The 144,179-nt window shown below is 41.3% G+C and overlaps 1 protein-coding gene across 2 annotated transcripts; it reads right to left on the bottom strand.

Annotated features, from left to right (window-relative positions):
- Positions 1-31,271: 31,271 nt before the first annotated feature.
- On the bottom strand, positions 31,272-139,415 carry GBE1 (1,4-alpha-glucan branching enzyme 1). Of its 2 annotated transcripts, none has more exons than XM_072138538.1 (17): positions 139,279-139,415; positions 136,757-136,879; positions 115,684-115,853; positions 103,015-103,130; positions 87,094-87,219; positions 85,367-85,502; positions 80,346-80,436; positions 79,501-79,710; positions 65,849-65,964; positions 62,478-62,605; positions 58,329-58,427; positions 57,409-57,519; positions 55,030-55,201; positions 48,021-48,205; positions 44,836-44,964; positions 36,316-36,435; positions 31,272-34,547 (listed from the first exon to the last, which is right to left on the bottom strand). In XM_072138538.1, the coding sequence occupies exons 2-17, from the start codon at positions 136,861-136,863 to the stop codon at positions 34,494-34,496; spliced, it is 2,070 nt and encodes a 689-aa protein (XP_071994639.1). In that variant the 5' UTR covers positions 136,864-136,879; positions 139,279-139,415; the 3' UTR covers positions 31,272-34,493. The 2 variants fall into 2 exon arrangements, with proteins under 2 accessions (XP_071994639.1, XP_071994638.1); XM_072138537.1 differs by having other exon boundaries at positions 139,231-139,347.
- Between the last annotated feature and the right edge of the window lie 4,764 nt (positions 139,416-144,179).

Here is a 144,179-nt window from a genome sequence, read left to right as displayed (position 1 = left end):
CTTCTTCTGAATCAACAAGTTCCTATTAATATTTTCCTAAATGTATCGTTATTTCTTCATTTTCCTGTCTGTGATGATCAAAGAGTAAAGTTGTTTACTGCTCAAGTAATCAAGTAACCACAGAGTACAATGTGTCTTGTTGTATTGTATATATATTTATTGTTCATCTGATAACACAATCACAATAGAACCTATTCATAGAAAACTTTGTATTATCTTGGCTGCAATTACTCTTGATAGCATTGTATATATGAGGACACTAAAGTGAAGGCCACTAAAGCAGTAAAATACACTGTAGCAGATTTAGCCTGAAGTCATCACTTCTCCACTGGGTAGATACATTGTATCCAACAGCGGAGCCCATTGTATAGAAAACTTCTTTTAAATTAAAGGAATCTCTGGTATCATTTGAGCGGTGAGAAGAATTGTGTTCATAATTTCTAAGGGAAAGTTATTGTTTCCAAAGTTCTGAAAGGTGATAAAAGCGAACAGCAATCAACACAGGAATGTAACCGTGATAGGAGGCCTCTCCGAAATAATGTCACTTATAGGAGACAAATGAGGTGCTTCAATCATCTGTCCTAAATAGAGGGAAAACACGAGCTGCAGAGAAATCAAGAGCTATTCAAGATACAATTATATGGAGCGCCTCTAAATTTGTTGTAAGTTAAAAGATATTAATATCATGGTGGTTTATTCTGTATCTACTTATTTATTTTTTATTTATTTACATTTTCCTATGATCAAAAGTTTTCTCAAATTGGAAAGTACATCATTTTTAAAAATTTGCTGCCGAAATTAGTATTATAAGCAAATATAAGAACTTGTAAAACATCTTATGAGAGACAAATGTCTCTTGCTCTACTGATTGGGCAAACCCCCCCCCCCCTTTCTCTTGAATCTGACTTAGTAGAGTGTGGTGGACTAGATGTATCCAAGTTTGTAGAAGCCTTTAGAGAAGGGAGAGGGCAGGAGTGAGCTGAAGATGAGTGAGAGTGGAGAGATTCACATTAAGATTTTCCTTTTCATGGCCGGTCCAATTCCTGTGTGGGTTTGGGTAGTCTTTTCTACCAGCATCAACATCGGAGATTGGAGACCTCACACGGTCAGTTGTGAGGCCTAATTTATGATGAGGTAACCAAATGCATCTGTCTAAACCAAAGTGCTTTATTTCAGATAAACCCTTTGGGACCAAGGTACTTGGAATACTTTCTACGTTGTTTAGGTCCTTTACCCATGTATTGATTACAGAGTCATCATCTGCAAAGAGTTTGTATGTTCTCTCCGTGTTTGCATGGGTTTTCTTCCAGGTGCTCTGGTTTCCTCCCAGACTCCAAAATATACATATAGCTTGATTAGATTGTGAGCCCCATTGGGGAAAAGGACTAATTTGGCAAGCTCTGTGCAGCCCTGTGTAATCTGTGTGCCCCATATAAATAAAGGAATTAATATTTGAGAATAATATTTGAGAAAAATATAGCTATGTCAACTATCACTTTTTTTGAGAGTTGATAAATAATGTTTATCGGTCCCAAACCAAAAGTTTTGGGTGGTACTGATCTTTGCTGGTTTGTGCTCCCCGCAGACTTCATTTGAAGTTTGGCTTTGGCCGGTGGCTTTGCAGGTGGCATTTAAATGATTAAGACCTGCTGCGATCATTGCAGCTCCAATTACTGATGTTGCTTGGTGTTTGCTGCATATTGCTCCACCGATCCCTACTCATACATCCTTAATGGCTCCATGAAGTACAGGTGTTGTTCCCGGACCTGAGTTGGGAAATGACACATGCAGGATACCGGGCTCACGATCTTAGTAAATCACAGCAGATGTGCATTCTGGTCGGACAATGCATTTTCGGGGATTACGCAGGATCGGTAAGTAAATGTGTTCTACTGTGGTTTTTACAGCCGGTATTGGTAGTTATGGCAGTCTAGACAGGTGCAGAGTGTCACTGGAAAAATTCCATCTCCAAAAAGCTTTTCTGCAGAGTTAAGCATGAAGTGCTCTAAAATTTCCTCGTAAAACGGCTGTGCTGACTTCGGTCTTGATAAAAAAACATTAGACCTAAACTAGCAGATGGCATGGACCCAGCAGTTTGGATTGGGCGTCTCTATTCCTCCTCAAGACTATGGGACCTTGATTTCCAAATGAAATGCAAAATTTACTTTCATCTGCCCCACTGAGCAACAGACCAGTTCTTTTTCTCCTTGGCCCAGGTAAGATGCCTCTAGCGTTGTCTTTTGGTCAGGAGAGGATGACACATGGAAGGGGACACTTGTAGCCCATGTCCCGTGTACGTCCTGTATAACGCAACATAGTTTCCTCATTTGTATAGGTGATCTTTTGTTGTAGCCACATTTAAAATGCAAAGTCCGACAAAAAATGTACAGCACTCGCCATATTAAAGGTGCACGAAAATATGGTGGTGGACTCTGTCGGGGCAGTGCAGGGGGCACCACCACCAAATTCATGAATCTGGCGCCCCCTGCACACTACACAGGCAAACTGCATTTAGCACAGACTGCACCGTTTTTAGTAAATGTGCCCCAATTACTTTGGGGTTTTCCTTGACTGCAAGCCATAATCATCAACATTAACAGAAAGAAACACTTGTGCAATCTGTTAGCAATGACTCTACATAACATATGAGTTTCACTGTTTTAATTGAATTACTAAAATAAATAACTTTTTGATGATGTTCTAATTTATTGAGATGCACCTGTAAAATCTTTTAGTCTAAACAATATGGGATTAGTGACCTGTTGGGTATAGGGTGCTACTATAGTTTTATCCATGGGATCAGACTCTCGGGATGGACTGTAAAACATATGAATAAATTGTATCCAAGGCTATGTATGAGCCATGTACTACGATTAGATGCCAGGCGCTCGGCTCTCCTCTTGGAATGTAAATCACAGTGGAGTAATAACATACATGTAACCCTGTGGCTTTGTAATATTTCCATATGACCTCTATGACTTGTGGCAATACAGACATTGGTCCTGCATAAAGCAAACAGAATTACACTATCCCTTTAAAAACACAAAATGAGGAAACGTATTCACCGCAACAATATTTTTAGAACAGTAATTTCCTTTATGAATAATAATGTACAATTACTGTACAAATACAGACATGTCTACATAACATTCCAGAGATGACATCTTGGACCTTGATAAATTAAAGTCATATCTGAATCCTGTTTCCGAAAATTGTTTCATTTTCCTAAGTCACAGGCAATGAACCTCTTTGTTAATACATTTATCTCTATACGGTGCCGGATCGATGTTGGTGCGAAGTTGGAAATCAATGATAATCATTCAGCGGGTTACTTAAAATGCATTTCTTTTGTTGTTCTGTGGCCCTAACACATGACAGACATGATGAATAATGCAAGTGTGAAGATTGTCTGTATTAAAACGTTCATACATACACACAGTGAACGGGGGCGACCTTTGTCACGTCTTCCACATCATGACTTGAGCGAGGGTCGTCTGTATGAGACATCTTAATTACAGTATCCCAGGCAATCAGAAAAATCATTTTCTTCACAATCGTCTCACGTTTCCACAAATTATTCCGAAGACAGTGTGAAGATCTGGAGAATGTAATAGAAATATGTATGGATAGAGGAGGATTGTATTATAATCCAAAATTACAAAAACATTGCAATATATAGGGTAACTCGTAACCTACAGTATTCAGTCCTTTAACTTTTAACTGATTGATTAAACAAATGTATGAACATCCATTCCCGATCAAAGGATGTGTTCCCTACAAGTGGGAACTGTAAATTGACGATCAATTGGTGAATAATAATGAAGTCCAAGCACGGAAGGTTTAAAACTGGCACTTACCCAGGGCCGGCACCAGCACTGAATTCATGGGAGTGAGGGGGCCTTTATGTAAAATAACAATGAAGGGGCTGTTTTTAATGCTGCCACATGAGTTCACTGTAAAGAGGCCCACTGAGGTTCTGTCACCAAGGGGCCTACTGAAACCTGGAGCTGACCCCGCATATGTCCTAGGCTGTATGAATATAAGTCTGCAATTTACTCCCTACATATGGTACTAGAATTAAGCTTTTGGAGAATGGAGGATTATCCCTTTCTGCCTGCTTTCAAATCGCGGTTTCAGGACCTTTGTAGGACCATCAATCGTCCTGAAATGGCACTTGTGTACATGTGTATTGAGAACAGGAAAAGATGTATGAGGATTTCATGGGTGAAGGTGCTTTTCAGTGTAAAATATGGTGAATGATACGGGTGGCTGTGGGTGATATGGGTGGCTGTGGGCTCCCTAGAAGACTTGGACTTCGTGCTACCACCTGAACCGCTTATATAAGGGTCCAATACTGTAACAGGTGCACAATGTCAATACAACATCACCGCTACACCACACTTACCCCTGTGAGGAAAAGAAGCTAAGACATAGCTAACGACCGACACTAATACAAGAATAATTTATACTGGATAACTCCGTTAATAATTGGTCATCCCATAAAATATGATGATTGCTTCATATAAATGGAAGTTTAAAAGGGAACCTGTCATGTGCATTTTTCTTTCAAACTAGGTTGGATTTGTGTTATTTTACAAATACTTCTATGATGAGGTTTTCAATGCAGTAAAAAAGTATAGATATAGATATATAGGGTCAGATTTATCAAGCTTTCTGAAAGTCAGAATATTTCTAGTTGCCCATGGCAACCAATCACAGCTCCCCTTTAAAATATTCATGAGGACTGGTAGAATGAAAGTTGAGCAGTGATTGGTTTCCATGAGCAACAAGAAATATTCTGACTTTCAGACAGCTTGATAAATCTTCCCCTTAATGTATATATAGAGGCTTGAAAATCTATTTCTTTGGGTGGGCTGAAGACACCTTTAGGCTTGCCATTTACAATACTGTTGGGCAGATTTATCAAGTGTCTGAAAGTCAGAATAATTCCAGTTGCCCATGGCAACCAATGACAGCTCAGCTTTCATTTTACCAGTGCTCATGAAGGGGAGCTGTGATTGGTTGCCATGGGCAACTGGAAATATTCTGACTTTCAGACACTTGATAAATCTGCCCCAGTAAGACTACTTGTTTCCATTTCATCATAAAAGTACAAATATTATTCGAAATAGCCTACACTAAAAATATTACAGTGTGGATGAGTGGATCTTTTAAGGTTTGGGTTTGGTCCAAACACTCATCCCCAGTAGTAAATCCTACGATTGGTGCTATCATCGATCGTGAGTATTGCCCATTAAATAAAGCCATCACTCATTTAAGACCCAATCCTGTTTTTTTTTATCTTTGATGCTAATTAGCATATTATGGGCAGGGCTATTCTTGTTGGTGCACCTTTTTCGTCTTTCTTTGTACTCTTTATGTGAGCGATAGCAGTCATTGTACAAAAGGGTGTTGTCGGGTGGTATAATGCTGTATGGAATAAGGAATACAGCACCAGACATGGCTCTGCTCCCTGGTACAGAGTGTAGCTGATTTGTATCAATAGAAAAAGCAGATCACTGGGCAACTGTTAACTGTTTTTGGAAGCTGAACATTGTAGGTTGGCATCCCACATTCATCCAGAAGTTTAGGTTCAGGCTCAACATCCGCCAATAAAACCGGTATTGGTGCTGGCACTGATCGCTGTTGTTACTTCTATAAATGGTGCAGGCAAAAGCCACCAGTTGCATTTAAATGGGGGTCCACATCGCCATTCCAATGCCGTTTCATGCCCCCATTTTTCCAAGGATTGACGCTTGCTGAAGCCATCACGGGGAGCAACAATCCTCGGGAATATGGCTGTGTGCGTACAAATGCCAGCACCAATCACAAGGGGAGCAAGCCTGAACCCAGACTTCAGGCAGAAGTCCATAAACTTGCAATTTTTTATTCTCTGTAATTTTAAAGTTAATCCCATTTCTATATTTATACCAATCAGCTACACCCTGTATCAGGGGGCAGAGCCATGTCTGCTGTTGCACCTGCTTTACTCTTTCTGTACAGCCTTACACCACCCAACATCACCCTTTTGTACAAGGAACCATGTGCCCCAACAGGAATAGCCCTGACCATTGTACACTAGTATGCTAATTTGCATAACAAATAAAATAGTATTTTCTATTGAATGAGAGGTAGCTTAGAAGCAAAAAAGAAGGTATTTCTGTTCTGCACAATTACTGATTCCATTGATTCCATTGAAGTAACTTTCAGTCAAACTTTTGTTTGGCCAATTCTGTATTCCACTTAGAGCTCTTATTGGCATTCATGCTTAGCTGTGTGTGCATGTTCTTGTTGAATAGAATGGAGTGGGACACTGACCGTCTGCTTTGCATCTGTTTGTCTCCCCGAGGTAAAGAATTGTCAGAGAACAAACTGGCCAATCCCTTTTATTCAGTGCAATTGGCCTTTCGTGGACAGTCGTGAAGTCTCTGTAAAGATTAGAAGGTTGGACAGTTCTGACATGAATCTATTATTATACTCTTAGCTTTAGATTTTTATCGGTGTGACCACAGGAACCTAAGTACACACCCTTTCCATCTTCTGTATCCAGCATCTTGCCAGACCCTTACTCAGACCTCCAGACAGGCGAAACTGGTACTTAGAAAATAGCGGGAGACATTTGCCAAGCTAAAAAAAATGAAAAAAAAAAAAAAAACTTTGCATAATTAAGCAGCATCATGCAAAAAGCCTCTGGATATAGATTCCATTATTCATGACTGCTCCCAGGATCACTAATGGTTTGTGGAACAAGAGCTTTACTAATAACAAAATAGAACATTTTCCAGACCTGCTTGTAATGTCTCTTGTTTTATTAAGCACATATTTGGAAATTATACAAGTGAATCATGTTTACTGCCTCCAGATAATTGCAGAAAAATATAAATTTGCGTTATATTCCCCACAGAAAAAGGAGGGTGGAAATATATGGCTATTGCCACCGGAGCAAAATCTTTTTGGCATAAAATTGACTGCTTGTCGTACAGGCGCCCTTCCACTGCTAAAACGTATTTCATCAAGCGTTAGCATATTTTTATCCAACTCCTAAGATTCCATCTATTTTAGTAAATATAATTGGATTCCGCTAATAATTAGACCCATCATTTCAGGAGAGACGCTTTGTCTTGATAACGTCCCATTTAGATTACTCGCAATTAAAGGAAGACTCCATCTTTAAATAACATCTGCAAGTAAGCGATTTCGCCTTACAAATGTCTGCTTTCTCATCCCATAAATACTTTTTTAGACACTTCTCCGCATTTGAATACCAATTTTCTTGCAAAATGCAATGTTCAGGAAGAAAATAGTCTTTGGGGATATGACGGCAATGAGGGTAATCGCAGAAAACAGCGTCTACCGCCATTTACGGCATTCGGGAAAGTAAGGATGAAGAGTGCATGTGACATTATCACCGAGTTGCTTGTAGCTTGGATGAAGTATCAAGTGCTTGATTCCTGAATGGAACGAGGTGAAGTTCCGGGAAAGGTTAGAAGACGGGGAAGGGAGATATGGAGAGTCAGCATGTTCTTTAACTCAAAGTGAGCGTTATCAAGCAATTTATTCAAAGGGGTAATCATATTCATGCTTCATCTGCATCAGGTCAGCACAAAAAAACACGTAAGCAGTAGGAATATATCTTGAAGATTTAGCTTCAACATTATGTTAAAGAGACAGCATCTGTTTAATACAAAACTGCATATTATACAGCTTTGTTTATACGGCATGTTACCAGCGTGACCCCACCTCTAGGAAACCGATACTGAAAGGGGTTGCCCAAATAGATTAACTATTGGAGACCCAGCAGTTGCAATAGGTACAACCAACGTAAGAGGGGACACAATCCTCTCCAACACTTGATATTTGATGCTCCTAGTTCTTTACATTGAAAGTTGTGGCACATGCTGGCAGACATCCCCCTCTCCTTCTCTAGTAGAAGTAGAACCGTGACCTTTTAATGTCAAAGAAGCCATAGTAGAAGGACAGCAGATAGAAAAGAGCTCTTATAGTTTAAAGGGCATCTACTACCAGGATGAAGGGCTGTATGCAAAGGAACCTGAGGAGCTCCAGGCACCATTGGTGTTAATGAAGCCGGAGCACCGGAAGCTCATTTGCATACTTTTTTTTATCCTGGTGGTTGATGTCCTTTAAGAATGTTTTTTAAACAGATAAATGTTCCACAGATAAAGGCAGTGATCATGCTCACACCGATCATGGGTATTAACTATTGAAATGCCTCTGCCAAGGTAGTCAACGCCTATTACTGTCCCTATAACCCAAAGATATTTAAAGTTCCCGCCCTTACAAGGGCAGTACCAACAATTTGCCCTTCTACATTTGTCCTTCTAAATAACCCACATCCCCCCTCCCTGACGCATTTCCTCCTCCTACAAATTCTTCAGAGGGACTATGGTATGCTCTCAGATAACAACGGGGACCTCTATGATGTAGGAGTGTCCCTTGGGGTGTGCTAGACTAGGTAAACCAGGTTTCCGGTGCAAAGACCCGGTTACTGATCCCTAACTAGTTTTGTAGGTCCCTACAAGACTAGTTAGGGATCAGTAAATAAGTCTCCGCACCAGACACCTGGGGGGTGACCCTGCAAGACGACGTTGGTTTGTGGAAAACATACTTAAGAGCGTTTCCCCATGAATTCAAAAACCAACAGCTCTCTTCAAGTATTCTGCTAAAATAGTAGGGAGTGGGTGCTGCTAGAGGACCCTGCATATCTGTTACATGAAAACATTTTAAAATATTTTAAAATTATCTTTCAAATGTTTTCATGTAACAGATATGCAGGGTCCTCCAGCACCCTCTAAGCAGCACCCGCTCTGTACTACTATGGTAGAATATTTTCATTGCTGTCTGTGCTGGACAGTCATAGTCATAGCTGGAACAGTATTTTTGACTTTACTGTTTGTAAAGATAAATCTGTGAAATTCATCTCATACATCTTAATCTATCACAGTACGAGGTTCCTCTCCTGTTCCGATAATAATCCATTATTTTTTTCTTGTAGGGAAAATCAATTTAAAACAATTAGAGCAACTACAAGAAAAATCATTGTGATGGGATCATGTGGTGCAGTTTTGTGCGAGAGTTTAATGTGTTGCTTACAAAAAAAAAAATGTATATGCTTTTGAAAATGCCATAGGCATACAAAAAAAGCAGTCTATATATAAAAAATTAAGTTTAAAGGGCCAGTGCACCGCTGGTGCTGGTCACCTGACAACTTATAAATGGCCAGTCTCTTCCTGTGACCCCTGATGGATGTGCTCAAAGCCTTAGAGAAAGCTTTAACCCTATGCTTTGTGACTGTTTGCTGAATTCCCTATGTGACCTTGGTTCCGTTCCTGACTCCGTTCCTCCTCTGCCTGCCTTGACCTTTTGCCTTTAAGTACCTTGTTATGCCCTTTGGAATCTGTGATGCACCAGCGGTGTTCCAGGAGTTTGTCAATGACATTTACAGAGACTTACTTTGTGTCATGGTCTATCTAGACAATATCCTGGTATTCTACGCGGACATTGAGTCCCATCGGGCTCCAGTACGGTAAGTTCTCAGGTGCCTTAGAGCCAATCGCCTATATGCCAAGCTCGAGAAGTGCCAGTTCCATCAGAAGAGTCTCCTATTCCTAGGATATATTATCTCTGACAAGGGACTACAGATAGATCCTGCAAAGTTGTTTGCAGTACTTCAGTGGCTGCTTCCAGTGGGACTTTGAGCTATCCAGAGATTCCTGGGCTTTGCCAATTACTACCAGCAGTTTATTCCAGTAGATAGAAGGTAGATGGACAAACAGCTAGAAAGATACATTTTAGATTGACAGATATATAGATGGGAAATAGACAAATTATAGTAGATAGATAACTACACGGATAGATGATAGATATACAGACAGCCCCCGGTTACATAAAAGATAGGGTCTTTAGGTTTGTTCTTAAGTTGAATTTGTATGTAAGTAGAAACTGTATATTTTATAAATGTAGGCTAAGACAAAAAAAAAATTTCCCCAGTGACAATTGGAATTTCATAATTTTTTGCTGTAATTAGACCAAGGATTATCAATAAAGCTTCATTACAGACACTTTACAGCTGATCGCTGCAGTCTGGGACTACAGTAAAGCATTCTGAGAGCTTCACTGGAGGTCACAGGGGCAGTGGGGTCTTTAACTAGGGGTCATCTGTAAGTTGGGTGTCCTTAAGTAGGGGATCACCTGTATAGACATGAGATACATGATAGAATGATATGTTGATCATGTATCAAAGGAGAAAACAACAGTCCACATGCAAAGGGCCCCTTTATGGAAGTGGGCCCTGGGCAAATGCCCATTTTGCCACACCCTAACGCCAGCATCTAAATACTCAAAATCAATTATTATGGTAAAGAACCCTGTATTGCCCCAAAAGTTTTGATGTGTTGCTTCAATCAACTCATCCACATTTTTATTGTACTATTTTATATTAATAAAACAATTTTTGTAAAAAAAAAATATATATATATATCAGCATGTGACCGAACATTCAGGTTATTTCATCTTAGATTGATCTGGAACTCCATAAAACTAATATAAAAAATATTTGTGGTCTGTGTTTCTTTCAATCTTCCTGTCTCCCATCTGCACATATTTAAGTTATATTCCATTTTCCGAATTACGTCAGAAGTAGATTGGATAGAGAGTCAATTTCAGTTTGAAGTAAATACCTGTTAGCCACAAATAGCCATATGTGATGCATGGCTTTATATAAAATTAGTCAGTAATGTATAGAATAGGAAGTCATAGGAAGTTTACTGCTGCTCGCATTCGAGGAGATCTTGTAGTTGCATCCACATTAGAGTGCTGGGATGTTACAATGTGGCACTGGCTAGGTTACATTAAGGTTGCTGACATTTTGAACGTGTAATCATGGCGTAGGAGTGTTTGGATGAGATTTGATAATAAAAGTTTAGGGCACATCAAAGGGATATTTCCACAAAGACAAGATTCTTAAATGTACTCAGGATAACAAAATAACACATTCTCTAATTCACTGTTATTGACAAAAATACAACATTTCACAGATATAGTTCAAACCTGACTCTATCAGTCCTGGTGTATACAATTTCAGTTGCCCCTTGTTTCCGACCCTGCATCTTCTGACATTGGGGTCGGCAGCCATCATGTTTTTCTGTCTGACACTGTGAAGCTGAGCTCTTCTTTTTGCCTCTAGAACCCACCCCTGCACTCCAGGACAAGCTCACACACTGTAATGGCAGGACACAAACAAGTAAAGTGAGTCCTGGAACTGAGACCCCCAATCTGTCCCTACCTTCTTATTGGGTCCCCCCTAAACGGAAGCCAATAACTGGGCGACGTTAACTGGGTAAGGTGTGAACACGTAACAATACAGACAAACAAACACAATAAGGCAAGGTATACAATCCCAGTAGGCTACAACGGGGAATAACAATAACCAAATCACAATCCAAATAGAGTAGTCAAGACACAGGCAAGAGATCAGAAACCTGAAACTAGAGAATGCAAGAGAGCTGGTGAACACAGCAAGATAGCAGTTTGACTAGCAAGGAGTCAAAGCTAAACTGGACACTTATAGGGAAACTCTGCCCTGTCACAGGTGTAAGGAGCGAGCAATTACAGGCAGTTAAGTTCTTTATCCTGGAAGAGGAAGGGAGGCACATCTTATTTCATAGTGAGGCAGATTGTCATTGTGTGTTATATGCATCTTATGGATCTCATCATCTCTGATCTGTCTCATCTCTCTTTCTGTCAGATACTAGTACAATGCTCAGAAGGTAAATGAAAGTGTATATAAACCTGTACCCTGATAATCTAACCACATTGTCACTACCTTGTATCTCACAGCACAGAAGGATCATATTGGGGCTCATTTACTAAGGGTCCGAATATCGCACTTTCGTTGAGTTTCCCGAATATATTTCCGTTTTGCACCGAATTACCTGGGGATTTAGGCGCACACGATCGGAATGTGGCGCATAGGTGCTGGCTTTCATGTGACAGAAATTGGGGGGCAGGCAACTCTGGGGTCCAGATGCCACAGCAAGGATCGGCACCCCTGAAAATGGTTCTGGGGGGGGACAATCGTGGGGAAAAGCCCCCCCACAACCAAGTTAAATGCAGCGGTCGCGCTGACCGCAGCATTTAATGGGTTAAGCACCCACGATTGGAGCCCACTCCAACCTCAGGTGTTACACTGGGGTGCCGACTATAACGGCACCCGATCCCGATCCCGGTTCGGCTCAGATCTTGAGCTGAACCGGCATCGGCTCTACGAACGATATATATCGGACGCTGAGCGCTAAGTCACCGTGTTCAGCGTCCGATGTATCGGACCCAAAGCGGTAAGGGGTTAATCACATGTGTCTGATTTTTCTTTTGGTCATCTACACCTGCTTTGCAAAGGAGCTGTTTTGAGACATTTTTGAGACATTTTTAAAAAGTCGCATATTATAAATTAGGAAAAACATCTGGATTCAAAAGTTAAGTTAACCTACGTTAATAGTAAGGCAAACTTGGCTAAAATTCATGTGCTGCTTACTTGTTAGAAGTCTCAAAAATGTCTCTGTCATGCACAGGGGTGCGGGAAGAGTCTCTGAGTCTGTGGACCCACTGGACCACCACGGGGGTTGGTATGGCAGTGGATGCAGAAAATAGTCACAACTTGAGATGATAGCAGGAACGCAGAGGAGTACTGGAAATGCTGGTACGGAATGAAGACACCGCTGGACAGGAACCCACAGAACGGCACAGCAGGAGCACAGTCGTACAGGAACGGACCACAGGATACGGACCACCGGACACGGACCAAAGGCTACGGACCACCGGACACGGACCACAGGCTACAGAGCAAAGGACACGGACCCCAGGACACGGACCACAGGACACGGACCACAGGATACGGACCACCAGACAAGGACCACAGGATATGTACCACAGGATACAGACCACAAGTTACGGACCATCAGTCACGGACCACAGGATATGGACCACAGGATATGGACCACAGGATATGGACCACTGAACACGGACCACAGGATATGGACCGCCGGACACGGACCACAGGATATGGACCTCAGGATAAGGACCTCAGGATGCGGCCACCGGACACACACAGAATCTGTACCTCGGAATACACACAGGAACGGGACCTCGGGATACACAGGCTTTCACTTCAGTAGGAAGACTTGAAGATCCGTCCAGGAATGAAGGAAACCACCGGGTCATATGGGAAACCCGGAAGTGACCAGAGCCAATGGGAAGGACGCTGGCCCTTTAAGTTCAGGGAAGAAAGCGCGCGCCCTAGGAGCAGGAGCGAATGGCCTGGAGGCAGGAGGCGTGCAGCCTGCACGCTGGGACCCGGAGCACAGACAGGAGCCAGGAGAGGTAAGTGAGGGCAGGGGGACGGGGACCAGCAGGCAACGGAGCACGGGTGTACCCGCGATCATAGACATGGTTCGTGGGAGCACCCGTGACAGTCTCAAAATATTTATATATATAGCACAAGCACATAGTGGGGCCAAACAAATCGCAAAAAAAAACACAACAAAAAGTCACAAAAAAAAGATGATACATCTGGCCCGATCACTTCATCTGAGAGAGAAAACCACAAGACTCCATTATAGTACAGCAGTCTTTATTCTGAATGGTTTCTGATTTTACACTATTTAATGGTTTGGAGCATGGGCTCCTACATTTTATATGTCAAATGTACTTTATGCACTTTGTGTGCCTAGTATGTAATGACTGTTTATTGCATATTTTTATAATGCTTTACGTTATTTTTCTAAGCCACTTCCAAACTCAAAAGTCATAAAAGTCACTGGTAACAGAAGTATTTCCCATTTCTTAGGTGCTCATTTAGGTCCATTATGGACCTACTTATTATATTTTGGAATTTTCTCTACTTCTCGCTAATATTGATGTAAATCAAACTTCCAACTTAGCCCTTCTGTGAAAAGGGGACAGTGACAGCAGCAATTATACCACTAAACTACTAGCAACCTCTGGGAGGGTTATATGTTCTTTCTAGAACTTCTTATCTTACGTTAAAGGGGTTTTCCATGTATTTGGAAACACAATAAGGGGCCGGGGTGAGAAGGAAAAAAGAACACAGGATTATGCGGCTCGGGCTCCCAGTTCCTGTACAGCTCCAGTACTTTCAGTACTGCCCAACTGAAGGTTCTTGGGGACCACAGGACCTGCTTCATTCAATGACTGGCTTCATGAAACACAGGGCATTACTTCTATCTTACAGGGGTCTTCACTGCCTATATTGTCCTTAAATCTGAGGATGCCTGTCATTAGATGAAGCCGGACTAGTGACCCCCTAGAACTTCTGGACAGGTGCAGGGGCCAAAATCTTAAGTAACAAAGTGATGTGGGAACATGGAGTCAGAGCCAGTAAGAAGTCTTCTTAATCTGGTGCTTGATTCCTGGAGAGCTTCCATATCCATAGCAAACCCCCTTTAAATTTCACCTGTTTACCTGTAAAAAAAAAACATGACATCCAGTCATATACTAAAGAGCTGAGAAGAGTCACTTTTTGCTTGAGATAAAAAATAATAAAGATATGATACAAGTAAAAAAAATGCTGCATCTCCAAAATATTAATAGAAATTATTGTAATCTTGTCCTCATTCTGCAGATGGTGGCAGTTTGTGAGTCTAAAATGTAGTAATACGTTCCCTTTCAGTCGTTATAAAAAAAAAAAAAAAAAAACTACAAAGGAAAGTTTATAAACTCACTAACAAATATTTTTATGAAAAAATGCGAAAATAAGTTGTAAGTAAGGACACTTTTGCACACTGAGAATTTCAATGGAATTAAATCCAGTAATCTTGATGCCATTGAATTGTGTGTGTGTCCTATACATTTGTGACCTATAAAGGGATGTTTTGACCACTTTGGGCAGAATTCTGTATTGTCGTCTACAACCCAGTAATAAACCATTCACAACATTTCTATAGACTTCTACAGTGCTGAACAAATACATCATTCTTATGTTTTATTACATAGCTCAGCACATTGTATCATCTCGTAAGACCAGGTTTAATGTACAACCCTGGAAACCAGCTTCCCATATAGTAAAATACAGGCCTTTATATGTTAATTTCTTCAAAGTGAACACATGTCACGAAATGACAAAAATCTAACACACAAAAGAAGCTTGGAGAACATAATTAAAAAATGAATGAATAAAGCGCATAGTGGTCGATCAAGTCCATCAAGATATATCCTAGTGAGAATACATTAAGAGAAATTACCGCCTCGTAACATTAGCTCGGGGGATTTGCCGGCTCCTTTCATCTCATTTTCCTTTGGTGAAGTTAAAGTGGATGGATTTTTTTTTTTTTTATAAAAACATACATTAATTACATATCAACTCCTCTATGATCATTAAATGGACGGAGTGATAAATCTCGTCTATTTTCCATATGGTTCCTGCATTTGATCTAAGCCTCGACAGTCAGAAGCTTCATGTTTAAAAGAACTTTTAGCGACAGATGTGTTAACCCTTTAAAGTTCACCTTTTTTTGGTCCTCTAGAAGAAAAAAAAACACTTCATATGTGATTTTCATCTCATGTTCATCTCAGATGTCCTTCATAGAGATGGTATTTAATATTCCAATGTCATGTATTGGGAAGCTGGAAAAAATTTCCACATGTGGTAAAATTGGCAAGAAAAACACATTTGAATAATGTAAATAATAAATAACCACAGAGATATGAAATTTATATACCTTGTATAAGCTGAGTTTTCAGCAAAATTTTTGGTCTGAAAAAGCACCGCTTATACTTTAGTCCTGCACAGATCCTCTTCTTGATCTCTGCTTGCCGGCAGCACCTGGTCCATGCAAGCTAACTGTGCACAGACTATGACATCGGCAAGCAGCTAACATCATAGTCTGTGCGACGTCAGCGTGCATCAACCTGCCACTGGACCTAAACCTGTCACTGCCGGCAGGACTGGATCAAGTAATTGACTTTGTGCTGGCTATATACAGGTGCTGGCAGGCTATATACAGGGATTACTGTACAAGAAAAATAAAAAAGAAATTGTGCTCCCATAGAGAAATATCGCACAGTCAATATAAGATGGCCCACTAGTACCTGTCCACTGAGATACGGAGGCTACCTGTGGAAGGCTTTATTAAAGCCTGTAGTAATGGAAGCAGCACAGCGTCCTAGATTCTGGAACACGGAATGTCCTGTGTAGTAGATCATCAATGAAGAGAGAAAAATGAATGAGAGGCTTCAATTCAACAGGTAGATTTAGGATTTTTATTGGTAAAAACCAGGGGTAGTGTAATAGCCAAGGGTAAGGACCTCCCTCTTCTTCAGACCTTAATGTAGGAACCTTTAGGGGCTGAAGAAGAGGGAGCTCCTCCCTCAAAACCTGTTACCCTTGGCTTATACATTACGCCAGGTCTTTACCAATAAATATCCTAAATCCACCAATTGGATTGGCGCCTCTTGTCCAATGTTTTCTCTTCATTGATGAAACACAGGGGCTGGCTATACACTGGGGGCAGGCTATATAAAGGGAACTGGCTGGCGATATACTGGGGGGGCAGGGGGCTGGTTATATGCAGGGGACTGGCTGGATATATACTGGGGGTTGGCTATATACCTGGGCTGGCTAACTATATACTGGGGATGCCTATATACCTGGGAGCTGGGTTGCTACCTATATACTTTGCCAGTGGTATTTAAACAACAAACACGTATGATTGGTGCTATCACAGGCTGCCATTGTTACTGGTTGGGGGCTCTGGGTTCGAAATTGATTTTCAAATTTGGGTTGAGACGAACCCAATTTTCAATAGGTCAGCTCATCACTTCCCATCTATCTTCAGTTTTTAATTTCAGACGTCAACCTGGCAAACAGAACTTCCAGTCCTGAGAAAGTCAATGTCATGATCTTTTTCTGAATGCGTTTTTTATTCATATTTCATTTAAAAAAATAGTCTTCAGGGAATTGTTTCTTTTTTCTACAAGGAAGCTTTCACTAGTTCATTTCCCGCCAACAAGCCCTGTGGTGTCCTTCATCTGTGGTGAGCGTCTAATGAATGTTTTGTTACCTTGTGGTCTATTGAACAGACTAAAGTGTTACTGGATTCCAGAGTCATACGCTGTAGTATGGAACCTACAGGTTGGTTCCTATGTGGAAAAAATATACAAAATAGAAATTTAAGTCTAATTGGTTGCCATGGAGAGCTGTATGACAACAAGGGCGACTTTCATAACCGTGGCCCGTGTTTGTCAGGCTTTCCTAATGTGCGCAGACATTCTTCAGTAAACCTGAGATTACAGTCGTCACGCAGTTATATAGAAAACACTGATATATCGGCAAATTTAAATAAGTTAAAAGAAATGAAACTTCTGCCACCTAAAAAATGAACAATACTAAACCCACTCGGTAACATGCTATAATTTCAGCTTTCGGGTCCGCCTTATTAATTTGCTAGTAGCAGTCAAACACCTCTGTTGTATCTATATTTCTCCGCACGGAAGTAGCAATTGTAAGATTTTTGTTTCTTTTGGGAACATGAAGTATATTAGTTCTCATAATTTTTGATCTCTTAATGCTAGATTCTTATTGTACCTGCTGTCAAATAATACAATGACTTGTTTTCGATATTATAAAGCAGCACATTTTATTGAACCCAGTGAATCACGGCCCCCTATTGTGTATTGTGAATGACAATTACTGAACTTTGCGGAGAGGATATTATTGATTCTGTTCGGTCCTAAAAAAGCAAATGAGCAAACAAAAAGGAATTATAGAAGATATGCAGGAAAGATGGTGTCTACACAAGTGACCTGCAATACAAGCCTCTTAGGCAATGTGTCTTGATCGGTTGATTTCCTTTAGGTCAAGCTATTTTAATAAACAAATACAACACATTTTGACCAATGTCTTTTAATTACATCATTGCTGAGACTTGCTGCTACACAGACATTAGTCATTCAAGGCGTTGTTTCGGCCTTACCCATAAACCTTAGGCCCACTGCTGTGCCTCTTGTCACCACCAGCCTCCCGTTACCACCTTGGTGATGTTGTGGCGACAGTCTGTGGCTTAGATTTGCCCAGCAGTTCTCAATCTTCCTAATGCCTTTCATAGAGTTTTTTATGTTGTGGTGACCCCCAACTGTAAAATTATTTCATTTGCAACTTCATAGACTGGAATGTCGCAACTGTCACAGCACATGCCCCTGGTACCCAGCAATCATAAGAATGCCCCTAGTAGCCAGTAGTCATAGTGATGACTCCAGTAGCCAGTCACAGGAAAGTCCCACATTAGTCACATAAATGCCCCCAGTAGCCAGCAGTCACAGTAATGCCCCACAGCAACCAGTTGTCACAGGAATGCCCCCAGTAGCCAGCAGTCACAGTAATTCCCCACAGCAGCCAGTTATCACAGTAATGCCCCCAGTAGCGACAGCAGCAGTGTTCTGCAGGTCTGCTCTCCATGTAAGGACGCTTGCACAGTACAAATGTGCGTGTGTCTTAAAGACTTTTTTACAAACCCCATAAGGTGAGAATCCACCAATATGATAAGTTGTTATCTCTAACTTTATACACTGACATAAAGGCATTTGTCTCTCTCCCCTTTTCTTTTTTTTTTTTACAAAACCCAGAGAAATGCTAAGGAAGGACACACATGTAAGTCAACTAAGTTATAATCTATGTGTATCAACAAAATGCTGGGCTATGTTTAGGTAAAATAGACCAAAGAAAGACAACCCTTCACCACCATAATTGTCACACATGTCAAGTGGGCAAGATATACAAAGGGAGGAATCTATTATACGCTGTTTGTGCACCGCCATATGGTAAAGGCCATGCACCCCCCACATCTTACCGGATACATCAAGAGGCTTAGGCCTTTTGATGTATCTGTCGGGTGGGGCACCCCCAGGCAAAACTACACCAGGTCCGACCTGGCATAGTTTTGTTTAAAAACCCAAGAACAAAAATGTATAGGTTTTTAAAAAGTATGTGGCTTGGAAGGGGTGTAGTCACAATAATAATCGCACTTTCTTGCAGTGTGCAAGAATATGTGATTATTTCAGTCGTTACACGCCATAAAACTGGCGTAGAAGCACTGATAAGTCTCGGCAAAGACTGAGTGCTGTTTACCATATCATCTCCCTACCCAATAATCTATTGATGCATTTCTGTGTTATACTCCCAATTAATTTTCTTAAAAATCATGTGCCCTTAAAATACTAGTTCAGTGCAGGATAACACATTTCCAGCACTGTGGGACATGAAGCTTCACTGTCAGTTCTAGTAATAAACAACTGTCCAATTAAGAGATCTCATGTGAATGCAGAAACGTAACATACAAACTAAATAATCATATCTTTATTAAAAGGAGACATAACACAAACATGTAATTGCTTCCTGTGGGAAAATGAAATTAGGCTCCTATACGGCAAATGTTTAACTATGTATGAGATGTAAAGAGGCTAACTGTATTAAAGGGATTGTTCAGCTCAAGAAAATTAGAACGGTGATCAAAAACAAACAAACAAATCATATTCACTTCAATGATCCCCACTACTCCTTTTACGTATCACATGCACTTCCTGTTGTGATTGGAGATGAGTAGGAAGACTTTTTGTAAATTTGAGTCCGTGTGTATCCTGTGTGACCCAAATATATTGGCTGATTGGTGGCTGAGCAGCCAATTTGGCAAATTGATACCCCTATCTACTTGCTATGGCTGTGATTGGCAGCCGGTAAGGGCTGCAATCCAGGTGCGCTCATCTCTAATTGTGATATTAAAACAGGATGTGTAACCAATGCAGCCCTATACAAGAAATACACAAGGAAAAGTGATACAAATATATGGCCCAAACACTCGGTATTTATTTAAACAATTTTATTCGTAAATAACAAAATAGACACATACAGAGTAAAATCACTAAAAAGTGCCACAATGAGGCACATAATCCCCCAATAGGGAGAGAAACCAAGTCCCTATTCCAGGGACCTCCCACACCCCAACCTCAAAAACCCTCTGATCACCCCTAAAGAAATATAAACATGTGAACCAATCCTGCAAAGATAGTAATACGTAGATGAGTATAATAACTAAAATAGATAGTAAGAGAGTGAAGTGATCCAAGAACAGTCCACGGGTGAAATGGCACAGATCAGATGGGGGAAGGAAAAGGGCTGGAGTGTGGGGGAGGACCCCACGTGTTCCGTCACGCTGTCGTGACTTCCTCAGGGGTAAATGCAGCCATATACTAGCAAGGTATTATGAGAGGATGGGGAGTGTCTAGCACTATACTTGTGGTATAACTATAGAAGTGCTAGTAACAACTGGGTCCATAAGCCAAAGGACCCCATGAGTGGTTCTACAACATTGGTAAAACTTTTAGCTCTGCACATTGAAATGTTCCCCCCATCCCCCCTTTGGAGATTATTGAGATTTTAATGTAGCAGTAACAGTAGGCAAGTATACGTTAAAGGGGTAGTCCTAAGTTTAGAAGTTGTCTCCTATCCTCAGGAAAGAACATAGCAAGGCAATTGGTTTGGTTTCCGACTCCTGGAACCACCATTGGTCATGAGAAATGTACCACCATGATCTGGAGAATGCGGATCCCATTCTCACTAATTGATGGAGCATGAGGACCAGTGTTTTTCCTCCGATTCCATTCATTATCTATTTCAGTGCCGGAAATCACAATCTTTAGTTATTCTCCAGCACTTTAGCACCAAAGACAATTACGGAAGTTCATAAAAATAGAGTTACTCAAAGTCTTCATTTTTAAAGAACTTTATTTTTCATGACTTGCCTGAAGGAAGAAACTTTCTGGTCACTTTAATAGAAATACATTCAATTACTTAAGAAAGCAGATACATTAGAGATTTATTCTGGAGAGAGGTTATGACAACATTATCATTATACAAGCTCTGGAGAGAATTTACAATCTGAAGAAATACTTTGATTTAACGATTTTGAAACCTGAAAAACATTTTACGAGTTCAAAGAAACACACAAGTGCAATACTTCAATTTCTGGGCTTTACTTAAGAGATGTTCTCAAATATAAAAATAATACTGGAAAATAACTATAAGCTTTGACCTTAAGTATTAGCATTAGTTTTAATACAATCTCAAAAGACATCAGAAACCAAAAAATATGTACAAGACATATGATGGAAATATAACGCACCCACATAGAAAAGTTCAGTCGCCTGATTTGTGTCTTTCTCCGAGCAGCTGTTCTTCGCCCTTTGCCCTTTATTAAAGGGAACCTATCAGCTAATTCTGACATCACTACTTTAAGAGCACAATGGTTGCAGCCCAGCCTTTATCTTGTAGATCCACACATCAATCATTATAAATTCACATTATGCAAATGAGCCTCTGCACTGATGTGAGGAAGTTGAACCAGGCACAGAATTTGAAATTACCCCTCTCAACCCCTGATAATTTCTCTATGTACAGTAAAATGTTGTATTGCATTAATAGTTATTTTGCTTTAATTGCCTACTGAGAGATACAGATAAGGCAGCAGCTACACAAGTGCTAGTCCTACCTTCCCCCTTAGCACAAATGCAAGGCAGCCGAATCTCTGCTGCTCGCTGTTGGGGGAGGGACTGCCAGTGACCACCTCCTCGTCTCAGCACAATGGAGATGATATGGGCAGTCAAGGACTGGGAGTCGTTTTTGTGCATGAGAGTCATGAATACACTAGACTCGGCTTCAGGGAAGATGCTAATCAGACTCACCTAAGGTCATTTGCATACAGCTTTAGGGGCAATGCTTTATAATGGCAGTTTTTAAAAAATATATATATTAATTTGCCCTCTTATTTTACTCTTGTTGGCAGTGTACATCTTGGTGAAAGATTGCTGACTCAGTAGAAGTCCTGGAGATATTAGTGGAAGGTTAGTTAGAGGAGAATAATCTTTCCTGGTGGATGGAAGAGCACAGATAGGCCCATAGACTATGGAGAGGGAGGAAAAAAAATTGTGCATGAAACAGACTGGGGACACCCATGTAACTTTTGTATTAATAGATGAGTCTGGCTGCTGAATTAAAGGTTGATTGTAGAGTAGAGAGTTCAGTAACATTTGTTAGACAACATCTCTCTCCTCCGATCATTTTTAAGGACTGAAAGAAAGGTATTTTCCCTAAATGCCCAAACATGGACGCAATTCAATTCAATCAAGAAAAAGGCATGTAAGCTTCTTGAGATATTATAATGTCTTGGTACATTATACTGGGTATGGGGAGATACAACATTTGTACAACCCTATATGGTGTTTGGAGAGTCGTGAACAGAACTTACACATAAACTTTATTGGTATCTTCAGGGGCTACTTAATCGATGTGTTCTAGAACCTGTACTGGAATAGTGATTGCCATAACATGTTTGTACATTTATGTAACTTGTAATTTCATACATTTATTGTATCATTTGTTATTAAACATTACATCCCACCTTGCGTGGTAATTGATCCACATGCATTGTATCATAGACAGATTTCTCACATGTATTTGTTAGTGGTCTCTTCATCTTTTTGACATAGGAGCTAATATATTGTTAATAAATACATTGATAATAAATACATCTTATTTATATATAAATCATGTTTTCTTATACCAAAAAAAATGAAGATTCCCCCCATCGCTCCTGAATCCACACGTGGAAGATGACTTTATCCGTAAAACTGCTGTTCTTCTCCTAGACTTGTCAATCTTTATCCATTTATGACCTGGAGCCTTGGCATCTTCTTGGCCTGTAATCTGGCAAGATTAGATACGCTGGTTCCCTGGGGTCTCCTCTGCTTTTCTTTCCTAGCTTTCCATATTCCTTCTGCTTCCTATGTGGTACGGTGAAATGTACATCTAGTACTTAGATAAAGGCATCTTATCACCCAGGAGCTTAGAAATCTGTACATTTGTGTTGATGGGGAATAATTTTCTTAATCATGATAATCAAATATTATTTTAAGTCACATGAGAACAAAACAGGATTACAATGTATTAACCACTATTCAGCATCATCGCTCCGACCCAAACTCACCCCCTACATGAGATAAGGAACGGAACAAAATTTTTTAATCCACTTACATAATTACTTTTCATCCTTTCCATATTGCTGAAATAAAAAGCGATGAATGGAATTGAACCGCAATGTTTGGGTTCATACTGAACATTGTGGGTACATCTGGGTTCAGCTAGGTGTTTGGCTCCTCCCATGCCGGCATCACCAATATTGTATGACTTTCATTTGTTTTCATAAAAGAAATCATCCAAAAGTAACTACTTTATCTGCTGCCAAAAAGTAATATAAATTTAAAGCCCCGTCGGAGAAAATGTTTCCAGTGTATCATGATTACATGAAATACAACTTTTTTTTTTTTTAAATGTGGCAATATAAACCAAAACATATATATATATATATATTAATTTCAATAACCTTATGACAAGATATCTGAAATTCCAATCTCTCTCCACTCTTTGCCGTTTTGTCTTCAATTGCCTTGAAATCTTGGTTTATTTCATTCTTGGTTCGATCTACTCTTGGGCCATACATCCTACTAAAGGGTCCAAACCTCGAAAAGGAAGCCTAGCAAAACGTGTGTCTGGGTTTCACACAACTCCCCCTTTTGTGGTCTGCATTTTTTCTCCGTTGTATGTATTCATTTCAACACTGCCTTTTGTCTCCCCCACTGACTCTTAGTTTTGTCAAGTCTTGCATTTAGTGAGGTGTGGACCTAAATTTTCCATTTGGGTGGGTCTCATGTGACCCAGACATATTGCTGGATTAGTAGCCAAACAATCCGGCAAATTGAGACAAGGGGGACACCCCTGACCAGTCATAGTGGATTGGAGCACTCTTACTATGGGTAAGGTACCTCTCTTGTTTTTTTTTGTGCAATTGATGTATGGTGCCTTAAGGGAATACTGAAATAGTGGACTAAATATCTAGTCCCTATGCAAACCGGTATTTAATGGCTGCTTTACTACTTAGGTTTGATACTGTGTAGGAGAGAGGTATGTTTTTACACTTAAATTAACTGTTCCATTTTTTCGCTCCTATTTTTTTTTACGGCAATTCTTTTGGAATCCTGTCTTGTATAATGTATATTAAGTGTTGTATATGACTCTATTTTTTGGTTTTGAGATAGTAGTAAGGGAGTATGCACTTGTTTAATATGGTGGGTTTTCGGTATACGTGACCCAGCCAAATTTTAGTTGAATGTGAAGGCTGTTTGGATGCCAATCCGGCAATATGTCCGGGTTGTGTGGGACTCACCTGAATGGAAACTTTGCATCCATACATCTCTAATTATATAAAAAACCAACAGTAATCTTTATTTTCTAGCTTTTAATTTTATTAATATTTATGTCCGGGTTGTGTGGGACCCACCCGAATGGAAACTTTGTGTCCATACATCTCTAAATATATTAAAAAAAACAAAAGTAATCTTTATTTTCTAGCTTTTAATTTTATTAATATTTATTAATTTAAAATCGTGTAGAATTTTTTAGGGTTCGCGGTCCACAATTTTTTTTTGTATAAGCCAACCCAAGGCCAGGTCATGCCCCCCATATATATACAGCAGCCCCTGTCCCCCAGTATATAGCCAGCAGCCCCTGCCCCCAGTGTATAGCCAGCAGCCCATGCCCCCCAGTATATAGCCTGCACCACCTGCCCCCGCTTTATAGACATCAGCCCATGCCCCCAGTATATAAACAACAGACCCTGTGCCCCCAGTATATAGCGTGCACCACCTTCCCCTCCAGTAAATAGCCAGAAGCCCCTTCCCCCTGTATATAAACTGAACCCCTTGCCCACCAGTATATAGCCTGAATCCCATGCCCCCCCCCAGTATAAAGCCAACAGTCCCCGTCCCCAGTATATACGCAACAGCCCCCATCCAACGATGCCCAGCCTATAAGAAAAAAACAAAACAAATGTGTACTCACCTTCCGACAACCCCTGGCAGGTCCTCTTCTCTTGCCATCAATACTTCGACTTTGGCTCAGAGTCCCCACATGGTCCGTCGAATGCACCATGATGTTAGTCACTCACTGACATCATAGTGTGTGCCAATGGTAGATTAATAGAAGAGGACCTGCCGGGGGGGGGGGGGGCATCTGAAGTCCAGCCTTTTGGTGAATCCAGCCTTTTGGGTGCCTGTACATTCCCATAGTTTCTTTTTGTGTTCTTCTACAAGCTACATGGAAAATCTGTATGTAAAACTTTAAACACATTTTATTTAGAGTCTATATTGCCAACAAAGATTCCCTATTAATGAGGATTAGCTGCTCCCAGTTCGTTGCTTTTATTTTGGCAAGTTAATATGACAACCCTGCGTAAAAAGGACCTGTCACCAAATATGTCCACCAATCAAAAGATATGGCTACGAAAAGCAGAATGGTTTCAGACCAAATAGATTTGGACTCAAACAGAATTTCATGAAGTTATTTTTACAGCCATGTTTGAATTTGATTACGGTATCTTTAAAAAAAAAACACCTTTTAGAAAATTGGCTATAGGAAATCATAGTTTATCACCAAAACAATACAATAAAGTCCTGGTAGAAGACAATCATAAAGTATGAAACTGCATAAAAGTAAAAAAGCAGAACTTTGAGGACAATTTTTCTATTCTGAATTTGGTGACTGTCAACCTTTAAACAATATTTCTGTGATATTGTGATAGGACATATATTTAACCACCAGTTTAGAGATAACGGATATCAGATGAGGACGCTTTATGAAAGTGCTCACTGACCTTTAGGAGAAATTAATGATTTTGTCTAGGATTTAGATGGATGCTGCACTTGTCTCAATCAATAAATTCAAAGAAGTTATGTGTCATTGTAGAAGATTTCTCCTCATGGCTTGTGCTAAAACTATAGAGAATTATGGAATAACTGTTACCCACATTTTATTTTGAATGTTTGTAAATAAAATTCAATTTTTTTCCACTAGTTTTATTTTTGACATTTCATTTGGTTAAATGTTCATAGTGGATTTCCATTTGTTATTTATGTATTTTTTGGTTGAAGATTGTTAGATCTTAGATTTGTTTCTGATGACCTAAATCTGTCATTGATGTCCCCCTTATCTATGTGAAGATTGTAAACCTGTAAAAAAATATATATTTTATTGCAGATAGTCTTATGTGACAAGTATTTAATCAATGTACAAAGTGTAGAAAGCTCTGAAATATCAAATTTCATGATAAAAAAAAGTAGCAAAACCCAATTATATAGTTGGAAATTACCTGTTAATCATAATGCCAACGCTTATCCACATGTTAGTTCATTTAAATTCCATTGGGGGGCAACTCTAAATTCCTTCCAAAAAATAGCTTGTTCCAATCTGGTTGACTTGACATTCCCATATTTTAATAATACAATTTTATTGGTTCCCAAGGGGAAATTCAAATTGAAATGTCGCAAACAGCTCTAACACACAAGTATAAAAAACATCAAAGAGCATAAAATAAAATATATAAACATGTAAATAGGTTGGCAAACACAATACAATAAAAATCCACACTATGACTAACAGCTTGTTTTAGAATCTTATAGAGCAGTGATGGCGAACCTTTTAGACACCGAGTGCCCAAACTACAACCAAAACCCACATATTTTTCGCAAAGTGCCAATGCGACAATTTAAGCAGTAACTCATTACTCCCTGCTCTTTCACAGGATTAAATTGTATAGGCACCTGAGGACGCCAATACAGTAGAAAGAAGGAGAAGTTTGGATTATCATTGTAGCTTCCTTCTAGGGTACTGGGCTGCCTGGGACTGCAGGAGGCCTTGAGTCCTGTCTGGTGAACTCTACCCTGGGGTGATGGCAAGAGTGCCCATATAGAGGGCTCCAAGTGCCACATCTGGCACCCGTGCCATAGGTTCGCCACCAATGTTATAGAGGGTTAAAGGTTTGAGATTGGTGCTGGGTGTTAGCGGTGTGTTCAGGTTTACGTATCCAAACCCAACTTCAGTTCAAGGTCTGGCCAAACTCGCTGAACTCCAAACTCCATACTTTTAAGTCACAGGCAGAGGAGCAAAGATTTATATGAAAAAAATTACAAAAGTTCAGTCTCTCGTTTTTGTCGGATCGATACAAATATGATACAAACTATGGTGTGACCGGAGCTCTATATAGTCTTCAAGTCTCTTAATGTTCATCCAAATTCATATGCATTATGTGTACACCTTTCAATAAAATCGCTTGTCCTGTTGGACCATTAATACTCCAAAAGGAAATAAGGCACCAATCAGACACGGAACCGCTCAGTGACTTGGCGTCCTTGTGGATTTTATATTGCAAAGTGCTGTATAGTGGGATATGCTACTAGGAGAATCTTAAGGACTAGAAATATATTTGAGCGGTTCCGTGTCTGGATGGTGCCTTATTTCATCTGGAATATTAATGGTCCAACAGGACAAGCAATTTTATTGAAAGGTGTACACATAATGCATATGAATTTGGATGAACATTAAGGAACTTGAAGACTATATAGAGCTCTGGTCACACCATATTATATTTTCTTCAAACTTTCGGATGTCTTGGATCCATCCTGGGACCGTTGTTTGAGCTCCCCATACAGATAAGGTGCTGCATCACTTTGAAACTTTTATGATACAAACTAGTTTGGTTGAAATAACAGAACAATTGTTCCAGCCAATGCAGAGAAATCTACAGTCGGGTTAAGAGAAACCCTGATGAATTATAGACTTAAGGAACATTTGCCTTTAAAGTGTTAAAAACAGAAAGATGTTTTGTCAAGTACAGATTTATAAAATAAAAAGCTAGAAAATAAAGATCATTTTTGTTTTTCGACACCAAGGGACCTAACTCTGCAATCTGTTCTTGTTTGTCTTCCCGATGACACATGACTTCCCAAAATTCAATATGAGATGTTCTAGTCTATTTCACCTTCAGTATTTGCTAAAACTAGCTGCCTACCTCTTGTACATGAGAAGCAATATAGTGTATGGAGCATTCAAAAACAACAACAAAACAATCTGAAATGCCTTCCACAAATACACAAGTTATTAGATCAACGATTTGGGAAATAAATGTTCTTTAAAATTATTTATTTTTGGTATATTAGATCTGAACTTTAAAGAAACTTAAGTTTTACTATTCATTAACAAATAAACTTACACAAAGAAAATTATTCAGAAATGCAAAAACATATATAGATACATTACTTTATGTAACAAATATTTAGTAAAAAATAATAATGATTAGGTACAACAGAATGTGAACAAAGTTTTAGAAATTTTTACAGTCTTTAGGTCCTTATACTTAAAGGATATCAACCATTGCAAAAACACAAAAAACAAGAAATACTCACCTTCACTCCTCTTGATGTTGATCCCGCTGCTGTCCTCCATAAAGCTTGACACGCCGGGATCACTTAGAAAATAAACTTATACTTAGCAGAACGGACTACGGAACAAGATGTCCTGCACTTCGGGCTGCTAAGTATCCACAACCCCACACCACCCTCTTCCAGCAACACTTCAAGCCTCTTTTGTATGAAGATTAGCGTCGGGATCAAGATGAGAAAGAACAGAAAATCTATTTCTAGCTTTTTTTTGTGTTTTTGCAATGGTTGATTTTCTTTGAAATGGAATGACTGCCCACAAATGTATTCTAGTTACATTGGAGATTCATGAGGATACTGATGCTTTGGAGTGAAATCAAGCAGGCCAAGCCTAAAAATTAACATACCTAAGGGCAGGTGAAAACTGTAGTCAACCTTAATTGTAACTATTTTTTATGGTTTTTTTTGTTACATGATAATGGTAACATTTTCTTTTAAAGGTGGCTCAGGCGGTGAAAAAAAATACAAAAACAAATTGTGCCTTTCTTTCGGTCCATTGTAGCACATGCCATAACCACTGGCGTCGGTTTGTATACAAAGATTCAGTGGTGATGTCACATCAACAAGGGCTCCAGCAGACTGCAGCCACAGGAAGTAGCAGGCTCATTATTGAATAAATGTCACAACTTCTGCATATCAACAGACACTGGTGGTGAATGGAAGTGCAGCGATGGGTTGAAGAATGATCTATTTGAAAAAAAATCCTGGACAAAGCCTTTCAGGATAGCAAAATCCATAGATACAGTAATAACGGAGTTGTCTTCTCCAAAAACCCAGAGCGTGGAGTAAGGAGCAGATGTGAGAAGCTGTAACTGCAGGCTTGGCTCCCACTGATGTAAAAAGGGGTCAATGTTTGCGGATACAGTGAAAGGTCACTATAAAGAGCATGGAGCCATTTGATTTCAGCTCTGTGCAATGGGCCCAAAACTAGATTTTGATGAACTATTCAAAGCCCTATACAATATATTTGTATAGTGTGTCTTGGTTGGACGTTTAGGAGCAAAATAATAAAATAAAAATCTATCATTTATACATGCATTGGGAGCACCAGATCCTTTCAGTTTTCGGGTTTGCCAAGTTTGGCCCAACCTTGTCCTGAAAGTTTGGTTTGGATCTGGGTTCAATGAGAACGCTCACCATCACCGGTAACAGCCTCCATTTTCCTTAGGATCGTCGCTCTTGCCCAGGCGCATTTGATCAGTTAATACCAGCAATTAATGCCAGCACCAATTACAGGAGTTACTGGTGGTGGGGTAAAGCCATGAACGTCGAACCCAAACCTACAATATTTGCACGATTTGGGTTTTCTCCTCCCGATTCCTATATATTTAAGAGGATGCAGTTTATAAAAGGATCCAGTGGCTTCTACCTAGATCATTTATGATAGGAAATCTATGAACATATGTTTCTCTTCTCTTGTCTCATTCGTTTTCCTTAAGCTTTCACCAACTATTGACTGGAATCTTAATTTGTTGACAACAATTTGCATGTTAATTATATTAATATATTCTACAATATCTTGTGACGCTTTTGATATCACAGCTGGAGCATAGTTGTAAAGCAGCATGTAAGTTGCTCTGTGATCATGTAAATGGAAATATGATTTCATTTCTTTTTTGTACAGCTATAAATGGACTTATATTTCTGGTATTTGGACGTGTTCGGGTAATGTGTACAAACAGTTTGAAGTTTGTGTCAAACATATAAAATGACAAACTGGAAGCAAAAAAACCCCCTCAAATGGAGACCTACCTCGGCAGGTAATTGGCTGAGGATGCCTTTCCTGTTTGTAAGGTTCGGAGGGAAGTATCGGAGGACAATTGCTCTGCTGGTTATTGTATACAACGTTGAGTATCTTGGGGGAGAGGGGCTAAAATAAAGTGCTACCAGAAATGTGCAAAGATTCTACTTTTTCCAGGGAAAGTAATTCTAAACTATATTGTTCAGCGAGGCAAAAGAAAATAACTTGCAAGGCAAGTGTCCTCTAATGCTTCCCTCCGAACCTTGCAAACAGGAAATGCATCCTCAGCCAATCACCTGCCAAGGTAGGTCTCCACCCCAGAGAATTCAACACTTTAAACGTTAAACAAAACTGAAAGGGTTATATACAAATTTTTAGGAGATCCCTGCAGATAGATTCTTAGACCTAATCTTTTAAAAAAATTGGACAAGCTTCTACAAACCGAGTCTTGAATGATCTGCTCATCTCTAATCACACATCACATAATTTTTGGTAGATGTTCCTTATGGTTCCATGTACTGCAGCAGTACATGTAACTCTCTGGGAGGAAGTAAAATATACCCCTATTCTTGTTTGATGGAAGGCAGACCGATGGTGCAAACTTGTATAAAAGTCGTCAAAGTGATGTCTCAGGCAAAGACAACCCCCGTGATGAATGGCAGCAAACACCCACCGTGTATGGTAATTGCTCTGCCAGTGAGCCCTCCCCCTGGGGAATAACTAGGAGAGGAAGGGGCCCATAGCAGACACACATGTGCACATATTTATGGAATGAAATATACCTTTTTACACTTATGCAGTACTGTCCCATTGGAAGTCGTGGCAGGAAGTATAATGAATAGATATTCCTAGTCCTGTTGTTTTGTCATCCTCTTCCTCCACTAGACCCTTCTCTGAGCTCCGTATTCATACTGTATGCAGTGGAAGATGTGCACTGTTACATACATTTTACCCCCTGACACTGCGGGCCCCATAGCAGCGGCTATGGCTGAAGTTACACCCCTGCCTTCTAATTACATCCCACCGGACACTGTGCCGTAATAATATGTCAGGAAGTAGGGTGATTTTAAATATGAAACATAAAGAATAAAGAGGTAAACAAAATAAAAGAGGACTCCAGGAATGAGAGTTCGAAGTAGATTTTATTGAAGGTGAGAGGTCTCTCGGACATATATTACATTGTATATTGTACACAGACATACAGAGAAAAGTTGTGGCCAATTGTCCCTTTAATTTAAAAAAACATAACTTCTGACTGTTCAAAGTGATGACTATTACTTTATTAAGGACCAAAACTGATTTGTAAGACTATTACAAAGCACATAATGTTAAGTGATATTACACTGTAAAAATACATGTTCAGTAAAGAAAATATAGAGATCTCTGTTATCTTGACTCCGAACTTTAAGAAACAATACTGGAGAAACTTTTACACAGTGAACGTAGACGTAATGTGTACACATGACCTCGTCTACTAGCAGGAACAAGAGGCGGTATTTGGTGTGATGGGTGTTATACATAGAAACTTCATGACAGATGACTGTGGTTATTAATTGGGTTTTCCAGTTTAGAGATATAGATGATCCATTTATATTAGGTCATCAATACAATTGGTTTGATCTGACAATCTGCCAATTATGGCAGCCTCTAGAATGAACAGAGAGAATGTAGCCATTAGTACACCTCTCTGTATAGTGGCTTCACTTGGAAACTAGAACAGATCTCCCACTTCATTATTATTGCCCCTCCCCCAACTCCCCGATCTAATATTGATTACTAGTGATGAGCAGACCAATATAAATTCGAGTTCAGTCAGACAGTAATTTAAAAAATCTATTCTGTGCTGGTGCCGGCGGGGATGTCGGGTGAAACCCAGGACCAAACTTCTAATGAAGTTCAGGGTTGGGTCCGCTCAACACTATCGATGACCTATCCAATGGATAAATCACTATGTAACAATATCAGTACGCTAGAAAATCCCATTAACATAGCAAAATAATATCTTTCTAGGGCCAGTTATTGTCAGTTATGTGACATAACAATTATCAACAACACTTTATAGTGTCACAATGTGGACACCATATGGGTTGGTGCTACATTGCGACAGCCAATAAGAGAAAGTTGTAGAATGCAGATTTGTTACAAGGATTATATAAAACTGTGCAGAGTAGTAGGAGTGCTACACTAGAAGACAGTGACCAACAGCACCTTGAATTAACAATGTATTGGGGTATATTGTGCGGAAAAATAAATTTAAAATTCACTAAATTTAAATAAATCTATAAGCTTAGCAAAATTCTATAAGAAAATTGAACAGAAAATTGTCTTCTGAATTAAAAAAAAAGGAAAGAAAAGAAAAAGGAAAAACTCAAAAACAAATGCAAAACACAAAAAGGCAGTGCATCAAATTAATATCTTCCAGTTCTATCACACAAAAATAAATATTATTTTAATTAATTTAGGCAATTTTAAGAAGGGTTGCTCAATAACATTGTTCAACAAATGTAAAGGGAAAGACACATATCTCTCTTGTAATAAATTTGTATGACTGTACCAATCATCCAATTTTGTTAGCTCGGTGAAATAACGAAGCGGCGACTGCCCAATTTTTCAATCATGGCTGATACGGAGAAAAAAAACAGAAACAAACAGCGCATATATGTGGTGGAGAAGTTCTTTCACTGACAAACCTGTTCATAACTATATTAGAAAGGCATATACAGAGAAGATCAAAAGTTCCAGGACACACAGAAATTAAAATGATCCAGCAAGTAATGGGTAATGGGATCATGTCCATCTCATGGGCGCTATGTTAAAAATCACCGTATTAGATCAAAGGAGAAGTTCTCCAACGGGCAGGTCACATAGGATATCGAAGAAGACCAGAATTGTCTCACAAATCCGATTTTGGCAATCCATTTTTAAGATCTCTTGTTTTTCTAAAGTTATCAACATAGAGATTCTCCGTAGATTCTTATGCGGGTTCTTAAAGTAAAACTGTAAAATGAAAAAAAATGTTTTCCTAACTCTGCACTAAGCAAAAGTTTCCATGCTTTCTAGTCACCATGGGAAACACTATAGGACAGCTGGAGATGAGAGGAGGCAAGAAAATAGGACCTTGGGTGAGGTTACAAGCATGTGACTCATCATATGCTTTAGGTTGTCCATTTACAAATATGCTGTCCTGATTCATATGAATGTCCTGAGTGCTGAGGCTTCAGTGTCCTAAACTGATGTCACAACCAGGAAGTCCCGCCCACTTCTGGTAAAGCTGACAGGATTTTGCAGATAGCCTCATGTAACTATTAGCCCTATAGCTCAGGCTAGGAAAAAGCCAACAGCATGATACAGGTATCTTTGGAATTGTTATCAAAGGCTCTCTCCAGTTGTGATAAAACTATGTTTTGTCATTAACTTTACAGTTACACTTTAACAATTGCTTCCAGCGCGTTCTGTTCTCTGTTCAGTACCATGCCAAACAATATGCATTCAAGGGAATGTTTCTGGTTGTTGTTACAACTTTATGCGTAAATAAATTTTCAATCACCAGCAATCGCATTCCGATACTGCTACATGACCACCTTCCCATTGGGAAAACTTGCCTACTAAAAAGTAGGGCCCTCACCCATTACTTTCTGGGTATCCAGATGTGTCATTTTCCTTTGCATTTGTGTCCTGGGACTTATCCTTTAATATGGTGGGAATGGGAATAAGGGTGAAAGCTGGCGACTGGTGTCTGATTCTTTCCCATTGCCAGGTATCAGAGGAAAGAAGGATTGTGCCATCTGATATTAACATTTGTCATTCTTTTGTTCTCAAGGAAGAATCACTGACAGAGGTGCCCTTATTCCCCTACTTTGAGGATGAATTTTGCAGTTTAACAGAGTATCTGTTGTATAATAGACTTTTGATGTTGTTCAGTTATATTTTTACATGTCCATTATGTGGTATAGTAAAAGTGAAATTACTTCAAGTACCAAAAAAAATTAATTTACATTTGTAGTGCAATTAAGTCCAACATAACTAAAGTAGAGATTTACCCTGGATAACATATTGCTTTAAAGAAACACAGGTCTATCACACTCCTACAGGAAAGTCACAATACTCACATAACACGTTTCATAATAATGTGAATTACAAATGGCATCCAGTAGTGTGCGCCAAGCTGCCATCTGGCTCATCTATGTGTACATGAAGGGAGAGGATTCCGTGTTCTAGCTAGAAATCCATTAGACTATTGGGAATAACCTTGAGCACATCCTACGATACTACTCATTGTGTGAATTGTTCTACTTCAAGACAACCTCCGACTCACGTAGAAGGGATAAAGATGCATCTTCAGTCCTTAATAGTTGTCAACATTATGGAGAACGAGCGCCACTCTGCATGGAATGTAAACCTGAAATATAGGAAAACAATTGAGAAGAGGGGAGGATGTGTTGGCAGAAGCCAGACTATACAAATACCGGGAAATCGTCTTTGTGTAACTACGACAGCATAACAAGCGGAGAATGTTTAGTGAAGTGGTGAATGTTAACCACTAGAGTGCAGCAAGTCATCTGCAACCAGCGTCTTTTCATCAATAACACTTGAAGGTGTGGTACGTTCAGCGCGATTAGAATTCTTTAGCTGCTGAAACCTGTCTCAAAGCAACAACTAAGCCAAATACAATAATAGAGCGTCAGGGATGGCTTTTCATTTATGATACATAAAAACTAACTGATTGAGTAAAAGGTAAAGTGTTCTGCAACTTATGTCACAGATCTATAGATTTTTTTTTGTTTTTTACTTAAGCCCTTCACAGCTACCATATCTATATATCCTAATTGCCTACACTCCCTGCATGTGTATAAACGTCATGAGAATGGCTCCTTTCAAACTGGATTGTGAACCATCCACTGTTAAAGTCGCAGGCAAAAATGTGATTTTAGCATAAAGCTCTCCATTCACAACTGTAACTTCTAAAGGAAATCTACCACTAGCTGATAGACATATTAAATTGTAAATACTTACCTATGCTCCTCTTGATGTTGATCCTGGAGGTGCCCTTCTCTAAGCTGGACACACCAGGGTCACCTAAAAAAGAAACTTGGGACAAGTTGTTCGGGGCTCGGGCTGCTAATCACGCATGCCTCTAACACCTCCAATGCTGGAGAGGGAGGCGATGTCATGCAGGAGGTGTGCATAATTAGCAGCCTGGAGCACCGGACGTCTCGTGCTCTGGACTGCTAAATATAATTTCTTTCCTAGGCGATGTCAGCGTGTCAAGCTTAGAGAAGGACACCACCATGATCAACATCAAGAGGAGCGGAGGTAAGTATTTGTAGTTTAATATGTCTACCAGCTAGTAGTAGATTTCCTTTACGCTTTTTAAGACTGTATGTTCTATGTCACAGGTTCACAGCATATTTGTTCACATTTTAAGTCAGTTGTTGTCCAATTCTAAAAAGTACAAAAAAGTAATTCATTGAACTCTTACAATTAAAGTCTCACATCTCAAAAAAATTGTTATGATACATAAAGCAATACCAAAAATATTACATTTAAAGGGGATGTTCCAAGTTTTGATAGGGATAACAAGCCGATTGTGAGGATCTGACTATTAGGAGCCCACCGATCAAGAGAACGGGACCCCCGTGATTTAGAGTAGTGAAGTATCTTTCTGACTAGTTGATGGAGCGACAGGACATGCACGCCTCTCTGACCGAGTGGCATAGATAGGCAAGCACAGCACTCCTTGTTCTCATCGTGGGGGTACTAGAATTCCGACTGCCCCCCAATTACTGTTCAATTTCCTATCCTGTGGATCACAAGAATGCCAGCCCATTTAACCTCCAAAATTTAAAGATCAGATGGTTGTACATTTGGACAGCTGCTCTATCCATTTCTACTGGTGGAAATAGTGAGCGCAGTACTTGGCTACTTCTGTCAATGTTATTGACTGAGGCAGCAAGCATGCTCAGCCGGCCACTCCTTTCATTGGGGTACAACAGACCCCCATTCACTCAATGTATGGGCTCCAACATGCTATTCACTATGCTGTGGATGGGGATAACTTGTTGATTGGAATATGGTCAGTAGGTGATAAAGCCCTCTGCAGATCTTTGAGTCCCATATGAATGTTGTCTTTGTACCCATTTCACAGTCTGTCAAACCAAAATACTTACCAAGAGTGAATACTGTCGGTCGTTATAGGAAAGATTTTCCGTGAAGAATTCTGTCCTGTCATTAATCCTTTGATGTCCTCCATAGGCTTCACAATCTGTATCCAGCGCTATCATATACTTAGAATCAAGGCATTAAGAAAAATACTTGTACACTGTGCATTCAGATATAACACACATGAAAAAAAAAAAAAAAAAAAAACTGATATAAACTACCAAAACATTTTCAAAGGTAAAGTCCCATAGACTTGTATGCACTATAGAGATGGTAGTTGAGGAACACGTAAAACACAAATAATAATGCATGATAAAAGGACACCTTCTATAATTATTTTTTAACAGGTTTTATTGTTATACCCTATCCACAGAATAACAATTCATTCAGTAGGGGTATGTCTGCTGGGACCACTACCAATGGTTCCTGCCTAACAACGTGGTCCCATTTTCAGTAATTAAAGGAGAGGCAGTTCGGGCATACAGGCAGTCCCCGGGTTATATACAAGATAGGGTCCCGAGGTTTGTTCTCAAGTTGAATTTGTATGCAAGTCGAAACTGTATATTTTAGAATTGTAGATCCAGACAAAAAAAAATGTTCCCAGGGACAATTGGAGTTTAAACATTTTTTTGCTGTAATGGGACCAAGGATTATCAATAAAGCTTCATTACAGACACCTTACAGCTGATTATTGCATCATGGGACCATAGTAAAGCATCCATAGAGCTTCACTAGAGGTCAAAGGTCTGTAACTATGGGTTGTCTGTAAGTCGGGTGTCCTTAAGTAGGGGACTGCCTGTATGTCTTTTCCCTCCATTCACTGTCTATTGGAGTGCTGGAGAGCCTGTATGTAAACTCTTCTAAAAGAAGAGTCTTTATTTTGCAATGCATGTGAAGTCCATTTTTAATTTGTTTAAAAAAAACACAAAAAAAAAACGGATGCAGAATTTTCAATGGATTACGTCCTACAGTACACTCGTAGCGTATCTGCCCCAAACCATCCACTTTACTGTTGACCCAATTAATGGCATTTCTAAAACTAGTTGTGCCGATTTCTCGATGGGTCAGTTTATTATTCCTGAACCATTGTTCAGTATCGACAATCATCTAAATTGAGTCAACAAAAACGTGTTAAAGGCATCAGCACGACTCCCATAAAAGGAAGATTTCTTGTTTCTCAGTTTCATTAGGCTTACACAGTTTATTACGTCTTCAATGCAGTCCGATTTACTGTATAGACGAAATAAAACGACTCTTCCCAAACAATCGTGTATCTGTAAGCGCAGCGTTATCTATGAGGTTAATTACTTATTAAACGACTTTGCCTATACGGAGATTTCACATATAAATACCCAAAACAAAGTGATGTATAGAATCTGCCATGAATGCATAATGAGACATAAAACTGCACAATAATCCAACGCATAAATGATAATAAACAGATCAATTGGCATTTTAACTCAATTAAAATGAGAAGCGTAGACTATCCAGAATAGTTTAACGTTTATGGACGTTATTAAGTGGTCTACTTAAAATGCTATTTACTTTCTAAAAAATAAACTAAAACTTGAAAGTTTTTTTGTATATGCTGAGAGATGCACCGGGGCTCCGCTCAGTAGTAATAGGATGACCTTGCTTTACTAAGAGCACAGAAGACAGTAACAAAAGCACATAGTGTACTGAGGTATAAAGGTAGGAATGCTACACCGCCCTCACCTCTACACATATATTGTATACATTGTATTCTGTGTTTAGGGAGTGAATTTATAAACTGACTTCATGAACCCGAGACAATCCTTTCTGATGCAGGTTATGGTTACCTTTAATAACCTTGCATCAGAGGAAAGCAATGCCTATTATTTATGTAAGTAATGTACAAGCTATTGTAGGTTCTACACACAATACTGATATTATATGAATTTTAAAATTACAGGCATTAAGGATCAGGCTTGTACCCTACACTTTTCCCTTGAAAGGTTAGTCATTATGTGTGGACTTTTCTCTAAACTATTTTTTTTAGTTACATTAATAAAGATGTCCTACAGTTTTAGGATTGTTATATTTTGATCTAGAGCTACATTATTATTAAGCACTTACTGTATAATAAACTCTTCTTACAGTGACTTTGACTTGTATGTTAAAATTGTATTACGTAAAGGAGCCTATCTGAGAAGGGAGAAGAAAAGGGGCAGGGAACAAGCAGTATACTAAACCAATGATAAGAGGAGGTGTGTTTTAGACTGCCTTAAACTGCATGTAGGCAGAGTAGCTAAGGTAGTTTCAGATGATACATCAGTGCTAATGGTTTTTTGCTTTAGAAGCCCTCAAATAGTTGCAATTCCTGGTCCATGGCCAGAATTGTGACTATTTTCCCTCTATGCCTCCTGCACGTCAAGTATGATAAAGCTCACCTCAAATTGTAAAATGTGTAAAATAGTTTTTCTGTGCATTTATAAAAAAAAAATTACAAAAAGGAGGCTTCTCTTATCAAGATGCAAGTTAGCAATGTTTACAGATCACCCGATCTGGAATGTTCAAGAAGCAAAGTCAACATTTGAGGACATCAAATGTCTTAATGGCTGTCAACTTCTCCATTTATGAATCTCCTTTGTGCCGTACACAAGAACAAATCTTTTGAGAGTTAGCAATCTGATGCAATTATGGGAACGCACAACAGAAATCCTATGTCAGGTGCCTGAAAAGTGCCTGTAAAGCGTGGTAAGTACTTTAAGTGGGGGACTCCAAGGTCTTGAAAGGAACTCATTCAGGTTATACAAGTACTTTAGAAAAGCAAGCTATAAAAAAAAAAAAAAACAATTGTGATAGTATCCCCTTGTTTAAATTACCTTAAAATAGATGGTATTACCTCAAGATGGGTCTAACCTCTGGGAGAATTGAGAAAGCGTTTTGGAGAACATTTATATTTTACACAAGTAAGGCAGCTTATGCATTTATTCTTATTGTGCTTTGTACTGTAGCATGTTACATTCAATACAATTCGAGAAAATGGGAGGGGTAAATTACCAGGCGGAGCTACTCCATGAGAATAAAGTGTCTTAGGATATAATGGGAGGTCACTCATGGGATGTCTATTGCCTTCATTGTGCACATTTGAGTAGTTCTGAAAGGTCATCACCTACCAATCAAACATTCACCATGTTATCATGGAATAACCTCCCATGTTACAGAAGTGTCTAGAGCGTTAGAGCAAACATAAAAGGCAAGAAAAGGCAAATCCTCCTTCTATAAGTGCAGCGATTTTCTACAAATAGAGGGTGTGAATCTATTTGTTGGTCCACAGATAAGGCAACAAATTCATCTGAATCTCTTCTGCTTCACTTTGGAAGACTCCTTTGGAGTCTAGCTACTGTCATTCACCCCAGGGTTGGCCAAGGGAAAATGTAAAAATCTAGACAAAAAAGATAGGAGCCTTTCATGGAAAATTTGAGTTTTAGAAAACTAAAGGTGTTTTATACCCAACTCTCGGACAACTGGAGCAGCAATCATTACAGACCCAAACTGAATATTTTGAGAAATTCATATGAAGCTTCTATGACATGAACCTTTGATGATAAGCTTACCTCTAACTTCAAAAGAGTGGTTTTACTTCTAAAGACTACAAATGCCAAAACCATGGACACCCATAAAGTAACTCAATGCATATCACTATTCCAGTCCTATTGGGAGCAGGGGTATCCTAAATGGGTATATGCTTCTCAAAATAATTGGGTATCAAAGAAAACCACTCTTTCAAGTGCACACAACATTAAATAATTAAAGGTACCCTGTCATCAGCAATTGGCCCAATATACCACTACCAGTATGTTAAAGATCTTTATCTAGGGCTCAAACAACCCTTCTCAGTTGTAAGGTGACTTCCAGATTAACTGCTATAACCAAAATGGCTTCCGGGATGAGAGCAGAAACCAATATACACACTCCAGTCTCTTAGAAAATGCTAACTCACAATGTTTATTAGCGCGCAGCCACATATATAAAAAGCAGAAAATGATCTGCATAGGGACGTTAAAAGGTGATAAAATACTGCAATGCTATAGGCCAGCTGAAACATCAAAATATCCCCTTGAAGACATTCTCCTAAAATGTTGATGAACTATGCACTGTTTCTTCCAGAGGCCTTGTTCTCATATAAACAGAGGGCCACATTTATCACTTTTGTGCGCCTAAGTGTAGTAGTTGCGCCTAAATTCGGGCGCACTGTTTTGCCAGATTTATCACAAGCTACAACCATCTGTGATAAGTTAATTTCCTGCCTCTTATTAATCACTTTACTTTAAAACAGTTTAGGCGCAGTTTAGGCGCAATGTTAGATTCGGACACTTACATGTGATCCTGCTACAAGCTCCTCTCTGCTTCTCCCACATCCCAGAATGAAGATAACACTCACAGCAGCACCCAGGTGTGTGACACCCAGCACCCAGTGACCTCCTCAGCAGGGGCTTCTCCTGGAGGGGATCCCCCAATGCTGGTCTCCTGCTGCACCCCTGTAATTCTGCACAATATCCCCCTCAGACACACTGGTGATACTGTGCAGAATTACATGGGGGACACTTGTTTGTAGTATCTGCAAGCTTCTGCAAACTTGTGCAAACTTCTCTTGCTCTTACTGTGAGCTCAGCGTTTTGCAGAATATTTTGTAAATAGAAGGTGATGAACTGTAAATAGAGTCTGCAGCTCCTGTCTGTAATGTATCTAATGTATCTATTATCTGTCCTAGTGTCTGTCTGAGCTCTGCTGCTAGAAATGAGCTCTTCTGCAAAGGGGCTCAGTGCTTTCTTCTCAGATAACGCCACCTTCGAGCTGGAGTGTTTTTGCGCCCGTTTTTGCGCCTAAATGCAAAAGTCGCACGTGATGAATATCATTAGGCGCAGCAAAACATCTGGAATTGAAAGGTGGTTATTTTAGCTGCGCGGCTAATTTGACGTTTAATCGCAAAACGGGCGCAAAAACGGTGCGCCTAAACGAAAAGGCGCAAAAACAACAGAAAAAACAAGTGATAAATGTGGCCCAGAATGTTTATATTATACCAGCTACAAAATGTACTGAGAATGGCTCCTTAGTAACCAAAATAAGATAAGGAGAAAAAAAACTGTCTGAAGGACAACTATCTCTGACAAGACTCAAGGAGAAGCAGGCAAACAAGCAAACAGATTACACAACATGACCCCTGGCTAAGACAAGATGGCGTCCGGTTGGACAAAATTGCGTGAGAAATATATCTCTCACACAGTATGTTGTCAAACAACCTAAAACCTTCCATTTTTTTCTATTTTTGTTTCTTTCATGGTCCAGAGTGATGGCATCAACTAGAAAATCAACTTTGAAGGATGTAAATTGGTTGTATAAAGTCAAGGAGGAGGAGAGTTTAACACTGAAGTCAAGATGTGGAGCTCTGAATGCTTCCACCTCTGATTGCATCAGACTTCAGGAGATCTGGTTAGTGATGTCTTTGGATGCAGAACCCTCAGTTACAGTGAAGAGGAAGAGCTTGACTTTAGTGTTAAAATCTCTGCCTCCTTGACTTTGCCCAACCAGTTTACATCTCACTTCAAAATTGATTTTCTGGATGATGCCGCCACACTGAACCATGAAAGAAACATGATCTGGAAGGCGTTCAGCTACTTAGCAGCAATTGACCTAATAAACCACTACCAGTATAGTGCCAACAGGTTCCCTTTAAAATATACTGTATTGGGTGGAATTTCCCACCCACTTTGAAAACTAAAGAGAGCGGTTCAAAATGTTGCAAAATCTTGATTTGACTTTCTCAAACCAGAATCCTATAGTGAGGACTGCTTCACCTAAAATTAAATTGTAACATTACCGTTTTAAGGGAATTGAGTAAAAATATTAATTAAAAAAAACATAGATGCTAATCCATGAAGTCTTCCTGCCATTATGTCCATTAGCAGCTATACTAATAGGCTTCATTGCAGTCTATGGTTGACCAACTATATTACATGATGTCTTTATACTCAACCATTACCTACCAGTGACTGACTCAATGACCTTCTAATCTCATTAGAAGATCCAGGCCTTAAGTTGAAAAATGTCAAGGAGGACTGCATTTCCATTTTAATGTCCACCCGCCAGTGCCATCTGATCTACACACCTTAAGTTGCGGGTAATAAGTTTGGCTACTTAATCTTTCATACAGTATGTTAGCATTCATTTACATCACGCAAATAGCTTTCATTTGCATCAAAGTACTGTATGATTTTACATCTCCTGGCTAATTGACGGTATATGAACCAGTGCGTGCGTTCACAAATTGAAAATAAATGAGAATAAAAATGGCCTTGGGGGTAGAGTGAATAACCTAAATTTGGCAACTTAAAATTCAGTATCAGAAGTCGGTTTTGCTCAGAAATGAAGGTAATTGGGCAGGTATAATCTTTTTTGTTTTTAATTCAGTGCGATGAAGCGTTCGAAGATCAAACGTCTACAGAGTTATTGGATCTATGACCTAGAAATCACTTTGTAACAAAAACTCTTGTATCCTTCACTGCCACTTTTAACCTCCATTATTACATCATTAACATGGGTTTAGATCAGCGTTTGGCTGCCAACTGTTAAAGGTGTATGGGAAACATGCATTAAGCGGACGGCTACAGGTGGAGCAAGTGTTAACATTAAAAGGCATAAAATACCATTGAATTTAATTCATAGAATCCATTCAAAGTCAAGTTACTGCTTGGGACATGTATAATCTTGCCACTGCTTCATGAACATACAGTGGAACTTTGGATAATGGGAACATTCTTATAATCTTAACTGCTTGTAAATCAAAGCAAGTTTTCCCATAGGAAACCATGAAAATCCAGACAATTGGTTCCACAATGACCGAATACCTTGGAGTACAAGTAAAGTTAATGCACGTAATCCAAATCGCTCATATATCAAAGTAAGTTTTCCCATAGGAAATCATTGAAAAGTTGGAATTTCATTCCACGCCCCAAAAATATTTATGCATGTGTAGTACAACATTTAGAACCCTATATTTCTTCTACTTTTTTCAATTTGGTTTTATATAATTTTGTAAGAGATGGAGGTGAAATACAGTAGAGGGAGGGGAGGGCTCACATAATGCTTGTAAACAGAGTTACGAATTTTGTGAAATGCAATGCCTTGCAAAATGCTTGCAAAGTTACCTGTAATCTAAGGTTTCACTGAACAAATGTTTTGTTTAGCTACACATACATGTATTTTTAACGGGGAGTGTCTCTGGTATATAGTATGCAGGATGATATAACTCAAAATGCCCAATCCTATCTTCTACCATCTTGTCTATATACATTCATTTTGGTGGCTCTATGCTAAACCTGCTGATATGAATTATTTCCTTCTCAGTCTTCAGCCCTTGAAACAGGAAGCAAGGGTTATACTTCCAATAGTTTTAAAGTGTTGAGTCACACAAAACCTACAAAAAAAAAAAAAAAAACCTACAAAAAGCCAATAAGTTCCTGGTAAAGTCTTAAGGTTCTCTGTCACAAACACTAATCTAACAGCCCTAACAGGAAGGATATGAAATATAATTCTTTAAAGTTAAATCTTACCCATTAAGTTCTAAAAAAATGTAATAGGTAAATGAACTGAAAGAGCCAGAGATGACATGACTTGGGACAAAAACAAAAAGACAAAACAAAAGAAACCCTCTACTATTAAGATTCCACAGTTATTTTTAACAAATTATAGCCCTGAATACAGTGTTATTTCCACATAAATGATGAAAGTGTAAAGCTATAGAAGTCAATGGATACATTAAAATCAAGAGCGTAACAGAAATATAAACTGAACCGGCTCCAATTCTGCTCTTTTTGTATTTTTTATTGGGAAGGTAGATAACCCATTAAAGTCAATTCAATTCAGGTTTGGCCTATGTGAGTTTGCTGATTCTACTAGCAAGATTCTGTATGGGGGAGATCAAATAGCCATGGAGCCAGGGTCGGCTATAGATTTTAGTAGGCCCCTGGGTGACAGAGCCTCAGTGAGCCCTATTGCAGTGAACTCAGGTGGTGGGATTAAAAATTAAGAAATGTAAATAGTTCCCTAAAATATTCCTTAGTTTATCATACCAAACATCCCACTCATGGTTATTTTATAGAATGCCCCCTCACCCCTATGGATTCCTTATGTACAGCCTTATGTGGGCCTCTCCAGCAGCTCTAGGTCCCTTCACTTGCCCAGGTATGCCCAGTGTGGGCACATGCCCTGCATGGAACACATAGCGAAGAGTTGTATTGGTGCAGCAACCCACTAACGTGCCAATCAATTTACATAGCCATCGCCCAACCAGGGCTTTAGGACAAGATGGTAAAGAGGCCATGAAGAATATCTCATCTTTCGGCACTTCTATAATTATTAGGGTGCATGTCTAAACGCATGGACACATTTCTCTGAACCCATCTGCATTTTAGTTATGGCTGTAGCATCAATTCTTATAGGTAAAGATGCTTAGTTTCCTTTGATCTTCAAGTCATGAAAACCACCGTCTAAAAAGGATATTTTCCAGGTGTATTTACTCCTATTCTGTATCCAGTGAAGCTCTTGTAAGGATGGAAATTAAAGATGAAAAGAACATTTGCCCGCTCAAACACGATAATTTTGTCACCTTCATGCTTTGTACTGACATAGGCCTAAGAGAGAAGAAAGAATAAATCATTACATCAATGTAAAACATAAAGCCCAGAGCCTTGTAAATGTGACAGCTTCGGAATAAGAAAAAAAAATAAAAAATTTGTGACTCATGATTTTCAATTTTGCAATAGCTCAGGGGTATATGCAAAAAACTGTACTTAGTGGTCTCGTATTGATTAAAATGGTTCTCCTGCAGTTCCTGACACTGACCACTATACAGGAAATAGAACTGTTGTTGCTGCTCCGATATACCGCCCCGCTCAAGCCACCCTCCAATCATACTGGTGGTATGGTCCAATCATAAGACACACTCTGCTTGGTTCTATAAAGATCAAGGGTCAAAAGAAGGAGGGCTGCCACTGCATGGAACAAGAAAACCAGCTAGGTGGTGGGTTATTTTAAATAAAATAATGTCCATATTTAAACAGGATATTAGGGTCTGGGGCAGGGGTAAGGAGGTGGAGCGAAAACAAAAATAAAAAAAAGCTAAAAAGTTATAAACTACCTGTACCAGTGGCTCACTGTCACTGTTTGCATTGCCAGCCAAGCCGGAAGTACAGATGGTCATGTGACTACTGAGGCAAATCAGTGGTCACAGGAGAAGGATCGGTGAACTCATCGTTGAATGTCCTATTGGAAGTTTAAAATTTGAAAACCCCTTTTAAGGGCTGACAATAGTAACAGTGTCTTCTGCATTTGGAAACACAATATAGTTACTTTTTTAAGAGCATTTAGTGACCGATTACCGCAGATAACCGCCCAACCCTGTCGATGGAACGTTATACGGCACCGTCCAACGCTACATTTATATTAAAAGGCTCGTGAGGCAATAGCCAGGTATTTAAGTGAGGGAAAATATTTTCCTGCATATGTCCAAGATGTAGTGAAGGTTTGCTGTAGGGTCTAAACATTTTTAAAATTTTTAAAAAAATCTACTGTGAGAAATCTCTCAAGCGTAGTATCAGTGCATTGTTTTGTAGGCTATTCCATGTGTCAGATTTCTAAGAAGTATCGGATTTCTCAGAAAGTGCTCCACTACAGAGCGAGAGAAGAGGTCAGGCAGGATCTGAGCAGAATAGAAGAGGAGACAGAAAGCTTGTATGCACAACTTCACAATAAGAAAATCAAAATTACACTCGGCAAGGGTTTCCCGACAGGTTCTAAGTCAACAGCTTTCCTCAAATGTACAAGCCCAATACCTGCAAGTGTAAAGAGAGGACTCCAGGATGTTGGTCTTACAAGCACTTTAAAAGAATAAAACTGGAAGCTAACAAGTTCATATTGTAAATGTGTAAAGAAAAAAGTATATATCCATAAAAGTATAAAGGATGAAATCCTCTAATTTAAACATGTATGGATGAAAGCAGAGAACATATGCAAAAAAGAAAAAAAATATGACGGGGGAGCATTTGATGTCTTCTGTCAAGCCTGGTGGTGAAATGTTATACAGTATCAAAGCAACCCCCTCCTATGAGTACAAAGACCGTTGCCAGCCCTTGTGGCCAACCTGCAGGAGCCACAAAGCTAATGCACAAAGTGACCGGTCAATGATTGTAGACATCTTTGTGAAAAATTTGACAGACAAGAAAAAAATTGTTTATTTTTCCTCTTCCATCTCCTTTCAGCAGCAAAGCCACAAGACTGGTCATTAATGTGTCTTCAGTATGGGTGTGACAATTGGTACCCCCAACAAAAGATCCCCGATACACAGTAAACCAAGCAAGAGATGGACATTACAGGTCAATTGAAATTGAAAAATTATTTTGTTGTCTTGCTATTACCATCATTGTTATCACTATATTGCATTATGGCTATTAATGACATCATAGTTATATGGCCAAGCGCACGGAGTAGTTGCGGACCTGCAGCTGGCATGAAGAAAGAAGAGGCGCCGCCCAAAGAGCTATCGCAGACCTGCTGCACACATAAATATAGAAGAGGAGCTGCCTGGGGCATCAGAATGGTGTTTATTTTTGGCTGGCAGGCAATATATACTACAGGGGGCTGGCTTGGAAGCTACATATTACAGGGGGCTGGCTGGTTGTATACTACAGGGGGCTGGCTGGAAACTATATACTACAGGGGGCTGGCTTGGAAGCTACATACTACAGGGGTTGGCTTGGAAGCTACATACTACAGGGGTTGGCTTGGAAGCTACATACTACAGGGGTTGGCTTGGAAGCTACATACTACAGGGGTTGGCTTGGAAGCTACATACTACAGGGGTTGGCTTGGAAGCTGTATACTACAGGGGGCTGGCTGTATACTACAGGGGGCTGGCTGTATACTACAGGGGGCTGGCTGTATACTACAGGGGGCTGGCTGTATACTACAGGGGGCTGGCTGTATACTACAGGGGGCTGGCTGTATACTACAGGGGGCTGGCTGTATACTACAGGGGGCTGGCTGTATACTACAGGGGGCTGGCTGTATACTACAGGGGGCTGGCTGGCTGTATACTGGGAGGCTGGCTGGCTGTATACTGGGAGGCTGGCTGGCTGTATACTGGGAGGCTGTGACCAATGCATTTCCCACCCTCGGCTTATACTCAAGTCAATAGGTTTTCCCAGTTTTTGGTGGTAAAATTAGGTACTCAGGCTTATACTCAGTCGGCATATACTAGAGTATATACGGTAATCTTAATACATATTGTGTCCTTAGACCAAATATATATTATTTTAATGAATTCTCATATCATTTATGCTATTATTCCATTCTATATGTTATTTTCTTTGACAACTTGACTTTGTGCCTGAGATTATTAATACGTGCTTGCCTCTTTTCTATAGGGTTATCATTGCCGGCTTCAATTAAAAGAGTATTTACATTGACATTTCAATAAGCAGCCAAGCTTCCTACACACTTTGGTTTGCTAGGATCTATATAATCCTAAAGAGAAGAGATCGAGGGCATCACCAACTTAATATCCACACATCCAATAAATCAAGGTAGAGAATGATAAGTATACGTTCATGCAATGAGGCAGTGATAAAAAAGGTGCATAAAAAGGAAATTAAGCATGTTAAATGAGATTTTTTTTTCGTGCAGCGCTTACCGGAGGTGATGACAGCCAGCCAAATTTTTCCTCTAATCTGTTCATGTCTCGGTCAAAGGCATAAAGAAAGCGATAGCGCAAAAGCTGATCATCAACCAGATGAAACTGTCTCCTGGCATAGTGATAACTTTCATTATTCCCTTTTCTTGGGAAATCCAACCATTCTGGATGGCCGAATTCATTACCTACATGGAAAAACACATAGAGCATATATAGTAATGTATAAACAATATGAAACATTGAGATATTACAAAAATATTACAATTTTTTTTAAAAGGGGTTGTCAAAAATCACATGAAGAGTACATTTTTCCTCATGGTATATGGGTAATTTTTTGGCATTGCAGCTGGTTTACGTTCAAGAGAAAGGCAGCCATAGTTTAATGAAAACATCCAGGATTTTTCCTTTAAAGGGAACCTGTCAGCAGAACATGACCAAATAATACATAGTCAACCAGTGTAACACCTTTAAGATGACGTTTCTTTCATGGCCCCCAGTGCCGGCATCACCCAGAAAATCAATGTTGAAGACATGTGTAAACTCGATCTATAAAGCTATGGAGGTGGAGGATTTACTTAAAGGGGTATTCCCATCTGGGGATTTACATTTAATTAAATTCATTTGCCATATGAAAACATTTCTTCATTTGGATGTTATTCAAAAAAATTTTCCTGTGTGAAGATAATTTCTCATAATTGTAGCCATGTTGTTCCTTAGAAACCAGATAGCTTCCCCGGATACGACCACGTCACCCTCTGGCAGCGGTGGCCAGAGATGCGCTATTGAGCCCTGCCGGACCACCAGGATTCAGGGATCATTACCACTGGACGGCTGTGGGACAAACCGTAACTAACGGACATTTTATACACAAAAACTTTTTGGTTTTTTGTGCAATCTCTCCAGCAGAGGTGGCCGTATCCAAGGAAGCTATCTAGTTTCTAAGGGACCACATGACTACATTTTTTTGAATACCATCCAATTGAAGAAATGTTTATATATGGCGGATTAATGAAACTGAATGTGAGTGCCCAGACGAGAAGACCCCTTTAAGTCAAGAATGTTTCTACCCCTGTGATTGACATCATGACTTCAAGGAGAGCCTTATAGTGATGTCACTTATTGCAAATATGTCAATTACAATGAAGGATTGCATTTTGAGGCATGGAAAGCTTGAGATCTAGGTCTCTGTGACTTTATGCAACCATGAGCAGCAAAATTGTGGAACTCTCTACCCTAAAATGTTGTAATGGCTGATATTATGAACATGTTTAAAAGGGGCCTGGAAAGCAATAATATAACATCTTATGGGAATAAAACTTTTTGTAAATAAGTTGATCAAGGAAGTTATTCTGACCGCCCTATTAGGGGTTGGGAAGAAATTTTTCCCTGATTTGGACCAATTGGCATCAGCTGTGCAAGGGTTTTTGTTTTTGCATTCTTCCAGATTAACACTGTATAAAGTAGAATTAATTAGTTGGACTTGATGGTATTTTTTTTTTCTTTTAACCCTATTTACAATGATACTTTGAATCTACAGCTCACTTCAAAGTTTATTTCCTGGATGATGCAACCATGAAGGACCAAGAAACAAACATGATCTGCATGACATCATATTATTAGCAATTTATGAGGATGGTTACTGCTGACAGCTTCCCTATAACATAAAGGGGTTCTTCAGCGACACAACAAATGAACAAATTAGCCAATTAGCTAACTTGCTAATCAGAGGGGGCCTCAGTGATGGGGCCTACAGAGAACGCGAGAACGAGGGCCCGTTGTACCCTCCTCAGAGATAAAGAGAGCAGCCGGTCACGTATGCGCTGGCTGGTCTATTCATCTCTATAGCTCTGACAGAGACTACAGACTATGGTGCTTGGCTACATTGGGGTACAACGGACCCTCGTTCATGTGAACCATGGGGGTCCCATCAATGAGAACCCCACCAATCAGCAAGTTAGCCCCCATCCTGTGGATCCAAAAACTTTTGTAAAAGTCATTTGTTTTAGAGGAGTTTTCAAAGTTAAAAAAAATGTATACTTGTAAGGTTGTACGGTTGGTTTACTGCATGGAATATCTGTGAACAAATCCAATCATTTTTACGGACCCCACAATGGGGGGTACAGTCTGTAGAGTACCAGCTGTAGACTATAATGCATTTGGACAGAATCCCAAGATTTTGGCTAAGTCTAAACGCACACAAACCAGATACATTTTTGATCTATTACGGTACTTCTTCTTTTGACTGCAGATTTTCATTAGTCTGGTATCTGCTTCTCACTGATCATTATAAACTAAAGCAGGAGTGACCCAGGAAAAGGTTTTCTGACTAGGGTCCGCTCTACTTTTTAAAGGATCGGTCATACAGGCAGATGAAATAACGGCTGCGGGCCCTGATTAAATTGTATTGCATTTTGCGCAAAATGGAAACGGCCGTCATGATCATCTAGACTCAGAGGTAAGCCATAGTTAGGTCAAGGGTTAATCAAGGGTTTTATTATTAATAATTATTTTATTAGTAACTCCCGTAGGCCGGATCACGTAGCACTCACTTACTTTACATCAGCAACTAACTCAAAAGCTTTTTTTACAACTTTTTACAATATCACAGTTTCTCGAATTTGGAAATTTTTAACTTCACTCACACTCCCCGCGCATAAACAATGTAACAATAGATTAAAAACAATGCTAAAGATAATTAAGTAACTCCACAGAGAAATACCAAAGGCTTTTATCCTCACATTTCCTCTGTAAACAGCAACATGTGAAGCATGGATAATGTGGAGGTAAGTACGAGGACATACCACTGAGATTTGTGTTCCTGTAATTAATTTTAAAGTTGCTTCTTCTAAAACTATAAAATGACAAAGGAGACGGGGAGAACAATTAATGGGATTTAAAACAATAGGGTGCTAATGAATAACAAAAATGTCTGAAAATAAGCGCTTTATTTATTCTTGTAGGAGATGATCTTCAGCAGACCATAGCAATTACCAACCAGTTTTACAATATGAACTTTTTATTATAATAAAAAAGGTAAAATATTAGATGTAGTGACTGTTTGTAAGGATTAAAACTGCAAACCCAAAAGAGCAAAACATGATAGAATAAGGCAGAGAGAACTTGGCCCTTATTCCTATTCACAGAAGAAAAGGACGGCCTGCAAACACCGGAAGGAATAACCACATCCGTGTGAAAGAGCCCATGGAGGCAAGTGCTAGCATGACCATACAATGGCCTTACATAGTGTGGTCATAGGTCAACAACTAGAACACACCTGATCATCCACGTGCTTCATCAGACCAGGCCACGTTCTTCCAAGGGTGCAGAACTGCCCGATATTCTTCTTTCCAACACGTAAAATGCAAAAAACTCTCTGTCGAATGGTTGCTTATTGTTAATAGAGCGAATCCCTTTGTTATCGTCACCAGATACTGTAACTTATTGGTAATGTCATTCCTATGAACATGTTTTATCGTTACAGTCCCCGGGTTACGTACAAGATTTCTTCTTAAGCTGAATTTGTATGCAAGTCGGAACTGTATATTTTATAATTGTAGCTCCAGACTTTTTTTTTTGTCCCAGTCACCTTTGGATTTCTAAAAAAATGTTTTGTTGTCATAGGACCAAGGATTATCAATAAAGCTTCATTACAGACATCTTTCAGCTGATCATTGCAGCCTGGGAATAAAGATAAGCATCCAGAGAGCTTCACCAGAGGTCACAGTGGGCAGAGAGGTCCGTTTGTAACTCGGGTCGTCTGTAAGTCGGGGACCGCCTGTATATAACACAGTGGATGTGTAACTGAATGTTAGGATTCACTTTAAAAGGTCTTACCCAAAGTTGTCCCCTGGTTTTCATTCTTTAACCCACATACGGGTAGGCGGCCACAAGAGTGACAATTATGTTTAGACATTTTTGCAGGGTATCGAAAGTTAATAATTGCTCAAGCAACTGCTTATTGGAAAAGCTGCCTAAATATATGGATTATGAGGAATGACTGAACATGCATTCTATACTTTAAGAACCCTGCAGGGTGTGCATGTCTGAAGAAGAAAGAAAGCCAACTAAAGCAATGCATTCAGTTAAAGTAAATATACCATCAAAATCAAGCACAATTACCAAGGGACTCACTCCAGGCAACGTGACTGTGGTAATCTTCTTAAATTTGTTATTTAAGGCCTCCTTACTTCTACAATCAACTGTTAAAATGATGCTAATGAGCCAGAAAGGCTTTGGGGGCGTTACACTGTCTCTTACCCTCCCACTGCTGCCTCAGCACTCCCCCTCCCTCTGCCTGCTATAATCTCGTGGCAGCAGAGGAAGTTTCAGAACACAGAGGGAAGGGGCAAACCCAGCTGTACAGTCTGAAGCTGCAGCACAGTGGGCCTTGGGTAATGCCTTCACTCATTAGCATAACAATAAAAGTTGATTTTAGAAGGAAGGAGGCCATGGATAACAAATAGAAGATGATAGATCCTGGCACCATGACTGGATCTATGAGTAAGTGTCCCTGGCTTGTCATGATGGACTTAGATGGTACACAATTTCAAAAAGTCACTTAAACAATGTATAAATTAGGAGAAAGCTTAAATTCCATGACCTCACCATCCGCTCCTATAATTTTAGAATTTATTTGTCACGTTTATTAAAACTACACTGACATAGATGGTGTTCTGACTACTTCAGCATCTATTTTTGTTTTCTTTTTGTATGTTTTCTTAAGAAAACCCCATCCGGATAAGCATTCACCTTGAGGGATCTATAATCTGCACTTTGGCTATAGCAGCCGGCTAGATGACTAATCATATTTTGTGAAGCTTTAAGTCGTTTTAAACAGGAAACTGGATTAAGAAAGTGATTCATCTTTGTTACATGTAAGAAAATCGACTTTTACCATGAAGGCAAAACACTGCATACACCTTTACCGATAAGCAGACATTAAGCCAGTAAAGTAGCGCACGCTTGCTTTGCCTGCTGCTTCCCGTCAGCTACAAGTTGCCTTTGCTTTGTACGGGCATAGTTTATTAAGTGTTTCCGCGTGCCGTTTAATTTGCAGTGTATCATTTTTTTTCCCCCATAATAAATAGTTAAAATTCAGACGGCTCGACGGCGACACGAGACAATGCAAATTACGATGGGTAAAAAAAAAAAATGCTGAGAATTAGCAGTCGGAGCAGTCTGGAAATAAATGCCTGTGGCTATGGGCTCGGCATCAGCAATACAACAACTTCAATAATGTTAGATACATGTGTCCTACATTTCAAGGTCAGTCCTTCCATGAAAATAATGACAAAATGGAAATACTCTATGGTTTCATTTTCCAAATGTGAAATGCCTTGTTCCACCACTTTAAATACATCATGCTTTGTATTTTCTAGCGTTGCCTTGTTGTTCTAGTCTACAAATGGATTGGTCATGGTCCCTTGTATTGGCAAAACACTAGCAAAAGCTAAAAGTCTGTATGAAACCGATTCATGGTAAGAAACATGCCCATAAGTCTTGAAAATCTTATTTAGGTGTTCACGAGGATTATTTAATTCCAAGTACTGTAGCCCGTGCACCTTTCTCTCAAGATGCTATAAAGCTTCCGATAACTACAGACGGTGTTAGCACAAACTGCGGCCAGCTCATGTCCCCCATAAAGGCCTATGGTGCACAGAGCATGGCAGTACCGCAAAAAACGGAGCAGGTCCTATACATGACCATGGCGTCCTGACTCCTTATGGAAAAGGGAGGGCTCAGGAGTGTTCAAGGGAGTGCATTGCTCCAATCTCTCTGCACTGAACTGTCCCGTTGTCCTTCCCAACAAAGTTATATGATAATACGGGGGCGGTTCAATAAGTACCCGTGTTTGACGACGGAGGGTGTTCCTGAGGGAAGTTGGTGTTATCATTGTGTCCTGCCATCGATCAAACAACAGCAAAACAGATTGCAGACTGATTGATTGTTTTGGATTTGGCAGCCATTTCAATAAGACGTGTTTCGCGATTTTCGCCAAGATGGAAAAAGAGCAGTAACTTCGAAGCAGTGTTTGGAGCAATTTAAGCGAACTCCGAAGGAGTTGTCACCGTTGTTTCACCAAACTAAGCAACAATCAAAAAAATGGATTTCTCCCAGTGAATCTGCTCCAAAGAAGGTGAAAATGATCCCATCGGCTGGAAAGGTCATGGCGACGATTTTTTGGGATGCGAACGGCGTCATCCTCATGGATTTTTTAGAAAAAGGAAGAAGGATCACTGGACAATGCTACAGTGAGTTTTTGGACTGCTTCGACAAAAAATTGAAGGAGACACCGCCGCATTTGGTGAAAAAGAAGTTGCCGTTTCACCACGATAACGCACCAGCACACTCATCCGGAGTTGTCACTGCCAAACTGCATGAATTGCTTTATGAATTGCTGCTGCATCCCTCATATTCAACTGATCTGGCTCCCTGCGACTTTTTCTTGTTCCCTCACAGGATGAAATAGCTGGTTCCCCAGCGTCCATGCCTTCCACGATCCGCAAGCATGAAAACAGACGGATCAGTTGAAAATACCTAATATCTGCCAGTGATGTTAGATTAACCCCTATCTTAATTTGAACCGCTCACTCAGGTCTCCAGGACTTCTTCCGAGCTACACCAGTATTTTGGAATGCCCTTCCCCAGACTCTCAGACAACTAATACCCAACCTTCAAAGTTTCAAACATGCTCTTAAAACCCACCTCTTCAGGCAGGCCTATCACACTCACTAACTTCATGAAATTTCAACTCTCTCTTTACTACCGGTAATCTATCCTGTATATGTCCCCTATGTAAAACCCTACAGATTATTATTATTGGAATGGTTCTGTAACGGCATCATTGAAATTCACTGAAAACCAGATTTGTAAAGTGGTCCTTCTCCAGGATTGCCATATCCATGCAGCATAGCTGTCATGAGGATCCAAAGCAGTGAGTCACACAAGTTATCATTGTTTCTAATATTCTTGTTGTTTCCGCTATAACACTCCACATTCTTTCACCTACCTATAAAATTGAGGTATCCTTCTCCTCCAAGAGCATGAGTTATCAGTCGGATCATCTTATGAAGTTGAATTCCACGGTCAATAACTGGCGTTAACGGAGACAGCACACTCATGTTGGAGTACATCTCGGCATCCATTAACCAGAAAGCCAATGTCTTATCCCCAACTAGCGCCTGGGAAGTGAATAGAGAGACAAATATTGGAGTATTTATCGATCGTAAAGCAGAGAGAAATGTCATCAGAGCTCAGGCAAATTCCTTTCCATAAAAATAATAGAATAGGTCATCACTATCACATTGGTGGGAGGCAACTCTAGGCATTAGTGGTCATGAAGGGTACTGCAGCCTCATTCAGTGAACTTTAAAGGTTTGTTCATATTTTATTGTAATCACCTATCCACAAGATATGACTGAAGGTCCAACTGCTGGGACTCTCATGGATCACGGGAATAGGGGTTTCCTCACTAATTAAAGAAGTAAGTGTCCGGCCACTCCACTCCATATTATGTCAAATTGGGGGATTCACTAAACGCCAGTTTTCATTGTCCCCCCATGCCAGATGTACTAAGAGACTCCGGCCTCTGAAAGTAAATCCAAAAGACTGGTCCATCGCGCTCCTGATCCCAGTTTACCTAGTTACAGACTTCTCTGACCACTGTGAAATTTTATTGATAATCCTTGTGCCCATGACAGCACAAAATTTTGAAAATCCAATTATCACAGGGACAATTTTTTGAGAACCTATCTTGCACGTAACCCAGAGATGCCTGTGTACACAGTTTTGGTCGGGGTCGACACCCTATGCTAAGCCCTCACCTGCCCTAACAACAGATCTAGCCATTTTTCTGTATGGACTTCCATGTATGGACAGACACAGTTCTTAGTTCTAAAAGTCTGGTCAGCTAAAAATGGAGTATAAGAACCCCTACGGGTTCTGGCATTACCTAGGCTCTACTGGAACATAAGACTGATGTGTTCTGTGTCCAGACTGATCCACGAAACATATATTTAGACACAGTGGGCGGAGCTTTCTTAATATGAAGTGGGCGGGACTCCTTGAGGGTTTGATATGATTTTACCAATCGTAGCTAAGTACAAATAAACATTGTTTACTATTTTTTTAACTTAATTGTGTTAAAGGGCCAAAATAAAACTCTGGTGTTTGATAAGTGCACCCACTACTCCACTAAATACACAGTATCCCATCTTAAGTACTTGGTTACACACACACATTAAAAAAGTAACGTAGCCAACCCCTTTAAAATCATAAATCTGGAAGGGAAGGACTATCCTTTTAATACGTTGTCAAAATTTAGTTCAAGGAGAGCCCACACCTTCTATTAAAGTTTACTTTTTCTTTAACCTCATCTCATTCCATGTACCTGCTCATCCCTAATTAAATATGCATGTGGTATACTAACAAAGGACATTGTACATAACGTTCTGTTATTAATTGTCCATTCGGTTGGGGAGTGGGGGGGCGGGTTACGGAACTTAAAAGGCTCATTATGCAGTTTGATAATTATAAAAAGTTTTCCTTCTACATTGTGCTCATTGTCATTGCCTGAAAGCCACAGGCTCCCGTAATTAGCACAGCGCCAGATATTAGCTGGCAGATAGAATAGGAACAATGTACAGTATTAATACCTGGACAATAGCCAGGAACTTCCAGAACTGGATGGAAAAGGTATTTCATTTGGGAGATTCATTCAAGGACCCAGATACCTGGAGTACAGCCAAGGACCGGTTAAATATGGATGGGACTTGGAACATAAAACTTACAACTACTTTAGAATTACCTATCCCGGGTGAGCAATTAAATGGCCAAGGACATCACAGATATTTGTAAGCATGCTAAGATGTTTCCTGTACAGATATTACTGTATTTCATATCTTTCCTAACTAAGAACTGCGGGACAGAACTTCATCAGTTATGAATAACTCTGCTCCGCCATGAAATATGAGCGGTATCTCCGAGCAGTAACCTGTAAATTAGAAGAAGAAGAATGGTGGAAACAAGCACCGACCAATGCTTCTGATCAGTAGTTGGGTCTGGAGGGCATCAATTTAATGGCCCGTTTTCTGACCCGCTACAATGAAGTTAAAAACGCCCAATCTCATCATAAGGATCTATAATTTTGCCTATTAGACCTAGTGTCGGGGTAAGATATGTAATATGGTTTGTTTATTACGGGTGCCTTACAGCTGATTAAACCAGCCCTTAGTGTATTCTAAGTTACTTGGATTTAGTGGGTGATAAAGGAAGGAGCCTATTGAACCTTTGTGAATGTACTCTTTATTTTAACATAAGGTTGTATTTTTAGTTTTAGCTTTTATAGCATTTGTGAAGTAGCTACTACATTGAATTACAAATACATTACTTGGTCGTGACTTTCAGCATAGGCAATGCACTTTTCATTATATCTTCTGTTTGTCAGTGTGTGAACTATGTTCCCTATATTCCAATCTTCATCCTTGAATTCTTTCAGGATCTGCAATAAAAATAAAGTACATAAATGTCCTTCATCATAAAAAAGCACCTGAACATGAATCTAATAAATAAAGCTGAGTGTTTGTATATATGTGCGTGTGCGCATGTGTGTATGTATGCATGTCCACTAAAGGAATCGGCACCATCACAGAGATAAGATGGTGCAAGACAGCGAGACGGGGAGACAGCCAAAGAGCGAGACGGGGAGACAGCCAAAGAGCGAGACGGGGAGACAGCCAAAGAGCGAGACGGGGAGACAGCCAAAGAGCGAGACGGGGAGACAGCCAAAGAGCGAGACGGGGAGACAGCCAAAGAGCGAGACGGGGAGACAGCCAAAGAGCGAGACGGGGAGACAGCCAAAGAGCGAGACGGGGAGACAGCCAAAGAGCGAGACGGGGAGACAGCCAAAGAGCGAGACGGGGAGACAGCCAAAGAGCGAGACGGGGAGACAGCCAAAGAGCGAGACGGGGAGACAGCCAAAGAGCGAGACGGGGAGACAGCCAAAGAGCGAGATGGGGAGACAGCCAAAGAGCGAGACGGGGAGACAGCCAAAGAGCGAGACGGGGAGACAGCCAAAGAGCGAGACGGGGAGACAGCCAAAGAGCGAGACGGGGAGACAGCCAAAGAGCGAGACGGGAAGACAGCCAAAGAGCGAGACGGGAAGACAGCCAAAGAGCGAGACGGGAAGACAGCCAAAGAGCGAGACGAGGAGACAGCCAAAGAGCGAGACGAGGAGACAGCCAAAGAGCGAGATGAGGAGACAGCCAAAGAGTATGTGTGTGGGGCTTAGGAAAATTAGGAGCACAATACCTGAATCCATTTATCGGGCACAGCCATGGCTAGGCGGTAGTCAAATCCTCCGCCACCTTGTGTTACAGGGCAGCAGAGCGCTGGCATCCCAGAAACATCCTGTAAAGGACACAATATTACAAGAAAAAGTCAATAAAATTATAAATTCACACACATTTTTTTTACATTTCATGGTTTCAATTTTGAGCCTAGATTTTTAGTTAAGAAAAATCTGATCCACCGTTTTCTCCATTTTATCGGTAAGGGTGCTTTGTATGCCAGTTGATCACAAGAGAGCTTGGGTCCAAAAAAAACAATTTATGCACTGGAGTTTATCCTGCACCGAACCTCACCACTGGGAAATCCCTCTAATGCACAGAGCCTTTTTGGCAGACCCAAACTCGCTCGTGGGTATTGTCCTTACTTGGTTACTTCATCATTCGCCACCAATTTTTCTTCTTTTCTCCTTACTCCTTGGGTTTCTAATATTTTAGTTCTAGGTTCTCTCCTCTCCACTTTTCTTTACTCTCCACTTCATCAGAATTGACTTGGTGGAACCAAGTTATATCATATATGTGCAATGTGCTCCTTACATTCAACTGGTGCAGTCATGTTGCCTAAATCTGTAGTTTTTCAACCTTGAAAAAAGCAGACTCTTATTGCCCCGATTTCTTCTTGTCCTTACCACTGTAACCAACTACTTATCCAATCTTCCTTCTCCAATCATCTCCAAATGCAGGAGTCATGTTCATTTCAAAGCCAACAATGCTGTGGCAATCATTTGAAAGGTTGCCTATCCAGGACGGCTCCACCCTTCATCTCCATCTTACATGCTACATCTAGGTTTCCTTAATAATTTTAGAATAACTTTCTCTATGATATGAAGCTCCTACCCAGGTCAACAATACTTTTCTGGAGCTACACCAGTTATCTGGAATGCGCTTCCTAAGACAACTAGGCAAGTTCTTGGACATCCACAGATTGAGTTATGCTCTAAAAATACATTGGGAGAGATTTACTAGGTTTTCTTAGTCAGAAGGCATATAAAACTCCCAATCTGTGTTAGTTCGCACCATTTCAGACAGTTTTCAATGGCGTGTGGGTGACAGGCAGGGGCACGAGGTGGAGACCATCTGAAATCTCTGCCAATTAAGACCTAGTCTAGTCTAAACAGGTTCAACCTGGCAGAGATTGTGCCCAGATCTAGTACAAGAGCCAGGCGGCAGAGCACCAGGAGGAAGAATTTCAAACTCTCTTCTCGATTTCTCCCTAGAATTCGCTCCTATACCCAACACGCCATGCAATCATAACCAAACACAGTTACTGAATGATGAATGGCTCATGCAGTTTTAGGTGCATTGCCTTTTTTTTTTTATAAAAAAAAATTACTGGACCATTTCACAAAACCTGTACTACATCTTAGCTTTTTAGGACATGGCTGTTTGGCTTGTCCACGGTTGTCCTTGGTTTGTCCACCAGCTGCATCATTTGTCCATTTTTGTGTCCGATATTGAGGCATTGGAATATGTTGCTGTTGTAGAACTGATTATTATGGCATAAGGTGAACTACATAGGAGAACAGTTACCGACCACTGCTCCTAGCTGGGTGGTCCTGCAATAACTTGCCAGTGGATCTTATCTTCAATGACCAGTGAGCTTATATTCCACATAGTGATGCACAATCCCGCTCTCATACTTAACATAAACATTAAAAACAAATTACTCGGCTCTGTGTGTCTTACAATAATCCCATAATGTAGTCATCATTCATCAATTCTTTGATTGCATTCAGCTTGTAACTTGGCATAAGAATTCAATAGGAAGCATGTACGGATACATAATTTCCCCCAAAAGACTAGTTTTCGCAAAATTAATATCGCCTGCTTGCACAGCAAGAACATTGAAACGCTTTCCAATTTTTTTTTTCTCTTTTGCAAAAGCCGCAGCAGTAGGAAACAAGGTTATTTCAATGACCATTGATTTCAGACATTACATTGTATCTTACGCAGCATGCTAAAATTAAAATGTTATGGTCACAAGGAAGAGGCCCGGCAATATTTCCAAATCTGTTCTTATTGTCTTTCTATGTCAGCCATTTATCAAGGACGCGTCCTGTGGGAGAACGAGTTTCCGTGTACAGTACCCACTGCAACAAACAATTCCAGAAAATAAGCGTCTCCAGATTACACCAACTTCAAGGGCAATAGATGTGTGTAAGAGCAAGACACATCCGCACCAAATTCTTCTAGGTTCAAATGAGGCGTCTGGAGGTTGAACAACATAGAAGCTTTGTTCCAAAAACAGCGCCACACCGGACCGTAGTTTGTGCCGGTATTGCAACTCAGCTGCATAGAGATAAAAGCAGCAAAGCTGCAACCCTGGCACAAACCATGATATTGGAGGGGCACTATTTTTGGAAGCAAGGAGTCTAAAAATTCGACCTCAAGAAGATCCCTCTAAGGTTACATCGACACGTCTGACCGTAGCCAGATGAGCATACTGCAGGCTCGCTGGAGGATCTGCTTGCCCCTCCCCTCCCTAAAAAGATGCACGGCGCATGTACTATCTTTTCCCCGTGTACGGTGCCAGATTTGTGTGGCATTGTACCACTGCCTGGTGCCTATAACCATCTATAGGGACATGTATATACGCCCCCACAATGACAGTATGAATGGGGCCTAACTGCAGCTTCTCATCAGATTTTATGAGGTCTTTGTATGCCATGCAAAAGACATACTTTTTAGGCATATCCACAGGATACATGTGAATCTCATAGTTAGGACCCTCCCATGAGGTTTTGGAAACCCAGCTGTGGAAGTGGCTGGGATTTAAAGAGGTGATTATGTATCCTTATGAGAAGTTGTCAGAGCTAGAAGCATACAGCTAAGTACACCAAACGATGGATGTGCGGGTTACTGCAGCTTAGCTCCCACTGACTTCAAGCTTAAAGGGATTTTACATGAATCTTGAAAAATTTCCCCTGGGGAACCTGTCACCATCGACCCATCCTCCACAAACCTCACACTGTAGCTTTTAGATATATTTATACATGTTTCACTGATGCTCCATCTATGACATTTGAGACCATTCTTCTAAAAAAAAAAAAAGTATTTTATTGATGTCCTCTGTTATTTGAGTTCCAGTCATGGAGTTGGGGAGCTGCAGTATACAGTAAATCTGCCCCTTACTAACTTCGACACTGCTAACCCGGCGGAAAAGAGGGAGGGCTGAGGAGCAAGACTGATTCCTCTTCACATAAGCAGGGTCACTACCACCAACTCTTTCCTGAAGAAGTGGTTAACCATGTAGCAACAGCCACCATCTCTCAACCTCCTCCCTCAACCTCTCAACCTCCAACCAACCTCCTTTGTCTACACTGACAAAGAATAGCAGTCATTCAAAGCATATGGCTTCCTTAAATGGGTTGCGGCATCAAAAACCCTTGTCCACTATCCCCATGATATGGAATATGTCTTCGATTTCTTATGCTCTCCTCTACCACTGTGTGAGATTACATCAGGCGGAGGGAGTAGTGCTGAGGGAGCAGAGGGGGAGCATAAGACAGTGTTAGAGACTGTAAAGCTTCATCACGGAAGGACTCTGATAATGCCCCTCAGAGCCCTCCTGGCTCATTAGCATAATTTAAAAGTTGATTTTAAGAAGGAAGGAGGCCATGGATAACATATGCAAGAAGATTACCACAGTCACGGTGCCTGGATCTATAAGTAAGTGTTCCCGGTATATCGATGCTGAATTTTGATGGTAGATTTCCTTTAAGATTGTCTTTTCTATATACCTGTATTACTGGAGTCATTTGAGTTTTAATTAAAATTCAGTTAGCAAATACAACGCCTTCAGAGTTCAGAATATAATACATCATGGCCTTGAATGTCAGGTTTGGACTCGCACACAATTGTATGTTAAACAATGTAAAATGTCAGAGTCGTGTGAAGAAATCAAACTTTTTCTGCCAGTTCTGTAATGCCATGAAGCATATTCTTTTACAGCACAATTCAGCCAATAAAACGGCACTGTCGCAGGGTCCTGTATAGAAATCAGCGCACAAAGACTGACAACGGTACAAGGTCCCACGTGTGCACAAAGACAACCAAACCAATATTTCCTCCACAGTCATCTATAACATTGTCACTAAATCCACATGGCCTGTACCTCAGCTATTGTGATGCAGTCTGGGTACAGGAAATGGATCATATGATTTGCCAGCATGAGGTAGATGAGGGAGTCTTCATCCACGTGCAAGCCAAAATATTCATTATAATCTCCAGTAAATCCACATCCTGGGGGGGGAAAAGCAAACATAAAATGTTATATTTACTGTATGCACAAGGGGAGGTTTATTGATTTGTGTGCAAAATAATTGTGTTGTAATTTGTGCCAAAAATTTTGCTGAAATGCCTTGCTCCATATTTATCATATTTAAAAAGTTACCTGTAACCAGTTTTTATCCCATTAAACTATTCATCCCCTCTTTAATGCGAAATCTCACCGGTTTACCTAAAATAGATCATATTTTACTTGAGTCAAAAGGCCACTTAATTCGATCCTATCTTTGGCTCTATAGTATCTAGAAGCATGGTGTCATTTTAAAGATAAGAAAGTCCTCTTTCTAATGGCATTAGGCTTGTCATTCTTTTGTGATCTAGAGAAGTTGCTACACACGCACAGTTGGAAATGCGACCTGCAGATAATGATCCAATATCTTTGATTTTAACCTACCTCTATCTCCGGTTCTGAAAAATGAGAATCTGATCTTTAAAGGAAATCTTCCTCTATATAACAGTAAACTTAAGCGAAACTGATTTACCCATACACAAGGGGACATAATGTCTGGCACTCCGGGCTGCAAATTATTCTCGCCTCCTGTCTGATGACAACTCCCTTTTCATCATGGGAGAGGGAGGTGGTGAGAGGCGTCAATAATAAGCGACCCGGAGCTCCTCGCTCCAGCCTGCTTTTTAGACGTTTTTCTTCAGGCGATTCCAGTGTGTCACGATTAAAGAAGAAGACCAAAACCGAGATCGGCATGAAGAGGACAATAGGCCAAAAGGTTGGGACCCCTTAACAGTAAAAATTAAGCTAAACATACTAGCCTAACACACTAAAGAATGAATGATGTGCACCATTATATACTTATTCTGCTGCACATTGTACAGCATAATGGGGCAGATTCGCGATCCAGCGGCACGTTCTCTGCGGTGGATTCGGGTCTGGCCGGGATTCACTAAGGTAGTTCCTCCGATGTCCACCAAGTGGCGCTGCTGCGCTGAAGTTCCCCAAGGCCCGCCGGAATGCCCTGAAGTTCACCGGCCTATACCTGGTGAAGGTAAGCGCGAGTCCCGCGACAGGTTTTTTTTTAAAAATGCGGCGGTTTTTCCAAATCCGTCAGGTTTTCGTTCAGCCACGCCCCCCGATTTTCGCCGCGTGCGCCAAAATCCCGGGGCAATTCAGGGAAAATCGGCGCAAATCGGAAATATTCGGGTAACACATCGGGAAAACGCGAATCGGGCCCTTAGTAAATGATCCCCAATATGTATATAATAGTGCACACCTTCCACAGTACAAAAAATGAATCGACAGCTCAGGTAAAAAAAAAAAAATGTTGAGGGAGAGGAGAGCAGAAATAATAGCACTAGGAATCTTTCATCTCTAATTTCCGCCGTGTACATCTCAAATGTGGTCAGCAGCTACTGGGACGGATATGTATAAGTGTATAAAATGTATATATCAGTGCATAAATATGCAAAAATAAGTGTATAAATGCGTGTAAGAGTGTATAAATGTGTACATATACAAATAAGTATATTTTCTGAGGGGATAGGGGTGGCCCCATTCAGAAATCTACTATGGGGCCCCACCTCTACTAGTTACGCCCCTGCTGTCATGTAGTGGTAGATTTCCTTTAATATGGCGTAAGGAAATTGATTAGAGGGGTATTCCCACGAAGACAAAATTCTTAAATATACCCAGAATAGCAAAAAATAACACATTCTCTAATTCAATGTTAGTAACAAAAATATAGCATTTTACATATATAATTCTAACCTGTCCTGATATTGCAATTTTTGGTTGCCATTGGATCCCACCATAAACTCAGTCCTGACTATGGTCGGGCAGGTCTTCCTGTCTGTTCAGACATGTGTTTCCTGCACTGGAGGAGCAGGAGGAAGTCAGAGAGCACTAAAGCCAGAGGCACTACCTGTGCTGCAGAGTGAAGGGGAGACCATCTCTACAAACAGGATAAATATCTTGATCCAAGGAGGGGGGCAAAGCAATGCTGAGTGTACGTTTGGTTAGGTGAGATAGAGTTGAGTGTGGTAATGTCTCATATATATTTATCTCATTACTCTGATCCATTTCTTTTTTTCTACGTGTCAGATATTATCTCTTCAGAAGTTAACAAAGTGTAGATAAACCCTGTACCCTGATAATCTAAGCACATAGGAGACTGGGGGATAGGAGGATGCACAGGAGCATAGCACAGAGGAATCAGGAAGTGTCTGCTCAGCTGGTGCCTCCAAACAGAGCTGTATCTTATACTGAGCAGCATGATAGCATCGCTGGGAGATTAAGACTTGAGGACTCTCATGGGTAGACCCCTTTAATTTTTTAATCTCTTGCATATGGGCCTTCCAAATGATCCCTTCAGAGAAATGGACATTGCAGTGGACATAAATCTACCAGCTCCTTTTGATCTTGGGGACATCAGCTGCCACCAGTGGGGTCTTTGCTGAGAGCACATTTTTGTTGTGCTATTTATTTGTATGATGGGAGGTGTCTGAAGATAAAACTGCCCCCACTATCTAATGTGTATGGCCAACTTTAAGGGGTTGTTTCCCATAAGAAAAAGTCCGATCATGAGATTTGAGGTCAAATTGTGATCCATGGGAATCAACTGTATGGGACATACATAAATTTAGCTTTATTTGCTTCTTTTAGATGGTAAAAATATTTAAATACTAAGAACACTTGTTCAAAGGACAGCGAGAAAAAAATCCACTCCAGTGCTTCTTAGTTAAAAAGTGGAGTGTTCATTTCACAGAAGTAACCATGTGACACACGGTGAATATAGCCCTGGTTTTTACTTCTGTCCCATCTCCCCCAGTTATTTAGATAAAAGGGATTACAGGCAGTCCCCGGGTTACGTACAAGATAGGGTCTGGAGGTTTGTTCTTAAGTTGAATTTGTATGTAAGTCGAAACTGTATATTTTATAATTGTAGATCCAGAGAAAAAAAAATTTGGCCCCAGTGACAATTGCAATTTAAACATTTTTTGCTGTAATGGGACCAAGTATTATCAATAAAGCTTCATTACAGACACCTTACAGCTGTTTATTGTAATCTGGGACTATAGTAAAGCATCCAGAGAGCTTCACCAGAGGTCAGAGGGGTCTGTCTGTAACTATGAGTTGTCTGTAAGTCGGGTGTCCTTAAGTAGGGGACCGCCTGTATATACAAATTTAAGACCTGAACATTGCAGTAATAAAAGGGAGGGAAATATTCCCAAAAGATCGGCACTTACCGATTCCATGGTGGTGGTATAGCATAGATGTAACACCATCAAAACGAAAGCCGTCAAAACCATATTCTTCAATCCACCACCGCAAATTGGAGAGCAAGAATCGTAAAACCTCCCAGCTGTAAGAACACACATATATTATATTGAATTAATTAATTAAAGACACAAGTTAATGTTGCCCTTCCAGGCACAAAAACACTGCTCACTTAATGTAAGTCTCATGCACATGACCATAAGCTCAAGCAGAGTGCAAAGAGGGGAATGTTTGTGATCCAATTCCCTGCTCACCCTTTCCATCTCCACCTCATGCCTCACCGCACATAGACCGTGTCGTGCATATAACTACTATTTGTGCACCCCCTCCTGGCCTCCATATATGGTTGTGTGCACGAGGCAGTTAGTAATATTGGGACATTTAAGTTCTACATCTAGTTGTGCTCTATAACTGTTGAGGCTGCCCCCAAACCAGGCAGGGGTGTATATTTAGGACGGGATTCTGCCAGCTCCATTACTTATCAGATCAGAACATGTCTGAGTTTTCAGATGCAGTCTCTGAAACCAAAATAAACTTCCTCGGCAAATTTAGGGAATTTAGCGTCTATTACTAAGTCCTATTGGTAAGTAGTCAAAAGGTATTCAACAAACTTGCTTTAATGTTATAGGTTAAGCCTGATGTTATTGGACAGGTCTACGTTCTTCACCGACTTAAAGAGGACCTCTTAGCATCTGAAAAATCTCCAACTCTAGGCATAACTGAATTGGTTCTGCATAAGCAAGTTCCGCTAACTTGGATTTTTCTTTCCATCTATCCTTCAGTTTCCCGGCATGAATTTACTTGAATTCTGGCTTCCAGTAGGCCAATTACAAACTCTACTCACAGGTGGGCAGTACCAAGTCTTCTCCAGCACTGGACGACTACCCACCAGACAGAGAGCCTGTGGACATACTGAAATGGGTTCTCTGCCCATAGCAAGTTAACTTGCTAATCGGTAAAGGTTACATTGATGGAACCCCCAAGGATAATGAGAATGATAACCCAACCCCCCACCCCCACCCCCCATGTCTCTATGGTAAAAGGTAAAACTCGGCAGTCAATTACAAAAATGCCAACTTTCATCAGCATAATTCTGCAGGTAACACTTGTCTACATTTGGCATTTTTTTTCCTTTATGTATTTCCCCTTCTTTAAACGGCAAATTGTTGCTTTCCCTCCAGCGACTAACATCACTTCTCCACTTTGCTCCGATTATTAACCTGAGTTAAATTAATGTTCATTCTGGCATTTCCAACCTTGACAGATTCTCTGAAGTTTTCGCTTTCATATCCCAAATGTCATTGTACTTTGTGAGGTGTACTGTGAAACGTGTGGGCATATTGTTGCTTGAAAGCGACTTCTTATAAAACAATTCCTTTTTTCAATTTTTTTTATTTTTTAAGTGTTTCGCCAATGAGCGCCGGGCACTGAATTGCCATGGGCTTACGAATAGAGATAACCATTTAAAGTGGAGAAGTTAAAAGGTAAATCCTGAACAGGCTGTGCATTGCAAAAAGGTGAAAGGACTATTCTGTTTTATAGAGAGATAATCTGGTGGTGAAATCTGTCTCCCACCAGCGATCAGCTTCGCTTTCCTAGAATATCAATTAATAAAATGCTAAAAGGCAAGGTGACATTGAGTAGAGCAGGACTGTAGTATGGCATATTGTGACAGTGTAACGACTTGTGTTCATAGCTGACGTATCCCAGGGCTGAAGAGCTCTGCGTGGCGTGCTATGGCCGGAGCCCCCACAGATCCTCAGATTAATTTACATACAAATAAGAGGAAATCTACAAGATCAATTCTCCTAACAAACATATATTTCTATTAAAGCTAGTAGATAACAAACCAAGGGAAGTAGTAGATTTCCTTTAAGTCTGGACTGTCTGTATGTGGAGAGAAATGATACAGGTTTCCAGCTCACACTGTTAATTATTCCAGTTAATTTTGTAATTGTAAGAAGGGGTTGGCCAGGATTTCCTATAGACACCCTATCCCCAGGATTGGATTGGTGGTGCCGACAAACGGTTCCGACAGCTATCAACACTTCGGACTGGAAGACGCAATTGTAGCAGCAGCCATTATCAAAAGTAAACATGAGCTATAGCATTGAAGAAAGAGCTATAGCAGACCTGGGTCCAGGAAAAACAAAAAAAACAAATGTCCTTTATTAAAATTCCATTAAAAAGGCAGTGTTCACCAGACGTAGAAGCTTGTGCCCAACATGTTTCGACTTCAAAAAGCCCAACTAGTAAATATGTAAATATGAGCCAAGGAACAAGAACCCAACGGCTTCTGCCCATTTACCAATCAACGACTAATGGCCATTAATCGTTATTCAAGATCAACTCCCATCATAAGTCTTAGCAGCAGCAATGTCCTCCTGGAAATCATTGACCCCACAACTACAGGGTCACATTGTGTTATGTTAAAATGTATTAAATGAAAAGTCAAGTTTTATGGGTCACTGTGGATAAATGCGGGCTCCCATTAACACCTTCAGGGTTTCAAAGTATTGTTGTACTCTAAGAAATCATCGATCACAGACAAGTTTAAGTATGACTTTTAAGCAACTTTGCACCAACTCCAAAAACCTCTAACTTGTTGAATGCTTTAGTAGGTGCATCTCTGCCCATTCTGAAGCAGTTGGAATTTTATTTTCTATTTTGTTTTGGCACCCAATATGATAATGAGTCTAAGTATTGTCAGATGGGTGGTGCAAGAACGGTAACTCAGGGCTTCTGGGAATTTCTGGCACCACAGTTTAAGCAAACGTTGGAATGTGTGCAGGACATCATTTATGTTTACAGGAAAACAGGATAAATAAGGTACAAATGAAATGAAGGCTTGGTTCACATCTGCTTTTAGACACCTATTACATTTCATCACCAAAACGGAAATAATGGGAGTCTAACTGACCCGCTAAAAAGTCTATTGATTCAACAGACTTTTAATGAATTCCGTTTCCACAACTTCCGTTAGGCTTTAGTTACTTAAAAAGACGGTTGGTGTTAACTGGGCCCAAAGCCAATCTAACACAATCGTGTGCAAGTCTCGGGTCACAAACCACATTCCAGTGGTCAGTTGTTTGTGGCCCAACAGTCAGTGGCACGTGAGCACTGCTCACAAGGCAAAGTTAATAATAACAGATTGCCTGAGCTGTAAACTCGGACAAGCATAGGACCTGCTCTGTGTTTTTCGGTAAGAGTAGGTGGCTCAAATAATGTGGTATGGAGCCCATGGGCCAGAGACTGGACAGATGCAAAGTGTAGAAACAATGGATAGCACACCTCCATAAAAAAAACAGCCGTGTGAGGATAGCCCAAGAGATGTGTCTGATCACTCAGTGGTTGACCGTTGGATCACACCTTAACCCTCATCACATGAGGCCCCAAGCCCTGTGTGATTTGAGTGCAGGGGAGCATAGCATACTTATGGCTTTGTCACATAGTCCCATGTAAGTGAATATTTTACCAATAAACTGTATGGGATTTACTACATGTTGGTAAATGCGATGACAATATTGTACAAACTCACCCACTGAAATTAGCAATTACATAATAAACTATAAATTAATAATAACCTATACACAAGGTTAATTTAACTCCAGGACCTGTACAAGTAATAAGCTGCTTGGTCGACCAGCACACAAGCGACACTCATTGTGTAAGCCGAGCGGGGATACATTGTAATGAGCGTGTCTGCCATCCGTGTACAAAAACATATATTTTTCATCACGCTGCTAATTTTATGGCCCCACTTTGTTATGTTCCATCACTTCGACAGCACACTCGCAAATTAAATTGATAAAGATCCTATGGATTTGCTAAAGTAAGATGGCAGGAGGCCATTGCCGATGGTGTGAATTGCAGGTATTTTAATAAAGAGAGACCCAGCATGTAGAACACTCCGGCTCCGCCGAGTAGATTACTGCTAAATTCAGCAGGATTATCATTTCAGGGAATTCTCATTGTCAGTCCGCTTGCAGTTGGGCAAATATAAGTGAATGATGTGATGTCCTGATTAAATACATAAAGGGAAGGTTTACTAAGCCAAGAATATAAAACATACTGCAGCCGACTTTACAGAATGTAAGAAAGACAAATTCAGACGAAAATGAAACCTGGCTTGGTTGTGATTGGTCAATTATTGCAACAAAAAAAAAAAAAAAAAAAAAAAAAAAGGAATTTTTGATAGGACCCAATAATTATTAACTTTTTCATTCTTCGGTTTCCATTTTTTGCTCCCAACCCTCAAAAATCCATAACTTTATTATTTTTCCATGTACAGAGCTGTCTAAGAGCTTGTTTTCTACTCAATAAACTGTCCTTCATAGTGCAATGCGAAAAAAAAACTGTGTGCCCCAAACAACACCACAAATGTATTCTTTCTATCACAGCAATACCAAATTTATAGGAGGTTTTATTATGTTTTAATAGATAATAAAAAATGAAAACCTTTTGTACAAAAAGAAAAAAATCTATCTTAATTTTGTTCAATTCTGACGCTGATAACTTTTCCATACTTTGGTGTACAGAGCCATGTGAAGTGTCATTTTTTTGCGGGACTTGACGTTTTCATTGCTTCCATTTTGAGGACTGTACGACTTTTTGATCACTTTTTATTAAAAATTGTTATATGAAGCCAAGCACAATTTCAGTGTGATTAGTTGTTGTTGTGTAATTCTTACAAGATTTATGAAGAAAATCTTTGTAAAATTGGAGCAGTAAAAATAGTGTTGTATGGAAATATATATCGGAAACAAGAAAAGGTTCCTAGATTATGGAAGACCCCAACAATTGTGCAAAGAAACGTAATCCAGGGTCAGTTTAAGACTACAGTCCAATTGCTTTTGACCCCACATGGAATAGACATCCTGACCCCGCTCATGTGACAGAGCCAAAAATATTGACATTGATAGCTTGATAATGATGGAATAAAAAACATTGGGGGTCATTTACTAAGGGCCCGAATCGCGGTTCTCCGTCGGGTTACCTGAATATTACCATTTTGCGACGATTTTCCCTGAATTGCCCTGGGTTTTTGGCGCATGCGATCGGATTGTGGCCGGCATGCACGCGACGGAAATCGGGGGTGTGGCCATTGGAAAACCCGCCAAATTTTTTTTTCAAATGTGGCGCTTGACACGCACTTACCTGCACCCAGGCTAGCTTGGTGAACTTCAGTGAACTCCGACGGACTTCAGCGCAGCAGGGACACCTGGTGGACATCGGGCACACTACCTTAGTGAATCACCGGAAGACACGAATCAGCGTCGGAGAACCCGCCGCTGGATCGCGAATGGACCGGGTAAGTAAATCTGCCCCTTTGTAACTGTTCCAGAATTAGGAATCATTCATTCAAAAGAAGGTGGAGAGTTGGAGTTGCTGAAGGGGATGAAAGATCCCCTTTAACACTTGAGTAACCCTGTTAGGAGCAGAGTATATGACATGGAGGAATTGTATACAGGCAGTCCCCAGGTTACATACAAGATAGGGTCTGTAGGTTTGTTCTTAAGTTGAATTTGTATGTAAGTCGGAACTGTATACTTTATCATTGTAATCCCAGACAGAACTTTTTTGGTCTCTGTGACAATTGGATTTTAAAATTGTTGGGTTGTCATAAGAATCAATATGGACACTAAAGCTTCATTACAGACACATTTGATAACTGTTTCAGCTTATTATTGTAGTCTAGGACTAAAGTACAATAAATTACCAATATCCAGAGGTCCGTTTGTAACTAGGGGTCGTATGTAAGTCGAGTGTTCTTAAGTAGGGGACCGCCTGTATATACTGAAAAACAACATGATAAGACACATATCTAGAAGCTATAAAAGATGCAGCTTGGCGTTGTGTCCTTACATATATTTATTGCTTCGGTGCCAAGAAAAGGAATTACAACACGGGCCTGGTGGGATCCAGACAATGTTCTGCTTAGCGGAAAACATACAGCTTTATGGAATTCTAATGAGCCGTCCACAGAAACAAAGCATAAGGGAGGGGGAAAAAAAAGGAGCAATCAATATTTTAGCAGATTATAAATTATCTCAGTGCCATAGAATTTAGATGATAGATCAGACTGCCATCAGCTATGGGGCCATCACTTATTAATACGTAGTAAATCAGTGCACTAATAAGGCGACACAACTTTGATTTTCTGGAACGTATTACAAAAGCCACTGAAGACATTACGTGGCTATGCTAAAAATCTATAAGCAATTTCTAGGTTCATCTGACTTGCCAATATGGAATTAGCTGGAGGAGATAAAAAAAGTAGAGAGGATGGAAGAGAAAATAGATGCCGGCATCTAGCAGGTTGCTTATTGTACCTTAATTAATATGCGTTATAGGATAGGAGTCATGTAAATACTGGTTATGATAAAATCATCATATTGTGCGGCTTACACCTGCTATGTATAGCTCAGGGTTACATACTAAGGCCGCATGCACAAGACCATAAAATGTTGTCCCTGCGCTAGCCGCAAAGACAGAAACTCACCGCACCGTGACCGAGCGAAACACGCAGGTCCTATTCCCGACCCAATTTCTGTCCCAGCCGCTCACCTTCTTATGGAAGGGGTGAGAAGTGTTGTCTTTTCCCAACTCCACCCATCCCAGACGGGCCGCAAACTGTTCCCTTTTTGCAGGCCGTTTCAGCAGGTCACCTAAAAATCTGTCATCCGAGTTAATAGACAACAGTCCACAGGAGTTCCCCCAGGGCCAATCCATAGCCAAATGAACTTAAAGGGGCTGAATGTAATTTTTCGGACTATAAGGCGCACCGGATTATAAGGCGCACCATCAATAAATACCTGCCAAAACGTCTAGGTTCATATATAAGGCGCACCTGATTATAAGGATGAATGACCAGCAGGTGGCAGACATGTGCACAGTTCAAGGCAGCTGTTGTCTGTAAGTACGGTTCATATGTAAGGAGCACTGGACTATAAGGCGCACCTTTGTTTTCTGAGAAAATCAAAGGATTTTTTGTGCGCTTTATAGTCTGAAAAATACGGTACTATATAAAATGTATCTACCACAAGCTGTTTGGTAGTTACATTTATACAGGATTACCCAGCTGTCACCACACTTACCCTCTCGAACCTACAACCAGCACCTCTATCAGTGATATGTACGTCCCCTGGAGGCGTTTTTAGTATATTTCTAGGTTCAATTAGGAGGCTCAAGCCTGACTGCATGATACAAAGGAATAAAAGATCATTTTTCATTCATGCTGCAACCTAAAAAAAAACTTCTTCAGGGGACTTACATATTACACATGAAGGTAGAAAGGGGGAGGTCGAGTTTTTGGTTAAATGACCTAAGAAACCGCCATGGCAAGTGCCTGCAGACTAGCCAAAAGTCAGAATGCCCCTCACAGCAGCCAGAGTACCCCCATAGCAGCCAGCAACCCCTGCCCCTCCACCGATGTATGACCCCCTGTGATAAAACATAGAAAAAAAAACATTTACTCATCTTTCTCCGGAAGCTACATCAGTCTTCATCTTTACTTCTATGTGCGACCGAGCTGTTGTGCTGTGATGACATCATCACGCCTGCCAGTGTCAGAACTGGTTCATACAGCTGCCACACACAAGAATACACAACTGATGTAGCTTCGGAGGAGCAGGGAAATTAGAGTATCAGAGAACCCTACCCAAATGCCGCACTTTTAATGCACTGTAGGGTCAGGGAGCCATAGCCGGATAACACAAGGCTGCGGGACAGATTTAATATCCATGTGCTGAATGGATCTGTTACAAGATGACTTTAAAGACCGGTAGCAGCAACAGGAGATGACCCCTATACACTATCCCAACCCTTGGCCTGCTTTATGCAACTCCTGCTATGTTTGTAACATTTTTGCTTTCTTTGTTGTACAATCCACCATACCAGCTGGTTCCACACTTATTAATATTCTATATATATAGTGCTCTTCCGTTTGGAAATCTCTTGCTTTGTTATAGATTGTTTTTCTTAATACACATGTAGAAGGCAGTACGGTGCATGGCAGTACAGGACATGTAGTACAGGTAGAGGGCAGTACAGGACATGTATACCAGGTAGAGGGCAGTACAGTGCATGTAGTACAGGTAGAGGGCAGTACAGTGCATGTAGTACAGGTAGAGGGCAGTACAGTGCATGTAGTACAGGTAGAGGGTAGTACAGGACATGTAGTACAGGTAGAGGGTAGTACAGGACATGTAGTACAGGTAGAGGGCAGTACAGTGCATGTAGTACAGGTAGAGGGTAGTACAGTGCATGTAGTACAGGTAGAGGGTAGTACAGGACATGTAGCACGGGTAGAGAGCAGTACAGGACATGTAGTACAGGTAGAGGGCAGTACAGTACATGTAGCACAGGTAGAGGGCAGTACAGGACATTTAGTACAGGTAGAGTGCAGTACAGTACAGGTAGAGGGTAGTACAGGACATGTAGCACGGGTAGAGAGCAGTACAGGACATGTAGTACAGGTAGAGGGCAGTACAGTACATGTAGCACAGGTAGAGGGCAGTACAGTACATGTAGCACAGGTAGAGAGCAGTAAAAGACATGCAGTACAGGTAGGAGGCAGTACAGTGCATGTAGTACAGGTAGAGGGCAGTACAGGACATGTAGCACAGGTAGAGAGCAGTAAAGGACATGTAGCACAGTTAGGGAGCAGTACAGGACATGCAGTACAGGTAGGAGGCAGTACAGTGCATGTAGTACAGGTAGAGGGCAGTACAGTACATGTAGCACAGGTAGAGAGCAGTAAAGGACATGTAGCACAGTTAGGGAGCAGTACAGTACATGCAGTACAGGTAGGAGGCAGTACAGTGCATGTAGCACAGGTAGAGAGCAGTAAAGGACATGTAGCACAGTTAGGGAGCAGTACAGTACATGCAGTACAGGTAGGGGGCAGTACAGTACATGTAGTACAGGTAGAGGGCAGTACAGGACATGTAGCACAGGTAGAGAGCAGTAAAGGACATGTAGCACAGTTAGGGAGCAGTACAGTACATGCAGTACAGGTAGGGGGCAGTACAGGACATGCAGTACAGGTAGGGGGCAGTACAGGACATGTAGTACAGGTAGGGGGCAGTACAGGACATGTAGTAAAGGTAGAGAGCAGTACAGGACATGTAGCATAGGTAGAGAGCAGTACAGGACATGTAGCATAGGTAGAGAGCAGTACAGGACATGTAGTAAAGGTAGAGGGCAGTACAGGACATGTAGCGCAGGTAGAGGGCAGTACAGAACATGTAGCACAGGTAGAGAGGAGTACAGGACATGTAGCACAGGTAGAGAGCAGTACAGGACATGTAGTACAGGTAGAGAGCAGTACAGGACATGTAGTACAGGTAGAGGGCAGTACAGGACATGTAGCACAGGTAGAGAGCAATACAGGACATGTAGCACAGGTAGAGAGCAGTACAGGACATGTAGTACAGGTAGAGAGCAGTACAGTACATGCAGTACAGGTAGGAGGCAGTACAGTGCATGTAGTACAGGTAGAGGGCAGTACAGTACATGTAGTACAGGTAGAGGGCAGTACAGTACATGTAGTACAGGTAGAGAGCAGTACAGGACATGTAGCACAGGTAGAGAGCAGTACAGGACATGTAGTATAGGTAGGGGGCAGTACAGGACATGTAGTACAGGTAGAGAGCAGTACAGGACATGCAGTACAGGTAAAGAACTGTACAGAACATTTAGTACAGGTAGGGGGCAGTACACTACATGTAGTACAGGTAGAGGGCAGTACAGGACATGTAGTACAGGTATAGAGCAGTACAGGACATGCAGTACAGGTAAAGAACTGTACAGAACATTTAGTACAGGTAGGGGGCAGTACACTACATGTAGTACAGGTAGAGGGCAGTAGAGGACATGCAGTACAGATAGAGGGCAGTACAGTAAATGTAGTAAAGGTAGATATTAGTACAGACCATGTAGTACAGGTAGGGGGCATTAGGGACATGTAGTACATGTAATACAGGTAGAGAGAAGTACACTTGAAGATGTGAAGAGGAAAATGAGAATTGCAAGCAGGTCCAGCTTATATGCGAGGTAATTAAAATACATAATGGTATTATATTGAAGCCCAGAACTGCACCACATTCTACATTTGGTAAAAAAAAAGTTTTCCAAAGCTCCATTCACCCTGCTATTACATCTCTCATGGTTACATTGAGCCAGGCATTGTTTAGGGGTGTTTATCCAGCTGACACTCCTGGTTCAGTTGATTCAGGTTTTGAATGAGAAAAATAGATTTATCACTTTCCGATTCCATTAAAATAAATCCTCACCTCAAAACGCTCCGTTTTAATACCAGCCCCCAAATTAGAGAGGGGAAGTTGTATGGGAAACGCAGGAGAATATGTATATATCCATGGATTATTTATCATCTCAGAGTCATTTAACAATAAAAGCTTTAAAAGATTTAGATGCTTTAAATATCTCCAGACAGAACCCAAGCGCCATAAGAGATGATCTCCTTACCCTTAACGTACTTAACACGTAATCTCATTACCTGTGCTCTGCTGGACTCCGATGCAATTACTAAGAAAATACATTACTGTGTGCAGTAGAACAAAAGAAAACAAACTGTTGACAAGTCACATCCTACAATGAGCTCATTACTTCTGACAGATATGGAAAAATGGAATTAAAAGATTGCGATCAGTCGTGCCCAATTTCAGGGGATGTTGTCAAATAGGTCTTTGAACTTTCGAAAAAAAAAAAAAGAGAACTTTGCGGTGGCTTACATAACGTGTAACGTGGACCTGTCATCACTATTTCTCTTATGATATAACCTTAGAGCATAGCACCCAAAAAATGTAAAACTAGTCTCAATGTTTACATGATCTCGGACACTTCCTGTCCAGCTAAACTTTTTACTTTTCTCAGTTTTGGCAAGCCAGGGGTTTTCCACTAAAATTGGGAAAACCCTTTAATTGAAAAAGGAGCAACACAGTAGAAAGTGAAAATGTTGACAAAATTATAACGGGGCCACTTTCTGTGACATCTTGTGTCCTGCTGCCTTCCTGCAGATGGAGGGGGGCATGCAGACCTTTACTGTCAGCAAGCCTCTTCCGCTACAACGTGGTGCTGACAGCATGTCCCCTCAATCCTACAATGGACAGCAGGACACAGGATGTAACAGGAAGTCCTGAGTCCTGCTGCTGCATGGTCACGTAACCCACAGATACAGGTGGCTTTACACAAACTTTACAAAAGGTATGTACTATAAGGGGAACAAGTTCCAGTTCGCTGCACTGTACTGAATGGATGCATTCCTCCTGGTAAAAACTTACTGTTGGCATCTATGCCATGTCATGTCACAAGGCACAAGGGAGCTGCATTATTTCACACAGCATTGGAGGCAAGGTTTAAACGTTCACACCCTGTATAACCTATTTGCATACTACTTACCCAAAATGAATTCCCAGTAAAGCAAGCATGGAATTTATTCACCCCTTAACCAGTTATTAAAGTGGTATTTCCATGAAGTCAAGATTCTTAAACATACAGAGGATAATAAAACAACACATTCTATAATTCACTGTAATTATCATAAATACAGCATTTTCTATCAGTCCTGGTGTATACAATTTTGGTTGTCCCTGAATACAACTGTAAATCTTCTGACTACAGTCAGATTCTTCTCATGAATAGCTTCTCTTCTCTGCACACGACAGTGCTCTGTGCCTTCTAACCCCCTCCCCCCCTGCATTTCAAGACCAGCTCTGACAAAGGCACTTTAAGCCGGCAAACAGCATGTAAATAATTATTGTACAGTGCACAATTCAGGACCCAGAAGGCCCCCAAACAATGAGAAGGAAATAGAGAAAGCGCTGTAAAAGTTATAGACAGATAAGATCTTTATCCTTGGGGAGAGAGGGGCATAGCAGAGCTGACTGTGTGTTAGATGGAAGAGCTGGAGAGTCATTGTGTTTTATATCCATATCATGAATCTCATAATCTCTCAACTCTGATTGGTTTCCCTCACCCCCCTTTTTCCCCTCTTTTTCTATGTGTCAGATACTAGAAGCTGAAGAAAAGGGTATATAAACCTGGAACCGGATTATCTAAGCACAGTGTGGATCACAGCATCTCATATCAAAGAGGGATCATGAAGTGTCTGCGCATCCAGTGCCCGCCCATACTCAAAATAAAGCAATACAAATTAAGCTTTATTGTGTAAACACTACTAGGGGATTGAAATTTGATAACTTTCTTTTATGGGCATATACTGTGGATATGCCCATAAAATAGTCAAGATGGTAATACACTTTAAAACTTACAAAAGAAAAGTTGGCCTGTAGAGTCTCTATAAGGAGAATGGATCAGTGATTGTCACCATCAACCAACCCATACCGTGTATGTTCTGTGTGGTCATGTCAGAAAGGTTAATATACAAAGCATCCAAATCATTGTTCAGCTGAGGTTAAAGGAAATCTACCATCATGATAAACCAGGGACACTCATAGATCCAGGCATCGTGACTGATAATCTTCTTATATTTGTTATCCATGGCCTCCTTTCTTCTAAAATCAACAAGGGCTTTCAGGGTGTTACCAGAGTCCCTCACAGGCTGTTACAATGAGCAGAACATGTCTCACCCAGCCCCCTGCTCTCTCCCTCCCTGTAACAGTGGCAGGAAGTGCAGAGGTCGGCGATACCTGCTTTGTTCATTGTAACAGCCCGTCAAGCTACAGCACTTAAGGCCTGGAATCAATCATCAGAGCATAATTTGCATAACATTAAAAGTATATTTTGGAAGGAGGCCACGGTGTCTGGATCTATCAGTAAGTGTCCCTGGTTTATCATGATGGATTTTGATGGTAAATTTTCTTTGAAAAAACATATTTCAAAACCCATTAAAAATTAAGAAATTACAATGATGAAATAACACTACACAGTAATAATGAATAATAATGTTGAGGGTTCACAGAAGGTCGATGCAAAATGCTGTTTGATGCTACAAATATATGCAGTGAAATATAACAAAACATGTAGAAAATATAGGTTTTCCAGGCCACAAATAGCAAAACAGCAATCTATCATAAGTGACCCTTTGGTTCCGCCAGTTCTGCTGACGTCAAAGCAGTACACTGTGCAATTTGGCAACTTAATATCAATATTTTACCATAATAACCATACGCAGTCCAAAATGGTAGCACAGAAATAGATTTAAAAAAGAACAAAAAATAAAAAACAATATTTTTCTTTGAGGACTAAATGTTATAACAAAAAAAGAGGCCAACAATCTTTTTTTATATTTTTTTTTTACGTAAAGCATCACATTTTATTCAGGTAGGAATGAAGCTGTAGAGTCTTCCAAACTTTGTGTTGTTGAATTTCTGAATCCCTGAACATTATTTTCATCTGGTCTGTTACCTATCGCACGACTGATTATGAGCGCCACTTGCCTGGTGCATGCGTATTTGGTATCCCATCACGGTACAACCAGAAGAAGACAAGCTTTGGGCAACTCTCTTCTTCTTCCAGTTGTATTTAAAAATGGCCGCTGGATGTTCCAAACACATTAATCTGATTCCACAAGGGCGTACTGTAAGGGGGCAGGAAATCAGCCCCCGATTCATAACAATGAAGTATAAAATAAACTTACTTTGAGTAGTCAAATAGCCTGCTGTCCCAAAGATCGTGATTCCCTCTAGGGCCATCATGGAAGAAGCAAGCGTTTGTACCATCAAACTGGTTGAGACCATCTTCACTGTTCTTCGATGCATGACTATGTACAACATCAAGAAGGACCTGGATTCCCATAGAATGGGCAACATCAATAAGTTCCTTCAGATCTTCTGGGGTTCCATAGCGACTATTATTTATGGGAAAACAAAATGGAGCAGAAGTCAACGACTAGAGAGATTTTACTGCAATAACAAAATCTTGGCTCAAATATTTGTATATAAACCATCAATGGTAAATTCGGACCAACCCCTTTGAAGGGCGGTCCACTTTCAGCAAATAATTGATAGTGTTTTGTAAGGAAAGTTTTTCCCACACTTTCCATATTTCTGACTGATTTCTATTGTTCACTTGTTCATGCCCATAGTCATGTGATGTCACACAGGTGCATGGCTTGTTATATTCCTAGTCATGTGATGTCACACAGGTGCATGGCTCATTATATCCCTGGTCATGTGATGTCACCAGGTGCACAGTTTTTTTATATGCCACAGATATGATTACCGTGCAGTGATTCTAACAAGCCTTGCACCTGTTTGACATCACATGATCGGGAACCACTTTTTTCCCCACAAGAAGTAAATTCAAATACTCTAATAATGAGATCTAAAAGACAGGAAGAGATTGATACAGAAAGTATATTGGAAAACTGAACAATTATCTGTTAAAAATGGACAACCCTTTAAGATGACTTCATAGTCTATTACAAATTTAATGTATGCATTTTATAACGATTTGTTAAAATGAATATAACAGTCTAATTACCTTGATGCAGCAAAGAAACTAGTGATCTGGTAACCAAAACTTGCATAATATGCGTGTTCCATTACCGCCATCATTTGAATGCAATTGTAACCTAGGTTACAGAGAAAAAAAATATATATATACAGTATATCACACGCCATTGTGCCAATAAAAAGATCACCTCAATAGTTGCATGCAAATGAGATGACAAGAGTTACTTTTGGCCTAAAATTAGTTTGGCTGAGAGCCTGGAGGAGGTGAGCCCCTATTTTATGCTCTACATGGTTCTGGTATTATATTTACAAGGACATCTACCATCAGATTAGCTGATGGTAGATGATTACAACTCACGTCCCTGTCCCTGGGGCAACGATCCTCTTTTATTATAGCGTTCAATGGCCACATTCAGGAGAAATTTAACTTGATAAAATATGCAAATGAGCAAAACGTGCTCTGCACCGCTGTCCTCCGTCGCTATATCATTTATTCATGCCCCAAGCCCTACTTGGCCCACCAACATAGAGTACGTCACCAGCTCTTTCTCTGCAAATCTCGCACAACGCACCACGCATTGCTGGCAATATTGTTCTCGTGCATGCGCAAGATTTGCAGAGGCACCTGGTGATGTCACCGGCTCTCTGTACACTATGAAAGCGGACCAGGTAGGGCCAGGGGCACAAATAAATTATATAGGGGCAGAGCATTTCTCCTAAATGCGGCCATTTTTAAAAAAATGCTAAACGATAGTTGTGTGTCTGTGTGCAACAAAACCAGAGATAACGTATTGGGGTATGAAGTACACCAGTCCTTAATACCTGGTTAAGTAAACCAGAGATAACGTATTGGGGTATGAAGTACACCAGTCCTTAATACCTGGTTAAGTAAACCAGAGATAACGTATTGGGGTATTAAGTACACCAACATCCTGGATGGTTGCCCTTCAAGCTTTGTACCCAAACTCCTCATGATGGAGAAGCTGTGGTTTGGCATTGGAAGGGTAGAGCAGCAAGTGCTATCACAATTCCACATGAATCGTCTGTAAAATGGAGTGCGTCTGTTTTTTGCCATTTCTCATATCGGGGTAGGATCCCTTGCGGTGAGCACCCACAACTGTTTAAATGCTATTGTATAACTACACAAATATAAGATTACCGCAGTCATGGTGCCTGGATCTATAAGTAAGTGTAACCGGTTTATCGTGATGATGGTAGATTCCCCTTAAATTTCATTGAGTTACGTTTGGAAATAAGTCCAAAAATGTCCAAGGTCTGTAAGGAGCCCATAGTAGCTTCTTGTATGCAGTAAGTAGGAGGCACTAAGATCCGTGCAGGAGGGAAAAACATTACAAAGAAGCATTTTCTTCTATTTACCTATATTAACTATACTATAAAATTGTAATTTATTGCCTGCACTTCCCATTTAAGAAAAAAAAAAATGTTTTTTAAAAAGTTTAAACTTTAAACCCAGAGCCCACATACTTCAGCATCGTGCTTAATATTCAATGCTGCAATCTTTTCACTTAAACTATGATTTACCAATGAATATTTATAAGTTGCAAAAGGATAAAATTAATAAGGAGGGAAGAAAAAGAACATGAGGCAAAACATAAAAGTATTGCAGAAGCTACGAGAGGCAATAGGCATAACTCCCTACGGTAGAGACAGGCGAGAAAATTCTATGTACAAAAAAAATAAATATAAAATAAAAAATAATAACAATAATGCGGATCATCCAAGTTAATTCAAAATGAAGTATTTTTCATTACAATGTAAATAGAATTGCATCTAAAATTAAAGCCGGCTTAATATTTTAATGTTAACGACCTTCATGTAAATGACTCAAGAGGTCGCCTGGCGGTGTCCGGAGAAGCCCAAAAACCGGAGCATTTTTCTGTTTTAATAAGACGAAAATAACGAAAGGAAGATGCAAATCCGAATCCAATTTGACTTCTGAATATTAACTATGCCCATCTGCATGCCCTGAACTTCACGTGCACTTTTGATATTTACAAGGTGCATCATGAAAAGCGGCGGAAGTAATTGATTGTTTTGTACTATACCTTTTACGCTTAACTGGAAATTTTTTTTGGGGGGGTAAATACATTTCAAACGCACTGCACTTCTATCTTTAATCATTACACGTTCCTTATCACATTCAATTCCCTGAAGGAAGCTCTCGGAAAGAGCTGACATAAAAGACGGATTTTATGTTTTTTTATTTTTTTTTTTTTCATCACTCTACTACTCTCGGGGAAGAAAAATAAAATTACGGTACACCAAAATGAAAATAGCAGAAAGAAAATTTAAATTTTTAGAGTTTTTCCTTTTCTTTCTTGCTTTCCCCGTGTTTGTCACATAGTAAAACTCCTAGTCTTGTGATATGAAATAAAGGAAACCTGAAGGGAAAACGGTTAAGTGATAAATCCACACAAGTCAGAACAAATCCTTCTTAAGTAAAACTTTTATGTCAGTAAAGAGATCCTCCTTCAAACGGACGGGAAATGATTAATATCAGTAAACGAATAACCTTCAGGTTAATAAGAGCAAAAAAAAAAAAAAAAAGAAGGAAGAAAATTTCATTTTTTATTTCTTAAGCTTCTGAATTTGCAATGCTCTGTCGTAATGTTCCTGCTCAAGTGTGAAGGGATTGTAAATTATTCTCAAGGTGTTTATTTCAGTGTCTTTTAATTAAAACGACTCATTTGAAATATAGAAATGTGAGGATTCTTCTGTGGACACCGTACAGTGTAGGGAATATATATGCAACTTGTATTTTATCATATATAATTTGTCAAGTATCTCAATGGTCAAGGCATCTAAATATCATTTATAGAAATGGTTAAAATCTGTGGTTGTCTAGGACATTGGAGGGGTAATTCGTTTAGCAAACAGCCTGTTTGGACCTCTATACCAACCAAGTTTTTGGACCTCTATACAGAAACAATAAGGCAGCTTGGCCACAACACAAAGCATGCACTCATACGCTTCATAGTCCTATAAATTTAATTACAAACCATTTTAACTGTCATTTCAGATGAATTTTGATATGGTCTGGGAGGGACATGCTGTGAACATTATTCTAATATACTTCATAAAGAAATTCTGTTCAGTTTGTAAGAAAAACAGGCTGCAAAGTGTCCCTTAGTTACAATGTTACTTCTCCGTTGCTAGGGCAAATCTGTCTACAGGATGGTTACTTCTCCGTAGCTAGGGAAAATCTGTGTACAGGATGGTTACTTCTCCGTTGCTAGGGCAAATCTGTGTACAGGATGGTTAATTCTCCGTTGCTAGGGCAAATCTGTCTACAGGATGGTTACTTCTCCGTTGCTAGGGCAAATATGTCTACAAGATTGAAAACAGGTATCTCGCTCTTCTCTCCTGTTAAACAGCTATGAGCGTTAACCCTTCCTGCTCTCTAAGAGAATTATGTTCGAAGATCAAGCTAAAAGTAAAGGGGTTAATCCTCCCATCACAGAGCTGTTTAACCAAGCATAGCAAGATTAGATGTGAGCTCATACAGCCTCCATAGAAAGTTCAGCACAGACTGGAATATACATCCCTATGGAAGGAAGCATCCTGATTTGAAGTATATTAGAAAAATGTTCACGACATCCCCCCACCCACCATACTAAAAATTATGTTATATTGTTAGGGTGGTCCAGGGCAGAAATCACTATTTGCTCATATATAGTTACTAAATTTTTATAAAATGACAAATGCAGTGGTCAATTTCAAGGCATCAATTTATGCAGTTTGTCCAATTAGATCAATTAGCAAATCTCATCACTAACCCACTCTCAGTCCCTTTTCCTTTTCCATTCTATTTTACCTTTTTAAAATTCCATAACTTTTTATTTTAAAGTTTACAGAGATATATGCAGGCTTGTTTTCTATGTATCTATGTGTACTCCCTAAAGTCAGTATTTACTATTTCATGCAATGTACTGGGAAGCAGCCATTTACTTGTGGGCTGTTTTACAGTTTTCATTAAACATAGCAAATGACACCACCACTTTGTTTGTAGGGTCAGTATAACTTAAATTTATACTTATATAAAATGTAAGCAACTCCGGAGTTACCTGGCTAAAATAGTTTTAGCACAGCTAGAGAGAACCTTTCATGATAATTTCAATAACACATGCATCATGCTGCCGTCTTCTTCTTATCCTGAGATCCAGTCTGATGTATCAATCAGCCGTATTGGTAAAATCCTCTCATATTCTCCTGGTTGTTACCTAAGATAAGGGAACTGAGGCCTTTAGGACCCCCAGAGTACGTGAACCCTTTGAGTCTGATCGGTAATATAATAAAAAGCAATAATATACATATATATAGTGAATATGCTGCATATAACTCAGGTCAAACTGTTATAGGCTGTTATATTGACAGATCCCTGCCTCCGATGATCATAATTTTATTCAACTCGAATAAAGAGTTGAGTGGGGGTGAAGTCCGCAAGTGTCAGGGCCACTGTTGGGCCAGTCCATGCATGGCCAGTTGTATGCCACAAGAGCACATATGTGCCCAGTATACTTTAAAAAACTATTCATAGATTGTTTGAATGTTCCAACTCAATGTAATGAAGTATACATGGCCTATTTGTAGGATTAAAGGGGTTTTCTCACAAAACAAGTTAAGCCCTATCCACAGGATAGGGCTCAACTTGCTGATCGGTGGGGGTCTCAGTGATGGGACCCCATAAATCACGGAGACAGAGGTCCTATGTCCTAACTTGTTTTGTGGGAAAACCCCTTTTAAAATAATAACAAAATATGAAATCATTTTTCAGCCAAACAAAAATAAATGCTACTTCCCCTCTGAAAAATATAAATACCCGAGGGATAAAAGAACCTTGAAAAAAGAAAGTATCTGAAGACTGAATGCATCCCTCCATGCGAGCCTATAAGGAGTATTACAGTCCATAAAGCGTCTTTCTGGAGGAAATGACACAAGGTGAACATTTACGGCTTTGAAAATGGAACATATATCGATCACAAGGCTGTGAGGAAGAAGCAGACACAAACCATCCGTCCCTCAACTTACCAAGATCCTTTATCTTTGGAAGCACATTGTAGGTGAAATTTTTATAGGATGCAATTTTTCCTTCAGGTGATGCAATTCCGACATGAGATTCATAAATGCGGATGCTCTTTGACTTCCTTGGGCGCTCATATTTAGGCTTAAAGAAAATGGTACATAATGTGTGAAAACACAAAAATCACATAAAATATATGCTACTACATTTGTGAAGAACCCCCACTCTCCAGGTCATGTTACGAGGTGCACTTAATATAAAAAGCCTCACAATTTAGTACACAAAACTCTTTAAATATATCCAAGATGGCGTCTTTACTCTGAATTCTACACTCTACACCCGCTCAAACCTTCACTGACACCACAATTATTTTAATTATCAACCTATAAGAAGGTAAATAGACACCTTTCTAAGAAGATGCCTCAACAATTTAGAAACCCAAAATAGATAATAATATTAGTAGCGTGACCCCTTCTGGAACGTACGTTCTCCAAGGCTACAAGTAGACATACATACATACAGTAAAAAGGCAAACAGTTATAAAATAAAAAGGGATAAAAACAAATAAGCATTACTACTAATATACACGCGGTCCCCTACTTAAGAACACTCGACTTACATACGACCCCTAGTTACAAACGGACCTCTGGATGTTGGTAATTTATTGTATTTTAGTCCTAGGCTACAATAATCAGCTATAACAGTTATCACAGGTGTCTGTAATGAAGCTTTAGTGTTAATCCTGATTCTTATGACAATCCAACATTTTTAAAATCCAATTGTCACAGAGACCAAAAAAGTTCTGGCTGGGATTACAATGACAAAATATACAGTTCTGACTTACATACAAATTCAACTTAAGAACAAACCTACAGACCCTATCCTGTATGTAACCCGGGGACTGTCTGTAGAAAAATTATCCGGCAGTGGGGTTCACAAGAAAGAAATTCTGCACAGAAAATCTGAATGGATCCCTAATGATCGAATGTGAGCATTTGCATAGCCCGATAATTCTCAGTTAATTTTTCTTCTGCCTTGTGAGTTCACCAAGAGGAGGATGTTCACATGCTTATGTGGCCTGTCCCACCCCCTCGTTGAGGTACATTGTGTAACTGGCTTGTTATTAAACCTTAAAATTGTTACAATGATACAACTGCCTCAATCACTGGGTAGCCCGTACTCTATCACCCCATACCAGGCATGAAGAGGGGTACACCTAAAATCGGGGTTACTAAACTAAAAAGCCTTTTCTCCTTTTGTCCACCATGAGACCCAAGCCATCTCCTGTGGAAGTGTGAAAATCCATGCTTACAATGTTGATAGGCTATGCTATGACTCCTTTGAACAGAGGTCCTCTAGTGAATTACAAAGAGCCCTAATGAAGATTTTATGGCCGTCTTTTAGTCAAACTTTCTAAATTTTATTTTAGGAGGTAGTGTCCACAACTTTTCATCAATGGTTTAACTTTAGGATTGAGCATCAATATCTGACCGTTGAAGCTAGGCAACTGTGTCCCTGCAATCATCGACTGTTCTATCCTAAACACAGAGAAACGTGGCGGTCCAGTAAAACGCAAGGTCTTCAAATCATTATGCATTATTCCTCAACATGATAAGCTTTATCGTACGACACACATAAGAGACTGCATAACCAACCATAACACATACTGGCAACACATGAGTAGCATTTATAGGTTCAACATAAACCCCCCCCCCCCCCAAAAAAAAACCCTTACCTTATAAGCCTCAGCTGGATGCCAGTGAACCCAATCATAGACCACACTTTTCTCTTCTTGAAAAACATACTTTGCCCACGGTGAAATACGGTAGATGACTTCTCCGGACTTGGTTTTGATGACTACCTAAAAAATATTTTGAAAAAAGGGAATTAGAAAGATCATTAATCATAATTATAAAACTCTGTTCACATTGCGTTTTCGCTTTCAGAACATTATGGCATTTTTTCACTCCAGAATGCAAAGCTACATATAATGGTGATATCGTGGTACACATCTAGAAGGTGAGTGAGTGAAGTGTAAAGCAAATTATGAGTCGCTTTGAGTTAAGAGTTCACAACTTCAAATAGTTAAAAGGGTTGGCCACTACCACACAACCTTACCAGGTGAAGTAGAAGACCCTAGTAGGGTCACCCATATAGCATTTCAGTAAAGTTTCTGTAAAGCTGTCAGGACCAGCAAGTCACATGATCTGCTAACAGCAGGACTCTTTCCGTGTCTTGCTAGCTTCAAGCAGATGGAAGGGGTTGTGCGTACATCACTGTGTGCATGCCCCGCCAGTTAAAACCACTCCTATAGCATTTGTTGGAAAGGCAAGGAAGTCATGGGCATGCAAACAATAATGACTGCACAGCCCCCTGCATGCACTGGAAAGCAGCAGGACACGGGACATCACAGGAAGTCCTGATTCCTGCTGATCCGACGGTCCTGACCAATTTACAGATACTTTATGAGGCTAAGTATGAAATTGGTGACCATATTAGAGTCATCTACCCTGGCAAAGTTTTGTGATGCTTGCCAACCACTCTAAATCTGACCAACTGCATTGGTATTAAACAAAATGGACTGAACTTCTGGCTTCCTTTTCTATTAGGAAAAAAAAATAAAATAATATCAGGGATTCCTGCTGCCACCTTTCCTTGGTCCATTCAACAAGGACACCCAGATTCTAGGGAAATAAAGAGGGTAGCCATAACGGGCTACACAGTTTAAGATAGATAGACATGCACGCCAACCGACAAATAAAAACTAAAGACTTGTAGCTTATGGCACTTCATTAGGCAGATTGTTTAGCTTATATATAAAGCCGGATTTGTGTGTGTATGTGTGTTTGTATATGTGTGTGTACAGTCATGGCCATAAGTTTTGAGAATGATACAAATGTTAATTTTTACAAAGTCTACTGCATCAGGTTTTATAATGGCAATTTTCATATACTCCATAATGTTATAAAGAGTGATCAGCTTAACCCATTCAGGACCTCGCCCTTTTTTGTTTTTTCATTTTCATTTTTCACTCCGCATGATCAAAAATCTATAATTTTTTTATTTTTACATGTACAGAGCTGTGTGAGGGCTTGTTTTCTGCGTAACAAATTACACTTCATAGTGATGGTATTTATTATTCCATGCCGTGTACTGGGAAGCAGGAAGCAGGAACGCATTTGTGCAGTTTTCTTGTGGGCTTGGATCTTACGGCTTTCACTGTGCACCCCAAATGGCATGTCTACTTCGTTCTTTGGGTCGGTACGATTACGGGGATAACAAATTTATATAGGTTTTATAATGTTTGGTGTATGGAGCTGTAGGTGGTGTAGTTTTTTTGTGAATTTTCATGACATTTACAATGTTATCATTTTTAGGACTGTACGACCTTTTGATCACTTTTTATAGAATTTAAAAAAAAAATTTAATGGCAAAAAAGTGCCATTTTCGACTTTGGGCGCGACTTTCCATTAAGGGGATAAACGCAGTGAAAAACCGTTATCATATTTTGATAGATTGGGCATTTTCGGATGCGGCGATATCTAATGTGTTTATGATTTTTACTATTTATTTATATTTATATCAGTTCTAGGGAAAGTGGGGTGATTTGAGTTTTGAGGTTTTTTTATTATAATTTTTTTTTTTAACTTTTAATTTTTATTTTTACTATTTTTCAGACTCCCTAGGGTACAACCCTAGGTTGTATGTACGATCCTATCATATACTGCCATACTACAGTATATGGGGATTTTACTCCTCATTCATTACAATGTGCTGATAGCACATTGTAATGAATGGGTTAACCCGAAGTTAAGACCCGAGGCTACCATGGCGACAGATTGACTCTCCCCGATGACGTCACGGAGAGCTACGATCCTCGGAAAGATGGCGCCGCCATCTTTTTGAAGCGGCCGGCAGCTTTGCCGGCGGCGATAAGCTGGAAAACACCCGCGATCAGTGCTGGGGCCGATCGCGGGTGTTACCGATAAGCCTTAGCTGCAGTATGCAGCAAAGACTTACCGGCTATGGAGAGGGCTCAGCCCGTGAGCCCTCTCCAATCACCCACGGCCGACCCGTGACGTGCTATTACGTTAACAGCAATTAATTGCAAAATCAATATTTGCCTAGAAAATGAACTTTTTCCCCCCCAAACACATTTCAACTTCCTTGCATGCTTACCTTAAAAGGAGTAGCTAACATCATTTCAGTGATTGCTCCATTAACACAGGTGTGGATGCTGATGAGGACAGGGCTGGAGATCAATCTGTCATGATTAAGTAAGAATCACACCACTGGACACTTTAAAAGGAGGCTGGTGCTTGGCATCATTGTTTCTCTTCTGTAAACCATGGTTATCTCTAAAGAAACACGTGCAGTCATCATTGCCCTTTACAAAACTGGCCTAACAGGGAAGAGTATCCCAGCTAGAAAGATTGCACCTCAGTCAACAATCTATCGCATCATCAAGGAATTCAAGGAGAGCGGCTCCATTGTTAACAAAAAGGCTCCAGGGCGCCCAAGAAGGACCCGCAAGCTCCAGGACTGTCTCTTAAAAGGGTTTCAGCTTCGGGATGGGGCTACCAGCAATGCAGAGCTTGGTCAGGAATGGCAGCAGGCAGGTGTGAGTGCATCTGCACGCACTGTGAGACTGCGGAGACTCTTGGAGCAAGGCCTGGTGTCAAGGAGGGCAGCAAAGAAGCCACTTCTCTCCAGAAAAATCATCAGGGATAGACTGATACTCTGCAAAAGGTACAAGGAGTGGAATGCTGAGGACTGGGGTAAAGTCATTTCTTCCGATGAATCCCCTTTCCAATTGTTTGGAACATCTGGAACAGCTTGTCCGGAGAAGACAAGGTGAGCAATACCACCTCATGCCAACAGTTAGGCCCCTTCCACACTTGTGTTGCAGATCACGTCAGAGTTTGATCAGGGTGCGATCAGGGTTTGGTCAGTGAAAAACGCACATTTTGCATCAGAGTGCAATCAGTTTTCAGTCAGAGTTTGTTCAGTGTCTCAGTTTTTCACACGCATTTTCAATGCAATTTCAATGCGTTTTTCACGGGCAGAAAATGCGCGTGAAATGGACTCAGGACTGAGCGCTATCTTTTCTATGGCAATTGATGCGTGAAAAACGCATTGCACTTGCATTTCACTTGTAAGTGTCTCAGAGGGCAATGTGTTTTTGATGCGTCTCCATAGACTTGTATGATGCGTTTTTTAACGCGCGTGACTTGCAAAAGTAGAGCATGCTGAGATTTAATCGCGAGTTAAAAAAAACGCGCGTGTGCGCAGGAAAAAAAATGCAAGTCTGAAAAGACCCATTGATTACAATGGGTCAGAAAGCAATGCAAGTTCTGCGCGTCAAAAGCACGCGCAGAAAACGCGCATGAAAAACGCAAGTGTGAAAGGGGCCTAAAGCATCCTGCAACCATTCATGTGTGGGGCGGCTTCTCAGTCAAGGGAATCGGCTCTCACACAGTCTTGCCTAAAAACACATCCATGAATAAAGAATGGAACCAGAATGTCCTCCAAGAGCAACTTCTCCCAACCGTCCAAGAGCAGTTTGGTGATAACAATGCCTTTTCCAGCATGATGGAGCACCTTGCCATAAAGCAAAGGTGATAACTAAATGGCTCAGGGAACAAAACATAGAGATTTTGGGTCCATGGCCTGGAAACTCCCCAAATCTTAATCCCATTGAGAACTTGTGGTCAATCATCAAGACACGGGTGGACACACAAAAACCTACAAATTGTGACAAAATGCAAGCATTGATTGTGCAGGAATGGACGGCTATCAGTCAGGATTTGGTCCAGAAGGTGAGTGAGAGCTGCCAGGGAGAATTGCAGAGGTCCTGAAGAAGAAGGGGCAACACTGCAAATACTGACTCGCTGCAGTAACTCATTGTAACTGTCACTAAAAGCTTTTGTTACTCAGAATATGATTGCACTTGTATTTCTGTATGTGATAAAAACATCCGACAAACCAGAGGGCAACACATCATGTGACAATATAATATTTGTGTCATTCTCAAAACTTATGGCCATGACTGTATATATGTACATATGCAAGTACGTTTGTCCGCTAAAGGAACCTGTACCGTCGCGTTTGCACAGGGAATGTCACAGACTAGATTTTGAGCTGAAATTTTTACCCTGTGCTTTCCAAAATCCACTTATTACCCACCATATACAGGAGCCATTGTCTGCTGCTGCAGTTGGAAGCTAAGCTGTGATGGGTTGCTGCTCTGCCACAGGTCATTAATATGAGCTCTGATTGTGATTGGTTACTTTAGGCACTTAAGTGTGAGGTAAGCTGGATAGGGATAAAGAGATAGGGGGAAATTTATCAGAAATATCCGAGGTATAACTGTTCCAGTTGCCCATGGAAACCAGTCAGAGATCAGCAGTAATTTTATAAACAGCTGTGCAAAAATGAACCTTGAGCTCTTTGACAGTCACTGAAAGAGACAGTCTATAGATACATTTTAAATATTTTTTTTTTAACCCATTCTATTTTGTTGTAGCAGTTATTTACTACTCCAGGCAAGACTGGGAGCTACCATTTTATATACTAGGCTTAAAAAAAGGCTCTAGAGCAAATGAGCTCTGGGCTCAATTAACATCTTTGAAGCCCGAAACCCCTCAGGCCCATTTGCATATTTTTAAGCATTTATTTTGAAAATAAGCGCTTAAGGATCCTGCTAGAGGGGGCGCACACCGACATGTAAGTGCTATTGGTCTACAAGCCTTGATCCTTATGGTAAATGTCCTTTAAGTTGAGCATTCACCAGAAAAAGCTTGCTGTTGACCTTTTAACTAAATACATATGGGTCGATGCATCAAGACTGGCGTGCCATGAGCTAATCTTTATAACCACCAAAACATGCTGGAATGTACTTGTGAAGGAAACCGTGACATTCCTGATCTCTGCAGGGTACGCAAGGTTATCCCTTTATAGACACTCCCAGAACGCACGGGTTCTGAGAGGCGCAGGAAGTGATTTAAAGATGTCCACACAACTTTCGGATATGGCAGAACAAAATCACAGCCCTGTACAGTAGGAGCTGCCACCAGTTCTCCTTTACTATAAGCCCGGTCCCTAGAAGTTTTATTTCGGTAAGGAAGCAACCCGGTAGCATGCACATATGCGGGATTCGTGGATCGAGATAAAAAAACAACACAGGTTAAATTTTAAATTTTATTGCCTTAAGGGCACACTAGATAATACAGTACACACAATAGATATATACAGTAAACAGTAAAAATACACAGGTAGCACTACAAGTCTCAGCAGTTCAATGAGTTTGTTACCTTGTGTGTGTGGCCCTAATGTGGATGGATAGTCCACACTTTAAGATCCTCCCTACGCTTTTTGATGATAAGATTTCCCCCAGGTGAAAAACCATGCTGCCTTAGAGAAACCTGAATATATCCGGTGCGGACGCACCTCTGCCAACCCAACAGGAGGAGTCATGGGTCCCTCCTACCTGGTACTACAACCAGAGCCCTGGAGAAGCCATAGCTTCTCAAGGGGAAGTTGTAGGGTCATGGTTCTGGTATCATTAGATCCGGGTAAATCCCTGGATCGCATTGATGCCAAACCTGACCCATTTGCTATGGTCCTATCCAGAGATATTGATAACTCTGGACCCAAGTATCCTAGAGCCCAGTAGGAGATTTATTACAACTCCATAACTGTTCCTATTCAACTTAGTGGTTAAAGAGTTTTAGACTTGGGGGAGGCGGGGGGATCTGGAGTCAATTTGACTACAGAGGTCTTTTGAAGAAGGTGAGGGATATGGGTGGCTGGGTGAACAAGACAATACCTGCATGTTCATCACAGTTCTCGTGAAAGACACCTACATGATTCATGGTACTTCACAACCTCACAGCTGCCATTGACTTGCATTATGCATGGTGCATGGGTGCTATGCCTGCCAGTATGGGTGCTCGGGTCTTGCTCCCTACTGTTGTGGTGTTGCAGTGGCGGTGGATTCCATGTGATGCCGCACACAATAGTGTATGGACCCACTACAACGAGATCAATATGCAACTAAGAACCTTGAGCAACAGATTGTATAGTGTGTGGATGTGCGGTCCAGTTCTCTTCTCTCCCGATGTTGGCATGGTTGGGTTGTGGTGAGCAGACCGTGCTTGAGCCAGCCTATGTCTCATCAGCATAATTTTAAAAGTTGATTTTACAAGTAGTAGGTCATGGATAACAAATGATAATGCAGACTTCTATTATTCAGTACCATTAAAGGAAACATACCATACATCAGATACACTGATGGTAGACCCAATTGTTGGGTCGTCTTCTATAATATTGTTAAAGCTCCAACGGAAAGAATGGCTGTATTGATGAAAAAAAGACATGTACAAAATATGCAAAATGAGCTGTAGGCATTTGGTCTGGGGACTGATAATTCACCCAGCAGTCTGAATATCTCACAAGACTTTTCTTGCTCGCTGGCGGAAAGCTGGGAAAGTCTCAGCGTGCATGCGCCAAATTAGCGGACTGCCAGGTGATGTCACCGGCAGTCTGTGCATTACACAGGCAGGACCCGGGTACAGAGGGCGTGAATAAATTATCAGCCCCCAAGAGCTCTCTTGAGCGCCTCAAGAGAGCTCTACAAGTATTGGGGTGCAGTGAGCAGACCGTGCTTGAGCCAACCTTACGGATCCCTACGCGGGATTGGAAACAACCCCCAGTAGTATGAAACCCATGGTTGTGTGCACACAGCCTTAATCTTTATCAATTTGCAATGCACTAGCAGTGGAGGTCCCAGATTAAGTATCAAACTTGACATAAAACGGTGACAATTGATCTTAATAATTCTAGGGTAAAGCACAATTCCGAATTCTAAGGCTTTTTACTCCAAAATCCCTTCCTTATAAATAGATTTTACCTGCCCTTAGTTATAATACAGGGCGAGTTATTCCTACGCGGCGCCTTCTTCCTTAAGTAAAAGGAAGCGTCTGCGAGTGAAGGTCGTCATGTATTTGTAGAAATCCAATGGCAATCCGTGTCGGTTCAAGGAGACTCATAGCCCGGAGCTCCGTATAATCACGTCTCCAGATTTAGTTGCAGTCTTGCAGGATAAAGTATGTAAAAAAGTTGCTTTAGATTTAAAGTGTGCCAGTCTATCCGCTGCCTGGAGCGGCCACTTTTATCAGTCTATCACGTTAGAACTCAAAAGATAAATGTACTGGTCAGTAGAGATTTATAGCTCTTAGCCCTTAGCCTCAAAAACTATTTCAGGGAATAATACAGCGTTTTGGAATATAGAAAAAAAAAAAAAAGTCGCAATTGAAGCAAAATCCTTGAATTTGAAAAGAATTTGATACAATAGAAAAAAAAAAGACATTTTGGATAAAAGTTTTTTTTTTTTTTGTGAAAAGTAATGTGGTGTGAGTGACTTTAGAAATAACACACGGTTTGGAGAAGACAAGTAAATTCATAGCTAACCCCTTATCCTTGATCTCTTAAAGGGGGTCTGCCAACGCTGCAAGGTAAAAACTGCTTTGTGTAGGGCACAAATTACGTTACACATTCCTGTGCAATTGTAGAAATTTTCTATTCATAGATCCCAATCCCCTCCTCTTCTCAACCATGATAACCAATCTCTACACCACAATATGGGCGTCAAAGGAAACTAAAAATTTTTTAGTCCAGAGAATGGTGATGTGGATAGGCACTTACTTATAGATCGAGGCTGCGACTGTGGTAATCTTCTTATATTTGGCCTCATTCCTTCTAAAATCAACTTTTAAAATCATGCAAATGAGCCAATAGAGCTCTGGGGGCGGTACCAGAGCCTCTGCGTTCTGTCTTTATAGGCTGCTATTACTGTTCAGGACTGTGCACTTTCCCCACCTCCAACTGTGAAAGATTACAGGAGATAGGAGGAGGGGGGGAATGCCGGGGAAGCAGAGGAAAGGGTAGATAGTAACAGCCAATGAAGCTGCCACACAGAGAGGTTCTAGCATCACCCGCCAGGAGTCCTATGTCTCATTAGCATAATTTTAAAAGTTGATTTTACAAGTAGGAGGTTATGTATAACAAATGATAATGCAGACTTCCGTTATTCAGTGCCATTGAAGGACACATACCATCAGATATACTGATGTTAGATCCAATTGTTGGGTCGTCTTCTTTCTTTTGGTATTTTAACAATATTCTAGAATGGCTGTATTGAAGAAAAAAAAAGACAAATACAAAATATGAAAAATGAGCTGTAGGCGTTTGGTCTGGGGACTGATAATTCACCCGGCAGTCTGAAAATCTCACATGACTTTTCTTGCTCGCTGGCGGAGAGCTGGGGAAGTCTCAGCACGCATGCGCCAAATTAGCGGACTGCCAGGTGATGTCACCGGCAGTCTGTGCATTACACAGGCAGGACCCGGCTACAGAGGGCGTGAATAAATTATCGGCCCCCATTATTAGCCTCAAGCTAATTTGCATATTTTATACAAGTCTTTTCAAGAATACAGTAAAACCACCAAAGGAAAGAAGACGACCAAATGACTGGAGTCTACCATCAGTGTATCTGATTGAATATGTCCTGTAAAAGCATCCAGGAAACACCAGTATAATACGACCTATGAGTAAGTGCCCCTTATTTATCTTGCCTTATGTCACCACCTCTATGCACTGTGGACAGGCAGGACGTCTTGAGGAGCATAGTTCCTCAGTAACTGGTAGTAGAACACGTAAAACAAAACGGTGGATGTCCTTTAGGAAGATATGTAAGAATTGAGGGCGTTGCCGTTCTTGTGGTCATGAAGTGGTGTTGCTACGCGGTCTATCGTTGGTAGTACGGTCGTGACATATTAAACAACAAGGAAAACAAAATACTAATGGAGGTGCTGGTGGCCATTAGAGAAGTTTCCTTATCCAGGATTAGCAGCACTTCCGCTAATGTCCTCGATTTCCCAGTTTTATTTTTCGATGAAATCACCTCCATTAACTCCCGCCTGGGTTATGACTCAACTATAGGTTTGGTCTTAGGGTGAATTTGTCAAAACCGGTAAAACCCCAGATAAAGTGGTTTATCATTTCTCTGTGACGATAGGATTTAAAAAATTTGAGTTGTCAAGGGAAAAATAAAGCTTCATTGCAAAGAGCTTTTGATAACTCTTAAGTTGACCCCTGCAGCCTCAAGCTAAAGTTCAGTAAAGAATCAGGTCAGTTAGTAAATAGGGGCCATTTTATCTCTGTTTTATATCGGTTTATTGTAATGTGTGCTTAAGTATTGAGGGGTAGGATATTAGGTCATTTACTAATATACAGGGGCCCAGGGCTGCTGGGGGGCCCACATAAAGCTGTACATAAAAGGAATCCATGGGAGTGAAAGGGCCAGTTTCTAATGAATCCACAGGGTGTGTTTGGGATGATAAACTAGGGAATATTTTAGGGAAAAATTAGTTTATGAATTTTTAATGCGGCCACATCAGTTTCCTGCATAGGTGCCCACTGAGACTCTGTCGCCCAGGGGCCTACTGAAACCTGGAGCCAACCCTGCCAATACACATCTATTAATAGTTCTGCTCCGCTTTCTTGATATGTAAAGTGAAGTTTCTTTTCATAGTATCATAGTATATAAGGCTGGAAGGAGACGCAAGTCCATCAAGTCCAACCTTTAAGAATTAAATAAATGTTTTATCCCCATAACCCGTGATATTTTTTCTCTCCAGAAAGGCATCCAGGCCTCTCTTGAACATGTACATAGAGTCGGCCATAACAACCTCCTGCGGCAGAGAGTTCCATAGTCTCACTGCTCTTACAGTAAAGAACCTTTGTCTATGTTGATGGTAAAATCGCCTCTCCTCTAGGCGTAGAGGATGCCCCCTTGTCCTGGTCACAGGCCTAGGTATAAAAAGATCTTTGGAGAGATCCTTGTACTGTCCGTTCAGGTATTTGTACATTGTAATGAGGTCTCCCCTCAGTCGTCTTTTTTCTAAACTGAATAATCCCAAATTTTGTAATCTGTCAGTGTATTCTAATCCCCCCATTTCCCTAATAATCCTGGTTGCTCTCCTCTGCACCCGTTCCAGCTCTATTATATCCTTTTTATACACTGGTGCCCAAAACTGTACACAACATTCCATGTGTGGTCTGACCAGGGATTTGTATAAGGGCAAAACTATGTCTTTATCATGAGAATCTATTCCTCTCTTGATACATCCCAGCAGCCGCCTGGCTCTGGTCACTAAAATTAAGTTTACCATCCACCAATACGCCCAAGTCCTTTTCAGCTTCAGTTTTACTAAGTAATTGACCGTTTAGAACATAATTATACTTTTTGTTTCCATGGCCCAAGTGCATAACTTTACATTTATCTACATTAAACCTCATCAACCATTTCTCTGCCCATCCCTCAAGCTTCCACAAATCCCTCTGTAATGCTAAACTATCGACCTCAGTATTTATTACTTTACACAGCTTAGTATCATCTGCAAATATTGAAACTTGACTGTGTAAACCCACTACAAGGTCATTAATAAAAATATTAAAAAGAAGTGGCCCCAATACTGACCCCTGTGGCACTCCACTGGTAACATCAACCCAATCTGAGAATGTGCCATTAATGACCACCCTCTGTTTTCTATCACTAAGCCAATTACTTACCCAGATACACAGATTTTCTCCTATTCCCAGCAGTCTCATTTTATATACCAACCTTTTATGTGGCACGGTGTCAAATGCCTTTGAAAAGTCCAGATATACAACATCCACAGCGTCCCCCAGATCCAGTCTTGAACTTACCTCCTCGTAGAAACCAATCAGATTAGTCTGACAGGACCGATCTCTCATAAACCCATGCTGATGCTGGGTTATAAGGTTGTGCACAATGAGATACTCCAGGATAGCATCTCTAATAAACCCCTCAAATATTTTCCCCACCACAGCAGTTAGACTTACGGGTCTGTAGTTTCCAGGATCGCTATTTGATCCTTTTTTGTATATTGGTACCACATTTGCTATGCACCATTCCTGTGGAACATAACCAGTCCTCAGTGAATCTTCAAATATTAAAAATAACGGTCTGTCTATCACCGTACATAATTCATGCAGAACCCAGGGGTGTATGCCATCTGGCCCAGGTGATTTATCTATCTTAGTGGTTGCGAGGCGGCGCCGTACCTCTTCCTGGGTTAAACTGTTGACATTATAAAAAGAATTTACATTATTCCTCATTGTGTCTTCCACCAGGGGATTTTCCTGGGTAAAGACAGTTGAGAAGGCGACATTCAGTAGATTGGCCCTTTGCTCATCTCCTTCCACCATGACCCCCATGTTATTTCTAAGGGGACCCACGCTCTCTGTTTTTAGTTTCTTATCATTTATATACTTAAAAAATAATTTGGGATTATTTTTGCTCTCCCTGGCAATTTTTCTCTCAGTCTCTATTTTTGCGGCCTTTATCTGCTTTTTACAGGATTTATTTTTCTCTCTATAATCCTGTAATGCCTCATCACTACCTTCACGTTTTAGCACCTTAAACGCTTTATCTTTCTCGCTTATTGCTTTCCTTACAAGACTAGTTAGCCACATAGGGGTTTTCTTGTTCCTTTTATGCTTTTTCCCATAAGGTATGTGTTTCTCACAGGACTTTTTCAGAATATATGAGAAAAAGTCCCATGTTTTGGGGGGGCTTTTGTCCTTGAGAGCATTATCCCAGTCTATGCCTTTAAGGTCTTCCCTTAGTTGATGAAAATTTGCCCTCCTGAAGTTTAGAGTGTTGGTTGCCCCTTCACTAACATGCTTAGTAAAGCGTAATACAAAATCAATGATATTATGATCACTATTCCCCAGGTTCCCCCCAACCTGTAGTTTTGATACCCTATCAGGTCTGTTGTTAAGGATAAGGTCCAGCAGTGCCCCCCCTCTTGTTGGCTCCAGGACTAGTTGCGACAGTTAATTGTCTTTTGTTGTTGACAAGAACCTGCTGCCTTTGAAGGACCTGCAGGTTTCTGCCCCCCAGTCAATATCTGGGTAATTGAAGTCCCCCATGATAAGTACTTCACCATGCTTTGAAGCCGCATCCATTTCACTTATCAGCATTTCCTCTGCTGCCTCCATTATATTTGGAGCCTTATAACAAACCCCTAGTAATATTTTATTATTCTTTTTCCCTCCTCTTATCTCCACCCATAGGGACTCCACATTTGCGTTACTGATGTCATCTCACAGGACGGGCTTGAGGCGAGAATTCACATATAAACAAACCCCTCCCCCTTTTTTATTTATACGATCCTTTCTAAAAAGACTATAACCATCTATAGTAACAGCCCAGTCATAGCTACTGTCCAGCCATGTCTCGCTGATACCCACTATATCATATTTCCGCTCCAACATCAAGAGTTCCAGTTCCTCCATTTTGTTTGTGAGGCTTCTGGCATTTGTGTACATACACTTTATATGGTTTTCCCTGTCCCTATTCCTTTTGTCCTTATTCCCCAATCTCATTCCAGCCCCCCTTCCTCCCCCATGGACTATGACCCTTCCCAGCTCTCTATGTACACCGTCTATTTGCCCTGCACAAGTGTAATTGCCCTCCCCCCAGGTCTCTAGTTTAAACACTCCTCCAACCTTCTAGCCATTTTTTCCCCTAAAACAGCGGCCCCCTCCCCATTGAGGTGCAGCCCATCCCTACTGTAGAGCCTGTAGCCCACAGAAAAGTCAGCCCAGTTCCCCATGAACCCAAACCCCTTTTCTTTTACCTCATCAGTCAGACATTCCTGACCATCAAATGGCCACAGATGGAGGGTCATGTGATCTCGGTCAATAAACACCCTACCAGGATCTAATGATAGTATTCACGAATATAAGATCAAGATCATGGCAGGGCGATTGTTCATAGATATTTACAGATCACATGACCCTCCATTTGCGGCCACTGCACGGTCAGAAATGAAACCTATGAAGCAACATGTCCAGGATAGGCAAACGGAGGGTGCCGAACCTGAAGGTCGATCCACACATCTCCACCACTCCTCCTACTTAGCTTTATGGTTGCCCAAGGATCTGTTCATAAGTCATAACTAATGTCTGCCAGGCACCTTATTACCAGGAGAAAACATCCTGCCCTGCTGTCCTGGAGCATAGGTAAAGGGGAGGTAGGTACTGCTACACCGATGTACACTGCATGCTTCTCTGAATCTCCTTGAGGCCACCCAGCACTAAAAATACACAATACCCCACAATCTTCAACCCACCACCCAACACCCAACACCCAACCTGTCTTCCCGTGGCCACCTCTATCTCTTAGAGCAGGTTCAGGGCAAGGTGATCGGAAATGTATATGTAAACCTGAAAGCTCCAGGGTCTGACCACTAAAGATTTATGTCCCAAATTCTGGATGAGAAAACAAATCTGTTAACCCCTTATAGTAAATCCCTCCCAGAGTAAAATGAATATGCTGTATTTTGTGTGAGGGCTAAAATGTTGAGGCAAGAAGGTTTTGGTGTAGTTTGTGTAATATGCTGTGGGTACTGGGAAAACAAGGGTTAATATCCTGCATGTGTGGTGAAGCAGCATGCCCTGCATTTATTTATATGGCATCACCGGGACCATAATCGTGCAGCTCCAGATCCCCCTTCCCCCTCCTTTGGTATTGAAAAGTAACATGCAAATCTCTCTAGTACCTCTTACCAGTCTATATGTAAACTCTATATGTAAACATATAAAAAAAATATGTAAAGTCTGTATGTAAACAGTGACATGTGACTAGTGCCCCCCCCCTCCCCACAGAGCTAAATCTTACACTGATTGGAACAAAACAAGTCAAAAAGTCTAGTTGCAAAGTAAATTTTTAAAAGCTATTTTTATCACATTAGGACCACTAGGGGATTACGTTTTGAGGACTTTCATTCTCAGGCAGTGTTACTCATCATGTACACACAATGGAGTACCGAGCGTGTTGAAAAGTGAGGTACGCTTTATGTTATAGCTCCGTTTGGGCCATTATGTGGTTTCTGAATTTTTGGATATTAAGAAACAATTCCCCGAGTACTTTGAAGCCTTACTTACTGAATTTTAAGCAATTTCTTTTTGTGTTTCTCAGATTGTACAGGACTAGGTGCCAGGCGGTCAGCAGGGGATCACTTCACATTAGAAGGTTCTGCCGAAAGGCCATTTCACGTTCAGAAAATACAAATATTCGCTTTTTCAGAACTTTTTAGAAAATTACTTTTGAAATTGTAAAACCTATTAAAGCGGGAGACGTTTACTATTGTGTTCTAGTCAACAATATCAAGAATGACTTTTTGTTCCCCTGCAAAAACTGTGCACATTATTAGGAGAGACCTGACGCCTCATTTATCTCCAGGTTAAAATGCAACAAATTGGTATTTTACATTTTCTATAGAAATCAAAGTGCAAATACAATTCCGGTAAATATTACTATTTTTCTTCTTGCAGGGCGAGCGAGTCATTACACAGAGATACAATATTGCAAACTCAGATGCAAGATACCTATAAACTTGATGGAACAATTTAAAAATCTACCATCAAAATCCATCATGATAATCCAGGGACACTTACTCATAGATCCAGGCACAGTGACTGTGGTAATCTTCTTATATGTGTTATCCATGAAATCCTTTAATCTAAAATCAACTTTTAAAATTATGCTTATGAGCTTGAAAAGACGTTTCCCAGAGCCCCCCTGTGATGAAGATTCCAGGCCGTTACAGTGTGCACTTCCCTCTTGCATCTGTGTGTTGAAACTTCCTGTGCTGTAGTGAGATTATATCAGCAGAGGGAGGGGCGGAGGGGGGGTTGCTAAACTAGAGCAGAGGGTAAGTGGAGACAGTGTAACAGTCTGCGTATCTGCAGCACGGAGGGGCTCTGCGAAGCACCCAAGTAGCCTATTTGCCTCATTAACATAACAAATATAAGAAGATTACCACAGTCATGGTGCCTGGATCTATGAGCAATCTTCAGTAATATTTATCAATGGCCTTCTTACTTTTAAAAGTCAACTTTGCAATTATGTTAATGAGGCAAAAAGGCTACTTGGGGACGGTTCTCAGAGCCCCTCTGTGCTGCAGATATGCAGACTGTTACACTGTCTCACCTTCTCCTCTGCTCCAGTTCAGCAATCCCCCCTTCCTCTGCAGCACAGGAAGTTTTAACACACAGAGGCAAGAGGGAAGTGCCCCTTGCACACTGTAACAGTCTGTGAATCTGCAGCACAGGAGCTATGGGAAACATCCCAGTAGCCCTTCCGGCTTATAAACATAATTTTAAAAGCTGATTTTAGATTAAAGGATCTCATGGATAACAGATATAAGCAGATTACCACAGTCACGGTGCCTGGATATATCAGTAATGTCCCTGGTTTATCATCATGGATTTTGATGGTAGATTTCCTTTAACCAACCAAGGCTGCACACGGTGTTACATTTATTGGCTGGTTAAAGACGCAACATAAAAATCCTTGGAAGAGCTCCAAAAAAAAGAAGAAAGTAAAATTGTTTCTTTAAAAGAAATAAACTAGCACCAAGACATTTATACCTGTGCACATAAAAATATCTACAGCAACAAATTCATTTGACTGCATCTATTGTAGTAAAACAAAACACATTAAAACATAAAAACACTAAATAATTATGATTATTATTATGATTATAACACCTGCACATACCTTTATCTTGGAACCATGTTGTATGACAGGGGATTTATCTTCCTTTGGAGGAATATGTAATTCCCATTTTCCAAAATCCAGCTTCTGATACGGATGTGAAAAGGGATTCCAGTTATCTGCAATGCAGGAATAGCTAGAATTAGGAGCCGTCTTATGGGTACATGGATGGATGGAGTATGGACAGCTAACAATTGAACAAGTTCTTTAAACCTTTCATGACCAAGGTCACTGGTTCCTGAATGTCCAGGTCATACTTAATACAGGCAGTCCCCGGGTTACATACAAGATAGGGTCTGGAGGTTTGTTCTTAAGTTGAATTTGTATGTAAGTCGAAACTGTATATTTTATAAAGGAAGTTCTAGACAATTGTTTTTCTTTTGCCCCAGTGACAATTGGAGTTTCAAAATTTTTGGTGTAATTGGACCAAGAATTATCAATAAAGCTTCATTACAGACACCTTACAGCTGATCATTGCAGTCTGGGACTATAGTAAAGCATCCAGAGAGCTTCACCAGAGGTCCCAGTGGGCAGAGGGGTCCGTCTGTAACTATGGGTTGTCTGTAAGTCGGGTGTCCTTAAGTAGGGGACCGCCTGTAAATAGTTTTATTATATTACATATTTTTTGCTGATAAAATTAGCAAACACATGACATGCTGCCATTTTTCCCCATTAAAGTTTTCCAATAGGCAGTAAAATTAAATAAACCAAAATATTTTTAAAAATATGTACGGTGTCAATTTGTCACTCTTCCTCAGTTTTGGCTACAGATGCAGAAGGTGCATGTACTTCTACAAACTGTCAGCTCTGTCTCCCTACAGCTTCTTCTCCAGACTGTAAGCTCTTGTGTCACCCCCTCATCCTTATATACTGTAAGCTCTTGTGTCAACCCCTCATCCTCATAGACTGTAAGCTCTTGTGTCACCCCCTCATCCTCATAGACTGTAAGCTCTTGTGTCACCCCCTCATCCTCATAGACTGTAAGCTCGTGTCACCCCCTCATCCTCATAGACTGTAAGCTCTTGTGTCACCCCCTCATCCTCATAGACTGTAAGCTCTTGTGTCATCCCCTCATCCTCATAGACTGTAAGCTCTTGTGTCATCCCCTTCATCCTCATAGACTGTAAGCTCTTGTGTCATCCCCTCATCCTCATAGACTGTAAGCTCTTGTGTCATCCCCTCATCCTCATAGACTGTAAGCTCTTGTGTCCCCACTCATCCTCATAGACTGTAAGCTCTTGTGTCATCCCCTTCATCCTCATAGTCTGTAAGCTCTTGTGTCACCCCCCTCATCCTCATAGTCTGTAAGCTCTTGTGTCACCCCATCATCCTCATAGACTGTAAGCTCGTGTCATCCCTTCTTCCTCATAGACTGTAAGCTCTTGTGTCCCCCTCTCATCCTCATAGACTGTAAGCTCTTGTGTCCCCACTCATCCTCATAGACTGTAAGCTCTTGTGTCCCCCTCTCATCCTCATAGACTGTAAGCTCTTGTGTCCCCACTCATCCTCATAGACTGTAAGCTCTTGTGTCATCCCCTTCATCCTCATAGTCTGTAAGCTCTTGTGTCACCCCCTCATCCTCATAGTCTGTAAGCTCTTGTGTCACCCCATCATCCTCATAGACTGTAAGCTCGTGTCATCCCTTCTTCCTCATAGACTGTAAGCTCTTGTGTCATCCCTTCATCCTCATAGACTGTAAGCTCTTGTGTCCCAACTCATCCTCATAGACTGTAAGCTCTTGTGTCACCCCATCATCCTCATAGTCTGTAAGCTCTTGTGTCACCCTCTCATCCTCATAGTCTGTAAGCTCGTGTCATCCCTTCTTCCTCATAGACTGTAAGCTCTTGTGTCATCCCTTCATCCTCATAGACTGTAAGCTCTTGTGTCCCCCTCTCATCCTCATAGACTGTAAGCTCTTGTGTCCCCACTCATCCTCATAGTCTGTAAGCTCTTGTGTCACCCCCTCATCCTCATAGTCTGTAAGCTCTTGTGTCACCCCATCATCCTCATAGACTGTAAGCTCGTGTCATCCCTTCTTCCTCATAGACTGTAAGCTCTTGTGTCATCCCTTCATCCTCATAGACTGTAAGCTCTTGTGTCCCAACTCATCCTCATAGACTGTAAGCTCTTGTGTCCCCCTCTCATCCTCATAGACTGTAAGCTCTTGTGTCCCCACTCATCCTCATAGACTGTAAGCTCTTGTGTCACCCCCTCATCCTCATAGTCTGTAAGCTCTTGTGTCACCCCCTCATCCTCATAGTCTGTAAGCACTTGTGTCACCCTCTCATCCTCATAGTCTGTAAGCTCTTGTGTCATCCCCTCATCCTCATTGACTGTAAGCTCTTGTGTCACCCCTCATCCTCATAGAATGTAAGCTCTTGTGTCACCCCCTCATCCTCATAGAATGTAAGCTCTTGTGTCCCTCCCTCATCCTCATAGACTGTAAGCTCTTGTGTCCCTCCCTCATCCTCATAGACTGTAAGCTCTTGTGTCATCCCCCTCATCCTCATAGACTGTAAGCTCTTGTGTCATCCCCTTCATCCTCATAGACTGTAAGCTCTTGTGTCACCCCCTCATCCTTATAGACTGTAAGCTCTTGTGTCACCCCCTCATCCTCATAGACTGTAAGCTCTTGTCTCACCCCCTCATCCTCATAGACTGTAAGCTCTTGTGTCCCTCCCTCATCCTCATAGACTGTAAGCTCTTGTGTCATCCCCCTCATCCTCATAGACTGTAAGCTCTTGTGTCATCCCCTTCATCCTCATAGACTGTAAGCTCTTGAGAGTAGGGCCCTCACTCTTATTTTATTTGTCCCCCATAGTAACAAACTTTATAAAGTTGAAAAAAAGGACACATGCCCACCACGTTCAACCAAGGAAGGGCAGGGATTTGATGAGGAAGGGATTTAGGAAAAACAATTCTATAGAACATAACCCATGATTTGTAAAGCGCTACAGTATCTGATGGAATATTATTATAAGTATTCTTCAGCTGACAGGCTGGAGTAGGGAATACTTCAAATAGCTATAACAATTCTGAACCATAGCACCTAGAAACTGTTCCATTGTGTTTTAAGATGCCACAGAAGCAGAGGCATCCGCTGTTAAATTTGCTGTAAAAAAAAGTGATTTTTATTATACATCTCCCAATTGCTGTAACTTTAAATTTGGATGCCACTGCTTCTGTGGCACCTGGAAACACAGACTGGATGCAATATTGCAGATTCTCCTCTTTAAAATTACACCAGAACTGAGTTCAGAGGATATAGCTGTTTCAAGGGTGACAACATGGAGGGGGGGGGGGGGGGGAGGGTATCACTGCTTCTATGCCAGTTTTCTGGCAGTGCAAAGCTTCCTCCATGGCATGTAGGTGTGAAGGGGGCCTAGCGGGCGCGTGTGCCGCTTGAAAGGGCGTTCTTTTTGCTACTCCAAGCCTATGCCTCTTGATGTATAAGGTGCAACAATGGGGGAGGGGGGAGCGTGGCCGCTATCATATGCCGCCGTATGATGAATCTCCCCCCATAAAGTCTACACACATGCTATCTGCGCATGGTATGGCATGGTTAGAACGCGCTCCTTACTTTTAGGGTGCACTGTGCGTCCCCGGTTCATCTCTATGGAGTTGACGGAGCGCTTCATAAAGAGGGGATTTCTTATAGGAGTAGAGATAATGGGGCAGATTTATCAAGTGTCTGAAAGTCAGAATATTTCTAGTTGCCCATGGCAACCAATCACAGTTCCCCTTTAAAATATTCATGAGCACTAGGAAAATGAAAGCTGAACTGTGATTGGTTGCCATAGGCAACTAGAAATATTCTGACTTTCAGACAGCTTGATAAATCTGACCCAATGTGTAACTGAGGAGGGGGCAGTCATATCTACTGTAGATGTGTAATGGAGAAGGAGTAACTGAACCTATTGTACATCCTATATGCAGGCAGCGTGTTACATATAGAAGATTGTTACGGAGCAGGGGGAGCTGAGCAGATTTAATAGACAGTCTCTTATTTGTGGGAGCCTAGCAAATATCTAATAGGGAATCAGTAACAGTGGGGAAATCTTCTTATATCTGTTATCCATGACCTCCTGTCTTTTAATGTCAACTTTTGAAATTATGCTACTGGGGTAATTGCCAGAGCCTCAGCGTGCTGCAGATTCACAAGCTGTTACAATGTGCCCGGAGCACTTGCCCCTCCCACTGTGTGCTGGAATTTCCTGTGCTGAAGTAAGATTACATCAGGGGGTGTGGGGGTTGCTCATCAGCATAATTTTAAAAGTTGATCTAAGAAGGCAGGCCCCTGATAACAATTCTAAGTAGATTACCAAAGTCACTGTGTCTAGATATAGTATGTGTCCCAGGTTTATCATGCTGGATTTTGATGCAAAGAGTTTGTATGTTCTCTCCGTGTTTGCTTGGGTTTCCTCTGGATCCCCCGGTTTCCTCCCACACTCCAAAAAACATACTGGTAGGTTGATTAGATTGATGGGGACCAATGTGTCATGCTTTGTGCAGCGCTGCGTAATCTGTGTGCACTATATAAACAAAGAATAATTATTATTATTAACCCCTTAAGGACGGAGGGTTTTTCGGCTCATTTCTCGCTCTCCAACTTCAAAAATCCATAACTTTTTCATTTTTACGTGTACAGACCTGTGTGAGGGCTTATCTTGTGCGTAACAAATTTTACTAAATTTTACTAATAATGCTATTTATTTTAACATGCCATGTATTGCGAAGCTGAAAAAAAATTCCAAATGTGGAAAAATTGTTCTTGTGGGCTCAGTTTTTACGACTTTCACTCATCGCTCCAAATAACACGCCTGCTTTATTCTTTGGTTCGGTGCAATCGCGGTGATACCAAATTTATATAATAATATAAATATAATTTTCAAAAATTAAACGAATGTGTACAAAAAAGAAAAAAAAATTTTTGTCATCTTCTGACGCTAATAACTTTTTCATACTTTGGCGCACGGAGCTGTGTGAGGTGTCATTTTTTGCGAAATGAGGCGAAGTTTTCATTGCTACTATTTTGAGGTCTGTGCGACATTTTGATCATTTTTTATTTCATTTTTTATGTTATGTAAAAAGGTGTAAAAGTCGCATTTCGGACATTTGGGCGCCATTTCCCGCCTCGGAGGTCACCGCCGCCCGTAACCGTTTTTATATTTTGATAGATCGGGCATTTTGGGACGCAGCGATACCTAATATGTCTGTGATTTTTACTGTTTATTATGTTTTATATCCGTTCTAGGGAAAGGGGGGTGATTTGAACTTTTAATATTTTATAAATTTTTTTTATTTTTTAAACTTTTTTTTTTCACTATCTTTTAGACCATCTAGGGTACATTAACCCTAGATGGTCAGTTCGCTCCTACCATATACTGCAATACTACAGTATGGCAATATATGGCATTTTTGCAGGTCATACATTACAATAAGCCACTGGCTCATTGTAACGAACCTGCATAAGCCATGTAGCCTCGTGTCAAAAGAAGACCCGAGGCTACCATGGTAACCGATCACCGCCCCCCGATGACGTTCGGGGGCGCGGCGATCGAAAAAAAGATGGCGGCGCCCATGCGTCGCCGTCTTTTAAACGCCGCCGGCGACTTTGCCGGCGGCGTTGAGAGGGTTAATAGCCGACCGTGGTTATTAGCGGTGGGGGTTTTGTGCAAAATGCAAAAACCCCCACCTTTGTATGAAGAGGACTCACCCCTTGAGCCCTCTTCATACAACCCTTATACCTCTGCGCCGTAGAGCTACGGCGCAGAGCGTTAAGGGGTTAAAGACAAAATGTACGATATATTCTTATACCCATTAATGTAAACAAATGCCTTCCATGACAAGGTGATTTAGTTTATTTAAGACTGTCTTAAAGGGGTTGTCCACTTTGAGCAAATATTTGATATGGTTTGTGTAAGGAAAAGTTATACAATTCTCCAATATACTTTCTGTACCAATTCTTCACAGTTTTCTAGATCTCTGCTTGCTGTCATCCTATAGGAAGCTTCTATTTTTATTTCCAGTGGACAGAAATCTGTCCATGTGATGTGATGGAGGTGCACGAGCCATTGGTATCACACAACTCCTATTACTCTCTGTGATAATAACGGTTTGTGTACCAGTGTGTCCATCACATCCCATGGACAGATTTCTATCCACTGGAAGTAAACACAGAAGCTTTCTGTAGCAGGAGACCTAGAAAACCGTGAGGAATTGATACAGAGAGTATATTGGAGAATTGTATAACATTTCCTTACACAAACCAGATCAATTATTTGATAAAAGTGGCCAACCCCTTTAAGACAATCTTAAATAATAAACTAAATCACCTTGTCATGGAAGGCATTTGTTTACATTGATGGGTATAGTAATATACTGTACATTTTGTCTTTAATAATAATAATAATTATTTTTATTCTTTATTTATATAGCGCACACAGATTACGCAGCGCTGCACAAAGCATGACAAATTGGTCCCCATCAATCTAATCAACCTACCAGTATAATTTTGGAGTGTGGGAGAAAACCGGAGGATCCGGAGGAAACCCAAGAAAACATGGAGAGAACATACAAACTCTTTGCAGATGTTGACCTGGATGGGACTAGAACCCAGATCTCCAGCACTGCAAGGCAGAAGTGCTACTCACTCAGCCACCATGCTGCCCCAATTATAAATCCATATACAGTATCCATGGTATTTACGGTATTTTTCGGACTATAAGGCGCACCATCAATAAATGCCTGCTAAAACATCTAGGTTCATTTATAAGGCGCACCTGATTATAAGGATGTATGACCAGCAGGTGGCAGACCTGTGCACAGTTCAAGGCAGCTGTTGTCTGTAAGTACGGTTCATATATAAGGAGCACTGAAGTATAAGGCGCACCTTTCATTTCTGAGAAAATCTAAGGATTTTTAGTGCGCCTTATAGTCTGAAAAATACGGTACTATATGCAGCCGTTACCAGCACAGGCGGCATCCACTAACCTTGTCTGCCCTCCGACCTCCTGCGTATCTGTATACACACACGTATAAATATATACAGACAAATAAATGAGATTCTAATTAAAAGACTTGTTTTCTTAAGAATAGTCGCGCTCTGTGTGTACGGTTTTCTATAATAACATTACTCCCATATTTACGATGAAAGGTTTTCTGTCAATATTTTAGCTGGAGGCAAGAGACAAAACGCGGCGGCGCTGGAGTTCACTCCGAGATTTAAATTCCTCTGTTCCAGACAAATAGAAAGCGACCCACCGCGAGTAGGGGAACGGTAGAGGGAACAATAATCTATATGCAATAGGTAGGAAATGTACAAGCAGCATCAATGTCACTGCGGCAGCAGCAGGTTTCAGAGTAAATGTGACGGCTTCCCCGCAGGAGACGTCTCTGCTGCCCCAGAACGCAGAGATAAAAAGCGCTGACACAGCCATTTCTCTTCTTCATTGAAATGAGGGAAAATAAGTTCCAAAAAAAGTAAGAATGTACTTTACACATAAAATATCACCATATTAAAAGTGCCGGAAAATTCCATAACATAAAATAGGCAAAAAAAAACAAGCTCCGCTCGCTGCCGGGGAACACATCGCTGCCGCCGGAGTGCCGTACGGGATTATGTTAGGAAGCAGAACGGAAGGCACTTGGGTTATGTCTTTTTTCCAAGAATTTTTATAGGTTTACTGACACAATGGAATCCTGCCTGGACTTCAGCCCCTTCTCATGGTGAAAAATCGATCTGTAAACTGCCTCTCGTAACTTCTCCTTCTGTGGAGATTTCTAATCTGGAGCATAAGGGCAGAAAGAGTAAAAATAGGCCACATTTTATACTAGAGTTCAACAAAACAATATATTAATCTGCTAAACTACTCTTGTTCTATAACAGGCTGCTTATGTACAATCTGCTCAGCTCCTCCTGCTCTATAACATGCTGTCTGCAGATAGGGCACTATGTACAATCTGCTCACCTCCTCCTGCTCTATAACATGCTGTCTGCAGATAGGACACTATGTACAATCTGCTCAGCTCCTCCTGCTCTATAACACGCTGTCTGCAGATAGGACACTGTGTACAATCTGCTCAGCTCCTCCTGCTCTATAACATTCTGCCTGCAGATAGGACACTATGTACAATCTGCTCAGCTCCTCCTGCTCTATAACATGCTGCCTGCAGATAGGACACTGTGTACAATCTGCTCAGCTCCTCCTGCTCTATAACATGCTGCCTGCAGATAGGACACTGTGTACAATCTGCTCAGCTCCTCCTGCTCTATAACATGTACCTGCAGATAGGACACTATGTACAATCTGCTCAGCTCCTCCTGCTCTATAACATGCTTCCTAAAGATCGGACACTATGGGCCATAAATTCAACAGAGAAAAAAAGCGATGCAACAAAATGACCAAAAAATAGAAAATACTTTATTAAATATTGTGCAACAAGCACAAAATATAAAACCACTTAAAAGATGTAACAAGTGGCTCTGCTTTGTACTACCAGTTGCTCAGTATTGGTTGTAACACACTTGTTACATCTTTTAAGTGGTTTTATATTTTGTGTGTGTTGTACAATATTTAATAAAGTATTTTCTATTTTTTGGTCACTTTGCTGCATCGCTTTTTTCTCTGTTGAATTAGTGTATATATTGATACATGACCATCATTTCGGTGCGGTGCCTTGTTTCCTGGTTATCACACTACAGCCCATGACATTGGCAGAACATTCACAAAACCTCATTTGGATCCCAATCAGGGACTTTCTGCAAAGTCCAGTGGTGTTAGCCAAAATTAGCTCCTTCTAACTGAGGAAAATCAGGGCTTCTTCTGTCCGTGGCCGTCAAGGTCACATGACCGAAACACTCCTTGGTCACATGACCTTACATCAGGCTGCAGCTGTGAATGGACAGCTCATGGCCCAACAAGAGCAAAAAAAACCCCGTATTTATTCTCATAGGGCTTTTCTTTTTTTTTTTCGGGGGGGGGGAGCGGTCTAAAACGGCCTGTATATGCGTCTATGAAACATGTACATGCGTTATTGAGACCTCTGGTTACCTTTAGTGAAAGGAATAAGAGGGGAAGTATTGCCAATGGGGTAAAAAACTTTTTACAACTTTTAAAAATGTGGATGTGTCGCATGTATGCACGGAGTTCTCATTTCCCCGATATGTAGCACAGCACCACATATTGCGGCACATTTACTTACCCGGTCCCGCAAATTTTACTCTGCCACGATTCACGATCATGGAATTCAAATTTTTAGACATTGCCTTCTATCCCTACTCATAATGAACAGTGATTACTTCCCTGCTGATGTCATTCTTCTTCGGCATTGAGAGAACTCTGAATTCTCCAGCCCAGAAAACTTCTGCATTAATAGGGGTGGTCACACTTACTGATAATCAGTTCTTAGAAACAGTGGATTTTGTGTCCATCAAAATCCATCCTGATAAAGCAGGGACACTTACTCATAGATCCAGGCACAGTGACTGTGGTAATCGTTTTCATCATTATGCTAATGAGCCCCAAAGGCTACTGAGGTGGTTCCCTGAGCCGCTCCGTGATGCAGTTTCAAAGGCTGTTACACTGTCTCCACCTACCTCCGCACTCCCGCCTCCACTCTCCTGATGTAATCTCACACAGTGGGAGGGGGGAAATGCTTTGCACAGTGTAACAGCCTGGATCTACAAGTAAGTGCCCCTGGTTTATCACTACACGTGAAGTCTTTTTTTTTTGTTCTTTTTACATGCTGCTTCCAAATTTGGGATTTGTTGCTTCTTAATGAGACTTTGTAATTCTGTATATGCCGAATTTGAATATTTTTTTTATAATGGTTTACAAGGTGGGTGCACATTCTTTTTGTTATGAGAACATAAAACACTTTCCTTTCCCACTGGCCCAATAAAATTCTAAAAAAAAAAAACCCGTTCATTATTTGTCATTCATTTCATTATTTATCCCTGTGGTACGATATGTTGCAACAGATACCGGCAATTTTAATGACTATTACAATTTAACTAAGACCAAAGTTGCAAATTAAAAGACAATGTTGCCCTGGAGGGTTCCTCACATTTCTGCTGCTTATTGTTTTACTGAACAGATTTTTTTCCAGTCTAAAAAACACAGTTGCGAGAAGGTATGTTTTTTTTTTTTTATTATTAATATTATAATAATTTGCATTGTCTAACAGATTAGTCCAAAACAATAATTGTACGGCACATTTTGCTTTAATCATAAATCAGGTCCGGACTGCGTTGAACCGTAATCTACACTACAGAGCAAATGCAGACAGAAATATATTGAGGACGCTTCGTTTGCTTAATTATTTTCAGAAATGAACCCAACTTCAAAAGAGGGTCACTGGGTTTTCACCACTTTTATGAAAGTTTTATATGTTAAATAAAACAGCGAAAATGGAAAAAATAAACAATTGTGACTGCCATCCATGAGGTCAGAAGCAAGTGAACCGAAACATAATGGCACAAGATGATGATGAATATTCAAGAAGTCTGCCACCCCATAATTAACGGGGGTTATCCATCTTCTGCTGTGAGTGCCAACATCCTGGCACGTGCCACTTGTGAAGAGCGGACCAGTCCGGTCTTACAGGTAAACCCCTGCTACAAATTGCTTCTACTGCACAGGCCATGTAAAACGGACCAAGCAATGGCTGGATTTCATGGTCGGACCACAGGACGGAACGCCATGAATCATAGAGATATGTTATACATTTTTTGGGGCTGCTGCACCTGAAATCTGGCGTACAAGCCTTGAAATGGGTGCAATTTCTAGCACAGCCAGAATTACCTCTATTTACCTGGTTTTGCCACCTCCGTGCCAAGTGTTCACAGGGGGTTGAAGAGGGACGCGGCCAGTGATGGAGCAAACACAAGGCGTTCTTGCCCCGCACTGCCTATAGCCTGCACCTGTTTAGGCACAATTCTATGCTAGGCCAAACCGATGCAGCACAGCCACCCGGCAGATTTATCAGGATGCAGGCATCATCCTATGCCGGCGCACTTATACTGAATGCAGCTTTCGGTTTCTGCAGTACTAGATATGATATACTACAGTATAGCGATAAATGAGATGGAATTTTGTGCTGTTTTGTTATTGTTGGTGTAGCCCCTTGAAGTCGAGCATGGTCCATGGTTGGCCCATGGTTCAATAAATGTTGTTCACCCCTGGCCTAAATCCTCACCACCCATACTAGACATATACTTAACACAGAGGTTTAGTACGTATACCGATCAGCCAACTTCACCAATCCCTCTAAAAGTATGTTCCATGGGTCTCCCGAGCGATGAAACGGTTCTTGGACACTACGTCACTAGGGATCTCCCAGAGTGTACGCTCAGCAGAGACTGGAATGGATGCAATACTGTTGCATCCGTTCCCCATAGGCTATAATGGCCTACTATGGGCGTATTTGTCAGAGGGGGAGCAGGATGGAAAGATATAGCTTGCTGCGTCCTTGCAAAGTATCCTTGGACAGTTTCATCACAAGGGATCTCACAAAATGTATGCTTAGCAGACGCCAAAGATGGATGCAATACAGTTGCATCTATTCCCCATAGGCTATGATGGCCGCATATGAGTGTAATAATAATAATAATAATATTATATATTGTATACATATATATATACATATGTAATAGTATACGTAGTTCACAAAGAGGAAGGATAGAAAAATGTAGCTTGCTGTGTCTTTTCCACAGGATATGATGTATACTAGTCAGATGGAGGCAAAATGGATTCCCCCATCTTATATTATATGACTAAGTATATTTTCAGCTTATACAGTGCTGCCCTGGTATATAAACTGAATATAGCCCAAAAAATGAGATGTGAATATGGCCTAAAAGTCCTGGAGGGAACTGGCCTATGATTACAGCAGCCACCGGTTCCAATAATCAGGTCTCCCCTGTTTGAGTAGGGAGGACTAACATGAGACAACGGGCTTGTGGGGCTAACGGACAGTGACAAAATTTTCAACAAGTTATAAACGTTTGCCATTTTACATCTGTGAAATAATGGGGGTCATTTACTAAGGGCCCGATTCACGTTTTCCCGACGTGCTACCCGAATATTTCCGATTTGCGCCGATTTCCCCTGTATTGCCCCGGGATTTTGGCGCACACGATCGGATTGTGGCGCATCGGCGCCGGCATGCACACAACGGAAATCGGGGGACGTGGCCGAGCAAAAACCCGACGGATTCGGAAAAACCGCCGCATTTAAAAAAAGAAATGTGTCGCTTGGGACGCGCTTACCTTCACTCAGCCCGAGCCGGTGGACTCCAGCGCGTTCAAATGCTTTTCAACGCAGCAGCGCCACCTGGTGGACGGCGGAGGAACTACCTTGATGAATCCCGGCCGGACCCGAGTCCAGCGCAGAGAACGCGACGCTGGATCGCGAACGAACCGGGTAAGTAAATCTGCCCCAATGTGCTTAAGAGATCTGCGTATAAAGAAAGGATTAATGCAGAAGAAAAAAAAAAAAAAACAGGATTGAGAGACTTTTTTGCTGCTTGGTGTAAATAATAACATGAATTGAGATAAAAAGTCTAAAGAAACATATAAAACCCTTCTACCATAGAACATGCAGCTTCACCCAGAGGCCGAAAAAGAGGACAAAGAGAAAGGCAGGAGCTCAACTTCATAGAAAAACTTACTGAAATCTCCAGTAAGGAAAACGGCTTCAGCCCCGGGGGCCCACTCTTTGCAGTAAATCCCACCATCCGGCTGGGCATGGATACCAAATGACTGATAACTCCTCGAGAACTTCTCCAAGCCACCTTCACATCCTTCAAGTTTCGCCAACAGCTCTTCAAATAAAGCGTACCTTCAAAAAGTAAAGAAATTATAAATACAACAAGATACATCAAGAATGGAAAAAAATACAGGAAAAATCATAATGAATGAGGAGGTGTTGCAGCTATACTATGGATACTAAAGGAGCCCAAATAACTAGTTAGAGCCGACCAGAGTCACATGAGCAGCAAATTCTGGAGGGTAAAGGTTACACTTCTGTGTCCAGGATCGGCTACTGCCTCCTTACTGTTAATATGCCCTTTCTTACCGGTGTTGCCAACATAGCTTGGACCGTAAGAAATATAAATCTCTGCATGGGGCCTGTGGCCTAGCAGCTGCTGACCAAATGAAGGAAGCAGCCGGCAGGAAGTAGAGATGAGAACTTCCTAGACCGGCTGTCCGTTCCTCCTCTCCCAACACTTCTCATCAGAGTTGCCATCTCAATTGTGTACTGAGGAAGATGTGCACTGTTATATACATTTATGTTGAACATTATTGACCATTATATGTATATAACAGTGCACATCCTCCATTTTTTAGTGTGGTAGGTCGGATGCTGGGGCCCTCTGACAATTCGGGCCCCATAGTAGCTGCTCTGGCTGCTACTTCTGATGGGGGACAATATTTTTATTGATTTACTGGAGGCATATATTTTTCTACACAACAATCCATATAGTTTCTTCCTTACCTTTGCCTAGACATGCAAAAGGGTTTATTGCAAAAAGATGTAACAGGATATGCAATCTATACAACTAAATAAAAGTGGCCATTAGGTTATTGCGTTGCTAATGGTAGCCTTTTATAAAAGACCAGGATATTCCATGAAAAATTGGAATTCAAGCAAATTAGGGACGGACACTTCCGTGTGAGATACTTGCGCAAGTGACATAAGAATCTGAGTTTCCTTTCTAGTTCACGCAGAAATCTGATTAATTTTGGAATATAAGAAAGGCAGGGGATGAATACAGACAGTCATCATCTTACCGACAGGCAGGTGTATCCCTAGCAACAAGTCTGTAAAAAAAAAAAAAAAATTGCCAGTTCAGCCCAAAGTTGGCTCTGTGCAGAAGGCTTACAACAGGTAAAGTAGATTGACAGCAGCCACGGGCACGGCTGCCACACTTCATCCTGCATTATTCATCAGAATATCCGAAAAAAATAAATGCAACTAAAAAAAAAGTCTTTAACCATTAACTACGACTTTGCACACGACCAGGAACAACCATCTAGTTTATCCCTCTTAGATAACTTGGCACGGACTCAACCAGGACATTTGTGTGGGTGAAAAATCAATCTGTGCAAAATGACTTGTTCTCATGGCTTCTAATTTGGTTTTGCAATTTTAGCAAAAAGAGTTTCGCAATCAGCACAATCGATTTCCATGCAGCACAACCCTACAAAGAGGCGATACACCTGCAACTTCCATAAGCGGCAGATCTGTGCAGCCGGACAATTGTCCTTATGGGAAAAGTCTCATCATTCAGACATTTTGCGGTCATCAAATTTGTATCCATATAACAAGAAATTGCTACATTTTTCAGTGAATATGCATGATAACAATCACAGGTTTTCCCCACTCGTGGTTGGGTGAAGCCATTTATTGTCAAACTACTGGGTTTTTATCATGAGTGGAAAAAGTTTTAAATGTTATCATTCATATTCACTCAAAAAAGGCCAAGAAAACCAAAACTGTGCAGGGGTATGTACACTTTTGAGCACAACTTTACATTGTCCATAAATATAGCAAGGAGGTACATGGAACAGTTTGGGAGAAAAACTTTGTTGCCTATAACAATTGATTATGGGTGAGAAGCAATTGGTTGCAAAGGACAGCAGTGTAGAAGTGCTACAAGCTGCAAGGGGGGGGAGGAGGCGGCGCATCTCCTCCCATCATCGGGGGGAGGAGGCGGCGCATCTCCTCCCATCATCGGGGGGAGGAGGCGGCGCATCTCCACCCATCATCGGGGGGAGGAGGCGGCGCATCTCCACCCATCATCGGGGGGAGGAGGCGGCGCATCTCCACCCATCATCGGGGGGAGGAGGCGGCGCATCTCCACCCATCATCGGGGGGAGGAGGCGGCGCATCTCCACCCATCATCGGGGGGAGGAGGCGGCGCATCTCCACCCATCAAGGGGGGGAGGAGGCGGCGCATCTCCACCCATCAAGGGGGGGAGGAGGCGGCGCATCTCCACCCATCAAGGGGGGAGGAGGCGGCGCATCTCCACCCATCAAAGGGGGAGGAGGCGGCGCATCTCCACCCATCAAGGGGGGAGGAGGCGGCGCATCTCCACCCATCAAGGGGGGAGGAGGCGGCGCATCTCCACCCATCAAGGGGGGAGGAGGCGGCGCATCTCCACCCATCAAGGGGGGAGGAGGCGGCGCATCTCCACCCATCAAGGGGGGAGGAGGCGGCGCATCTCCACCCATCAAGGGGGAAGGAGGCGGCGCATCTCCACCCATCAAGGGGGAAGGAGGCGGCGCATCTCCACCCATCAAGGGTGCATATCTAGCTGGGAACTGGTGATGTATACATGCTATTGTTGTCTTTGTCATCCAAAGTATATATAAAGAAGATTGTTTGGTTTGCACATTTGGTCTGAGTTTTTTGAAGTCTACTTAGTCATATGATCATGCAATCAGTGAGCTATGCCTTTTTTTATCATCTTTCATTATTAGCGACGCTCATCCTATTTTCTGTGGTTAGAGCGGGCCTGCGTGGCCTGCCATGTCTAGTTCAATTCATTGTAGCTTAAATTTAATGAGATCAAAAGGTTTTACAATGACCCATTTGTTCTATGTTAATTGTTAAGTGGTTGTTAGTAAAACAAATTCAACATACATTCATCAATGGGGAAAGGCGGCACATCTACACTCATAAAGGGGAAAGAGGCGGGAGGGGGGCATCAAGTGTGGGGGTGGTCACATCTACATTCATCAAATAGGAAGGGGGGTGTAGTTTCCATAAATTTGCCTTTATATGCCTTTATTGCACTTTTAATAAAGTAAAATAGAAACTCTCTCCTGTGCATCTACATTCATCAAGGGGGGGGGGGGGGGTGGTAGCTTCTAAATTTGTCAAAGGTGGGGTGTGGTTGCAGAATCTACATTCCTATAGGGTTGTGGGTAGTTACAGCATCTACATTCATCAAATAGGAAGTGGGGGGGGGGGGGGGAGGAGGAGTTTCCATAAATTTGCCATATGCCTTTATTCCACTTCAGTACTTTCAATACCGTAAACTAGAACCTCTTTCCTGTCCTAGTACAGGTTGTGTTCCTTGTACATATAATGTTTCCTATTTCTACAGTTCACAAAGGAACGCCCTATAATTGGGGTTCCCCAGTTTGGATGTCACGCCTTATCTATTCCTCTTCCGAGCCTAAAACCCGCCTAGGAAACTCTCCCATATACTAACTGGAGCAGCTCCAGGCTGGTACAGTCTACAGACAGGAGAACATTATAAAGCTCATCATCAATAGTATAAGAACAGCTCGGGAAAGATGTGTGGCCACATAATCATGGAAAGGAAATTAAAACAAAAAACTGTAAAATAATGAAAAAAAATTATGGAAAATAATTGAATAAATAAAACATGGAGATACATTCCGTCGCAGAATTAAAGCAGCGCTCCAATATTATCATGGAAAAACCTATATGCCAAAATTCAATCCCCTGTAATGGCCTTTTTCAAGATTATACATCAATTTTTGTCACAAGTAAACTCGGATTCAACTCCAGACGGCTTTTAGCTTCCAGTCCGCTCTACTTTCTTGTTAACCGTCTCTTATTATTCTCTAACATTCCAGAACCTGCCCTAAACACGCTCGGGCTTCCTAAAGCACCTGCTCCCTACAAATGTTCTCACCTTTTATTATCTCTGATCACAATGATTTGTGACATGGCCTCCTTCATCTTGAAGAAGCCTACATCTCACCTTTTCTTTCTAGTATGTACTTCAGTCCATCAAAGAAGCTATTCACATGACAGATATTCACATAACCGGGAAAAAAAAAAATGATGAAAATAATAGGAGCACAGAAGGCTCGGGTAGTGTTAGATGAAAGTGATGGCTCTACATACATAGTAGATAGTTGTGCATAGATACAACTACAATAAATTAATTTTACAATAAATTACAAAAAAAACTTTTAAGATACCCCCACCTTTAAATTTAAAGGTCTCATCACACTAAAGGTCCTGTCAAAGGTTTTCAATCAGAAGGAATTCCTGATGGCGTGACATCTGTGCCTTAGTCTTCAGTAGTTCATACTGTCAGGCTGAGTGAGTTCTGAACTCTGTCTAGTGCTTTTCAGTTGTCAGTCTGAACAGTGCTTTATTTCCTGGCTCCTGCAATTCTTGCACTGGACCAGCAAGGGTTAAGGCTTACACCCCTTCAGAGCCCTGCCTCACCCCCTGGAGCACTCTGATAAAAGCCATGTGTGCACCATTCTCTTTTACTGGTCAAACAGTTTGCCTTTCTAGCCTATGATCATGGCTCCTCGCTATTCTTTAGGACTTTGGTTATTTGCGGCCTTAATCCTTGACTATCCTCTTGTGTAATCGACTTTGTACCTTACTTGCCATCTTGTTGTGAGCTTGACTGTTGAATTTCTCTTTGTGTTATTTTTTTTTTTGTCTGCCTTGTTACGTGTCTACATTTTCAATGCATAACAAAAAATGCCAAAAGGCCAATTTAACCCTTTTTGTGCTAACTAAAATTTAACTTTTATTTTCTAAGTTTAAAATATTTGTAAGAGGACATTACATTAGTATTTTGGCTCAGTATTTTTGTTTTAAAATATATCAAGGAGTAGGGGCCGTGCTACTTGAAATTGTTATCTCTTTATCTCCTTATGAGACTATTTCCTATGCATGGGTGCAGTGTCTGTTCAGCCATTCACTCTGATTCTCACACAGACAAGGGAAGACAACAAGGGAGGGGGCTACTCCATGCCCCGGTAGCCTCTTTACCCCTCCTACTCACCCATCTTCGGCGCGCAGCTGCGCGTAGCTGCGCGCCAGGATCGCCGGACGAGGGCGCGCAGCTACGCGCAGCTGCGCGCCGAAGATGGGTGAGTAGGAGGGGTAAAGAGGCTACCGGGGCATGGAGTAGCCGCCTCGTGTAACCTCAGATGTGGCTACTCCACGCCCCAGTAGCCGCATAAGTAAATTTGAATATAGGGATAATAAAAGTTATCAAAAAAGTGCAGGGATAAAAGGGCTATCCTCACGTCCCATTGATCCACCTACCACCCGATCTACCTTTATAGGTAGATTTGTGGTGGTAGGTGCCCTTTAAGAACAAAACTACAGAACCTTATCCTGTATGTAACCCGGGGACTGTCTGTAGTAAGTAAGGCTTGTACAGGTAATAAAGCAGGGGCGATATTCCCGTCTGAAATGATAGTTATTGAATTACGTCTTCGCCGTGCGCAGGCGGGGGGGGGGGAGCTCATACAGTTTCCATCACATATACTGTAAAACAGATCTTAATTTGAGAGGGAAAAAAAAAAAAAAGAATATTAAGTGAGAAAACGAGACAACGAGGCCGTTAGCTCATGTTTCATATTACACAGGAGAAAATAAACGGAAAGGTCAGTGCTACCGTTACAGCGTTGCCCTTTTCCAAGATAATCAGCAGAGCGTGTAGCGCAGACGTGGAGGGGGACGTGACTGGAAAGACAGAAAGCCACGCGGGAAGGACGGAAGAGCGGCACCCGGAGATCCCAGGTATGTGTTACTATACTCCAGTACAGAAGGAAGAATCCTACAAGGTTTAGTCTTCCCAATTACTGGGAGCGGCGCTGCATATGCTGAGAACCCAATCACACACATGTTAAGCAGTTGTGACCATACAAAGCTGCAGACGGTGCTGGCTATTGGCTATTTGGGGTAGCACGGTGGCTGAGTGAGTAGCACTTCTGCCTTGCAGCGCTCCGACCCAGGTCAACATCTGCAAAGAGTTTGTATGTTCTCTCCATGTTTGGGTGGGTTTCCTCCGGGTCCTCCGGTTTCCTCCCACACTCCAAAATACACTGTTAGTTTGTTTAGATTGTGAGCCCCATGGGAACAGGGACCAATTTGACATGTTTTGTGCAGTGTTGTGTTATCTGTGTGCACTATATAAATAAAGAATTATTAATTATTATTATTATTGGCTCTTTATATCTGTATAATCAAACCTTTGTAGCAACAGGATGGTGAAATATACATGGATATTCCAGGATTGTTGCTGTACTTGGTGCAATGTGTTGCATTTGTGTTTGTAGTTAGTAGCAGCAAGACCACATTTATATTCCAGGGTTGCAGCTGGACGTGTTGCACTTGTTTGTGTTACAATGTCCAGCTACAATCCTGCAATAGGAATACATATTTCAGCATGTGCAGAATGTCCAGCTGCAACCCAGGAATATAAATGTGGTCTTGCTGCTAACAGCAGGACTATGAAATATGTATTCATATTGCAGGGTATTGTAGCTAGACCTTGTAACACAAACCAGTGCAACACAATTCACCAAATCCAGCTACAATCCTGCATTAGTAAAGCATATTTCAAAGTCCTGCTGCGACTAACAAAACAACAACAAAGCCCAGCTGCAACCCTGTAATATAAATGCAGTCTTGCTGCTGCTACAAACACACACCAGTGCAACACAATTCTTCAATTACAGCTACAATGCTGGAATATCAATGCATATTTCCAAGGCCTTCTGCTACTAACTCAAACCAGTTACATACCAGTCCCTTATTTGATACTATGCCCCATATTACATTGTGCACAGAAGCCTGTTAGGGGGTTTACAATGATACCATAACACTATATTTAAGCGATTATATGAGAAATTGGGGTCTTAACCTACAAAGTGTTGCCCACCCTAACTGGGTTAAAGGCGTTGTTCCAACTTTTCAAGTTTTCCACAATCCATAGTATAGGAGGGGAAGAGGTAATTGGTGAAGGTCCCATTCTCGGTATTGGATGGAGAGGCATGTTGAGCACATAAGCTGACACTCCATTCATATTATAGATGCGCCAGAAATAGCCGAGCACAGGACTCGCTCAGACTGTGAATAGGAGAAAGTCGAGAACCGTTCTCTGCACTTTCATGTGTACATACTATTGAATGCAGGGGCAGGACGAGCACGCGTCCACCCAATTCCTGGGGGTCCCTTTCTAGTGATCAGTGGGGACCCCAGAAGCCAAACCAACACTAATCAGCTCGTAATAACTCTTCCACAACTTTTAAACTTGTGACAACCCATTTAATGGTGGCCAAACACTCGGGATCAGACGCTTGTGGCCGCTTTCAATGCTGGAAAAATCTACAGACTACTACTCTATGCAGCTCCATCCTCTGTGCAGTGGCCAACCCAGGAACTACAGCTGAGCTCCTATTCTCCATGGACTCCAAACCCCAAAAGAAGTAATTATGAATCACAAATTCTTGGAATGCAAAACTCCTTGGAAAACTTATCAAAATCAATTTGATTATTCAACAATTCAGAAGGGCGCGATTCAGATTTTTGTCAGAATCCAAATTACATTTAAAGGGGTTCACCACTTTTCAATAAATCTCTTCCATTAGACAGGTCTCTGCATGTATCTTTGCCTCATTTCTCTGTTCTCACCTGCAGGACTTCCCGTTTCTCACTCCTGGAGTCCGCCTTAATGGCATCACCCACTGTGCCTCTCTCTCACATTGCGTCTCTCTGACAGGTACAGGAAGAGGGAATTGGAGCATGAGGAGTCATAATCTTCTGCTACAGCTCCTCCTATTCATCATTGCCGAGACAAAGAAACAAAGATCCAGGAGACAGCACTAAAGTATCAGAAATTCTGAACATTCAGGGATTATTATTAAATGGAAACGGTCACCAGGGACCTCATTTTCACTAAAAACAGGTTGCAGGAGCCCGTTAGAGCGTCATTGCAAATATGTCTTTAAGCCTTTTCTAAGCATTGCTATATAATTGTGTGTTTTAAAGGAGGAGCTGTACAGGAGCACAAAAGGTGGGGGCTGAGAGCTGAGGGGTCTGCAGCACAGACAAATCACATGTTTTTGAAATGCATCCAAACCAAAGCCCAACCCCTGGGACTACACAGAGGATTCTGTCAGGGTGTAACACACAATTATATCGTAATGCAAATGATTGGAGAAAACAGAGACATACTTGCACTGCAGCTGTAATGGGTTTTGACAACCTGTCTTTAGTGAAAATGAGGTCTCTGGTAACAGGTTCTCTTTAAGGCACTCAAAGCGCATAAAGCAACTAATGTAGAAGAGTGGCCAAACTCTTTAAAAGGGGTTATCCAAAGGTATTAAAAACTCCATTAGTGGCCGGTATGGGGCAAGTTTAAAAAAAATAAATAAACATGTACTTACCTCCCGGTGCCCTCCCGGCCTCCAGCGCGGTGAACTCTCCGGCGATCACTGTGCTCAGCTTCCGGCCAGCCACACCCACATGAATAGGGACGGGTTGGGGTGGATGGCCACCTCGGTGGCCCGGAAGTTGAGCACGACTACCATGCCCCCGTTTGTTTACATGGTGCACGGACTGCAGAGATTGAAGCGCCGGAGGCCACCAATGAGGTTTTTTTATACCCTTTAAGCTTGTTTTACTTTAAGAAAAAAAAAATCTAAAAAACTTTGAGACTTTATCCAAAAATTCCCTAGTCCTTTCCACTTTGTATTATATAGCTTTTATTTTTAATAACCCAGAAATATCTTCCAACTCCCGCCTCCATATGTTTTTTTTTATTTTAAAAAAGGGCAACATTTCAAGTTTTAGCTTCAAACTAGTAATGACAGGAGATCCTGCAGGAAAGCTCCTTGTTATAGGATCACCACAAATCCACAGGGCTAAAGCTGGAAAAGCCACATACTGGATATAGGATTTAGCTGAGAAGTAAATGTGCTGAAATACACAGCGCAAACACCTCGGTGACCTCGTAATGTCACGTCCACTTACAAGCGGAGGCCATGTGTCTAATTTATAGAGTCAAAATGTTTTTTGTTTTGTATTTGTTTCTTAATTTGGTTTCTAATCCGATTCTAAGAGCTCCCAGTGTCCGTCATTTTACCCGAGACGACAGCAAGGTCGTTTATAAATGGCACGTGTCTGGTCATCCATTCAGACGGGGGTCAGCGGCAATTATGCAGGTCGCGAGCGGCAGACAAGACAATATTTTTAGAAGGCTTACGGACCTGCTTTGTCATCTAAAAATCATACTAGGAGAATAACATGTAGCAGCCAGGCCCGTGACCTTTGTCTGAATCTTACGGCCACTTGATGCACTTGTAAAATGAGCGAGATCCAGAGACGCAACCTATAAAATGAGCGGAACGTTATAATCAATTATGAAATCACGTAATACGAGTGCGAGCGCGCTAATGGCGCATTGTACTGTACGGAAATGTATTAGAAGTATGTATTATACGACAGACAAGCACAGCTTACAAGCCATCAACTAATGACCTTTACTTCTCTTCCGAAAGACGTCTAAAAGAAATTCTTAGCCTTTGCTTCGGAACACTTGTCATTGATACGTTAGAGCGGAGAATGCCAACAGCGAGACCCGGGAATAATTCTTAGAAGTAATAATTGTATATCAATCAGCTCACCTTATTTTGCATCACAATGGGGAGGGTGAATCAATGTTGGAGGTACATAATCCAGTCTCGATGTCCGGTGTGCAGGAATGTCCCGTACCCAATCCCTTCAAGCTATACTCCAGCCACAGATAAAGCTTCCCATGAGCTCCACTAGGAAATACTCAAATTATATCTCCCAGAATCCCCCTATGAAACATCAATGGCTGCAAGTCTCCCGCAGATGCGGCCTATAATAGCAAAGCGTCTTTAAAGGGAACCGGTCAACTTAATGACAGCCGTCTTCATACTGTGCCCCATGCTTTTCTTTGCAGAAGAATCCATAACACAGATCTAGCTAAAATTATTTCTTAAAAAGATGCTGACACCTTGCCAGGAGACTTTCCAAAGTCACAAGGGGGTGTTTTCTCTTCACTCTGCTCCCTCATTGCCCTCTCCCTCAGGAATGAGAGAGAAACTGGCCGTGTTTGACTCACTGTACAGAATTCCTGAGGGAGGGGGAATGAGGGAGATGAGAGAGACGTTAGCCGTGTGCGACTCGCCACCTTCTAATAGTGTTTTTTTTTTTTTAATATGTTTATTTAGGGGTTCCATTTACTTTCCTTTCTGTTTTTTAATTATCTGGCATAGCCACAAACAGCCCTGCTACACACCATTCCTGGTATGTAAACGGATAACCTGAAGCATGTGATCAGTCACGTGCTTATGACATCACTACAGGTCCTGAAGTTGCCGGGAGCATTTACTTATCAGGAGTGTGCCATGTGCTAATGACCCTTCCCAACAACACCAACCCTTCTCTCCGCCGTCTAGGTTCGGATTCACGTGGCAACCAACCAATCCAGACAGCCGGAGAGACCGGGAAACTGCTGGCTTCTAGCCTGCTAGCTGACAAATGGCTGCAGATAGCTAATGAGTGTAAATGAGAGAGCTGCTTATTTTGGTTTAAAGGGGTATTCCCATCTGGGCATTAACATTTAATTTAATGCATTTACCATATGTAAACATTTCTTCAATTGGATATTATTAAAAAAAATGTTCCTGTGTGAAGATAATTTCTCATAAATGCAGCCATGTTGTCCATTAGAAAAAAAGATAGTTTCCTCGGATACAGCCACCTCACACTCTGGCAACAGTGGCCAGACCTGTGCTCTTCAGTACTGCCTGACCTCCTGGATTCTACAGTCATTACCACAGGACGTCTGTGGGTCATGCCGTTACTCCCGGACATTTCATATATAAAAACCTTTTGTTTCTTTGCGCAATCTCTCCTGCAGAGGTGGTCGTATCCAAGGACACAGTCTTCTTTCTACGAGACCATATGACTACATTTGTGATAACTTATCTTCACACAGGTAATTTTTTTTAATAACATCTAATTGAAAAAGTGTTATATATATGACAGATTAGGTAAATTAAATGTGAATGCCGAGACCTGAATACCCCTTTAATGCAGAGCTTGGCAAAAGTTTTTATATTTTAAAGTTATACTTTAAAGGGGTTATCCAGTTATAAGAAGTTACTAAGGGCCGGGCTGGGACGGGCTATTTAAAAATAATAAACATGTATTTACCGGCTCCCGCGCCGCGGTCCGTTTGATCCGTGCCCCTATTTTGTTTGGACAGAAGCCGTGTACAGGGAGCTTCCGGCCGGCGATCTGGCCGGCTCCTCCCCTCCGTTGTGCTAGGAGATGGTGTCAGATGGGAGCTTCCGGCCGGCAGGAAGCTCCCTGTGTACCCTTGTAAACAAACCGGCGCACAGATGAGACGGACCGCGGTGTCAGCAGCGCCGGACGAGGCAAGTACACGTTTATTATTTTTAAATAGCCCACCCCAGTCCGACCCTTAGTAAATTTTTACACCCAGATAACCCCTTTAATTCTTAGAGGCTGGCTTGATACTATGATACTTGAAGCAAAAAAAAACTGCAGTGCAAGATGTAGATGACTTTAGCATCATTTATAACAAAGATGCTTGGAGTCCCATCCTGGAAAACGGGTTTGCTCCATGAAAAACAGCAAAACACACCCAAGCAGGCTTTCACAGACCGGACATTCTAAGAGAGACATTCCGTGCAGGGCGTCTACAGCCTTGCACCAGCTATATACAATTTGTAGCAGCTTTATCCATAGACAAATCCCTCACATATCTTAAAAAATGCTAACCCAAGGATTAGCCAGAACCTTGTAGCCGTATGCAAATTACAGTTCATGCACCAGGGTTTTAGCTCAGTTCCAGAAGCAAAGTTCTGCCATGTCTTCCCTCTTTTCTTGCTGCCCGATTTTGCCCAAAACTATCCTCTTGCTGTGTCATCCTTGAATTTTTACGGCAGGAGGTGTATTTAACCAGGGGAGGGGCTGGCGGCACCGGTTAGAAGAAGAAGAGGAAGGTGCCAAATAAAAATCAAGAAGGAAGCAATTTGCTCTGGTAGAACTATTTTACTTGTGGTCTGTTGAAAATGGACATTTCATTAATGAGAGGTCTCCACTTTGGGCCTCTCCTCCCCCACGTTTTGAATGATAAACTGAAGTTGCAATTTAAAAAGACAAAGTTGTGTGTCAAAAATCTGGACTTTTTAATGTCAAGTTTTTTGGGGGTTATTTCTGCTGCAGATTGGTTTAGGTTACACCACTGTCTTTGTAAAAGGAAAACTCAATTAGAATAAAGTTGAACCGTAAAAGAGCAACACGTTGCAAGACATCCTCGGGTCAGGGTTACTGGATTTCGTAATGAGATGTAGAAAACAAAAGTGAAGCAACTTCTAAAAACAGATTAAATATTACAAAACCCGACTCTTATGTTCTGTCGGGTCATTCCTCAGTATTGCACAGTTCTCTTGTAGATACATCACATGTAGTTGAAAGTGAGGAGTTAGATCACTTCTCAGACATTGAGGAGACCTCGAAAGGCTTCAGCAGCGTAAATAGCATTAGTTTCAGACCGTAATAAGTTCTTCTCAGAAATCAGCCTTTTAGAAGCCGGAAAGAGAAAATAATAACATGATACAGCCCCTTCCTTCAAAACGGGAAGTCAAAATAATACATTTTTATATGATGTCCGAGATGTACCAAGTCCAGCTTAAATGACTTAAAGAAATGCAAAACCAGTGACACTCATAGATCCAGGCATCGTGACTGTGATAATCTTCTTATATTTGTTATCCATGGCCTCCTGCCTCCTAAAGTCAATTTTTAAAATTATGCAAATGAGTCCGAGGGGCTCCCCTAGCCCCTCTGTGAATTAGTTCACCCTCCCCCTGCTTCCTGAGTGCTTCCTCAGCACTTCCTGTTCCTGGTGACATCAGCTGGCGATTTCTCCTACAGTGGCCACTGTAGGAGATGTTTGGTATTACAAGTGACTGACTATGTAAAACAGTACCTGGCAAGGTGCTCCAGAGCTAGAACCAATGCTTGTTAGACACCTATTGAGGAGGCCTGAGAGGGTTAGCATTCTGTGACAAGGATTAGTTGTGGAAATGCCATCCTAGATCATTATTATTTCGGAAGTTCACAAAAGTTACCTCCACATGGGGCCAATATCAATAGCCTCAAAGGGCTTTCCAGGAATCCTCAGCTGCGGCCAGGATGTCACTTCTTCGGCCCTGCTCTTCTCATCACCATTACTTCTGCTGGTACATAGAGTGTTAACCGTTATGTTGCATTGACAACATGCACACACTACGGTGGTGCTGAGCCTTTGCATACCGACATAGGTCGGAGGTGGTAGGAGAAGCCGCACTGCAAAGGAGGTGGTGCAGAAGACCTAGAGACTGAGGAATCCCACTGATATCAAGCTGTTCCTCAGGATTACGATTTTTTTTTCTATTTTTGTACACAAACCGGCTCCTGAGGGTTTTTTCTGAGGATTCTCCAGTGGGCCCAGGTCTAACCCAATATTGGACCCCAGAGGAGCAGAAGTGGGCAACCCAATTTGTAGGCTAAAAGGGACTAAAATAGATTAAACCCCCAGAATAATTTTATCTGGTGAGCCCAAAGATTCTCTGTTGCCTGTTCCTGGGCCACCTTAAAAATAAAAAAATATATACTTAAACTATATAATATACTATATTAAAGGGCTATTTGGGATACAACCACATTCTAGAAGTTTAGCATCTTGTATCACCCTTCAAAGTGAAAGTATGACAAGCATGACAATTCGAGAAATCGGCAACTCCACAGACTCTACTGTACAGTCCAACAATCAATGGGGAAGTATTTTTCACAAATCGTGACCCAGACACAGGTTTTGCATAGGATACCGGGCTCCAGTCTACACCAGCTCAGTGTTTCTTCTCCATCTATAAAATTTCTGCCAGACAAGACGACGGTGAAGATAAGACTGTGGCGTCCTGTCACTTCTGCTTACCATTCCTGACCATCAGCTCCTACAGAGCCCATCATGAATAGTACTTAGCTTTCAGGGCTGGGACGTACGTTCCACTGTGTAGCGTTGCATGCGGTTCCTTATAAATGTTAACGTCTGAATGTTTCAGGTGAATTAGATGTACCGCTAAGGAGATACTGTCTGGTCACACTAGGACAGAACAGCAAGTTCTTTGCATATAGAGTAAAAAACAAAATAGAAGAAGAAAATGACAAAAGATGTGCGGCATCGCTTCTTTTTAGGAAATCCCCGCTGTGGAAAGCAACAGGAACAAGGACACGTTCCACACAAAGAAAACCGGCTCTGGATAGTGATGTCGAGTTTTTTCAGTAGTCTCTAAAGCCCTAAGGATGAAGCAATACATGATATATGCTGATGAGGAATATCTCAACAGCAATAATCAATATTCCATAATACGTGTATTCTCCGCACTGCCCACCGCTGCTCCGTGTCATGAGGTCTTCTAGTACAAGTCAATGCAGGGGAGATTTATCAATAATAGTGAGAGAGATCCCAAAGGGAAGAGACAAATGATGGGCATTCATCTAGACCCGGATTTTTGATTTATTAACCCCTCTTACCCTTCTGTATTGTGGGCCTTATACATACAAATTGTAGGCCTATGTCATAAACTAAAGCAGAGCCTTGGTTCAATTGATTTCAGATAACTGATTAAAAATAAGTAAGTACTATGTTTTTCTGACTATAAGATACACTATTTATCAAAAAAAAAAAAAAAAAACTGGTCTGGAGGATCCAGCACTGCCAGACCTTCCTGACGGCTGTCTTTGAGATAGGGTGAAGCGCTGACAAAGTCCTTCACCCCATTTCAGAGAGAGCAGAGCTCTCCCTCTCCTTGCTCCTCATGACATGAATTTTACTGCAAAACCTATAGTGATGTCAGAAGCATGTGACTAATCACATGCTTTCTGCATCACTGCAAGGTCCTTGAACCCTTTTATGATGCCCGGTGATGAGGCCAGAGAAGAAGTTGCGACTGAGACTGGGTATCAGTTAAAGAGGTGTGTATCATAGTGACTGGATGTAGCAGTGCTGAATGTGTTGAGCGTCACACAGAGCACGTTTGCATGAGGGAAAGGATGTAGCAGAGCTATGTGTGCTCTGCCAGTGTGTGACCAACAGGGACTTTTTAATTTATGTAACATATATTTTTCCTTTTTTTGGGGGGTGCATCTTATAGTAATGTGCATTTTATAGTCCATAAAATACAGTAAAACCAGATGGCACAATGGTCCCTCTTTTACACACTCTCGCCAATTCACATTTTACATAAGTTGCAAAGGCCATTATTTTATGCCAACAAAACAGATAAATGCCTCCAAAGATTCTGCTCTCTGCAGGGTTTTTTTTTTAAAGGAAATCTACCATTTGTTTTTAAACAAACCTTGAGAAGGCTGTAGCGACACTGATGCAGAAACATATCTTGTTTTAATCTGTGTACTGAGTGGTTATGCTCAAAAAACAATAATAAAATTCAAGACCTTGGGAAAGCTGGGTGCAGACTGGCTGCCTACATACACACATTGCACGGAGCTCCCTGAACTGCAGACAGGAATAATCAACCTGAATGGCTTGAGAAAGCGCCACTGAGCGCGAAACGGCGCCGTTGCCAAGGCTTGCTTCTCCCTGCATGTGATTTTACGCTTCTTCACCTGAATAAAGGACATTACACTTTTCTAACAAGTGGGTGAGTGCCGTTACTTTCTTCTATGCGTTGCTAATCAACCTGAGCTGGATGACTCAGCGATTGATTACTTCTGCCTGTCAGGGACAACACAGTGATGAGGTATTCTCGGCTTATGCTGGGCAGGACAAGGCTGGAGAAGTGCATAATTAGGGTCAGGACATCGGCGGGGCAGCCACAGGAGTGACAGAGCCTCATTATCATAAATTTATAATTGTTTTTTCAGCAAAACCACTTGGTTCAGAGATTAAACAAGATATGTTTCTGCATCAGTGTCGCTACAGCTCTCTCAAGGTTCATAATGCATAAAAGCAAATGGTAGATTTCCTTTAAGTATTTCCTAGAACACACACAAACCCTTTATAAGATTAAAATTCAATATTAATATTGGAGATTTTAATACAGTAAAAGAATATGGTCTGGGGTGTGATATCATTAAAGCGACTATCAATAAATCTAGAGTATATACACAATATATTATACTATACTATAAAGGGCACTGAATATATTTAGCCGTGCCCTTTAAATAGCCAAAGTCTTGACCTTCTTCCTGGTATTACTCATTATGGTGGGGTAGATAGACGTTATCCTGTAGTAGGGCCCTGCACCATACACCCCTAGCAAGGGAGAGCAGCATATGACCCCTCAAGCCGCCAGCTGGGTTTTTTATGGCTTTATAGGGATTTTTCTATCCATCTCTATAGGAGTAGCTAATAGTCTATAGACAGTGGGTACATAAAGCAGAATGTGGTGCAGTCTGGGTCGTGCTGCCCGGCCTCACCAGGGACACTGCTACGAGATAAGACGTGAATGAACATTTATAAACCATCCAGAACCAGTAACACTGTAGCTGCATCTCCTGCCAAATATTTAATTACTTGCTACGAGCGGCTCAACCTTTTGCTATTACGCTAGTCGGCCCCGGAGACTACGGAAGTCATAAGATTCCGAATTCAATTTTATCGGAAGCTGTAATTTAAGTTTGCGGCTCCTATTTATAATCCTATATCTCGAGATGTGCCATGAAAGCACATGACATCCGGGGGGCGCTGCAGAGCGATGGCAGCACAGGCTCACATGATAACTTACTACATGCAAGTTGTGGTTTTACTATGAAACGCTACAGTACAGGGATTAAAGGGGTCATCCACTGTGAGCACATTACAGCAAATAATTAATTTTAAATTTACATATTCCATTATACTTGCTGTATCAATTCCTTACCGTTTTCTAGATCTCTGCTTGTCATGTGATGTCACACAGGTGCACAGCTCATTATCATCACACGTCTTTGATTACACTGTGCGATATAACGAGCTGTGCCCCTGTGTGACGTCACATGACCATGGACTGGCGTTTACCTACAGGAATTAGACGATGAAGCTTCCTGCTGCATGCCAGCAAGCAGAGATCTTGGCAACCATAAAGAATTGATACAGAAAGTATATTAGAAAAAAATTATAAGTTTTCATTACAAAAACAATATCTGTTATTTGCTAGAATGTGCTGAAAGTGGACAACCCCTTTAAGGCAATATTACAGATGGATTTTTTTTTTTAACCGGTTCACGACCACCCGCCATGTACTGTATTCACAGAGGGGGTCTAGTCCCGGTGCAACAAGAGGGCTCACGGGCTGAGCCCTCTCTATAGCCGGTAAGTCTTTGCTGCATATTGCAAGCACCGATCGCGGGTGTTGTCCCATCGATCACCGCCAGCAGCTTCAAAAAGATGGCGGCGCACGGGCGCCATTCTTGCCGAGGATCGTCCCTCCCCGTGACGTCAGCACATTGTAATGAATGAGGAGAAAAATACTGCAGTATGGCAGTATATGATAGGATCGTACAGACAACCTAGGGTTAAAGTACCCTAGGGAGTCTGAAAAATACTAAAAAAAAAAAAAAGTTTAAAAAAGAATTTAAAAAAAACTAAAAATTCAAATCTTCCCCCTTTCCCTAGAACTGATATGAATATAACTGAACTGTAAAAATCATAAACACATTAGGTATCACCGTGTCCGAAAATGCCCGACCTAATGCCTGAAAAGGTTGCACACTCCTAAAAATGATAGCATTGAAAACATCAAGCCGCAAAAAATGACATCACCCACAGTTCCGTACAACGAAGTATGAAAAAGTTATAAGCACCAGAAAATGCCAAAAATAAAAATTTTGTACAGGAGGTTTTTATATTTCTAAATGTATGAAAACATTATAAAACCTATACAAATTTGTTATCCCCGTAACCCAAAGAATAACGTAGACCTGTCATTTGGGGCGCAAGCCGTAAAATCCAAGCCAACAAGAAAACGGCGCAAATGGGTTTTTTCACCATTTTTACTGCATTTGGAATTTTGTTCACGCTTCCCAGTACATGGCATGGAATATTTAATACAACCACTATGAAATGCAAGTTGTTACACAGAAAACAAGCCGTCACACAGTTCTGTACATGAAAAATAAAAAAAGTTGTAGATTTTTGAAGGAGGGGAGTGAAAAATAGAAATGAAAAAACAGGAAAGGGCCCGGTCCTAAACCGCTTACAGAAACAGATTTGCAGGGGTTGCAACTGGACCTTGTCAATCCTTTTCTTCCGCTGGTCGGGGCCAGTAGCCCAAATTGTTAGTAGAAAGCAAAAAGGAGATTTATCAGAAGTCTTAGAGCAGAACTATTCTAGTTGCACATGGCAACCAATCAGAGCTCTGCTTTCATTTTCCCACAGCTGTTTATAAAATTATAGCTGAGCTCTGATTGGTTTCCATATGGGCAGCCAGTTTTACCTCAGACACTTATGATAAATCTCTCCCATTACCACAGAACATAGGAAAACAAAATGAGGGAGATTTTTCTTACGTCTGCATTGTGCATTGGCTTAGGCCTCTTGATGTATCCAGCCAGGGGCTGTGGATTAGTTTTGCCCAAAACTTTGCCACCAGTCACGCAGCTTGGCGTGGAGATGGCGTGAAGGGAAAAATAATCGTAATTACTGGCATTTTACAAGTAATTGTGATCATTTTGGGGCTTCTACGCACGTTTTCTGGTGTAGAAGCCATTAACTTATGTCCCCTAAACGCACATTTCATCAAAATGTGTTCCCTATAAGTAAATGTTCATTTAAAACTATATATTACAGCTTCTTATCTATAGTCAGGGACCAACTCCTTGTTACATAAGGTTATGGCACCTGCCGTCTGTTACATCATGCAAGGTCAATGTCTCTCGTGTGTCAGATCACAGACTTGGACCTGTTCACATTGTGCAGTCTGTGTGTATAGCAGACAGCACAGCCACACCAGTGCATGCAGCCATTCCTGTCATGGGATTGTGTTTCAGTACGGACTATTTCAGTCCGTATTCGAATGGCTCTCCAGGTCCAGGTCCTTCCGGGTGCATAATACAAATACTGATACTATAGGAAATGACAGAGGTCCTGATTCATGGTACAATGCTCCATGCACAAGGACGTGTACGAGTCACTACTCCCCTCGTGATCTGCAGTGTGTGAATGAGGCTACATGCACATTGACGTTGTTGTTATCCGTGTGATATCCATATTTTTTTGGATGACACACCATCACATTCATTTCAATGGCCCCATGTACACGGACATGCATTTTCACAGATCCATGTGGAGGCTTTGGGAAAACTCGGAGCGAGTCTTATTCCTGCCCGTATTAGCAGCCATGTTTTCCCATAAAAGACACACAGCCGTTATTCGCTTGCGGTCCCAATTTGCGAATCAGTTGCTATTTCACACAATCATGTGACCCATTCAAGGTGCTGGGAAAAGATACGGCCATCATCCGCTCGCCTTGCACTATTTTGTGGCTCTGCTAAAACAGATGACACGTGCACAGTTTTTGCGGATATAAACCTCAGATACAGATGACACAAACAATGCAAAAACCTGACCACGGATCTGTGGTTTGCGGCCCAAGAGCAGCACATGTCCAAGTGCAGGCAGCCTGCATGTGAGGTTTGAACAATTCCTCCCAGAAGTCTGAGCGGTACACCTCAGCTTTACAGCGCATGCGCCAAACGTCCGTGTGATGCTGCCACACTTATGGTATAGAACTGTGCAGGTGCTAGGGGGACAAGAAGTAATTCTGATAAGAGTATTGAAAGGAAATCTACCATCAAAATCAACTAGTGACACTTACTCAAAGATGCAGGCACTGTGACTGTGTTGTGCATGGCCTCCTTTCTTTTAAAATCAACTTTTTAAATTATGCGAATGAGCGATACGGTTCCTTGGAGTCGCACTGTGCTTTAGCTTCACAGGCTGTTACACTGTGCAGGAGCACTTCCCCCTCACTGCTACAGTGAGATTACATCAGGCTGGGGGGAGGAGGGAAGTTCTGAGGATGAAACAGTGTAACAGCTTGTGAAGCTGCAGCACGGAGGGGCTCAGGTAACACCACATGAGCCATTCAGGCACATTAGGATCGTTTTATGGAGTATGTGTCCCTGGTTTATCAGGATGTATTCGTGATGGTAGATTTCCTCTAATATTACAACACACATTACCTTTTAAAGGAAACCTACGACTTCTGAAGGTAGGTATGAGATGCAAACACCGGGCACCAGCTCAAGGTGAGCTGGTGCCGGTGCTTAGTCTCGTTAGTGTTAAAACCGCGGTATCGCGGTTTTAACACTTTTTAAACTTTCTAGCAGAAACTGCTTCGGCGCTGCGTGCGCACAATCGTGCGCGCGCCTACATTGGAAATGCTGCAGGCGTTGCGCGCGCACGGTCCCGCGCAGCGCCGAAGCAGTTTCTACTATAAAGTTTAAAAAGTGTTAAAACCGCGATACCGCGGTTTTAACACTAACGAGACTAAGCACCGGCACCAGCTCACCCTGAGCTGGTGCCCGGTGTTTGCATCTCATACCTACCTTCAGAAGTGGTAGGTTTCCTTTAAATGTAGCTTCTCAATGAACTCAAAAGTATGGAAAACACATGGTAGACATGTTTTAAATTTAGGAAAAAAAAGAACCAATGAACAATTATTGATAAGGACTGGGATACGGAATATCACAGCAGTGAAATAGACATGTGCACCACAGGTAACAGAACAACCAGCCCCGGATAAAGCTACAGATATCTATAGATACATAGATGGATAGATAGATGCAAAATGAAAACATACAATGTTCTTGTTTCAAGCAGTGGAGACATTGTATCATTAGTTATGTATATATTGTCTTCTCAGGGAAGTGTTACCGCAGGAGGGGGGCTCCTTACCTCCTCTGGAAGTCCTTCACGTACGGCTTGAGGTAGGGGTCCTGCTCTAGCAGCTTGTGCAGCTCCGGAACATTCACAACTTCTGTACCGTCCACATTGTTCTCCATGTCGACGCTATCAAAGCTGGAACAATGACAGAGACAAGCAAGTTTATTTCAGGAGACAACAGGAGGAATGACTGGGCACAGCAGATGCAACGTCCCGTTATGTCAGTGACCCCGTGACCTGCAGGCACAGCCGGTGACGTACATGATCACTGACAGGACAACGCTCCACACACGTCCTGGACGAGAAGGTGGAGAAAGGAGATCTAGACCAGCAATGCCCAACCGATGCCGTGCATGAATCCTAGATCGCTATTACTATTTAGTTTAGGTCTAAATAACAGGACTATATGGAATATTTACGTCTTACACATTAAATATGTTGAACCTTTTAGAAACCAGGTGCCCACACTACAACCAAACCCCCCTTATTTTTTCTCAAAGTGTCAGTACAGCAATGTAAACAGTAACTTATTGCTTCCTGCTCTGTCACAGGTTTCAACTGTATCAGTGTCCTGAAGATCCCAATACAGTAGAAAGAAGGAGGTGAAATTTGGATCATCATTGTAGCCTCCCTGCAGGGTCTCCTGAAAATGGAAGGTCCTGACTGGGAATGAAAAAGACCCGGGAGATAGCCCGGTGCCCATAGAGAGGGCTCTGAGCTCCACCTCTGGTGTCCGTGCTATTGGTTCGCCACCACGGACCTAGTGTGCACGGCCCCACAAGAATCAATGGAGTCTTATGTTACAGATTTTTCCCTACGGTTTTCCCAATCAGTTTAGGGAATGTTGTTTTCCACACATATAAAATCATATTAGTAATGGCTCAAACTTGTGTATAAAATAAGACAGCTCTACTCCCCTTTAATTAAAGGGATGTCATGTACTAGAACTCATTTGCCTGCACTGATCAGTTGCTAATCCAAGCGTTACAGGTCTGGTCTCCACGTATCATATAATATCTGTTCCGATACTCGTTACGATAGGCTGAAACAACACAAATATTTGGCACTTTTTTGGGACTTCATCAAAAGATGACATCATCTACTATGGAGTCATGTGATGACAGAAAGACAATGGGACAATGCAATGAAGCCTTGATGTGAGATGTTTGTAACGGTGCCTAGTACCCCATCACTACACCCTGCCTTATCCCGTAATTACATCTTGACAGAGGAAGGAGTCAGCGCTTCGGCCAAATACTGAAAAAGTGTCTTGCAGTTTCATTCAATGTCTCAAGAGTGTCGTAAATTGCTGAAAGTAAATCTATTATCAAAATCAAGCACGATAAACAAGGGACACTTACTATAAAATAAACATACAAAATTATGTTAAAAACCATCAGGGCTTTGGGGGTGTTACCAGAGCCCCTCCGTGGAGGAGCTTTACAGGCTATTACACTTTCTAACCCTCCGCACTTCCCCTGCATGTAATCTCACTGCAGCAGAGTTAAGGAGGGGATCCTCTTGCACAGTGTAAGCTATAGCCCGGGGGGCTCTGGTAACACCCCCAGAGCTCTTAAGGCTCTTCATTAGCATATTTACCACATTCATGGTGCCAGGATCTATAAGTAAGTGTCCCTGGTTTAACATGATGGATTCTGAGGGTAGTTTTCCTTTAGCACAGTGAACGGGTATGCCTAGCGCTCTCATAGACAGTGGGGTGGTTTATTATGCCTTGTACACAATTTTACCCCCACCCTTACTCCGTATTTTTGAAAAGTGGGGAGGGGGCGTCCCGGCTCGCTAAATATACTATATCCTACCAAGATACAAGTAAATGTCATGGCTGGGATCTATTTTAGGCAGGACCAGGCTCATTATGCACCAGTCTAAAGAAATCCCCCGCAGTGAGGGCTGTGCCTGGCAATCTCCAACACTCGCATAGCATTGACTAGAGAAGCAGGACACATACTATCTGCCGCCCCATCTAATAGGAACAAAAGGACCCCCATTCTACAGATCCCGGGGGCCCCGTCTTGTGATTTGTGAGGGTCCCAACAGTCAGACTGTGGATCGAGGATAACAAGCACACGGGGGACAACCGCTGGCAGCACATTGGGATAACCATACGTGCTCCACACAAACTATGAGAGAAGAATTAGCACGACCATGTCATGTGAATAAAGTCATAACCAGGTATTGTCCCCCCCTTTAATTAAAGGGATGTCATGTACTGATCAGTCATCCATCTAGTGATGGGTCTGGACTCCACATATCATACAGTATCTGCTGATACCTGTGACATGAATAGTAATACACTCAGCTGTGTGTGGTTTTGTTATGCACTGATGACAACATAGACAGATGACATCACCCAGTGTGGGGTCCTGTGATGTCATGACCCTGCAGACTGTAGAACCATGCAGCGCAGCCCCGATGTGAGACTAGTTATGTGACAGATGCAGGAGCACTACATATATGTAACATACAGAGCACACATGTAATACACCAGCCCCCCGTGTGTGTAGACTCCTCACCCGGGCTCCACCGTGTGCTGTACAGAGGCTCCTGCCCTCACACCTGCTCTGCACTGCGCGGTTCACTTCCTGGTTGGGGACCACGTGAGGACTGTTATCCAATCAGCGTGCAGATGTGCGACCAAGCCCCCGGCTCCTCCTCCTGCGCTGTGTAATCCGCTGCGTGCGCGGACTGGAGAGGTCACTCATAGGAGACAGGACTCACTGCCAGGGTCACAGCCAGGTCCTATACTACATCACACAGGATGACCAACAGCTGCTCAACACCTCCATCACTCTGTGTATTATCCCTGTACTGTGACATCACTCTGTGTATTATCCCTGTACTGTGACATCACTCTGTGTATTATCCCTGTACTGTGACATCACTCTGTGTATTATCTCTGTGCTCTGACATCACTCTGTGTATTATCCCTGCACTGTGACATCACTGTGTGTATCATCCCTGTGCTGTGACATCACTGTGTGTATTATCCCTGTGCTGTGACATCACTGTGTGTATTATCCCTGTACTGTGACATCACTCTGTGTATTATCTCTGTGCTCTGACATCACTCTGTGTATTATCTCTGTGCTCTGACATCACTCTGTGTATTATCCCTGTACTGTGACATCACTGTGTGTATTATCCCTGTACTGTGACATCACTGTGTGTATTATCCCTGTACTGTGACATCACTGTGTGTATTATCACTGTACTGTGACATCACTGTGTGTATTATCCCTGTACTGTGACATCACTGTGTGTATTATCCCTGTACTGTGACATCACTGTGTGTATTATCCCTGTACTGTGACATCACTGTGTGTATTATCACTGTACTGTGACATCACTGTGTGTATTATCACTGTACTGTGACATCACTGTGTGTATTATCACTGTACTGTGACATCACTGTGTGTATTATCCCTGTGCTGTGACATCACTCTGTGTATTATCCCTGTACTGTGACATCACTGTGTGTATTATCTCTGTACTGTGACATCACTGTGTGCATTATCCCTGTACTGTGACATCGCTGTGTGTATTATCCCTGTACTTTGACATCACTGTGTGTATTATCCCTGTATTGTGACATCACTGTGTGTATTATCCCTGTACTGTGACATCACTGTGTGTATCATCCCTGTACTGTGACATCACTCTGTGTATTATCGCTGTACTGTGACATCACTGTGTGTATTATCCCTGTACTGTGACATCACTGTGTGTATTATCCCTGTACTGTGACATCACTCTGTGTATTATCCCTGTACTGTGACATCACTCTGTGTATTATCTCTGTGCTCTGACATCACTCTGTGTATTATCCCTGCACTGTGACATCACTGTGTGTATCATCCCTGTGCTGTGACATCACTGTGTGTATTATCCCTGTGCTGTGACATCACTGTGTGTATTATCCCTGTACTGTGACATCACTCTGTGTATTATCTCTGTGCTCTGACATCACTCTGTGTATTATCTCTGTGCTCTGACATCACTCTGTGTATTATCCCTGTACTGTGACATCACTGTGTGTATTATCCCTGTACTGTGACATCACTGTGTGTATTATCCCTGTACTGTGACATCACTGTGTGTATTATCACTGTACTGTGACATCACTGTGTGTATTATCCCTGTACTGTGACATCACTGTGTGTATTATCCCTGTACTGTGACATCACTGTGTGTATTATCCCTGTACTGTGACATCACTGTGTGTATTATCACTGTACTGTGACATCACTGTGTGTATTATCCCTGTACTGTGACATCACTGTGTGTATTATCACTGTACTGTGACATCACTGTGTGTATTATCCCTGTGCTGTGACATCACTCTGTGTATTATCCCTGTACTGTGACATCACTGTGTGTATTATCTCTGTACTGTGACATCACTGTGTGCATTATCCCTGTACTGTGACATCGCTGTGTGTATTATCCCTGTACTTTGACATCACTGTGTGTATTATCCCTGTATTGTGACATCACTGTGTGTATTATCCCTGTACTGTGACATCACTGTGTGTATCATCCCTGTACTGTGACATCACTCTGTGTATTATCGCTGTACTGTGACATCACTGTGTGTATTATCCCTGTACTGTGACATCACTGTGTGTATTATCCATGTACTGTGACATCACTGTGTGTATCATCCCTGTACTGTGACATCACTGTGTGTATTATCCCTGTACTGTGACATCACTGTGTGTATTATCCCTGTACTGTGACATCACTGTGTGTATTATCCATGTACTGTGACATCACTGTGTGTATTATCTCTGTACTGTGACATCACTGTGTGTATTATCTCTGTACTGTGACATCATAGATGTGATAAGATGAAACAAGATTTTTCCTGTCAGTTCACACCATACATATGAGCTGCAGGAGATATCAGATATTGTGGCATATTATATATCAGGTAAATGTTCCGCTCCAGAGTTTGTTCAGGGGTGAAAGAAAGCAAATATCCTCCATTCTGAGCCGCTGTAGCAACTGTGACCCATCTGGAGGGAACCAGTCCATCTACTGGAGAGAGGGAGTATTACATCTTATTGGCAGCAAAGACGTTTATACCAATAAACAATAATAATAATAATAGTACAGTATATAGCGCCATCATAATCTACAACGCTGTACAGATCCTGGGGGAAATAAACAAATAAAATAATAAATAATATTACAGATTAATAACATAATCACATGAAACAATAGGAACAAGGGCCCTTCTCTCACCAGCATGTGCAAGAGCTGAACGGTCAAACTCTGAGCCCCTGTGAGGGTCCAATCCCGGCTCCCGGAAGAAGTCACTATCCATGAAAGTGAAAAATAGAGCCATTCTAGGAACGGATAGGGGACCGGTGCCAATGAAACAGCCCCAAACCCTCTTGTAATGTCATATTACTTTACCTGAATAAAAATGATGATGTCACTATGAAGTTCCTGAGTGACACATACTTGTGAGGTCATAGCACAACCCACCTATGATGTCACAGCATCTTAACTGAAACGCAAGTGTTTATAATAACTGAAAACAACAGTTTTTCTGGCGAATAATCCCTGAAATAGTCACAATTCCTGGTGCACGGTCAGGAGGTGCAACTTTTACGCCAACTCCTTGCCAAGGGGGCAATGCCCGGCATTAGATTGTGCCATCCCAGGCCTGAATACTACCTGTAGCCTGCGCCAACCTTTGTGTCGGGGCTTGTACAAGCCCTGTAATAGTCGCAAATCCTGTTGCATGGATCGGAATTGTGACTTTTTACCCCCTTACGCCAACTCCTCGCCAAGTGGGCATGAAGGGAGCAATGCCCGGCTGTGGAGTGGGCCACCGTAGGCCTGGACACTACTTATAGTCTGCGCTAAGATTGCGTCAGGGCATGCCTGCAAAAGTCGTAATTTCCGGAGGTATCAGCAGGCCGGAGCCTCATGATAGATGCAAAGCGGCTGGAGGGGTGTTGTGTAATCGTACACTGGCGCACAATACGCCAGTGTTTCTGTAGTGGATGGAGATGAACAGACCCAAACTTTAGGTTTGGTTTCCTCTGCTCAGCAGCTTTGCCAAACCTGTCCTACAGGTGTCCTCCTGTCCACCAGGTGTCCTCCTAGCCACTCACAGCCTTGTCTAGTTACTAGGGGTGTAAAGCAGTACGGGTTAGGCAGAGCTTCTAAACTGAGGACGCGGAACCTGAAGTTCAGGTCCGCTCATCTCTAATAGAGGACATTCCACAACAGACCTTGTAATGTCAAAATCCATCCCAAAACAAGTGGTCTCCATCACTAGGTTTTCAGCAGTAATTTATATGTGGCCTATACATGGCAATGATGGTATAATAGGCAGTAATAAACAATATGTTGTCCAGGAAGTTCCATAGAAGTCACAGGACAGAAGGACATAGCTTTGACCTGAACTTTCATTTTTGTGAAGCAGGTCAGGGACCTTACTGTCTCCCATTCTGTGGGTCATGTGGGGATTTTGTCTGTCAAAATCCCCTTTCTCTCCATCTAATTACCGATCTTATGGTTATAGGATACATCTGTTAACAGAGACCCAACCCTCCTTGTCAGCAGAAATTGACCTAATAAACCACTTCCAGTATGTTTTCAAGCTGCTGAACAACTTCCAGTTTGTGTTTCTTTTATGACCCAGTGGGGTGGCATCAACCAGAGAATCAACCTTGAAGTGAGATGTAAATTGGTTGTATAAAGTCAAGGAGGTGGAGATTTTAACACTGAAGTTAAGCTCTCCCTCAGAAAGAACCTTTGCTGTAATTGATGGTCCTGCATCCAGATACATCACTAACCAGATCTCCTGATGTCCGATGCATGATGTCAATCACAGAGGAGGAGGCATTCAGAGATCCCTACTTTGACTTCAGTGTTAAACTCTCCTCCTCTTTGACTTTATGCAACCAATTTACATCTCACTTCAAAGTTGGATGATGCCATCACACTGGACCATAAAAGAAACAAAAACTAGATGGTGTTACGCTGTTTTACAATATACTGGTAGAAGTTTATTAGGCCAATGGCTGATGACAGGTTCCCTTGAACGGAATCTCACTGCACTTCACTTCTATTACTAACTTTCCATGTTTTGAATAGGTAAAACTTTTTCCTTCAGTCTTGCTGTCATTGTTAGTTTACAATAGCTTTTGTTCTCCTCCTCCTCTTCTTCTTTTAAGTGACAGGAATTCAATAAATTCACTTCGACACCGGTGACAAATTTTAAGAGAGGAAAGATGAACAAATACCTGAAATGTCAATATGTAGTAATAAGAGAAGCCGCTGTGACTGGCATTATGAGATATTGTCAGTGCAAAGTAAGAACTGTACATCAGAGGATGCGAGAAATGATTGTATGATCATAATATTGGCATCCTGTCTAAACCCTAATAACATGAAC

The sequence above is a fragment of the Engystomops pustulosus genome, chromosome 2 (assembly GCF_040894005.1).
Source record: "Engystomops pustulosus chromosome 2, aEngPut4.maternal, whole genome shotgun sequence".
Classification (NCBI taxonomy): domain Eukaryota; kingdom Metazoa; phylum Chordata; class Amphibia; order Anura; family Leptodactylidae; genus Engystomops; species Engystomops pustulosus.
This window is presented reverse-complemented; position numbering and strand designations above follow the sequence as displayed.

What these genes read in the sequence shown, in the direction of transcription:
- GBE1 (XM_072138537.1), bottom strand. An exon ending in AGGCTATTTGACTACTCAAA is followed by an intron (nt 65,965 to 79,500) that starts GTAAGTTTATTT and finishes GTGTTCTTACAG; the next exon opens with CTGGGAGGTTTTACGATTCT. An exon ending in ATGCTGAAAGTCACGACCAA is followed by an intron (nt 55,202 to 57,408) that starts GTAATGTATTTG and finishes TTCACTTCCCAG; the next exon opens with GCGCTAGTTGGGGATAAGAC.